Source organism: Delphinapterus leucas, chromosome 19 (genome assembly GCF_059928025.1).
Source record: "Delphinapterus leucas isolate spDelLeu-1000000601 "Yukka" chromosome 19, BTC_Dleu_Yukka2, whole genome shotgun sequence".
NCBI classification, from domain to species: domain Eukaryota; kingdom Metazoa; phylum Chordata; class Mammalia; order Artiodactyla; family Monodontidae; genus Delphinapterus; species Delphinapterus leucas.
Genome location: NC_143147.1, coordinates 55,002,504 through 55,113,754, shown reverse-complemented (window position 1 = coordinate 55,113,754; position 111,251 = coordinate 55,002,504). Strand labels below are relative to the sequence as shown.

At 45.8% G+C, this 111,251-nt stretch overlaps 1 protein-coding gene across 2 annotated transcripts; it reads left to right on the top strand.

Moving 5' to 3' along the window:
* The first annotated feature begins 25,863 nt into the window (after positions 1-25,863).
* Positions 25,864-110,425, top strand: MARCHF10 (membrane associated ring-CH-type finger 10). 2 transcript variants are annotated; one of them, XM_022589088.3, is made up of 10 exons: positions 25,864-26,861; positions 35,861-35,980; positions 57,708-57,879; positions 70,715-70,858; positions 82,143-83,559; positions 88,402-88,568; positions 91,190-91,299; positions 100,812-100,925; positions 106,892-106,934; positions 110,081-110,142. In XM_022589088.3, exons 1-10 carry the CDS (start codon positions 26,772-26,774, stop codon positions 110,140-110,142), a joined length of 2,439 nt encoding a protein of 812 aa, XP_022444796.2. In that variant the 5' UTR covers positions 25,864-26,771. The 2 variants fall into 2 exon arrangements, with proteins under 2 accessions (XP_022444796.2, XP_089757522.1); XM_089901396.1 differs by lacking the exon at positions 106,892-106,934 and having other exon boundaries at positions 110,081-110,425.
* Positions 110,426-111,251: the final 826 nt, after the last annotated feature.

Here is a 111,251-nt window from a genome sequence, read left to right as displayed (position 1 = left end):
GTATTTTCTCCAGTAAACTCATGCTAAGGCATAATTACCTGGGCCAGAAAATAATAGGCTATGAATCTGTTAAAAACGGAAGGGATGATTTTGATGATGTTGGTTACTTGAGTGACACCTATGAGGTTCTAGACCCTTCACATGTATCGTCTTCTATAATCTTCACAGCCTTGGCAATGATATTTCCCTTTTACAGATGGAGAACAAAAGGCTCAGAGAAGTTAAATAAGATTATATAGGCAAGACTCAAATCCAGGTCTGTCTGGTTTGCAAAACTAGAGTTCTTCCCCCATTTCTGTGCTTGTACACAGGGGCGGAGGATTGGGAAAAGAAAGTAAAAAGTTGAGGACTCCATGTACTGTCTATATATACAAATATACTATAAGCCCATTACTGGGCATCATCTACCAGTTTTTTGGCCATTAAGAGACATTCAGTGGCTCACAAACTTTAGGTGATATATTTATATACACACACACACACACACACACACACACACACACTATATATATATATATTTCTTGAAAAATAAGAATGATATCCTGCCAAGAACCACTGCGGGAAAAAATCTAAACAAAATTGACTCTGCCCAATGAATTAGAACACTGACTTCAGTGTATAATATTTCTTCTGTGCCTTCTAAATCATTTTTGCAGAAAACTAAGTTAATATTTCACATTTGGGAAGCAGAGATTTCTAATTCTATTTGGTCTTTCCAAGGCTTGAGCTAAACAGTATGGGTTGTATTTGTTTGCTCTAGGCCAGTGGCTCTCAAAGTGTCGTCCATGGGCCTTGGGGATCTCTGAGACCCTTCCAGGGACGCCCACAAAATTAAAACTCTTTATAATAATACCAAGATGCTATTTGCCTTTCCTCTGTGTTGAAATTTGCACTGATATTAAACAACGGTGGGTGAAACTTCTGGTGTCTTAGCATAAATCAAGGCAGTGGCACCCAACTGTACCAGTATGAAAGGTTCATTGATTTTAGAGAATGGAAAGACAAGCCACAGACTGGGAGAAAATATTTACAAAATGCATATCTGATTAGAGACTAGTATCCAAAATATACAAAGAACTCTTAAAACTCAACAATAATAAACAACCCAATTAAAAAATGAGTAAAAGATCTCAGACACCTCACCAAAGAAAATACAGACAGCAAATGAGTACACGGAAAGATGCTCAGCATCACATGTCATTAGGTAATTGCAAATGAAAACAATGAGATACTACGATATCCCTATTAGATGGCTAAACTTTTTTTAAAAAAACAAAACTGATAACACCTAATGGTGGCAGGGATGTGGAACAACAGGAAATCTCATTCATTGCCGGTAGGAATGTGTAACGGTTCAGCCACTTTGGAAGAGAGCCTGGCAGTTTCTTACAAGCCTAAAATAAACAGTCTTACCAGAGCACCTAGCGATCACACTCCTTGGTATCTACCCAAATGAGCTGAAAACTTATGTCCACACAAAAACCTGCACACAAATGTTTATAGCAGCTCTGTTCATAATTTCCCCAAACTGAAAGCAACCAAGATGTCCTCAAAAGGTGAATAGATAACAAACCGTAATACATTCATCAATGGAATATTACCCAGCTATAAAAAGAATTGAACTCTCAAGGCATGAAAAGACATAAAGGAATATCAAATGCATATTGCTTAGTGAAAGAAGCCAATCTGAAAGGGGTGTATACTGTATGATTCCAACTGTAAGATGTTCCGGAAAAGGCAATACCATAGAGATCATAAAAAGATTAATAGTTACCAGAGGCTCGGGGGGAGAAGAGAAGGGACGAGTAGGTAGAGCACACGATTTTTAGGTCAGTGAAACTATTCTGTATGATACTGTCATGGTGGATACATGACATGAATTTGTCAAAACCCATAGACCTATATGCCACAAAGAGTAAACTCTATTGTAAACCATGGACTTTAGCTAATTATAACATACCATTACTGGCTCATCAATTGTAACAAATATACCACACTAATGCAAGACGTTATAACAGAAGAAACTGAGAGGGAAAAGCGTTTATGGGAACTCTCTACTACTTGCTCAATGTTTTGTAAACCTAGAACTTCTCTAAAAATGTCTGTTCGTCTAAAAAGTAATAAACGTCCACTGATAGGATTTCAGATTCCTTATTAAATTAACCTTTAAGAAGCTACCACTTGTTGAGTGTGGTTTTGGTGTTCAAAGAAGAATATTCATAATTATTCGAAAAGGCTGTTAAAATACTCTTTTCCAATTACATATCTGTGTTGGGCCAGATTTTCTTCATCTACTTTAACCAAAGCAACATATCACAACAGACTGAGTGAAGAAGCAGATATGAGAATCTTCTTTCTATTAAATCACACAAAATCTAAAAATAATCCCTCTTCTCACTAAATTTTTTTAAGAAAATAGTAATTTTTCTTTTGAAATGTTATGAATGTTACATGCAATGTTTAAGTTATTTTAAAACAAATAAATATTTTTATATATATTTTTAAATGGTCTCAGTTTGCATTTCTTATACAGTAAATACTGATAGATATAGTGCACACAAAGGAAAGCTCTTTGGGGTCTTCAAAAACATTTTGAGAGTATAAAGGGGTCCTGACGAAGTGAGAGAGTAGCATTGACCTATATACACTACTAAATGTAAAACAGATAGCTAGTGGGAAGCTGTGGCATCGCACAGGGAGATCAGCTCGGTGCTTTGTGACCTCCTAGAGGGGTGGGATAGGGAGGGTGGGAGGGAGATGCAAGAGGAAGGGGATATGGGGATATATGTATATGTATAGCTGATTCACTTTGTTGTACAGCAGAAACTAACACAACATTGTAAAGCAATTATACTCCAATAAAGATGTGAAAAAAAAGGGAGGGGTGGTCCTGAGAACAAAAAGTTTGGGAACTGAGGCTTCGGGCCTATGTGGTCTGATTAAACTTTAACTTTTAGGCTATTTTCTGGACCATTTAACAAGTGATATACTAATAGCAACTGCATCTAATAGTTAAGTGGAAGCTGCCAATATCCAGAAAGTGGCCATTAGGGCTGTCCGGGCGTATGCAAAAAAGATATGTATGCTAAGCATATCTTTTTTCAAGTGTGAATTTGGAATTTGTTCAATTTTCATTCTTCTGTTATCTTCCTTTATAATGAAACATTGCAAAGAATATAATAAAACATGAAGATAAATAAAAAAACAGTGCAAGTCAAATTTATGGTGTGGGAACATAAGGCTTGCTATTACAGCTTTTAATGGCAGAGAGTTTACAATAAACATTGGGCCTAGCCTGGTAGAAAATAGTCACAGACAGGAGGTAATTACTTGTCCATCTCCAAGCATCAGAAGCTCTGGAGTCCCTCCAGCTGAATAATGCAGATCTGCCAAGTGTCACTCACTTGGACTAATGCTTTTTTTGGTGGTTGTTGTAATTAAATTGGAAAAAAAGAACATAAGATAAACCTCCCTCTGAAAGTGCTAAAATTCCACGGATGGATAAATCCATGGCCCATCCTTTTACACTGTATTAGTCTTGAGTAAATCACAGAGGCTCCCATAAATAGAGTCACAGAGGGGAATGGAATGTATATGGTGTTAGAAAGGGCTTGTTACCAGCAAATCTGAATATTACAGTGACGGTTCTATAAACAGTAAGAGAAAAACAGCTAGATCCCCATACAGATAACAAGAATATAAATGGACATTTTAACGAGCTTTGCATCATCACATATGAAATAATAAATACACCCAAACAGAGATAAAAAGAGGAAGAGCAAAATCATGCAAAAACTCTGTCGTTAAGATTTGTGGGCAGCCTGGCTCAAAATAGAAACGAAGCAGCTTTCCAAAGACTCGAAGGTTTTAGATAAAGAAAATACAATCGCTCTAATTCTTGTTTAAACTTGTTGCCTTCAGATTTTGTCAGAAACTCTTACCCACCTCTGGTTATTTGAGGACAGGGGAACTGTTCACAGAAATATACCTGAAACAGATTCTCACACGTAGAAATTCTAATTTTAAGCCTTTTACATTTAAAAAAAGAACCATGGCAAAATTCAAGGTTATGTGTAAGGAGAATAGCCAAGATACAAATGCCATGCATATTTTACGTTAATCTCCAATATGCTTCACAAATAACTTACATTTATCTTTGCTGTATACTTTGGATTAAAGGGTAATTTAGCGTCAATTCTTAACTTGTTAACGAGAAAGGCTTCAGGTGTTATTAATATCTTCGATTATTTGAAATCAAGGGCTCTTGAAGTCACACTGTGTTTTTAGCCAGGATGTTTTCTTCTTGAAATAAAGAATAAGGGTAAGAGTCATTCTAATTTTTATTTGGATTATCATTTCATTGGCTAAGAGGTTGCCCCAGGACTTCAATGGAAACTTCCATTTCATTTCACAGTGAATGAAAACATTTTTCCTTATACAGCCCTGCATAGCAGAACTAGCTTATCCCATGGCAATGCTAATAATAGCCTGACTTGTTATATGTTCAAAAAGAATTTAAAAATAAATAATGCTAGATCTTAGGAACTGTAATGATCTCTACTTTCAATTTCTGATGAAAATGTATGACATATCACAGGAGCCAAACCCAAAAGAAGTAATGTGGACAGTGAGAAAATGAATAAAATTTAAAAAGAAACTGAGGTACTGAAACGGAGCAAGACCCTATTGTCCTTCCCCACACCCACCCCGCAACCCCCGTCTTCCTCCTGCCTTTTTTCTGTAGAACTTTAGCCAAAGAGAAATGAGAAAATACAGAAGCAAAGGAAAGCAGTCAAACTGGACAAAATAATGTTTAGTTATTAAGCAAAGTCAAGGACCTTTAGTTCCTCCTCAAGGGCTATAGATAATATTCGGAGCCATATCCTTTGAGCTGTTTTGTAGATACTGAAACTCCCACCAGGTGGAAGAAGTTAACTACATGATGACCAGACTGTAGGCATGACAGAAGCTGCCACCATTCTGAGAACTGGCCTCAAGGAAATGGGGACAAACCGACTGTGGAACTGAAGATGAACTGTTCTTAAAACAATCAAGGTGATGTTGATCAGACCAACACATGACCAATTTCAAAATGACTGTCAGAGCTGGCTGTGCTGTCTCTGCATGTAGCCCCCTCCCTCCTCCAAAGGCTCTTGCCCACTGGTTGTCGGGGGTGGGGGGGAAGAGGGCGCGGGGAGTTGGCCTTTGGACAGGAGTGTGAGCACCCCAGCCCCTTGCCGGCCTCTGAAATAAAGCAAACTTTCGTCTCCACCAAGCTTGACTCTTTACTGTCTTCAGAGCTGTGAGCAGCCGGACCCCACTTTTGGGAACGGTACTACTTTTCTACTAGTTTTCGTTCTGGTACTGATGCTTGCTTTCAACAGCTTCACAGGGTCAGGGCAAAAGTAAGCATGATGGCATGAGACCAACACTGTGTAAACCAATAAGACTCAATATTGAGTACGAAGAAGTCCTAGATTTAAATAAAAGTTTGCACTCGGAACGCTTACAGGTAGAAGAGACCTCATGAATGGACTTTATCTGACCTTTACAGTGTTTTTCCAAAAATTGAATTGATTGCCGACATTCACAAATCCGGATATTTCACAAAAACAGAAATAAACAAAGACCTACATTTCTGTCTTCCGGAGCAACTGAGCAATCAGCAGTCCTGGCAACACAGCACCAACATTGCTGCACCCTGGCAGAGGGACAGGAGCTGGGCCTTGGCGGTTCTCCTCCCAGGGGCTCAAGAGTTCCCCCAGCCCACTTTGCGCATGTGCACGTGCATTTCCTGCTTGGCGTTTGGCTATATTTGCATGTGAGGCCCCTTTGGATGAAACACTTGCTCCACCTGTGAGTCAGTGAAGACACCTGATCAGACTCCGGTGTTAGCTTCTTCTGGGTTCCTCCCTATCCTTTCCAATAAAATCCAATATTCACTGTAGAGTTTCAGATCCTGATTGAATCTAAAATGAGAGGCATTTAGGGCCATTGCTCCAGATCAGAATCACTTCCAAGTTATCACTGATCTGGAGATTTTCTAGGAAGTAAGGACTCAGAGCCTTTACTACAAGTGTTTGTCTAATCTAGGTTGAGCTGGGTAATGTATCTCGATTCAGAGCAAGAGTAATTCTGGGACCAAACAGGAAAAAGACTGGTGATGGAGGTATCATTGAAATGTCTCTCTGTATACGAGGTGGGGAAGAGAAGAATTCCTGGATTCTGGACCCCACTCTGCCTCTAACAACCTGTGTGACCTGAGGTGAGTCACTTCATCCTTAGCCTCTGTTTCTTCACCTAAAAAATGAAGGGGATGTTTCTGCGTTCAGAGCCCAGGCCATACATTAGAATCACCCGGAGGATTTTTTTAAAAAATACTGATGGTCCAGATCACCTGAGTCTGATTCTCTGAGATGGGGGTCCAGGAATCAGTATTTTCCTGACACTCCCCTCTGTGATTCTGAGGTACAGATAGGGAAACGGTGCAACATTGTCTCCAAGGAGAGACATGATTCCACCGGATCTCCAATTTTCCTTCCCATTCTCCAATTTTGTGGTCTCAGGCATTGGGAGTGGGTGCTAGGAGAATAGCCATTTGTTCTGTTAATTTCTCCTTTATGTCCGATTGCTGGCAAAGGCTATACATTTCACCCTTAAAAAAAATTTTTTTTTTTCATTAAATCACTAAAAGAAGCCCGGACTAGAAGCCCCAATTCTAACACCCACTCCCTTAAATTCACTCTCCACAACCTATTCAGGGATCACTTGTTCAAGGTGCACTGATTCTCATATTGTAAATATTTTTATCCTGGGGAAGGTGTCGAAATTGTTGCCATTTAAAGATACCAAGATGCAGCCACTATGGAGAACAGTATGGAGGTTCCTTAAAAAACTAAAAATAGAACTACTATATGATCCAGCAGTCCCCCTCCTGGGCATATATCCAGAAAAGATGAAAACTCTAATTCAAAAAGACACATGTGCCCCAATGTTCATAACAGTACTATTTACAATAGCCAAGACACGGAAGCAACCTAAATGTCCATCGACAGATGAATGGATAAAGAAGGTGTGGTACATATATACAGTGAAATATTACTCAGCCATAAAAAAGAATGCAATAATGCCATTTGCAGCAACATGGATGGACCTAGAGATTCTCATACTAAGTAAGCCAGAGAAAGACAAGTATATGATGTCACTTATATGTGCAATCTAAAAAAATGATACAAATGAACTTATTTCCAAAACAGAAACAGACTCACAGACATAGAAAACAAATTTATGGTTACCAAAGGGGAAAGCGGGGGTGGGGGGGATAAATTAGGAGTTTGGGATTAACAGATACACACTACTATATATAAAATAGATAACCAACAAGGACCTACTGTATAGAACAGGGAACTTTATTCAATACCTTGTAATATCTATAATGGAAAAGAATCTGTATTTATATATGAATCACTTTTCTGTACACCTGAAACTAACACAACATTGTAAATCAACTATACTTCAATAAAAAAAAGATACCAAGAGCTTCACAGTATAATAAGGTAACTGCCAGCCACACCCTCTGCATGAACACCTGGAATGTGATGAGTCCCGATTGAGATGCACTGGAATTGAAAAATATACACTGAACTTTATGTATTTAGTACCAAAAAAGTAAAATATCTCATTAATAATTTTTATGTCAATCACATGTTGAAATGCCAATGTTTTAATAGTGAGTTTAATAAAATATATTATTAAAATTAAATTCCCCTGTTTGCTTTTACCTTTCTAAATATGATTACTAGAAGATTTGAAATTACTTAGGCTGCTCCCATTATATTTCTACTGGACAGTGCCGATTAAGAGGTGTCCACTTTCTGAAACTTCCATTGACGCTTACAGTGTTTAAAAGAAGAATGAACTCCTCAGAATGAACTAAGCTGGGGTTTGAAAAACATTTTATTTCCAGTCTTTACTGCCCAGGCTCCTACAAGGGGACGATTCTTAATAGAACCTACACAACTTCATCTGGATGGGGATACACAAATAAAATCAAAAGCAGTGCTCTGGCAACAGGACACTCTTGTACAAATAGGGCCCTTGGGAGAATCCTAATGGGAAACTTCAAGGGAGGATGATGTGAAGGTTAGTGGTCACTTCCTCCTTCCTTCCACCCAACATCAGGAATCTAATTTCACTATATGTACCGGTCCACGATGCTTTCCCGTTCATGCACTCACGCGAATTCTGTCCTGAAGCCGGAAAAATGCAAACCATAAAGAATGAATTAAACGAGTGAGTGCATTTGGAGGGGACAGCATCTGTAGGTCCCACTCACAGCAACTTTGTTTTTCCATCACTGGTGTCTCAAACGCTTCAAAGCAGTTGTTTCTGCAGCCTTGTGGGATTTCCAGCCAAAAGGTCTCAGATTAGCAGTAATCTGGCTCCCACCCTTGCCTTATCATGCAGCCACAATAGAGGGCAGGGAGGGAAAAACACGTAAGACTGAATGGAAAAACAAGGCCAGCTTCAAGTGCAGAAAGAGCAGGCAACTATCCAGAATCTGGGAATTCAGAGGTGCCAGGAGCGCTCCAGCACACTCAGGAAAATTTTGTTCCGTAGCTGGCCGAAGCTCTTTACCCTTAAGGCTTTGAAGCCTGGTAAATGCACGTGCTCCCAGGTGTCCCCCATATTATTCATTCATACCTTAACGTGAATACCTTTCAGGTGAGCTCGATTTGATACGTATTGATGGACCACCACGTGCAGCTGCCCTAAGCAGAATTTGATAAGACAGGGAGGGAAAGGAACGTGGGGGAGGGAGGAAAAGGGCAGAGACGGAAGGCGGGGAGAGCTGACGGACGTCCTCTAGCTCTGACGGCGCTGTGAGAAATGCTTCCGCCAGAAAGGACTGACGCACCAGCAGGCAGCACTGAGTGGGACCTCTAGCAACACTTGGAGGCACTTCATTCCTCGCAGTGAGAGCCTTCCGTCTTTCCGTCTCCCCCTCCCAGTCTCCCAGGCCCACACACTCACTCTGCTGTGGGGCTTGCTCCACCGTCTTACTTTCCTTCCTCCCGCGCAAGCACAAAGACTGCGTCTTATTCCTCTAAGTCCGTGGAACCTAGCACGGCACTTGGCACTTAAGTGCTTAATAAATGTTTGATGAATGAATCCGTAACGGCACCGCCCTGCCTCATGGTGGGGGGGGGGGGCGGGGGCCGGGGCACCAGGAGAATCTATCATCCTGCTGGTGGCACTCGGTTCCAAACCCCTGCATCGAACTCAGCCTGTGTTTCTCACCTCTGGACACAACATTCTGAAACAAAGACAAAGGGGAAGAGGCCTGAGACAGGTCGGGGCATGAACATACCGCCAGCTATGTGCACACATACCTATTGAGATGCTGCCAGAACGTTGCTTGGCCTTTTCTCGTGGACACTTGCGTTACTGTTTTATCCCTGACCTCAGTAGGTTTTTTTAATGAGAAAAAAGCATTATTATGACTTGTTTTGCTCTATCCTGTATCAAAGTAAATAAAAAGCAGAGTATCTCAAAACCCTACCCCACCATAGTAGATTATTATACTTTTTAACAAGCTGAATCATCACCGTTTTCCAGCACTTGTGATGTGCAGCATGTGAGCGCCTGGCACTCAGAAAGCCCACGGTTCCAGTAACAGTTGTGTGGCCTTGGATAAGGGACACAGGGAGACTCTTTGTCCTCTGGTTTCTTCAGTGTATTAAAGGAGATAATGGTATATTCAATGGGTATGAAAAAAGCTTAACACTCGTCTGCACGAAACTCTTTGAAATGCATGAAGGGCCCTACAGTGTATAAATATAACACTTGCCCTATAGTGTTCACTTAGAACCCTTGTCCGAACATTTATAAAATCTCTCTGTGGATGTGTACACACACACACACACACACGAATATATTTAAAATTGCTTAATTGCTTTTAAAGTTTTAAAGTAAACACACTGAAATGATTATAAGGCATCTGTACAGTGTATCCAAAATGCAAGCCTGCCACGATAAGAGCTATTTGAGAAGCTAAATCACATCAATTCAAGAATAGCAATGAGCCAATTGATGAAATACTGCATTAGCAGCAGCCTCTGACCCCATATGAGGCCAACCAAACGCTTTTTCCTCTCTTTGTAATTTAATCATTTTCAGTTAAATTAATTTCTTAAAATCCACTCAGAGAAGCTGCCTGTGTTAAACACACACACACACCCCTCCAGGTGTAGGTGAAATAAAGGACAAACTGCACCCTAGTTGTGACTCTCTCCCTCTGCTTGATTTTGGTAATGGACAATATCCTGTTCCTTTTTTCTCTATCTGAAAGAATTTTCCATAACTTCTTCCTGCTAATGTGTGATGTCAAGGGCCCCCCATCCCCCAAGATAGAGACCCAGTCACCATAATACAAAACTATGAAAATGCAGCCGTAAGAGACCCCACTGTGTCTCTGGCTTTTTTTTTTTTTTTTTCTCTTCATGTTTTAAAAACCGAACACACACTAACTGGCTCGGAAGGTGGTTTTGTAAAGGTAGCAACTTTGAGAAGAGTGCTGACAAGCCCGCCCTGCACGTTTGTGCTCGGGCTTGCTGGTGGAGCATATTCCACACACATCCAGGAATTTGTTTGAGGACTGAGCGTGGTTTAGTCATGTTTTAAGAATGTTCTCTCATTATCCTGACTCAGAGGGTGCAGCGAGCCAAGAAGGGAGGCCGCCCAGTGATACCTTCTGTTCCATCTGGTTTTCAAGAACTGCCTTCCGTGGTCCTGATGCCCATGGACTGATGTCACCGAGGTTCATTCCTTCACATGTTCTTTTCACAGGGCTCGAGCAAGAGAGCTTTTTCCTGTTGACGTGTCTAAAACTGAGTGACCTCGGGTTGGGCTGGCTGAGGGAGGGGAGAGGTGAGGGGAACCAGAGAAGTCTCTAGCCTGGAAGGAGAGGAGAGAACCAGGGACCAAAATGACCAGCCAAGAAATTTGTTTGGGAAAATAGAAATCTAAGAGCTGCAGTTTGGCAAGGTACTCTGACTCTTAATGAGAAAGGCAGAGGGAGAAGAGAGGGGAAATGGGATGAGGTGGGCAGGGGGAAGATGAGGAAGGAGAGGAGGAGGAAAGCAAGACAGGAAGAAAGAGGCGGGAGGAAAAGGAGCATGACTCAGTGTGGGACAGAAATGCATCTCTAAGGGACATCGTGAAGAAATGCACTGAAATGAGACTGGAAGTTGAAAATCAGGATATACTACCCAATATGGGAACTCTGGTCTTGTCAGTGTCCTGGAAGTAGGAGAAATAGCTCTAATAATTCATCTTTAAGCATCTTGTGCCACTGGCCAAGCACATGCTTGAATGACATTTTGAAGTTTCCTCAACGGCTGGAATAGGCATCAAGTGGTCACATCTACCAGTTCTGGCAAGGGACCTCCTCACAGGTGTCCACATGATATGGCAGACATGCACACACACACACGCACATGCACACACTTGCACACACACGTGTACACAGGCACACGTGCTTTAAAAACCACCCCATGGCTTTCCACTGTACTTAGAATAAAATCCAACCCTAGATCTTGCAACCTCACCAGCCTTCCCTCTCAACAGTTTTCCAGCCATACTGGCTTCTTTTCAGCTCCTTGAATCCCCTGAGCTCTCTCTCACCTCGACTTTCCCAACGTTGTTTGCCCCACCTGTGCCCCTTCTCCACCCTCTGAGAGCTGGCTCCTCTCCATCCTTTGGGTCTCACCAGAGAGGCCATCTTTGACCACTTTCTCTAAATAGGTTCCCACCCTCCCCATTGCCACCCCCAATATTCTCTGTCACTGCACCCTATTCGTGTCCTGGTGCTAATTACCATTGTCAGCATGTATTTACTGATTTGTCTACATGTAAATTGTGCTTGACACCTACCACTCAAAGATTTGTTAAGTGAACAGACAGAATGTTCTAGATTTATTTGTTTGGGGTGCACAGCTTGGAACACTGGCAGCAGTCCCAAGTAATCCACCTTCAGTGTCCCCTCCTCCTCCCCGCTGCGCCTCACCTAGTACCCACCTAAGTCTTGAAGCCATTCCCACTGCCTGCGGAAACTCTGAGAGGGCTTCCCCCCACCCAGCCCTCGCTAGAGGGAAGGGAAGCATCTGTCCTTGGTGGGAGAGGCAATGAGAGGCCACAAAGGGTTAAAGAAATAAATTAGTTAGCCGCTAATCTGATGCTACTTCCATATAATTAGAAAAACAGAAAGTGAATCATAAAAGAAAGAGTCCTGGGACTCCCTGGTGGTCCAGTTGTTAGGACTCGGCGCTTTCATTGCTGTGGCCCCAGGTTCAAATCCCTGGTTGGGGAACTAAGATCCTGCAAGCCCCGCAGCATGGCCATAAATAAATAAATAAATAAATTTTTAAAAAGTAGTCCTGAAGAGAAGAGTGTGCAGGCATTAGAAATATTCTATGTCAGAGACTTCCCTGGTGGTCCAGTAATTAATACTCCGCGCTCCCAATGCAGGGGGCCCGGGTTCGATCCCTGGTCAGGGAACTAGATCCCGCATGACACAACTAAGAGCCCAAATGCCGCAGCTAAAGAGCCTGCATGCCGCCTGCCACAACTAAGACACGGCACAGCCAAAATAAATAAATAAATAAATATTTAAAAAAAAGAAATATTCCGTGTCAGGGATGAATGCTCCTCTGTGTGGCATGGTCATCTGATGGATCACTACTCCGTCCCTGTGATTACAGAGGACACTTCACAGAGAAAAACCTCCATGGCTGCCAGGATCAGGAAACAGATTAGAAAGGAGCTCCCCCCGCCCCTCGCTGCCCCTGCTCCTCTAGCAAGCTGCCTTCGGGTTGTTGCTCTGCGCTCTCTCTCACTTGCTCGGCATTTCTATCCAAACAAAACATCACCAAGTAACATCCATTTCATGAAGGTCCACAAGCTGCTCAGCGCCCTGTTGATGAGAAGGATTTTTGTTGTTGTTGTATTTGGCCTGAATATTCATCTGTCCAGAAGCATGTTTAATAATCACATGAGATCCCTGATGTAGCTTTTCTGAAGCCCGAGTCTTGTTCAGAGCTTGGTGATCGGTCCACAAATTAAACTCTTGGCCAAACATATATGGCTTGAGTTTATCCAAAGTCCAAACAAATCAGATACCCCTTCTGGACAGAAGTCAAGTTCTTTCCTTTGGTAATAATTTCTCAGAAATTCAGAAAAGCAGTATGTTTTATGTTCTCAAAGTTCTTATAATCACATCCAATCCTGTATCAGCTGCATCAGTTGCCATAATGAAGGGTTTCAAAAAGTCTGAAGCTTCCAAACTGGATAAAGAAATCACAGCCTGTTTGAACTCTTGAGAAATATCCCAGCAAACTTTAATGAGTTTGCTCTCTCTTTGTAAAACAGCACAACAGACTGGCTACAATTCCAAATGAGGAAAATTCTAAGGGATCCCCCAAAGGACATGCTGTTTTAAACTTAATTGTAGAGAGTTTGCCAATCTCTAGTAGAGTCTACTTTATTCTACAAGAGAATCGTATCTCAAATATTTGACCTATGAAAGCCCAACAGGCATTACTAAATTTCAAATAGTTCACAGATGGCTGCAAGCCCCAAATTGGACACACCCTCACGATTAGGTATGAGGTCACAAAATGTCACTCCCTGAAATTCAGGATAAAAAAAAAAAAATCAATCTAAAATTAACCACCATGATATTAGCAACATAAGATTAACATTTTAAAAAAATAACAAGCTTTTGGAGATGTTTTATAAATTCATGGGGTGACGTACCTTGATGTATCCTCAGACTTCAACAAGGAGAATTAAATCTACATAATACAAATAATCATGATAGCTACCATTTGCTGAAGAAGCTATCATGTGGCAGGTTCAAGGCCAGAAACTTTGCAGTTGCTATTTCATTAATCCTCACACCAAGCTGGTGAGGAGGCTCTGACTGTTCCCATTGTAACAATGAGGATCTCAAGGTGTGAAGAGGGATAAAAGTTGTTCACTAGCATACAGCAAGGGCCATCGATGACATTCAAACCCAGGGCTTCTCAACTCCAAACTATGCTGTCAATGGCGTAAGTGGAAGAGAAATGGTCCCATAAAGTTGAGTAAAAAGGCAGTTAACTGGGCTTCCCTGGTGGCGCAGTGGTTGAGAATCCGCCTGCCGATGCAGGGGACGCGGGTTCGTGCCCCGGTCCAGGAAGATCCCACATGCCGCGGAGCGGCTGGGCCCGTGAGCCATGGCCGCTGAGCCTGCGCGTCCGGAGCCTGTGCTCCACAACGGGAGAGGCCACAACAGTGAGAGGCCCGCGTACCGCAAAAAAAAAAAAAAAATAAAAAAGGCAGTTAACTGAAACAAAGATGGGGTAAAAAAAAAAAAAATCTAAAGCTTTGAGGTGAATAGTCCAAATCAGTTATCTGGACTGAAACAGCTCTGGAGGGAAGGAAGGTTATTCCTTAAAGCCTCCTCAGCCTGCTAGATATATCACTCAAGAACACTCAATCCCCTTTGATTTAATTCAATATTCACCGAACCTTCAGATCTTTAATTTGATCTCCCAGGGATGCCTTTCCACCAGGAGGAAGTACCTTGTGCGGAGGAAGTACCTTGTGCATATGACCAGGGCTGCCAGCTTTAGTCTCTGGGATAAAGCATCAGCTTGGTCAGGTGGAGGACATTTAGTCTCTGCTGAGTGGAATTACTGGGGATCAGTTCCTATGAAGATCAGCGCTGAATTAACTAAAATGGCATTTCCGATCTTAAAAGACCAAGGACCCAATCCTGGGTCTTCAGTGACTTCCATCAAAATGTATACATAGCCTAGAGGGTTCACCTTGAAACAGCCTACTAGGCTCTCTAGCCACCTTAATTACATCAATAAAGGAGCACTTTTAATGAGTGACGTTGAGATGATCACATTGCATACCCACAGTCTGGCCAAATTATCTCTATGGGATGAATGCAGAATGTCACAACAGCCCATGCCATATTCAATAAGCCGTTAGCTAGTTTTAAAAATTAATCAGATGAAACAGACTTATGGTTACCAAAGGGGATAGGAGGGCTGTGGGGGAGAGAGATATTAGGAGTTTGGGATTAACATATACACACTACTGAATATAAAATAGGTAAACAACGAGGACCTACTATATAGCACAGGGAAGTATACTCAATATCTTGTAATAACCTATGATGGAAAAGAACCTGAAAAAGAATATATATATTATATATGAATATATTTTATATAAATATATATATATACAAAAAACGGAATCACTTTGTTGTACCCTTGAAACTAACACAACATTGTAAATTTACTAAACTTTGATAAAAAATTTTTTTTAAATTAATCAGATGAATCCCCTACCCAGAGGGGTTCTGGAGGAGAATCCATGAAGCTTTAAAGAACTACGTGCCCACAGTCCCCTTCCCAGGAAAGCCACTCCTGGAGAGTCTATCTGTAAACAAGCTGCCATGGCCCACAGCTGGTGCATTGAATGAAGGCAACGTCACCTCATCGGCCTCAGCTGATGAGGACAGAAGCCTGTCAGTCACAGTGAGGCCCAGGTCAAAAAACGACCATGTTGTTTATGACGGAGCCCATCTCCTTCTGGGGCCACTTGGCCTGAAGCTCTATGCCCATCAGGGGAGCTCCTGATTGGATAATGACAAAGCGACCTAGTTAGACTCTCTCTTAGGAAGAGGAAATGCTCAGTGGACAAAGAGAGCATGGGTTGTTCCAGATCAAGTGAGTAGCTGGGCCAGGTCTCATGAGATGCCTAACACTTGGGAGGCTTAGAAAGCATAGCTACCCCTCTGCACAGCTTACTCTTTGCAATGAGTTCAACATTGCCCTCAAAAATGTGATTTCCAGGGCTTCCCTGGTGGCACAGTGGTTAAGAATCCTCCTGCCAATGCAGGGGACACGGGTTCGAGCCCTGGTCCAGGAAGATCCCACATGCTGTGGAGCAACTAAGCCTGTGTGCCACAACTACTGAGCCTGCGCCCTAGAGCCTGCAAGCTACAACTACTGAGCCCGTGCACCTAGAGCCCATGCTCTGCAACAAGAGAAGCCACAGCAGTGAGAAGCCCGCATACCGCAACAAAGACTAACCCCAGCTCACTGCAACTAGAGAAAGCGCGCGTGCAGCAACGAAGGCCCAACGCAGCCAAAAATAAAAATAAATTTAAAAAAAGTGATTTCCAAAACCTAATACAGAGTCTACTTCTGAAATTTTATACTTGAAGTTGCCCTTTGCAGAACTCTTAGATTAAACTGAAAATTTTCTTGACACTTATTTGCAAACACCAAATATCTCAGTCATTAGAATCTATTATCTACTTAAGTTGGTTTTTTTCCTTAATTTATTTATCACCTATTAGGGACACCGTGCAAAGAGCAATGAAGAGTAGGATCCTTTCCCCAACCAGGAATTGTGTTTCTTCCTCACTTTAATATTTTACTTTCTTGGCATTTTGCTCTTTAAAGCTAGAATGAATCTTATTGGTAATTTACATGCCAAGCTCAAGTTTACTCACTACACACTGAACCAGGAGTTGCTCAGTAACTTTTTACAGGCTGACCTCTGGCACTCTCACCCTCTTTCAAGGGCACCATGGTGCTTTTCATAGAACTTAATTTTCAGAAACACTTGAAATGTAGAAGAGTTTAAAACTGAGACATGAAGTGATGTCTCCAAACTTTGTTATTTAAAAATCTTAAAAAATACATGATTGACACACATACGCATTAAATAAAATCTTAAAATATGCCTCAGAAAGTAAAGCTACTGATTACTGAGTGCTTCCTGTACACCAAGTATGATGGTAAGTGCTTCACTTGTCCTGTCTCACTGAATCCCCACAGCAACCTTTTGAGGTAGAAACTATTATTTTATATAGATGTTGAAGTAAAAGGAGAAAAATCTGGGTCCAATATGTACCAAGATGTTTTTCTTACTAGGTAGGTAACATCAGGGATTTGGGAATGGGAAGCCCTGCTTTTTTATATATATATAAATTTATTTATTTTTGGCTGTGTTGGGTCTTCATTGCTGCGTGCGGCGTTCTCTAGTTGCGGTGAGCAGGGGCTACTCTTTGTTGCGGTGCGCGGGCTTCTCATTGCGATGGCTTCTCTTGTTGCGGAGCATGGGCTCTAGGCGCACGGGCTTCAGTAGTTGTGGCACGTGGGCTCAGTAGTTGTGGCTCACAGGCTCTAGAGCGCAGGCTCAGTGGTTGTGGTGCATGGTCTTAGTTGCTCTGTAGTTGTCCGGATCTTCCCGGACCAGGGCTCGAACCCACGTCCCCTGCACTGGAAGGTGGATTCTTAACCACTGCACCACCAGGGAAGTCTAGAAGCCCTGCTTTTGAGCCCTGGTCTTCCACTTACCATGTGTCCTAGGGCAGGTCACTTCTCTTCGACTATCTCACCTGCCTTTCAACTTCCTTCACTGTTAATCATTAATCGTTATAATTATTTTTATTTGAGGGGGGCGTAGCTCCAACAGAACAAACTCTCTACCTACCATTTCACTATTATAGTTTCAATGCAGTGTGTCTTAAAGATTTTGCGTTTTTAAGCATTTCCTTTTGAAAAGCACAAACCATGGGGAGAGGTCTTAGGTTAGTACTTACCAGTTAATGCTTCAATTATCAGTTGATGCCTTAATAAGGATTACTCGATAGCTAGCTGAGCACAAGAACAGAATGTGGGTTGGGCTACTGGAGATGGAAAGGTACTAGGGGTTACGGAAGGACTAATAAAGGTTGGGCGACAAAGTGCCCAAAACAAAGACTTCACCTAAGTACATTTGATCTGGGCTCTGCTTGGCTCAGGGTATGCCTTAGAAGTTGATATAAAGTCAGGGAGTAATATTCAGTGTGTAATAGAGTCTCATCTGGCTGAAGTATGATTGAAGAAGTGCTGAATGAGGAAAACCAAGAATGTGAGCCCTGGGGAAGGGATTTCACTCCCCAGGGAGTAAGGAATTTTGAGAGCTTCATAACATGGGGCCAATGACATTGGATCTATGCCGATTATGGAACAGGGAAAATGGTGGCGATAGGGTGTGGAAGACAGGGGCCCAGGGTGTGGATAGGAGGCCCTTCTAATAATCCACTTAAAAGGTCATGCAGCCTAAAACTAGAGTGGTGGTGATAAGAATAGAAAGAAGGGTGTGATGCTGCAGGAGACATGGACGTCAGCTGGGTTTGTGGGTTGCTGAGAAGACACCCAAACCACAGACACCTGGGGATTCTGGGCACTCATGAAAGGTCCAAGAATTTCTATTCTCCTTTTTCCCTATTCTCTACCCAGTCAAAAATGCCCTAACTTGACACCAGTTGGCAAGTTATCAAGTGCCTAAATGTGCACAATAAATGAAAGAGAGTCATCTTTGCCTGTGAAAACCACAGACAGAAATAAACCTGGCAGAGGGTGTGTCTAGCACAGGTTCCAGTGCCTTCTTTCTAAACCTGTGGGCACTAGTCTAAGCCTCTAAGAACCTCCTACCTTGGGAAAGGCAGCCAAGATTACTGATAACCAAGATATAACTGGGTTCCTGTCTCGTTTCTGCCACTGATGGGGTGCCTCCCTTAATTATTTATTTCTTCCTTTTAATGTTGGATCAGATATTTCAGAGATCGCCTGCACAGCTCAAACTGCAGGACTGCACTCTTTCCCTCCTCTATCCGTGTATTGCCTTTAATATTATTTTATTCAGTTAAAAATACTTTCCCCTCACGTTTTCTAATCTCATTTTTTGTAAATCACAGCACTGAGTCGGGGTAGGAGTGAAGGCCTCCGTATCTGGGCTTTGGACTGGGCTTTGCACTTCAAGACAAAGCCATTCCGCCTCCTCCTGCTCGCCGCCATCACCGCTTTGCCTTCCCGACCGCATCCCGACTAGTTCCCAAGGCAACCGGCGCAGCGCCCACGTCCGGTTTCGGGACCGCCTGGCCGCAGCCCAACCCCGCCCCCACGGCCGCGCTCCCCGCACCCAGCTCCCGCGCGAGGGAGGAGGACCGGGTTGCCAAGGAAACGGGAGGACGCCAGGCAGCCGCCCCCACCGCCTCCGCCCCTAGAAAGCCCGGCCGCCGCTAAAAGCTGCCTCCGGGGAGGAGGAGGAAGAGGGGCCCGTAGAGGGAAGGGAGAAGAGCGAGGAGAAGGAAAAGGAGCACAGGGACGGCCCCCGCACGATTGATGGGCTGCTCCTCCGCCCTGGACCAGTCCGCCTGCCCCGCCCCTCGGCCCCTTTAGCCCCTCGCAGGGGGAAAAGACTGACCCGAAAGGTAACGGCCCGTCTCGGCCCGGCCCTCCCCAGCCCTGCCCCCGCCTGATCCTCCGAGAAAGTCGGGGCAGTAGCGGGGGGACCACCTCTCCTTGCGACTTCTACGATTCTGGAGGGAAATCGGGCCTGAAGCCTGGGAGCCTGGCCGCTCCCTCCTTCCGGCTGACCAGAGCCTCCGTATTTTTCTGCCTCAAAGAGACAGGTTTGGGGGGCTCTATGATCATTTATTTGCCCCCTGGCAGCGGCCCCTCACGTACATAACTTCCCCGCAGACTACCCTTTTCTGCAGGTCCAGGAGAGGTATACGGATCACGGCCTTTCCAGCTCCTGAGTGCGAAATTATTGATACTGTTGAGAGCATCGAATTGCTTGTCCAGCCTGTGACATCCCGGCCCAGTCCCAAAGTTAACGAATTACACGTTGAGTCTCTCTTCTGGACTTGATGGTCAGTGTATGCCCGCCCAGCTCTTTCACGGTTACACAATAAAATGAAGAGTCACCGCCAAAGAGCTTTTCTCATAAGCCCTTTATAGCACAGCACCTCCCACCCCGCCCCCTGATTTCCTAAGCAAATTGGATGGAACCAATCTACCATCTACCCCGTCTTTTTCTTTGGTCACAGTATTCTCTCAGAAGTGCAGTGTTAGGAAGATTGAGCCCAAATCACTCATCTTTGTTGCTTATAACTCAAAATATTTTTATAAGTTAAGATTTAAAAACTCTTTAGACTTTATTTTTGTTCGGATTTTCAAAGTTCTAAGATTTTTGAAAGCTAAACAAATTCTGTAATCTTTGTCATTACATATTAATTAATATTAGTTGTGTAAAAGGATGAATAAGGTCTCCTGCAATGCTTCTTCCCAGCACCCAGTTATGGAAAGGGGGGTAATTTATAAACCTGATGGTCAAGTATAAATATAGCCATTTAGATTTTGGTTCAAAGGAACCCTCAGCCGAAAGAGGGGCTTACATTTACGTTTTTCTTTATAACTGAACCAACAAAATATTCACTTTAACGACATTTCTAATATGAGAACACGGTAAGAAAACAGTGAAATCGCTTGATTGTTAATAAAATGAACTCCCTTCCAATCAATTCGTTTGACAAACGTAGCCATAGAACAGAAAGACAGCGCATATAATTGTTTTTTAGAGAACTGAAATATACTCTGCCATCAGATTTTGTTCTCCTTAGGGAAATTCAGTTTGAATTCATGGGAAGTGTACACTAGAGAGGAAGACATATGTCACAAAGTTCTTAGAATATTCCTCCCTAGAATTTTGAGGCCAAGATGAATCATTCTCACTTTTAGCAAAGCAGGACTTCCTTTCCCACATGCCTCCTCCTGCCTTCTCCTCTCCTGCTCCCTCTCCCTCATTTAACATGGCTTCTTACGTAGATTTCTAAAACACAAAATTGGCACATTATCACCAGAGACTTAAAACAGAAGCGTGCATAACCATGAGTGGATAGTAAATTGAAAAGCAGTTCAAAGGTGAGAAACGGAAGAGAATACAGAATGCTATTTTAGAAACATGCGCCCTGCCCACATTTTATTATCACTCTCCTCCCCTCCACCTGTCTGTATTTGCTAAGAAAAAAAATTTTTTTTTGGCTTCAAATGGCCATCTGGTTGAGGAAGGCCACAAAGCTGAGATCCACGAATTAAGCATGATCTCATGTGGATTTATTTCCATAGAGTTATTTCCGTTTCTTGTTCCTCCTGGTCCGTTTTTAAACCTGAAGTATAGTATGAAGTTCAAGTGACACTTGAGAATGTTTGCCTAAACTGTGGTGATCTACCTACTATCTCCTTGATCTGTCTCTAATAATCTGTTTCCTTGGGGCCTGGAGTATTTGTTTAATCCCACAAAGCACTGACGTACTTAAGAGATTAAATGTGGCACCATGATGCTTCTAAATATTCATTTTACAGTAGAGTACAATAATAGAGAGTTTATGGGAGGGCAAAGAGACTTTTGCAGGCAATTTTAAAGTCCTTTATTTGTTCGGTGATTGTGAAGTCAGAGGTAACCTAGCAAGGAGTAATTCAAATAGTGTTATTTCCTACCTATTTAGACAAAGTGACTTCATGCCTCTTGATTTAGAAGCCTCCTTAAAATTACACTACATTAAAGCCAGGATAGATTAGCTGGCTTTTCTATGTTAATTTTGTAACCAAAATGTATCATCCAAGTGGACTCTGGGATGTGCTCCCTTAGTGACCATTAACATATTTTCATTATGAATCCTTATGTGCTCTGCCTGATTAATATTCAGACAGGTTTTTCTTTCCAACAGTAGCAGCAGGTGTCCATCTTTCTGCCGGTTTTAACAACATCGTTTTCTGAAAAGCGTGGGAACATAACTTTATTCTATGCAGGTACAAATTCACATGAAAAGTTAAAAGTGGTCTTTTAAAGTAGAGTTCCATAAATGACTATTAAAATGCTCAGAGACAAAATTTAGATTTTGTGTGTCATCTGTGGAACTACCTATCAGAATGTAGTTTTAGATTCTGACTCACAAAGACCAACCTTCTATAATTGAGAGAAAATATTCCCCAAGGGACCAGAACAAGTTCTTAGATGATATTGTTTGGGGCTCATGATAAACCTTTTAAGAGTTCATACTGACCAGACCAGACACTGGGCCACCATGAGTCAGGTGCAACCTGATTCTGCCGATATCTGCACAAACGGAAAACAAAAACAAAAACAAACCGGAAAAGGGAAAGAAAGCTATAGAATGTAGTCACTTGAGGTCAGGGATGTTGTCTGTCTTATCCTGCTGTTTCCCCAGAACCTAGAGCAGCACCTCTCACATGGCTGTCATTAAAAAGTATGTATAGGAAAGAAGAACCAAGCTGGAGAGATCACGCTTCCTGATTTCAAACTTACATTACAAACCTACAGTAATCAAAATAGTACGATATTGGAAGAAAAACAGACACACAGATGACTGCAACAGAATAGAGAATCCGAAATAAACCTATTCATATATGGTCAATTAATTTATGACAAAGGAATCAAGAATATACAATGGGGAAAAGACAGCCTCCTCAATAAATGGTGTTGGGAAAACTGGACAGCCACATGTAAAAGAATGAAACTGGACCCCTATCTTACACTGTACACAAAAATCAACTCAAAATGGATTAAAGACTTAAACATAAGAGATAAAACCATAAAACTCCTGGAAGAACACATAGGTAGTAAGTTCTTTGATATCGGTCCTGGCAACGATTTTTTAAATGTGACATCAAAAGCAAAGGCAACAAAAGCAAAAATCAACAAGTAGAACTACATCAAACTAAAAAGCTTCTGCACAGCAAAGAAAGCCATCAACAAAATGAAAAAGCAACCCACAGAATGGGAGAAAATATTTGCAAATCATATATCTAATAAGGGGTTAATATACAAAATATATAAAGAACTCAACAGTAAACAAACAACTCAATTTAAAAAGTGGGCGGAAGATCTGGACAGACTTTTTCCCAAAGAAGATACACAGGTGGCCAACAGGTACATGAAAACGTGTTCACCATCACTAATCATCAGGGAAATGCAAATCAAAACCACGGTGAGATATCACCTCACACTTACTCGAATGGCTTTTATCAAAACGATAAGAAATAACAAGTGATGGCGAGGTTGTGGAGAAAAGGAAACCCTCGTGCACTGTTGGTGGGAATGTAATTGGTGCAGCCATTTCGGAAAACAGTATGGAGTTTCCTCCAAAAAATTAAAAATAGAATTACATGTGATACAGCAGTTTCACTCCAGGGTATTTACCCAAAGGAAATGAAAACATTCACTAACTCAAAAAGATATATGCGCCCCTATATTCACTGCAGCATTATTTACAATAGCCAAGACACGGAAACAACTGATGAATGTAGACAATGTGGTGTGTATCTATAGTGGAATATTATTCATCTACTAAAAAAGAAGGAAATCTTGGCATTTGTGACAACATGATAGACCTTGAGGGCTATGTGAAATAAGTCAGAGAAAGACAAAATACCATATGATCTCACTCATACGTGGACTCTAACGAAACACCGAACTCATAGATACAGAGAACATAAAGAGAACATACAGAGAACAGACTGGTGGCTGCCAGAGGCATGGAGTAGGAAGTGGGTGAAATGGCTGAAGGAAGCTAAAAATTACAAACTTCTAGTTATAAAATAAATAAGTACCGAGGATGTAATGTACATCATGGTAACTATAGTCAATAATACTGTATATTGTCAAAATTGTTAAGAGAATAGATCTTAAAAGTTCTCATCACAAGAAGAAAAAAATCGTAATTATGTGGCTGACGGATGTTAACTAGACATACTGTGGTGATCCTTTTGCAATACATGCAAATATCGTTGTACACTTGTAACTGATATATTGTTATATGTCAGTTATATCTCAGTAAAAAAAATATGTAGAAATAGGACTTCCCTGGTGGCGCAGTGGTTGAGAGTCCGCCTGCCGATGCAAGGGACACGGGTTCGTGCCCCGGTCCGGGAAGATCCCACGTGCCGCGGAGCGGCTGGGCCCGTGAGCCATGGCCGCTGAGCCTGCGCATCTGGAGCCTGTGCTGCGCAACGGGAGAGGACACGGCAGTGAGGGGCCCGCGTACCACAAAAAAAAAAAAAAAAAAAAAAGTAGAAATAAATGAAAGAGCTTCACTGGACAATAAGCAGGAATAGCGTGGGGCCTTTAATGACCTTACAGATGAGGTCTAGTAGACTCACTATGAACAGTGCCATTCACTAACTCAATGTTTTGGTCATAAATGTAGACAACACCAGTCAGAGACAAACTTCTTGAAAGCATCGTTTCCACGTCCTTACCTCCCATTTACACAACTCAATGCAATCTATCTTCAGCCCTGTCATGCCACTAAATGCTCTCACCAAGGTTACTAATACTCCCCTCCTTGAAGCTTGCACTTGGCAGCATCTATGAAACTGCACCCACCTGATTCTCAGTTTTCCTCCTGCCTCTCTGGCTTCTTTCCAGAGCTCCTCTTCCGCTACCTACCTGTTCTTAAGATCCAGTGGTCCTCAGAATTTTGTCCTGGGTCGTCCTCCTTTCTTCAATAGCTATCCTGCCTTCAATTTCAGTTGTCACCAAAATGCCAGCAACGCCCAATTCTTTTCTTCTCTAATCAGCTCCAGAGCCCTACGTCTAACTGCTTACTCAACATCTCCATTTGCTGTCCCCCAGCCCCTTCAAAGTTCACATTACCTTCTCACAAACTTGCTCGTCCCTGCGGGTTTTCTGAAGGGAATGTTGGCATCGACCAGCCAGCTGCCCAAGCCGGTAACCTGGGCCTCCATCTCCCATCTCATTCGTATTGTCAACAACTCCTGATGATTCCCTGCCCTGAGTATCCCTTGATTCCATCATGATTAGAGCGTGGGCACTGGCATGAGACTCTCTGGGTTCAAACCCCAACACTTGCACCTACCAGTTCTGTAACCTTAGGCAAGTTACTTAATCCCTTTGTGCCTCAGGTTCCTCATCTGCAAAACAGACATAATTCTTCTTTTTTGATTTTATTTTTAAAATTTTTGTCTGTGTTGGGTCTTCCTTGCTGTGCGCAGGCCTTCTCTAGTTGTGGCGAGCGGGGCTACTCCTCGTTGCGGTGCGCGGGCTTCTCATCACAGTGGCTTCTCTTGTTGCGGAGCACGGGCTCTAGGTGCACGGGCTTCAGTAGTTATGGCACACGGGCTTCAGTAGTTGTGGCTCGCAGGATCTAGAAAGCAGGCTCAGTAGTTGTGGCGCGCGGGCTTAGCTGCTCTGCGGCATGTGGGATCTTCCTGGACCGGGGCTCGAACCGGTGTCCCCTGCATTGGCAGGCGGATTCTTAACCACTGTGCCACCAGGGAAGTCCCTAGAGATATAATTCTTGCCTCAGTGTGGCTGTGAAGATTGCTTGAGCTAATATGTGTAAATGTTTAGACCAGTACCTAGCACTTCCAGAGGCTAAATACCTCCCCCTCCCTCCCTCCAGTGTTGAGACCCAAGTCTGGGCACCACCTTATCGGGATTAGTCTAACATATCCCCAGTGGCCCATCCACTTCCCTTCGTCCTCCGCCGCCCCCACGCTCCATCCAGTCTCTATACTACAGCTGGAGGGGCCTCTTTTTTTTTTGGCCGCGCCCTGCAGCTTGTGGGATCTTAGTTCCCTGACCAGGGACTGAACCCGGGCCCTTGGCAGTGAGAACGTGGAGTCCTAATCACTGGACCGCCAGGGAATTCCCTGGAGGGACCTTTAAACATGTAAATCTAATCATGTCCTCCCCCGATTGGAACCTTCCAGTGGCTTTACATGACTCTTTGAATCACGACCTCCAAGGCCCCTCATGAGCCAGCCCCTGCCTATCCTACAGCCCTTCCGTTACTGTTCTCTCCTCTCTCTGCTCCAGCTGTACCAGCCCCTGAAGCCCTGAAGCCTCTGTACCTGCTGTCCTTTCTGTCCCAGATCCTCTCTGTTCCACTTCTGGCCCAGCTCACTCCTTAGCAAACCCAGTGTCATTTCGTAAGGAAAACCTTGCCTCCCCCTCCCCCAATGACACTTTCTCAGAGGACCCCGTATTTCTGCTCCATCGCACTTATCACCATCAGGGTCCACTTGTCAATGTTCAAAGACTTGGGATTTGAACCCAGAGAGTCTCACGCCAGTACCCATGCTCTGATCATGATGGATTCCAGGGATACTCAGGGGAGAAAATCATCAGGACTTGGTTTTTATACAGATGGGGCAGGAGAAGGAAGTGTGAGGAAAACTGCCCAGGTTACTGGCCGGGCAGCCGGCTGGTCGATGCCAACATTTCCTTCAGAAAACTCGGAAGGAGGAGCAAGTATGTGAGAAAGTCATGTGGAGTCTGAAGGGGCTGGGGGACAGCAACATTCATTGCCGTTCTTCCAGGCTAGATGGTAGCAACACGAAGGCCAGGGCCATGTCATCTTGCCGACCGCCGTACCCCAGTGCCCAGCGGAGTGTCTGAGTTGGAATAGGGGTGTGATCATTTGTTGAGTCAATGAATTTAAGTCACCAGGGGCTCAGAGCTTTGATCATTGCTGAGTTAGCTAGGTTCTTGGGTTTTCTTTTTTGTCGTGTGGTAGAACTGCTTCTGAATCAGGTGTCTGCCAGTCTAACTCCCTATGACTAACCAGAACAGGCTCACTGAAGCCAGCCCATGAAAGTGGCTGCATTATTTATGTCTGGAACAAGACGGCTGTAAAGGCATCGACACCCATACAAAGGGTCCTTTCAGTCTGAAAGGAGCATCTGTGCCTTTCCAACAATGGATATTAGATTAATAAGAGAATAAAAGCAATTATACTAAGAGAAATCCAAATATGGCAAAGCAACAAAGGATGATATCACAGCACATTTATTTATCTTTTATATGCAGGTCACGGATTAAGAATCATGTTGCATGAAGCAAAGGACAGGCAGAAGTTCGTCAGTGATGTTCAATATCTGTGGGACATGCAGCATAAGGCGGACTCAGAATATCAGGTAATGGCAGGAGGTGGGATTATCTTCTACTTTCACTTACGGTATTAGGAGAGAATTCAGGCTACAGTATCAGTATATGATAAGCAGTAATAGGTTTCTAAAATCCAAAACCCACACTTACTAGCTGTGTGACCTTGAAAAGCTACTTTACCTCTCTGAGTCTCAGTTTCCTCATCTGTACAATGGGGATAATAGTCTCCACCTTATAATATCGTCATGGAAATAACATTTTTCAACTAGTTAGCACAGAGCTTGGCACACAAACGTTATTAACCAATGACATGGGGCTTAAACTGGATAAACCAGCAACCAAGAAAAAAGACATTAAGGAGTTAACCGGGTTACCTTACCATTTATAAAATAACACGCCCTTCCTGTTGTCCTCCGGCCAGAAGAAAGGTGGTTAGCGCATTCTACAATAAGCTAACTCTTCGTCACCCTAGCTACAGTGTTTACAGGCAAAACCAAAACAGACAGGGAGCCTGAGGAGTCATGATGTAATTACCCAGAGCTGGCATAGGACAAACTTGCCAGGCTGGGTTGTGGGATTCTGGGAGCAGTTAGAAAGTGTCACTCAGCCCGCTGGCCGGAGGTCAGCCCTCGCCAATCAAGGAGGCAGGTCCTCAGCCTCAACTGAGGATCGAAAAGCGCTCCTTCCCTAAGGAAAATACAGGCCTGCCGTCATCAGGTTTTCCTCCTTCTTAGCAATCTCAAATATAACTGAACCTCCCGGGGCACCAAGGAAACCAGAGCGATCTCAGTAACCTGATTTCACCTGTGTAGCACAGCTTAGCTCTGGGCCTGGAAATGGAGCCAGCAACTTCCTCCTACACTTGCCAGTCCACCTCCAAGGCTGTAAAGTTGAGGGAGTCTCTACAAACTAAATAAGAACGTAAACATCTAAACGGGTCACACTGGGGGACCCTCTCCTCTCCACAAAGATGCCTCTGCCACACAGCCCAGGTTTGGAAATACTTGTCTGAAATTGTCTCTAGAACAGGCACGTAAGAAAATCAATCTTATTATTTGACGGTCTCTGCTGAAGAAAACCGCACAACTGCATGGCTTGGAGCCACTGCAGCTTTATTTTCTAACTTCATCTGGGCTTTCAACACTGTGCTTGTTAATAAGGACACTTTCAACACCGTCCTTATAAATAATAATATTTATTAAATGCCTACTATGTCCTGAACAAAGTCGCCGCTCTCCCGGAGTTCTTATTCTAGGATTGAGAAACAAACTACACACACAAAGTAAAGTAAATATGTAAGACAATATAATGTATATGATAAATATAATGAGGCCTATAAAAGCAGAGGCAGTAGGGCTGGGGTGATGCTCCTTTACACAGGCAGGGAAGCCTCTTTGACGAAGTAGCATTTGGTCGTGGAGGTAAATGATGGGAAAGAGCCAACCAGAGCGTCCTGAGCAGAAAGAAAGCAAGCGCAGGGGCCCTGAGGCGGGGACTAACTTGGAGCGCTGGAGGAAACCAACGAAGGCCAGAGCGGCTGGAACACCGAGGCAGAATGCGGACGAGGTGGCTAGGACCAGATCGTGTGGAGTCTCTCAGGACAAAGCTTGGTCTTTGGAGTTTCTTCTTAGCCCAGCGAGAATTACCGAATGAGTTTGAGCAGGGCGGTGGTGTCATCTGCTTTGCCTTCTTTTTTTAAGATCACTCTGGCGGCTGTGTGGGAAAACAACCGAAAGGGGCAAGAGAAGCAGCAGAAAAACTTGTAAGGAACCTGAGAGAAATTTAGGAGAGACCAGCGTGGTGGGAGCAGGGGTGGCGAGAAGTAGCCCGAACCAGGACATAGAAGCAGCGCAGACATCTTGCTGATGGACGGGGAGGCGGAGTGAGGGAAAGAGAGGAATAGAGGATGACTCGCTTCAACATGTTTTCTTGTCCATTAGCTCCCTCTGTTATCACAGTTTAAACTTTACTTTTTTCAAACCTCCCGTCCCCATACTTTCAACAAGGACCGTCTCTTCCTGTTTTACATACACGTGTAACCAAACAGAGAATCTGAGGCCGTCAGGTGGGGAGCCACTCAGCTCTTCCCCTTCTATCCCAGGCTGCATGCCCGTCCAGCCCTCAAGTCTCGATGGGTGAAGGACAGTCTCCCTCCTGGTGCCGGACCTGAGATCTTGGTCCGTGCCCCTCTGTCTCCAGCCCCTCTCCATCCATGGACCTCTCTGCTGCATCCTTGGAATTTCTCTTCTTCTTACTGGCTCAGCCCACAAACATGCTCAACTCTCTCTCATACTGAGAACAAAAGAACAAAGGCGTCTGTGGACAATGTGTCCTTTTCTAGCCACAGCCCTGGCACTTCCCAGTCTCCAGATGTCCCCAAACAGTCAGCTACACTTCTGTCTCCACTCCGCCCCGCCATCCCATTCATGCCCTCACCTGCTGCAGCCTGGCGGTCTCCTCACCTCCCCTGAAACGCTGCTCGCCGAGGTCAGTAGCGAAATCAGCAGACGCCTTTGTAGTCCTTGTTTTCTGAAGCTTTACCTGCATTTGGCGCCATTACTCTTTCCCTCTCGCAACATTACTTCTCTGGCTTTCTGACATCGCACTCTCCTGGTTTTCCTCCTGTTTCACTCACCTTCCTCTCCCTGCCCCTCACAGGTTAATTCCCCGAGCTTTCCATCAGCCCAATTTTCTCCTAATTCACAATGCCTGAGGCCCATCTCATCCCCTCCTATGTTTGTAACCACCACTCATACACTGATGACTTGTAATCCTGTGTCTTCTCAAAGTGTCAGAATCCCATGCACACCTGCCTGCTGGATGGTTCCATCTGGGTGTCACACGGGCACATTGAATTCAGTGTGTCCACAGTTGGACTCCATGTGTCCATCCCCTGCCATCCTCTTCTGTAGCCCCTCTCTGAAGACAGTGACCCAAGCCTTCCCTGACTCCTTCCTCGCCCTCACCACCCATATCCCCCAGCTACCAAGTCCTGCTGAGTTTACCTCAAACCTCATGAGCTTGTGCCTCCCTTCTCATCCTATGGCCATCGCCCTGGTTGCAACGTCCATAGTTTAGCTCCAAGACTATTACAACGTCCTCATAACTGGCCTCCCGGCCTCCAGCCTTGCCACCTTTCAGACTGAAATTTATGTAAAATGCAAACTATGTAATTCGGTTGTTTCCTCTCACGTAGAGGTGTGTCCCAGGCCCAAGAACCACAGCAAGACCAGTCCAATCCTCGACCGCTTCTCTAACCTCCTCTTCCCTCTTCCCTACTCTCTCGACAAGGGTGGTGAAGACCATAGTTGTTTGTTTTAATATTTATTTATTTGTTTGCACTGGGTCTTAGTTGCGGCAGCCAGGCTCCTTTAGTTGCAGCTTACAGGCTCCTTTAGTTGCGGCTCACCAGCTCCTTAGTTGTGGCATGCGAACTCTTAGTTGTGGCATGCGGGATCTAGGTCCCTGACCAGGGATCAAACCCAGGCTCCCCTGCATTGGGAGCATGGAACCTTAACCACTGCGCCACCACGGAAGTCCTAAGACCATAGTTTTAACTTAGAACTAAAGGGAAACTCTGTATTCCCATAGCACCCTCTTTAAAAAACAAAAACAAAAACCCCTTATTGAGGTATAATTTACATAGCATAAAATTCACCTGTTTTAAGTTTAAATTGACCAAATTTGCCATCATTGCCATCACCTGATTTTACAACGTTTCCATCAGTCCAATACCAAAGCACCCTTTTCATACCTCTTTTTCATTGCTGATGAAATTGTATTGAAATTGTCTTTTGTGTGTTTTCCTATCAAACTGGACTGCAGCTTCCTAAGGGCAGGGACAGAGTCTCACTCTCCTCTGTGGAACCGAATGCCTTGTCATTGATGAAAGCCAGCGTTACCGAACTTGACCACCAACTCTGTTTATCAGACATAGATCCAGCTGACTTGTAACTAATCCTCAAAGTTAAATCCACCTTCACTGAGCATTTTCAAAACCACTCACCACAAGGTCTGCAAAGATAAATATGGTTGTCTTTCATATGTTCTGAGGATTGTCGAATTAAGTATATAGAAACCCACAGAAACGATTACTTTGACGGGAACAGCAATGAGTTATATTATTGACTCTGTCCCTTGCCTTGTTCCAGAAAAGATTTAAAGTTGGGGTTTAAGAATTGCATGGCTTTAATGACCCCTCAGTTACTTGGTCCATATACGACCTTTGTGTATTTAGATTATTTACTGAGGTAGAGTTTGCACTGAATGGATATTGAAACCTTGGGCCATTGATGAGCTTGGCCGGTTACTCGTGGACATCCCAGCTTTCATGAGCAGCCCAGCGATGTGCAAGGGATTCCCTGTTTCAGGGTGTACAAATAGTGTAAGACCTACTAACCAGATGTGACTCCCAAATCATAGACATTTGCCACACATGCCTTCCTGAGATGGACTTGCCTTTAATGAACTGACTCAGATTGAGGCCCTTAGAAACCTCCTGTATACACTATTCCTGCTATAGCCTAAAATATGCTATGGGTTGGTAGGTACCAAATTAGCAGTGACTTTATAGGTCTGTCTGCTAGTGGCAGGAGAGGAAGGTTAAACCCACCCTGAATTATTTTGATGCTACTCCTTTCAGTGGTTGGGTGGGACCCGTTTGGAAAAAACAAGAGGAGATAATTTGGCATATTACATGCTATTTCAGAATCTGGTAACTAGTACATAATTATACGACATCTCAGAATTTGGCTATATGTCTTCAAGGGTGTTCATGCTGCATAGCTGTTTTTCCCCTTCTTTCCGTCAAATGTGTTTATGTAACTTGTGGCGAAATTTAGCCATTAATGTCCACTGAAAGCTAGAGAGAAAGATTACACTTGGAGTTTCAGGATGATTTTCTAGACTATCAAATGTGTTCAAATGGGTTTTATTTTATGTCGCTTATTCATTCTGATTCTTTCAAGTGCAGATCAAACAACTAATATGATGATATAAACTTGTTCAAGGACGTGATGGGTGACTATACCAGGTGGCGAGGGTTTGGGGACTGTCCACTCAGGGGGTGGGCAGTAGGAGTCATGGGGAGGGACATGTGACATGTGTGTTTCTCTGCTCTTCACAGAAGAGAAAAATAAACTCAGTCGAGGGGAATATCATGTCAAACTTTTTACACCTTTGATGTCTTAACCTCTTAAAACTAATGAACTTCGATAATGTCCCCAGTGATAATTAAAACCCCAAACCCTGAGACATGTTGGATCATAAAAAAAAAAAAAAAAAAAGAAGCAACTGAAGGCAAGTCCTACTTCCCGAAACACTCAGAGTTCAAGTAACAATAACCTTGACAGAGGCCACTGCTGATGAAGAGGTGCAGTTGGGTCATAGTTCAATGTGTGTTTTTTTTTTTAATCTTTATTGGAGTATATTTGCTTCACAATACTGTGTTAGTTTCTGTTTTACACCAAAGTGGATCAGCCATATGCGTACATATGTCCCCATATCCCCTCCCTCTTGAGCCTCCCTCCCACCCTCCCTATCCCACCCCTCTAGGTCATCACAAAGCACCGAGCTGATCTCCCTGTGCTATGTGGCTGCTTCCCACTAGCTAACTATTTTACATTCGGTAGTGTATATATGTCGATGCTACAATGCTTTTTAGGCCAGAACCATGAGGCTGGGAAGTGTCCCTGTGGTGCATGGCTTCTTAAGGTACCAGGAGCCCGGATGATGACTAAAAGAATGGGGCTGGTAATAAAGGGAACAAAAGAAACTTTGAGCATTGCTGTGGGTTCAGAAAGCTGTAATTCTGAAGAAAAAGCAGTTTGCAGAGCTCCCTCAGTTGGCTTCCTGGGGGAACGGGCAGTCTTAGGAAACAGACCTCTACTTCCAGGGGAGAAAAACAAGGATGAACTTCAGGCCTGCAGGCCTTCGGGCCTTCAGAAAAACAAGGATGAACTTCAAGTCTTTTTTCTTCCACAGCCAAGATCAGAATCGCATTATTTAGCAAAGGCTGAGTTTAGAAAAAGGAGTAAACCAAGAAATGGGATTGGAAACAACAGTTAAAGCCTGATGGTGGTGGTGGTGGTCATGATGATGAACAGTTTTATTGAACGCTCACCGCGAGCCGGTCACTCTGCTAAGCGTCTTACCAACAGTGCCTCATGCTCTCCCGGCAATCTTGCAGCACAGAGGCATCTCCCTCTCACAGATGAGGGAAGCAAGAATCCATGGAGTTAGTCAGCCTGCCCAAGGTCACAATGCTAGAAAGTGGCAGAGCTGTGGTTTGTCGTGTTTACCTGTACTGAGTTACGGTGAGTCACAAAACCCATGTCATCCCCCACAGGCACAGATGCACATTCTGTGTTCTGCCCTACAGTGGTAGCTTCTGCACAGAAGGCAGCCTGACCGCGAGCACTGCAGTCAGAGGGACGGGCTTGGGGGGAGAGGGGGCGCGACGCGAAAGGAGGAAGCCCCGATTCTCCGCAGAAAGAAGAAAGAAGAAGTTACTTGAAGCCTCCCGTTTCAAGACTCGGCCAGTTTTGTCACATGAACAGAAACTTATTTATAGCAATCTAGCTCCAGACACGTGAAATTGAAAGGGAAATAAAGTTCCAGAGTAAGGGGAGCCCCTGGTGATGATGAATTACAAATCTGTTCCTTCTCCCCTTCCTGTGGATTTCAGGCGCCTCTGCCCCTGTCCCTTCAGGACCCTCCAAGCAGAAACAAAACCAGCATCAAAAACACCAAAAACATCATTCACTTTACAAATAACAAGAAAACCAGCCCCTGACGGGGGTGCGGGGGGTGGCATGGCTAGGTTCTTGCTGTTTCTAGGACTGGAAGTCCGAACTTGGCTCTGTCCCCGTGTTCCTTCTCAGCGAAGCAATAACTTGGAGAGGGCTAACGTTTGATTTACACGGAAAGATTGCTTGGCTGTTTCAAGATAAAAATTAGGAAGTACCTACCTTGCCACTGGTTTCTTCTCCTGGTCCTCTGTGAGAGGAAGGATAAGGAATCAGAGGGGAAAAAAAATTTCTTTTTTCAACGTTGCAAACCATTCTATTCCTCCTCCCCTTTTGGTAAAGAAATACTTAAGTTGCATGCATTCTTGGAGAGAAGTTTCAAAAAACACTCCGCCCACAGGAATTCTGTTCATCCCACCAAGTCTGCCTCGGTCCTGCGTGCAATAGCTAACACAGGCTCCTCCACTTTCAGCCCATCAGCATTTTCTTCTTGTGCCTTTAATACAAGTGGGTTAGGATAACAGAGACATCTGTGGCTCCAGGAAACAATACTCTACTCCAGGCCAGAGCTCCCCCCTCACCAGGGAGCTCCAATCTGAAGTCATCGTAAAGGAATAAGAAAAAAGAGGCCCATATTTAGTTGAACTCCATTAAACTCTCCAGCTGGCTCTCTTTAGTTTTACCTTGGTTTATTCTATTACTTGGTGTCTGTTTGTGTAACTTATTTATTATAGTTACTACTATTCAGCACTGAGTGGTGGGGGGGACTTCTTATTTATTAAAACAAACACTATCCAGGATTATTAAAATGGGTTGCTGTCTATACGGCATCGTTTTTGAAAATAAACCCAAGGGGAAAAAGAACCCCACCATTTTGGGGTGCTCTCCCTTTCCAAGCAAGGCGGGGTGAAACAGCACCTTTCTCTTGGGAATCCAGGATTCCACTAGCTGTGGGTAACTGATTCACTGTTCCCAAGTCCAAGTGGTAAATGTTTTATTAATATCAGGTCATTTCTACTCTTAACCTTGTAGCAGAATATTGGCTTTCTCCTTGGCCGTGAAATTCTGGCAAGTCCTTCTACATCAAGGAAGGAGATGCATTTTCTAACAGAGGGGAAAAGATGGAGAAGGAGTCTTTCCTTTCTCAACACAGGCAGGAAGAGGGAGATGGAGGGCCTAGTTGAGAACAATAGTGTCCGTCTTTACACTGTACTTCTTTACAGTGGGTAATTTGGCCCTGGTAGGACAAAGGTGAGTTCAGTCGTTGGATCTATAGAAATGCTGCAAGAAGTTTTGCTATTTTGGAGTATTTGAAATATCAGTTGAAAGGGAATTAAGCCAGGGACTTCCCTGGTGGCACAGTGGATAGGACTCCGCACTCCCAATGCAGGGGGCTCGGGTTCGATCCCTGGTCAGGGAACTAGATCCCACGTGCATGCCACAACTAAGAGTTCACATGCCACAACTAAGAAGCCAGCGAGCTGCAACTAAGGAGCCATAACTAAGACCCAGTGCAACCAAATAAATACATAAATATTAAAAAAAAAAAGAAAGTGAATTAAGCCAGATAGAGAAAGACAAATAGCATGATATCACTGATATGTGGAATCTAAAAAAAGATACCAATAAACTTATCTACAAAACAGAAATAGACCCACAGACATAGAAAACAAACTTATGGTTATCAAAGGGGAAAGGGGGGAGGGATAAATTAGGAGTTTGGGATTAACATATACACACAACTATATATAAAACAGATAACCAACAAGGACCTACTATATAGCTCAGGGGACTATATTCAATATTTTGTAATAACCTATATGGGCAAAGAATCTGAAAAAGAATACGTATATACATGCACACATATATATGTATGTATAACTGAATTACTTTGCTATACACCTGAAACTAACACAACATTGTAAATCAACTATACTTCAATTTAAAAAAGAGAGAAAGAGAACAGAAAGAAGTAAACGCAGTGTATTGGGTACTTCCTTAAGACGGCAATTGTTGGGTAAGTACTTAACAAAATGCCTCTTAGTATGTCTGTTGTTTGAACTTATTAAGGCAGTGACTAATATTTTTTGACCTGACATTTTGGGCAAAGGGAGGAGGGAGTGATGCCTGGGTGAGTGTCTTCACACCTGGTAACAGGTATTGATGAACACTTAGAGATGGACGCCTGTATTGCACGTTCCTCACAACAGGAATTAAGTATAAAGTTATCAAAGCTAGCTGTGGACCTAAACCAAAGAAACATCTTTTTTTTTGTTCTGCAGGCTTGCCTGAGACGACAGGAATACAGAAGAGACCCAAATGGGAAGAAACGAGATCAAGTTTGGGGGCAAGAGACAAATTTTGAGAGATCCCGGTTTTCAAGTGGGTCATCTTCCAAACAGGTACTCAGAATGCTGGGAGACACTCTTTTCCTGCGGGGTGTGTGTGTGTGTAACTGACTTAGGAAAAAGCCAGCCCCAGAAGGAGATGCTGAAGAATCTTAAAGGGCAGGGTAGGGAGAGGCAGGGGCAGGAGCTCTCGCCCTGGGTGCCACCCCTGCCCCTCCTCTGCTGTGCGACCTTCCCCCTTCACCCTGGTTGGGCCTCACTCTTCTCTCCTGTAGACCAATGGAGATGGTCTCTGAGGTACCACCCAAATCAGAAATGCTGCAATTCTTTGATTTTAAGAGTCGGAAGCACCGGGCCTTCTAAAGCACTGCATCGTAATATATCTATATACCTATATCTACACCTACTTGATCTGTCTACATTAACGTAGACATACATATATATATATGTAGGCTTATAGTCTTACCCATTGCATTGCTTAGTATAGTTTTTATTTCAAATCGAGTAAAATGCAGTAATAATTGCATCATGTAATAACTAGAAATTGTTCAAATATTTTTGTCTGGATGATAACAATAAATAATAAGATCAGTATAATGTGATAACAATATGAAAATGATGATTTACAGTAGCAGTAGTTACCACTACTTGAGTGATTACAATGTCCCAGTACCGTGCTAGGCGCTTTATACCTATTCACTTATTTAATTCTCATAAATCTCTATATATTTGCCTCATTTTACAGATGAGAAAACTGAGCCCTAGAAAAGTTAAGAAACTTTACTTAAGATTTCACAGCCAGTACGTGGTGGAGTAGAGTTTTCTTTCTAGGCAGTCTGACCCCTGAGAGGGTGCTCTGAACCCCTGAGCTATATGATCATATTTCATGTTTAAGATCTTATCTGTGTAAGAGTTTTACTTATCCTATGCAAGCACTGAATACCGCAAGCTGCGTTCAACAATGGTTGTTGGTATGGCAAACTAAGACGAGTAATATGCCTTTTATGAATTCTTATTTAATGTTTTATGCCTGAAATATACTCTAGAGGATGGACTCTCTTTTCTATCACTGGTGTGGATCCTCAAGATAGATCCTGGATACCTGATATCAATCAAGTCCTTGTTGGGGTTTCTTCTTTAATCGAGGAGGTTCACATGGTGGTTATTTCATGTTCGAAGGACACCTTAAAAACATCAGCGATTGATGTTTATGGATGTATCCCTGGGAGAGATCTATATTCCCTATTAAGGAACATAAAATCACACAATAAAATATTCCACCTAAAGGCTGAAGGTGAAAGAGACTATCTCACAATGTCGGCAGCGCTGAGAACACATTGCCTGCACCTCTTCACGTTAGCCAAGGACTAAATATAATGCCTGCTGCTGATTAAACTTAGGGAGTGAGATTAATCCAAAACTTAAATCTAGTTTGGCTCGAACAACACATTTTTAGCATTAAGATAAATTCTCACGGTTTTGCACTTAGAAACAAAAATCAAGGACAGATGAAAAAAATGTAATTTCAGTCAAACAGTAGCATGAAGCCATAGTCCTAGTTTGGAATTACTAAACAGATGGGCAGCTGGGTTCTTCTGTTTTCATGCAAAGACTCATATACAGAGTCTTGGCCATTTCGCATGGCAACACTCATGCATTTGGGATATTCTAGAACTTGAAGGTTCACGCTCCTCTCCACAAACTGTGTTTAGGGGACAAACTGGTGACAGATTCCTGTAGTTCCCTTCTTCATGCTACACAAATTACTCATTCTTTAAGGCATCATTGCAAAACACTCAGACCACATCTGAAAAAGGATGCAGCTGTACATATAAAAGTAATTATGAAATAAAGACAAAAATATGTGGTAAAGTGCATAAAACTGGCAATTTCTAAAGCACGCGAACAGGATTTTTCATGTTTGCTTTATGTCACCGCACCTCAGTTTGTCGGAGAACTTGGAACAACATTACTTGATACTCTCGATTTTTTCCAGATGATGCTATCCCAAGGGTTTGGGTACTGACTGTACAAGTAACTTCCAAGTTGCACCTTCTCTATCAAGAAGAGTGACAAGATTCGAATTTTCCACAGTGAATTTCACCTCTGCTTTGCTCCCTGTATTACAGATATTCTTTGGGGGATACTGGAGGATTTTGCCTCTGGATACAAAAGTGCAGGAAGGTCAGGGTGAGGGGAAGTGTCATGGAACGCATCCTTGTCAACAGCCATCAGGACTGTGTGTTTATAATCCCAATCCCTCCTCACTCAATCCTTCGACTTTTGCCTGGTACAAGTGAAGCCAGAGAGCCCTTATGACATTCAAACCAGAGCCCAGAAATCTTCAACTCCCACAGTCATGGGCTAGTTTGAAGATTTCTCCTCCCAGGTTTGGACCCCCACCCAAATTCTGTGAAAATCTGGTTGTTCTTAAACCTTCATAATCTGGGGCTGCCCTGCTCTGTATCAAATCCTGAGGGAATGCAGAATTTATGAAACCTCTTTCTACAGGGTCCCCAAGGCCAGGGAGATCCTAGAGCTAGTTTCCCAGGATAAGAATGCTGGCACCAGGACTTCCCTGGTGGTCCAGTGATTAAGACTCTGTGCTCCCAATGCAGGGGGCCCGGGTTCGATCTCTGGCCAGGGAACTAGATCCCACATGCATGCCGCAACTAAGAGCCCGCATGCCACAACTAGGACCCGGCACAACCAAATAAATAAATAAATATTAAAAAAAAAAAAAAAAAAAAAGAATGCTAGCACCTCCCAAAGGAGAACCCAGGCCGGACTGATGCAATTTCCAGAGCTTAGTGTATGGAATGTCACATCAGGCACTAGAGCTGCGAAAGATCCTCGGTCAATCAGAAAGTGGCAGGAGAAAGATATAGTCCAATGAGACAGTGTAAACCCAACCCAAGCCCTCTTACCTAGGGAACATTTCCCTGAGTATTTTCCTTCTAGAAATTGCTGTGGCTGAAAACTCAAAAGAACATTTTATCCCTGATTTGAGAAGGCAAGTTCATTCCCTGATTGAGTGGGTTGTGTGACAGTGGATTGCTTAATCCATGGAAATTTTTCCACTGTACAATCATGATGTGAAGCATGCTACCACCAAATTTTGACACTTGTATTGCAACTTCCATCACTTGTTCATTCCTTAACCCAGTCTTAGACCATCACAATGCTGATGGGCCTGGAAAAAGTGAGGCATTTACCATCAAGTAATAGATCCAGCATCAAGATGCCATTTCTAAACACCTGCCTGGGGGTGGGCAGATCCCCAGATAAATGCACAGTTAACATGGTAGCCCCTCCCTTATGGCACAACCTCTTCACTCCGACCCGTGGCTTTAACCGTTGGTTATGCAGAGATTGTGTTCAATCTAACACCAAGATAAAGCAATCACTACCAAGCCTGTGCTGAGGGGTTCTTTAAAGCGTCACCTCCCAGAAAAGGGAACCCTCCTATATACGTTGTTGGTGGGAATGTAAGTTGGTGCAGCCACTATGCAGAACACTATGGATGTTCCTCATAAAACTAAAAATAGAATAACCATATGATCCAGCAATCCCACTCCTGGGCATATATCCAGACAAAACTATAATTCAGAAAGATACACGCACCCCTATGTCCATAGCAGCACTATTCACAATAGCCAAGACAGGGAAACAACCTAAATGTCCATCGACAGAGGAATGGATAAAGAGGATGTGATACATATATACAATGGAATATTACTCAGCCATAAAAAAGAATGAAATAATGCCATTTGCAGCAAGATGGATGCAACTAGAGATTATCATAGAAGTGAAGTAAGTCAGAAAGAGAAAGACAAATACCATATGATATCACTTATACATGGAATCTAAAATATGGCACAAATGAACTGAAATAGAAACAGACTCAGGGACATAAAGAACAGACTTGTGGTTACCAAGGGGGAGGGGCTTGGGGGAGGGATGGAGTGGGAGGTTGGGGTTAGCTGATGTAAGCTTTTATAAATAGAATGGATATACACACTGCTATATTTTAAATGGATAACCAACAAGGACCTACTGTATAACACAGGACCTTCTGTATAACACAGGGACCTACTGTATAACCTACTGCTCAATATTATGTAACAACCTAAATGGGAAAAGGATTTGAAAAAGAATAGGTACATGTATATGTATAACTGAATCACTTTGCTGTACAGCAGAAATTAATACAGCATTGTAAATCAACTGTACCTCAAGTTTTAAAAATTACAAAAAAAATAATAATAAAGCAGCACCTCTTAAATACATTTAAGTTAGTTGTGTGACACAGTACAAAGAACACTTATCATCAAGGGTTCCCTCATTACAGTGTGAATTCGGACAAAGCACTTTACTTCTAAGTACTTCAATTTCCCGTCAAGGAGATCCTTATTATTATGCTATTATCTCATAGGATCATTGTGAGAACGTGTGAGATGCTCAAGCGTCATACTAACATTAGATTCCTTATAAGTTGCCTTGGTGTCCAGCTATGCTTGCAAATGATGCTCCAACATTTATCGATAGAGGAGCAGCTCCTGAGGCTTCTAGAATACCTTCTTTCCTCTCAGCCCCATCTCAGGCCACATTTCTAAGAGCTAACCTAACGTAGCAACTTAATTTCACACCCTTTTCAAAGTTACCTACAACCCTGTGAGCTGTTTAATCAAATTAGAATTTAACAGGGAAATAAACAGCAGCTCTACAGAACCAACTACACCTTGGATGATTTAGTACATTAAAAAGCAAAGCAGTCTCTCAGTATGAACAGGAAACAATGTCCCTGGTACACTGCTGGCCCAGAGGAGCCTGCTGTGGTGCCAGGGGCACCAGGATATTTTGACCTCTCAAAACTTCACAGAGGGGACTTCCCTGGTGGCGCAGTGGTTAAGAATCCACCTGCCAATACGGGGGACACGGGTTCGGTCCCTGGTCTGGGAATAACCCACATGCTGCGGAGCAACTAAGCCCGTGCACCACAACTACTGAGCCCTGCGCTCTAGAGCCCACGTGCCACAACTGCTGAAGCCCCTGAGCCTAGAGCCCACGCTTCGCAACAAGAGAAGCCACCGCAATGAGAAGCCCGTGCACTGCGACGAAGAGTAGCCCTCGCTCACCACAACTAGAGAAAGCCTGCGTGCAGCAATGAAGATCCAACGCAACCAAAATTACATAATAAAAATAAGTTCAAAAATAAAAATATTTTTAAAAAGAAATTGAATTTAAAAAAAAAAAGACTTCACAGAGAAGGGCCAGGACCCCCAACTTCCCCAGAGAAAACGATGAAACTGATTAGCTCAGGACTTGGGGGACAGCAACCCTCAATGAAGAAAGTCATCGTGGCCCCTTCTCATCTTCCAAGATCCTGCATCCTTGCTGGATGGGCCACTTCCAAGAGCACAAATCTCAAGGACTGAGGACATGTGGTCACTATATTTGGCAAAGAAGGTGGGCACCAGCCCTCAGCTTTTCAAGAGCACCGTTCGCTCCGATAATAGGAATAGGATTGTCATCCTTTCACCATCGGCAACCGAGCGGCTAAACGTTTAGATTCCAGGTCACCAGGACCCAGCGTTACACTGGAAGGAGGCGGCTAACCTGCCACCAGCAGCAGCCGGCTCTGCCCCAGGCCTGGCTCAGCAGGATGGTTACATCCGTGAGATCGCCCGAACCTCCCAGAAGGCAAGGTAAGCTTAAGTGTGAAGGCGGTTACCCAACATAAACATCTTAATTGTTTTGTTCGTGATCATCCACACAAACGTTGGAGGTTGAAATGAAAAATAAAGCTTCTTCAAGTAATCTGCAGTGGCTTAAACAGTCAGAAAGTGCATTCATACACGAGGGCAGCAAAAGCCTAAAACTGTGCTGTCCAATACAGCGGCCACTAGCCATGTGGGACTATTTAATTAAAATAACATTTTAAACGCAGTTCCAGGCTCAGGAGCCACATGTGGCCCATGGCTGCCATATAGGACATTTCCAACACTGAAGAAAATTCTATAGGACAGCACTGCTCCTGTTTATGGTCAAGTCCAAAAGATGAAACAAGACAAGATCCCACGGGCCAGCAAGGGGTTTTGTTTCCCAGAAACCGTCGTCACGTACTCCACACTACAATGCTTTTGCCCACCGCAGCTCTTTGCAAACGTTTGCTCTCCGTTGCTGAGTCAGGTGTCCGCGAAGGCTGGCTCGCTTTGCATTTGGTGTTTTCCTCCAACTTGGGTATATTTGCATGTCTCCTTTCATTACCTGCCTCTCCAGCCTCTCCTGCCTGTGAAACCTGCAGCTTCTCCTCTTTCAAACCGCTCTTGGGGAGCTGTTTGTTCTCCCATTAATCTGTCAGTGTCAACCTACCAACACCCTTGATGGTGTCACGGAAGCAGCCAGCTTAGCACACGGCATATGCGTTCTGTGACTCACACTTTTAATTTTCTCTAGCTTCTACCTGTCCATTGTCAGACTCCCCGTGGGCCGGGCCTCCCTTCGTTCTGGCCCCGGGCCTGTGTGAAAATGAGGCAGGTCACACACATACATGCTGGCTGTGACTGCCGGGGGGGGGGGCCCCCACCTGGGAGGCTGTGAGTCATCCCTAACACCTGGCCAGGTGTGGTCACCGCCGCCCGCCCCCTCGACTCTAGCGCAGAGTCCGTGCCCTCGAGGTGCACCTGAGTCACAATGCAGCTCCACACCCAGCATCTCGAGCCCAACACGGACGTCAGGAGGCAGAAAGTGCAGCCCACGGTTTGTCGGGAATTTTCGTTGGAGTTTGTTTTCCATTTTAGCTGTTGGTCTGTCCTCCTTGGCCTGTCCCACCACCCCCTCAGACTCGAGAGGCTGAATCCATTGTCTTCTCCCCTCAGATTGGTTCCTCTTCCTGAATTCATTGCTGCCCAGGCCGGAATTCTGGAGATTATCTCAGACGCCTCCTTCTGTTGCCCCTTCTCAACTTCACGGCCGTCAGACACCAGAGTTAGACTGTCTTCCCTCCTCTCTCTTGAATCTGTCCACCAGCACCTTCCTTTGCAGGGCCCTGTCTTTTTTTTTTTTTTTTGGCCTGGATTATTGTAGGAGCCATTTTCCTGATCGTTTTGTCTTTACCTCACCCCTTCCGGCCAGTCTCCTAGGCAGCATTATGAGTGGATCCCTCTAGAAGCAAACTGGAACATGCCACTCCTCTATTAAAAGCTCTCTAGTGGTTCCCCATGTCTTTGGGATCAAGTTCAAACACCTTAGCAAAGTGTTTGATGGCTCTCAAGGCCCTGGATGGCCTGACCCTCAACTCTGAGGACACTTCCTCTGGGAATAGCTGCTCCTGGGGGTCAGGTGGCTTTGTTCTTGTCCCTCCTTTGTATTCCCCAGAACACCGTCTGGGCTCAAGCCCATCTTAGGATACGTCTTCCTGTCTGTCTCATCCTTAGGCTGGGAGCCACTCAGGCGCAGGCACTGGTTATTGCTCTTTTTTGATGGTTGGAATTTGCTTTAATAGACTTCAGCAAGAGGAAAAAAGAATAAATGAAGTAAATGTGCGAAAAATCATGCCAATTTTCGAATCTGAATGATGGGTATATAGGAGTTTATTATTATTCTCTCTACTTTGCCATGTTTCATATTAAAAAAAATCCGAGACAAAGGCCCCACCCAGGGGCAGGAAGTTATAAGGCAGGACCCAGGTGAGGTGCCCAGGGAGGGCACAGGGCAAGGGAGATGGAGGGACAGAAGGAAGGAAGAGATGGTGCAGGGGGCCTGGAAGCAGAGATGGTGCTGTCCCTCAGAGGGTGGCATTCTCTAGGACCTGCTGTCTTGTTGGGCAGGTCACCTCCCCACCAACAGCTCTCTGAGACTTCATTCTTCAGGACTCACTTCCAGACTCTTCCAGAAACCAAATCTGCTGGCACCTTGATCTTGGACATCCAGCCTGTAGAACTGCTTGAGCGGGAACCGGTCCCAGGCGTTGGTGCACAGGGCGATGGCCAGGTGAGGGGCAGACAGGAGCACCCTGCTGAGTACCGCGGCCCGCATGTGCACGGGCAGGAGCGTGTGGATGGTGTAGATGAAGAACACATTTTTTTGTTTTTTTTTAAATCATAGGTTCACAGCACAGGAAAGGGACCTTGAAGGACATTTAGTCTAGTCACCCATTGCAGTTTTAGACACACTAGTTGTTAGAAAGTTCTTTTTTTTAAAAATTATTTATTTATTTATTTTTGGCTGTGTTAGGTCTTCGTTGCTGCACGTGGGCTATCTCTAGTCGTGTTGCACGGTCTTCTCATTGCGGTGGCTTCTCTTGTTGCGGAGTGTGGGCTCTAGGCACACAGGCTTCGGTAGTTGTGGCATGCGGGCTCCGTAGTTGTGGTTCATGGGCTCTAGAGCGCAGGCTCAGTAGTTGTGGTGCACGGGCTTAGTTGCTCTTTTTTCCACCACACGCTAGGAGCTCCATGAATGTTTGATGACCGCCAATCACAGGAATGTTTTAGGAATGTGCACATGTTGAAATCACAGCAGTGTAGCCCCAACCGCCAGAGCAGGACCCTGTCTCGAGCGAGAGAAGAAGGTGGGCACCGTTACCACGAGTGGTGGGCAGACCCGGGCCTGGCCTGAAATCATCAAGAAGAGAGTGGTTTGCTGAGACCGCCAACGCGCAACGGCCAGTTTGGGTCTGAAGACTGAAACCGCAATCAACCATTTGGAAACCACCTCCTCATCGGTGGCGACCAGAGTGACTGGCTAAAGAGAACGTTCTTTTCCTGGCCTACCACTCCGCAAAGCGACAGGTGGCTTCCTTAAAGCTCTGGGTAGGTTCCTTTTGTCACAGGTGGGCAAGAACACAAAGACAGAAGCAGCTCTCCGTGGACAGAGGAAACTCAGAACAGCCCAAAGTTGACCCAGGACTCACTCGCACTTTATAAGAGGTCATCTTGGTGTGCTTAAATGTCCCACCAGGTAACTCACCAGACTGAACTGAAGGTTTCCTTTGTGATCATATTATAGAGTAATTGGAAGACCTGGGGTGCAGGCCCCTGGGCAAACCAGGGTCCTAGAAGCCTTTCACAGCAGTAAATGGCACAAACGAGTGATAATTGGTCTGGGCAAAGCCGGCAGTGCTTCATTTCTCCTCCGTTTCTGTGCTTTGCCTGAGTTCCACTAGGTAATTTAAAAATAGGGCATGGCAGGAAAATGGGGCAACCGTCATTTTAAATTGCAGCTGCTTCCAGAATGTCGTCCTGCCTTTTGAACAGATAAGCAGGACGGCCTAGAGTCAATCCTTCCACGGGGTGATTCTGCCACTCGGCCCAGCGAGACAAACACCAATTGTCATCCCAGCTCAGTGAAATCGCCGGTGCCGAGCAATGTTGACCTCTGACCCCAAGAGTTCCCCGTGTTAATTAGACTCAGCAGGTCAGAAATTGCACGAGTGAAGATTATGAGAAAGTGGCTTTTTTCGCATTTTATGTAGTGCTGTATATTTCAGTTTACAACATCTTATTAAAATCCCCTACTTAAAAAAAAATGGTTCTAATTGCTTTTTAAAACCAAGAAACTTGTTAAAAACCTATTAAAATTCAGATATCAAAATTTAAAATTTTTTCAGTCAGTTGCGAGACATGATTATTCAGGGGCATACTCGCATTAAACATAACCTATAAATACAGCATTCCACCCTAAAACCTTCTTTTGTTGACAACAACAATTGCCTTATTTGTTAAGGAATTATAAATCACTGGTGTCCAAGACACTGTGTTGGGTGGTATGGGGAGATAGTAATGAATAACCTCTGGTCCCTTGGTTCCTCTCCCTTTGTCCTTTCATTGTCCCCTCTGTACCAACTTTTCCCTTCCCAAGCAGCCTATGTTCTGTGCTTGATCCTCTTAACACTTCCCTTGCCCTTCGTTTTGTTGACACACCTCTCTGGCCAAATCCTGCCCATCCACGGTCTCTGGGTCTGCACCCATACCACTGGTGACTGCCGGAAAAAAATCACCCAACCTTGAAAAATGGTGCCCCTGGAAGGTCACGGCCACTAACCTCCTGCAACTCTTCGATGCTGCCCAGTTTCCCTGGTCAACTGTCCCTTCCACTTCAAGCCTTCTTCCCTTTCCCCAATCCCTCCTCTCTTCCACCCCACTCCACAGTGGTCCTCACGTGGAAGCTCCCTCAGCTCGCTGCTGCCCAACCCATCCACCCCTTTCCCTCTGCACCACCCTCCCCTCATTCCCACCCAGTCACCAACCCTTCCACCTCTGCTCAGGACCCTCACTCCATCCACTGTCCCTTCCATTCCCGCACCTCCAACTCTGTACCAGAGCCTTCCCTTCCCATCAGCATTTAATCATGATCCAAGGTTTCCTACCAAAAATCATGAGAGCAACAGAAGAGACCTTCCTTGAGCCCCCATCCCCTCCACTTACTGCTTCTCCCTCACAAAGCTCTCAAAAGAATCATTTACGCTGACTGACTCAGTTTCCCCACCTCCTACTCACAACGCAACCCACTGCAATCTGGCTGCCACACACGTCATTCCACAGAAACGGCTCTTCGTCAGATGCCTTCCACGTCTGTGATGCAGGGCGTCTCTTGCAGTCCTCACTGCACTGCACCTCTCGGCAGCTTTAGCTCGCCTGGCCACTCCACTGTCCTCAAAATGCTGCGTCCCCGCGCTTCTGCAAAGCCACGTTCTCCTGGCTTCTCCTCCTTCTCGGCGCTGAGTCCTGGGATTCCTCCAGGCTCGCTTCTCTTCTCACTCTACACCTGGGGGTTTATCCTGGTTTTGTATCACAGGCCTCTTAGGCAATACGGATGACCTCTCTGGATCCTCTTCTCACAATAATATTTTCAAATGCATAAAATAAGATGCACAGGATTTCAAAGGAAACCACAATCCTTGAAATAATCATCAAGATATTTTTAGAAATCTGTGACTCAGTAATATATGTGCTTCTTTTTTTTTTTTTTTCTGTACGCGGGCCTCTCACTGTTGTGGCCTCTCCCGTTGCGGAGCACAGGCTCCGGACGCGCAGGCTCAGCGGCCATGGCTCACGGGCCCAGCCGCTCCGCGGCATGTGGGGTCTTCCCAGACCGGGGCACGAACTCGTGTCCCCTGCATCGGCAGGCGGACTCTCAACCACTGCGCCACCAGGGAAGCCCAGTTCCTTTTTTTAAATGTATCAAAATTCACTTTTTTAAACGAGTTTTGATAAATGCATGTAACCATGTTTCGAGTTTCCATCACCCCATGACCCTTTCCAGTCAATTCCTGTCTCTGTCCCTCTTAGAGGCAACCACTGTTCCGAGTATTTTCCCCATAAATTAGTTTTGCCTTTTCTTTTTCTATTTCTTTACACTGTTTTCAGTTCAACTTTTAAGTCACTTTTTAGAAATTGGTGGAATATAGATTCTAAATAGATGAGCTAAATAAATGAACCTACTTAATAATTAAATTAGGGGACTTCCCTGGTGGTCCAGTGGTTAAGATTCTACGCTTACACTGCAGCGGGCACGGGTTCGATCACTGGTTGGGGAACTATCCTGCATGCCACATGGCGTGACCAAAAAATAATAATAATTAAATTAAAATTACATACAAGTTACAGATTAAAACTATAGTCTTTTCCCAAAATGACAAAGTCGCTTTTAAAAAGATAATATGTAGTTGGAAAAGTTATGTAGAAATTGGCATTCTCATGTACGTCTGGAAATGTAAATTGGTACAGTGTTTCTGGAGGACAATTTGGGAACAAAATATTGTCAATCTTTGTGATGCTGTTAATCTACTAATATAAATTCCCACTTTGGGAACTTAAAGAAATAATTGATGATGTGCATAAATATATAAGAATATTCATCATAGCATTATTTATCATAGAAAAAGTTGGAAGCAACCTAAATGACCAACAAAAGTAAGTATGACAGAGCCATACAATAGGAATATATTGTAAAGACAAAGAGAACTGCCAAGAAAGAATAAAGTTTACTTAATGGGTTTATTCTTAGAGTATATTTGTACTGTGATTCTGAAATTATTTCATGTTCATTACAGAGTAAAACAAATGAATACATATATTAATATAATTAAGGAATAAAGGTTTTAAATTGAATACATATATTAATATAATTAAGGAATAAAGATTTTAAATATAATTAAGGAATAAAAATTTTAAATAAAGATTTAAAATCTTTAAAAATAAAGATTTTAAAGATTTAAATAAAAAGATACAAATATAAAACAAAAGAAAGGAAGGGAAAACCCCTTCCACTAAACATGTATTAGTGTTAAATACATATTTCTAATTCATTCCATTGAAATGACTTAGGAACAATGTCCCTCTAGGAGCAATGAACACACATAGCATGAAGATACTGATTTCTAAATAGCTTTCTAAACTAAAAGGAACCAGAGCTTACTGGGAAAATAGCTGATTCTAGGTCTGAGCCAGGTAAAGTACAAGGTGAAGCTATGAAATTTTATTGTGCCATAAAGCGTAGAAGTGCTCGGAGACTCAAGTCAGAGCAAACTTGAATGAACTCCCATTCACCAATTTTGGGACGATTTGAGCCTCAAAAGATGTGATGAGATGATTGAATAAAATGTGTCCTTGAAACCACAATGATGATGATAACAAACAAAGAGGCAAACAAACAAATAAGAAGGGAGGAAAGTTCTTCTTTAGAGAAGAATGCCAGCTAATAATTGTAGAAGAAAGGATAGAAATAGAAAAAATCATCATTTTGCTACCTTGATGTAATTATCAATTCAGGCAAAGTACATCAAAAGATGCTAAATCACTGGGTAAAATGTATCATGTATAGGGTATTTAGTGTCAACGAATCGTCTCACAGATTTCTGACTAATTACAAAAGGGAAAAATGTACTTTTATAGTGGAAAAATCTGGCAGTCACCACCTTACCCTAGAGACCAAACAGCATTGTTAGGCACTGAGGTGATATTATAAAGAGGGATACCACACCACCTATGGAATATTCTAACCCAAAATGATTAACCTGAATTTTATTATGAGAAAGCCATCAAATTCAGAACGGTTGACCTTCTATGAGGCTGGGACTCTTCCAAAGAGTAAAAATCATGGAAAGACAAAAGGCCGAGAACGAAAGAGACATAATAACTGCGTGCAATGGGTGTATCTTGATTGGATCATAGATCAAAATACACAGCTAAAAAGACATTTTTGGGACAGTTTGGTTTGAATATGCTCTACATAATAAATAATGTTATGGAACTATTAAATTCTCTTGGGTAAGATAATGGTATTGTGGCTTTGTAGGAGAATGTCTGTTTTGATAGGAGATGCATATTGAGGTATTTAGGGGTAAAGTATTATGAAGTCTAGAGAGAGGGAGGGATGGGGAGAGGGAGAGAAAGCCAACTGGCAAGGTAAAGGGTAATGGATGTTATTTGTACTATTCTTTTAACTTCTCCATTGATTTGAAAATTTTCAAAATAAGGTTGACAAAATTATAGAAAGGTATCTATTGATGCAATGTATTGTTAAGTGACAACGTATGTATGGCTCAATTCTATTTTTGTTAAAAAACAATATTTATACAGATGCATAAATATATGTGCAAGAGTAATGTCAGCTGCTATAACAAAGGGACCAAAAATATGATGATTCAATCAAGAAATAATTTATTTCTTGCACCTGTGATGGCCCAGGTGATCAGCAGGCAGCCCTCCTCCACTAGGACTTACAGGGATTCAGGCCAATGATGGTTCTCTTGTCTTCAACACATGGCTTTCAAAGTTGTTGCCTCTCCAGCCGAGAAGCAGGGCCAGAGATTATCTCTGAAGCAGGCTGTACATGTCAACTGTGCTCCCACTCCACTGGTGAGACTTTCCTCCTGAGGCCACACCTAGTTGCAGTGGAAACTGAGTCATTCAGTTCAAGGTGGGCAGCCACATCCAGCTGTAGCTCTTGTCACTTGAGAAGGGATTTCAGTGGAAAGCTAGTAGTCTCCATCACGCTCATTTGTTATACAGCAGAAACTAACACAACACTGTAAAGCAATTATACTCCAATAAAGATGTTTAAAAAAAGGGGGGGGATGTCTGAAAGAACACAGACCAAGCTATTTGCAGTTTTTATTTCAAGGTTAATGGAGTTTTGAATGCTTTAAAATTTCTCTCTTTGTCTTTAGTTTTCCATTATGAACATGGATTTTTTTTTTTTTTTTGGCAATAAAGAAAAGACTTACACTTTACAAAAATAAGCCATTGAAACTACAAAAAGATGCTTTGTTTTCTTCCTCTGAAAGAAACATACAAGCTAATCTTAAGTACCACATTAAGCATTTTTCTTCTCAGAAACCTTCAGTTGGACCCTATTCTCCATCACATTAACTCTCAATTCTTTGCTTGACTCTCAGAGCCCCCCACAATCTGACCCCAGCTTGCCAGCCAACTTTGTCTCTCACCTCTCCTTCTCACACCCTCTGCTCTGGCCATACGCCTTGCTGCCTGAGAATCACGCCGTGGGTGTCACTGCATCCGTACCTTGGCTCCCATGCTGCCTCCAGCCGAAGCTGGTCCCTACTGCTCCTTGAGTTCCTAGAAAACACCATCCCCTTCATGAAGCCTCCCTTGATGTCTCACTTTTTTGCTGTGAGTTTCTTTGAAATTTAGAATTGGTGCCACCCAATGTATCACTTAATTAAACTTTGTTTTGCATTTTGCTACTATGGTATAAATTGTGTCTCTCCCATTGCAAGTATCTTGTCTTTATATGGGGTTGAAGACACAGTAGATACATATGATGCTGTTCAATTAATTCCCATGTTTTATGACCTATTATTCTGAGTAGGAGGTATTTTCATGGATGACCTCCATTTAATGGCCAAGTCTTTCATGTTCTTCAAGTGTTCCTCTCAACTAAAAGGAGAATATGAATTCAAATAAAGAATGAAGGAGAGGGGCTTCCCTGGTGGTGCAGTGGTTGAAAGTCCACCTGCCAATGCAGGGGACACGGGTTCGTGCCCTGGTCCGGGAAGATCCCACATGCCGCGGAGCGGCTGGGCCCGTGAGCCATGGCCGCTGAGCCTGTGCATCCGGAGCCTGTGCTCCGCAACGGGAGAGGCCACAACAGTGAGAGGCCTGCGTACCGCAAAAACAAAAAAAACAAAAAACAAAAGAAAAAAAAAGAACGAAGGAGAAATACATTGTAGCAAAACCACTCCTGAAAAATACCCAACGGAGGGCAGTCTCAACGTGCTACTAAACACTACACCTTAGTGCTCACATTTTTTACATCCAACAATTTCCTGGCCACATGCCACTTCCTTACCCACTGCCCACCACACAGAACTCCATTTCAGAGAATACTACACATACTTGTCCCCCAAAGCATGAAAATGTATCGTCACCACCCATGTAAACCAACCAAGATTTCTGCAGCACACGAAGGATTCATTTGCATTTTAAGAAATACTAGCAAGTGTCATAAAACATGTCATATTTGCCATTTCAGTAGTTTGCAGCTCTGTTTCACCCAGAGGACCTTCCCTAGTGGGATAGCTTGTAATCAGGAAGCAAGTTCTATTAAAGTCCCACGTGCCTCTCCCTCAGAGAGCAGCCCCAATGGTGATAAAACATTATGAAGACTTTAACCACTGAGGCCACTGTTGCTCTCAGACCAGCGTCTCAGGCTGGGTCATTCCAACTTGCTGGCATGAGAATCAGAGAGAAGGTGGCAGGTAGGAGAGAGTTCTCTACAGAATTCATTGGTAGAGACAACTGCCCATGAAATTTATGCACATGGCAGCCCAGCCAACTCCCAAAAGCTTCTTGTGGCAAAGTGGAAAGCAGGGGCTTCTACTGCTGAGCCTGGTCTTGCCCAGCCCCACCTGGGAGCCACGTCTCCAGGTGGGGAGACACAAATGGGGTTAAGCAGCAGTTGGATTCAGGTGAGTGGTACCTGAGTCCAAACCCCGCCCCCAAACTACTAATCCATTCTGTATTGTTGTTCAAGTTTACAATCCTGGTAAACTCAAAATTGTCCTGAGGGCTCCCCTGGTGGCGCAGTGGTTGAGAGTCCACCTGTCAATGCAGGGGACATGGGTTCGTGCCCTGGTCCGGGAAGATCCCACATGCCACGGAGCGGCTGGGCCCGTGAGCCATGGCCGCTGAGCCTGCGCGTCCGGAGCCTGTGCTCCACAACGGGAGAGGCCACAGCAGTGAGAGGCCCGCGCACCACAAAAAAATAAAAATAAAAATAATTGTCCTGAACATGGGAAGGACTTTGCTGCCCTTAGTTTCTTCTAGAAGAGAGAATGTTTAGCCAGCTTTGGGATATAACAGGACTCTGTGTAGGACATGCTAACTTTATATTTCTTGAATCCATAGAAGTCCCCATCCTGTCCAGAATGCTATTTATACAAGCTGCCCTTAATTCCCAAAGGCCATTTTTTGTGTTTGAGGCACGATATGAATGTGGACTTTGGGGACAGCACTCTGAAGATACTCATTTGCACCCACAGTTCCTTGGTCACCCTTCCCATGTTGTGACCGTTTGCATGTCGAGGTTCACAGCCTTGATCATTCTCTTTCGTGATCTCGGGAGAACGTTTTATCTCAAATGTAATAAACACAGCGTCTTTCTCTGGCACCAGCCTGACACTACTCTTTGTCTGTTTTCCTATTCAGAGCAAGTCGTGTCCTGATCTTTACACTATGTCATAAGATCCACTCAGCTCAGCCTTCCATCACATGACACGTGGCTACAATGCGTTTTGTACACGTCCATCAGAATTCATCAGCACACCTTGTGGGAGGGAGGGAGCTGGCATACCAGTTGAGAACCAGCTCTGTAGATCTTGGAAATGAGCCATCAGGCAAGAGCTGGAAAATGACTTGGTCTTTTCTGTCCCTGACTACTTCTGCCTCTTTGCCTTTCTGATCATCTGTGCTCACTGTCACCCTGCCATTTCAGACTCAACATTGTCAGGACCCAGTTTAAAAATCTAGGCCTTTTCTCACCTTCTGAGATGGCCCACACTCTGTCTGTGGAGTGTTTCTCTCTCTAAATAAATCCACTTCTTACCACTTCGTCTCTCACTGAATTCTTTCTGTGATGAGACATCAAGAACCTGGACTTCATTAAGTCCTGAAACCAGAGCAATGTACAACATCCAGGAAAGAAGAGCTTTTACTTTCAGTTTTAATATTGGAATGGGTGACCAGTGCTAGAGACTGGGTAGGAGTCGTCAAGATTGAGGACTGTGGTCGAGAATCCCAGTTCATACTCCCCACAACGTGCCCTGCCACTCATTATCCAGCACAGGACTTGACCAGGCCTCCAGGTTCTGAGTGACATGGAGAGCAGAAATCAACTGGAAAAACAAGGCAGAAGCCATCCCAGGATAAGAACAATAAAAGTTTTTCTCCCACATATCCAGAACCATGAGGTGTCCTACATCTAAAATAGTTCCAAGAAGTTCCAATATCATAACCATGGTGGTGTTGTTTTAATTATATATACACTCAAAGACAGAAATATTAAAAAGAACTGCATTAAATACTAATGAAAGCTGTGTTTAAAAAAAAAAAATCTAGTCACTCTAACGTCCCTGAAGAAACGCATCCCACTTGGCAATCCTTGGGTCTCCATCATCCAGGAGGTCTAACTAGAACCATTGTCATGTTTTGAAGTCGCTACTGCAGTGCCCAATTCCCTAATGTAAGTCCCTTCTTTTCCTAGCGTGAGTCTTGCTCTGAACTTTTGAGAGTTTCTAGCAAGGTCATATCCCTACTTTATTATGGATGATGCCAAAAGAGCAAGTTGGGGATCTTTGGAAAATGTTGACTGAAAAAACCATAATACTCCAGAAAAATATTAATTTTGACAATAACTTCTTTCAGTTAATGTGGCTTTATTAGGACGCTCATCAGATTACCAACAGAGAACTTAAAGTCTACACATGGGGCTTCCCTGGTGGCGCAGTGGTTAAGAATCCGCCTGCCAATGCAGGGGACATGGGTTCGAGCCCTGGTCCGGGAAGATCCCACATGCTGTGGAGCAACTAAGCCCGTACGCCACAACTACTGAGCCTGCGCTCTAGAGCCTGCGAGCCACAACTACTGAGACCACGTGCCACAACTACTGAAGCCCACGTGCCTAGAGCCCATGCTCTACAGCAAGAGAAGCCACCGCAATGAGAAGCCTGTGTACCGCAACGAAGAGTAGCCCCTGCTCGCTGCAACTAGAGAAAAGCCCATGCGCAGGAACGAAGACCCAAAGTAGCCAAAAATAAATAAATTAAATAAATAAATTTTTTAAAAAAGTCTACACATGTATTATGTAGTCTGGGTTTTTTAGTTTAGTTTTTTTTTTTTTTTTTAATGTTTCAGGCTTTGATTTTGAAACACAGCGCTAGTTTTCTTCCCCTAAAGGAAGAGCAGTATGCTCTTGCCTCCACCTCCATGTGACATTTCAACTTAGGAACATATGGGGGAAGAAAATTGTAATTACTCTTCAAAATTGCGAGAGGAGGAGACAGTTTTAAAATCAGCTTAAAATCAACATAATTTAATTTTTATTGTCTGATAATCTTTAAATGTTGTTAAATGTTTGCCATTAGAACTTTACTGTCTGAAAGAGAACTTGTACCACAGAACTGCCCCACCTTGCTGTCCATTGCTCTTTGAAGTAGGTGACAACCCATTTGAATTTTTCAGTGGGGTTTATGGTTTTGGTTTCAACAGCAGGTAGTTAATTTTCAGCAGTTAGCTGGTTACTTTTTTAAATGGCTGAACATGAATGGCTAATTGCAAAAGCCAACACTTACATGGCACTTTCTCAGTGCCTGGCACCACTACTCTTGGTGCTATAAACATATCTTAACTCATTTCATCCTCACAGAACCACCAAAAAGAAGGCACTATTGTTCACAGATGAGAAAATCTGAGAGGCAAAGAGATGAACTAAAACTAATCCTATGTCACACAGTCACTACGTGAAACGCCAGGATTCACTCCCAGGAAGCTGGGCTCCAGAGTCTTAAATACTGCATTTTAGTGCCAGAATGAGTTACTTCAACTTCTTTCACCCAAGGAGCATCCTCCTTGGATAATATAATGGGCTTTCATAAGAGAGGATACATGAGAATGGCTGAATACATGACAGGACACGAATGAAGATACAAAAAGTTGAAGTGATTGGCTTAAGATTACTCAAAGCAAGCACAAAAAGACCCAGTAGCACATTCATAAATATGATAGTTCTCACCATTGTGGCTTTAGTTTCCAACTGACAAAACACCCACTTCCAGCTGTAATTTCTGGACTCAAGGGTGATTCCCAGGGACTTCCCTGGTGGCTCAGTGGTTAAGAATCTGCCTGCCAATGCAGGGGACATGGGTTCGAGCCCTGGTCCGGGAAGATCCTACATACCACGGAGCAACGAAGCCTGTGAGCCACAACTACTGAGACCACGCACCTAGAGCCTGTGCTCTGCAACAGGAGAAGCCACTGCAATGAGAAGCCTGTGCACCGCCACGAAGAGTAGCCCCCGCTCTCCGCAACTAGAGAAAAGCCCACACGCAGCAACGAAGACACAACGCAGCCAAAAATATAGATAGATAGATAGATAGATAAGATTTGCAACTGGAAGTAAGGTTGATGGAACCAGGAACCAGAGAAGGATATACTTGGAAGGCAGGTGCATGATACCATATGTAATTGGCATGGTTTAATTGGCCAAGTTTTCTTCCACCTTTGGTGCTATTAATGCTGGAGGTACAATGAATGGGTGAAAGAAGGATAAACATGGCTTAACACCCCACCCAATAAAAAGTCTCTTCACCAATTCCTCTCGATTCACCACTGCCTGGGGTAAGCAAAGAATTCTAGTCCTGGCTGAGGGTGAAGGGGACGGACCCACCAGGAGTGGACACTATTACTGCTCCTGATGCTGTAACCATGGATATTGGTAGTCTTAGCCCAGAGCATCTTTCCTGCCTTTCCATTGGCTGAAAAACAGATGTGTGAGCAGGCTTCTCCATTCGCTAATGTAAGTTGTTTGTGTTGAGCAGTTTGTGGAAGAAATTCAGTCACATGTTCACCTCTGTTCTTCTTGCCTTATGACCATCTTAGGCACCAGAATTAAAATTTGCCCACATTTCCTTTTCTGAGAATGGAAAGCCTATCTCATGTTCAGAAATGATCTCATGTTTCATCTTTGACATTTCAGAATCATTTTCAAGGATTTCTGTTAAATTCCAGAACCAAAAGGGAAAAGGGAGAACAACCAACTCATTATGTCCTTTCCTTTTTCCCGTCCCTTTATCTGAGGGTGGTCTGTTTTCTGAAAATGCAGGGAGAAACAATAATTATTTGTTTGAAGGCTGTCACCAGGCTCTAAGTGACCAAACATGATTTCTAATCCTGGAGAATAATGATCTGTCCACCTGTAGATTTGTACCGACATCCTCGTAGAAAGACTGGCAGGTAGGGGACTTTTCTGAGAGTGTAGTTTGTCTTACGTTACCCCAATAATTCAAAGCTATTCAGAGTATTTTCCTGAGTCGAAGGCTTAAAATGAAAATGCCACAACTGTCAGAGAGGACGGGAAGCAAAATCAATACCAATTGGCACCGATGGGGAGGCGTGGAGGACGTTGATTTAGCACTCTGTGTCCACAGAGGATGACACTTTCAGAGGACTTGCCGATATAGACCACTGTGCAGTGCAGGAGTATTTACTGACCCTGCCCCTGGGGCGGGGGGGAACCCTGTGGTTTTGTTTGTTGGGTGCATCGCCTAGCAAATCATATTAACACCAGGATCTAAGACCTTAAGGCAGGACTTAAATCGCCCTTCAGGGCCAAGTTTCTCCTAATTGTTGTTTGTTTTCATTCATTTCTTTGGTGGGTGTAAGTGTGGCAAAGTGTAAAGCTATTGAATGCCTGGATAATTTTTATTGCGTCTGCAAGGCTGTGTTGAGATATTCTGACACCGCATGAGTCAGGATTTGTCCGTGCATAGATTTATACTGACTTCTTTATAGAAGACTGACAAGTAGGGGCCTTTTAAAAAGATTAATCTGGACTTCCCTGGTGGCGCAGTGGTTGAGAGTCCGCCTGCCGATGCAGGGGATGCAGGTTCGTGCCCCGGTTCAGGAAGATCCCACATGCCGCGGAGCGGCTGGGCCCGTGAGCCATGGCCGCTGAGCCTGCGCATCCGGAGCCTGTGCTCCGCAACGGGAGAGGCCGCAACAGTGAGAGGCCCGCGTACCGCAAAAAAAAAAAAAAAAAAAAGATTAATCTGTCTTATGTTGCACCCAATAATTCAGAGTATTAAACTGAGGTCTCATTGATTCAGTCCCAACACACTTATCTAAATTTCCTTTTCATTGTCAAGTATATGATTAACATAAGGAACATTTTTCCTCCCCCTCCCCCCAAAGTAGTTCAAATAACAAATAGCAAGAAGTTTAAATGCATGGATGGTTTCTCCTGTTTTCATATGTAGCTCTTAACGTGAGCTGTTTATTGGTCATCCGATTACTTAAGGGTCAGGAATTCATTCTTTTCATAATGTTCTACAAAACGGACTCATTAACTTTGCTATTATTTCTAAATTGATACGCCCAGTCCATGAAAATCTGATGAAATCTGGTGAAAGGGCACATTGAGCTCGCAGGATGCTCCAGTGTCTTTGTTGAGGGGTTGCTGCATTTGGCTTGTCTCTTCTTCCTCTGCCCAGCCAAGATGGCCTATTGACCACAGATACTCAGACACCTTTCATTTTCGGCAGAGTTCTGGTGAGAAGGATGCTCTAGCCGAACCAGGATTATCTGCCAAGAGTTCTGCGCGTAAGAGTGATTCCAGACTTCCAGCAATTGACCAAACATCAGTCAAGCACAAACATAAAGGTACCATGACTCCAAAGAAATCAGAGAACGCGGGCCCCAGCAAACCCTCTCCAGGTGAGTGGCGGGTTTATTGAAATTCACAAGGTCTAAAATCCCGGCATCAGAGGGAAGGACAGCAATCAAATTCGTGGTCCCGATTACACCTAGTGTTTTCCAAGCGGCCAATTCAGGTTTTGCAGGGTCTGATGATCTTATGCAAATGATAAAATCCATTTCGGAGTAGACCCTCAGGTCAAGGAGGTGTGAATTATGCAGAGTAACTGTCTCCACTGCCCACATTTTCTGCCCAGTCATCGGCTTTCTGTGGCACTGGCCCAGAATGGCTGCCTTTTCATCTTCTTCACCCTTCTGGGAGGGATAAAGGCATTTGGCCCCAGGTATCAAATTTTATGACTCAGTCCAGAGCATGAACGGATGCTTTCAAAAGCATCTGAATGGCATAATTTACTGCTGAGAAAGTCCTCCAGTTCTGGGGTTGTCCTCTCTGGGAAAAAAAAGGGGGGCTTGGTAAATCTTCCCCTTTGTGCAATTTGGTAAATAATTCACTCTTTAGCTGCCTTTGAAGCAAAGACCGGTCCTCTGCTTAAGGCAGGAGAAACTTAATAGTATCCAGAAAGGGGATAAATGCAACTGAAAGTTTAGAGTCCCTCAGGCTCATCCCCATTAAAGCCAACATCTGTAGGACAAACTTGATTCCCCTGGGAACTGACGTGGAAGTTGGGATAACGAGGCAGAAAGGTCTGCCTTCTGCTTGCGGTGGAATGGAAGCGATCCAGATGAACTGCGGAAGAATTCGTAAACAGCATGCAATTTGCTTAAATCCAAATCACGATGACTTTCTAATCCTAAACAGCTCCTGTCGTGCAACCACCCGTCTGGTTAAGTCTTAATGCATTTTTAGACAATGGCAGCTCTCACTTAGATTAACCACCCACATTTTATAGCTTTAATGAAGTTTAAAGAAAAATTGACTTCCGAAATGATGTCCGTTCAGACAAAGCCCCAACTCTTTTTCCTTATTTAATCAGGGGAAAGTATCATCGTAGTTAACAACTTCTCATTTTGAAGCCTTTTAGTAGGAATTAGGACTTTAATTCAGCTGTTTAAGAATGAAACAGGGCAGGGGCTTCCCTGGTGGTGCAGTGGTTGAGAGTCCGCCTGCCGATGCAGGGGACACGGGTTCGTGCCCCGGTCCGGGAAGATCCCACATGCCGCGGAGCGGCTGGGCCCATAAGCCATGGCCGCTGAGCCTGCGCGTCCGGAGCCTGTGCTCCGCAACGGGAGAGGCCACAACAGTGAGAGGCCTGCGTACCGCAAAAAAAAAAAAAAGGAATGAAATAGGGCAGATAGATCATTCCCCCAATATTTCAAAATCCATGTTGTCATGTATCAAATTGAGGATGTCTTTAATAGAAAAAAATAAATGTAAGTAAGGCAACACCAGTCACTCGATATAATTTTTAGCCTTCTTGCTAAAACTAGGTAGCTGTTTGCATGATGTGCTTTGTCCTCTGTAGAGATAAATCATTCTAATGGACAGTTTAGGCCCACTCCATCTTAGCTTGTCTGATTAATATAGATGTTCTTCCGACTGAGCGGACTCCACACGGAACTTACAACACTGACAGAAAGGGAGAATTAATTCACTTTACTTTCTATAAAACCTCAAATTCAAAGAATTACTAGACTAGAAAGCACCAAGGTTTAGGCAAGAGAGCCAAGTTGGCAGAAAGATATCTATTTCACCACATAAGAGATGTTACTTGTAGTAAACAGCCTTTAAAAACCACCAGCTTAAAAATAATGATAATAATAAAATAAATAAATTTTAAAACACCAGCTTTATCACCATATTATAGCTCTAGGCCGCGTCCAAGCCCCATGCAGCCATGAGCTGGACTGTGGCCTGGCCGTCCAGCAAGTGTAACAGCCCTGCTGGTTGATGTCAGTTACTACAGAAGCCGACTCAGTTCTATAGCAAATTGGGTTGATCATGTGAGCTAAAAGCAAAGCCTTGGTGTGTTAAGATCCATTCGTTTTACATGTATAGTCTCACCCTCAGAGTTTCTTCATGAGCACAGTGAAATGACAGACCAGGGACATGGCAAGAATTTAAGCTGAGTCCATTCAGGCAAAGTTAAGTCCAGTGGTGGTGACAACTCAGAAAATTCAGATAAATATGCTGCTATTATAGAAAAAGAGTCTTGGGGAGCTGAATTATCTGGACACGTTGATCCAATTCACTGGGTAAACTCATAGGTTCCTGCTTTCCTTCACCTCTGTAGGGAAAATATTTTTCTAAAGCATTTTGTGGGGGGGGGGTCACCCAAAGTTGGCAGTAAGTCACCAAAACTTCTTCCCATGTCAGACCTGAGTTCTGTGCAAAACTGAAGCATTAAGACAGTGAAATCCCTTTGCAACATCTGCCTAATAGGCTAACCTTCCATACTGTGTTACGCCAGACCTTTCCTGAATAAAACAATACAGCTGGGGAATGTGGCTTGACTTACATGCAAATCTATGTAATGATAATCCATTATAATCCTTCTATGTGAATGATTATCTGGAACGCCTAAAACAGCTATTTATCAATACAACAGAGGAACCATCAGTGCCCTCTACTAATAGATTTATAACTGAGATTTTCATTGTACTTCGCACTCTGTTAGAAGAAATTCACGCATTTTAAATTAATTCATACATTCCATGGAACTATTTCTAAATGAGTTGGCTTGTGATTCTCCTTGTTATCTCCCTCCGTGCAGTTTTGGGCAAGTGCTTTAGCGTCAAGATGCTTGGATTAGCATCTGAGCCCCATTTCTCATCTGCTGTTACTTGGAGCAAGTAACTTCCCTGTGCCTCAGTGTTTTCATCTGTAAAATGGCAGAGCCTGGGCGTCAGCACAGATCCTACCTGCTGGGATGGCTGTGAGGACTCAATGATAAACATATGTTCAGCCATTAGAACGGCCCCCGACACCATAGCTCATACATGACAGCCTTAAGGTATCGGGTACAAGGCAGCTGTATTCAGTAGGGAGAATGGACCAGAAAACTTTGTTTTCTTTGTCTTCACGTTACCTCCTCCCCACCTCCCACCCCAATCTTTTCTCCTTTACCAAAAATCAGGGTTATATTTTTAAACTCCTAACACAAACGCAGGTACAGACACTTCTACTGTGCCCCGAATTTCCAAAGCAAAACACCAAATGGAAAAAGATGAACAATCAGAAAGCATTCACCAAGCGAGAGGTTTGCTTCCCCCCCAAAAAGACATGGAAAACTCAGGCAGTGAGTCAAGACCCAGCTGGGTCTGATGTGCAATTGATTCAGAAATCCTATTTCATGATCAAGGTGAACACTGACACAGGGTGAGAAATAAGCCTGGCCGAGTTACATATTCTTCTTTCAAGCAGAGGGAGGCTTGGGGATTAACCTTTACCGAAAGCCCAGTCTGTATGCAGGATCTGCATCCTCCCATGAATGAAATCAGGGGGAAGCAGAGCTGACAGCAGGCCCCGTGAGTGCAGGGAGCTATGGTGGCCATCAGCTCCTGGACTCCTGCCTGTTCCCAAAACCCCTACCAGCCCCATCCTGCCTTGGAAAGGAGCCACCTCTCCTTTCCAGGACACGCAGAGGCATCCAAAGGCCATTGTGCTGTGGGGGTCTGGCACCTGGAGTCCTAAGTCACTCTTGGTCCCCGTGCCAGGCTCACAGGAAGTAAGTACCCTCTCCTGCCCTTTCCTCTCACCTGGAGCCCGGGCAGAGTCCTACTAGTTATGTGCCAGGAAAATGGATCTGGATGGAGTCTGGTGAGCCTGCTTCCAAAATCTTGCCCTTTAAAACAAAGCCAAATGTTCTGAAATTCTCCTCACTCCTTATTGAGTTCAGTGTTAGTCATTACCAGATTCAAATTTGTAGGAGTAGCAAAACCTAGTCAGATTAATAGTGGCTTATAGTGGAGACTGTAAAACTAAGAAAAAGCAGTAAACTCAGATTTTAAAATGTACACATCTAAGACAACTGTGGTCTCTTTTGGATTGGGAACTATTCATTTGAAGAGCAGCCTGGAAGGGAAATTTGAGGGCAAATCCCAATCTTCATGACTTACCTGGCAAATAAATTCTGTTGAAGATGTCCTCTGAAAGGCCAAGATTGATGGGTTTCCAGGCAAGTCCACTGGCATCCAACAACTTTCCAAGCTGTCTGCCCAAGTTAGAAAACAACCAACATAAGCAAATGCTCCCACATTTGTAGAGAGAACCATAATTCTCAGTCCATTTACAGTAACGCTCCTAAGACAGAGGGGCCTGGGGCATCACAGAGCCTGGAATTTGAAGCTCTGGCTCAGATTCCTGGTCTACCACATACCAGCCCTATAAATGTAAACTGGCAACTTCTCCAAACTCTGTTTCCTCGTCAGTAAAATGGAGTTGTTACCAACCCCACCAGGTAGACAGGAGGACTGAAATCCTGGGTATAGACTGGGCTTCAGGTAAAGGTTAATCCCGAAGCCTCTCTCTATGTATGAAGCCTGCTTCCAACACCATAGACTGCTCCCAGGTTAGCACCTTTATAAGAGAATAGCTCAACCAAAGAAATTTTAGTTTGAGATGTGAGAGGTCATAACTTGGTTATTAAAAAATTTACCTCTTTGATTACCAATAAACTCATCCATTTGTACCCCCAGTACCTATGGGATGTTAGCATAGGTACATTCAACTGCCCCACACAGAGGACCTGCCCTCCAGGGGCTCACTGCCTAGTGGGAGGGCAGGACACCAACACGCCCCAGCCAAGGCAAGTTCTAAGGATGTGTGGGGAGGGGCCGGTGGGGTGAAAATCCTGAAGGAGGGGATTGAGCCAGGGCCCGGGGAGGAAGGCGAGAAAGGTGCGCCCAGCAGGAGGTACCGAGGGTGCGAAGGCATGGAGGAGAGAGCAAGGAAGAGGGGGAAGAGATGACAGACAGACAGACATGGAGGAACTACAAAGAGTCTAGGGCCTCAAAGTATCCCCAGACTAGGGGCAGAGGCATCACGGGAGAGCTTGTTAAAAATGCATGAATCCCAGCCCAGGCTTACTGACTCAGAACCTGCATTTAACAGGGCCCCTGGGAGATTTGTGTGCACATTTGAGTTTGAGAAGCGCTGGTTTAGGGTCAGGCTATAAGTTAGGAAGCGTAAAGTTGACGCCCTATGTGTAGGCAAGGACCAGGCCACCAAGGGCCTTGAACGTCATGCTGGAGGCGATGGAGCATCAGATCGGCATCGTTAAAAGCTGACTGTGTTGGGCTTCCCTGGTGGCTCAGTGGTTGAGAGTCCGCCTGCCGATGCAGGGGACACGGGTTCATGCCCCGGTCCGGGAAAATCCCATATGCTGCGGAGCGGCTGGGCCCGTGAGCCATGGCCGCTGAGCCTGCGCGTCCAGAGTCTGTGCTCTGCAACGGGAGAGGCCACAACAGTGAGAGGCCCGCGTACCGCAAAAAAAAAAAGAAATCTGACTGTGTTCATGAAAGGGGGCTGGCTGGGAGGGTGAGGGCAGACAGAAGCCGAGAGACAAGCTGCAAGCTGCTGTGGACCTGGAGAGAAATGAGAAGGGCTTGACATGAAGCAAAAGCAGAGGGAGAGGGCCTGGGCTGGAGGGATGTTTAAGGACGTAAGCCTGGCACAACTTGGTGAGCACTGGGGATGGGGAGAAGGAAAAAGGAGGAATCAAAGAGATCTTGGAGGTCTGGCCCAGAAAACTAAGCCAATGGCAGTTGCCTTTGCAAGGCTGACAAAGCAAGAAGTAGGTGGGGCCCATCCTGTGGCCGTTGTCCGTGAATGAACAGCCAGGATGGGCCAGGAGGAGACGCCAGGAAGCACCTGGGTACACAGGTCTGCCGCTCAGCAGAGAACTCTTGGCCACCGGAAGGAAGCCAAGGGCCTAGAGTGAGTAAGAGGTGGCTGAAACTACAGGAAAGTCTCCCCTGCGAGAGTGGACAGGGTAACGAGAGATGATGAAGGAACCTCGGGAAATACGAACACCTGAGGAGGGAAGGGAGAAGACAACTACGGAGAAATGGTCCGAGAAGTAGGAGCCACTCCAGGAGCCAAGGGAGGCCTTTGGAAATGAGTGGGTTAGAGTGTCAGCTCCTACAGCGGATTCAAGTAAATAAGGACCGAGAGCCCTCCATTATAGGTAATGGTTTTCAACCGAATGGCATCTTAGCATAGGAACTGAGTTCAGCCGCAGCATTTCCCCAGGTTCTCTGATAAGAATCGCCAGGGAGGTCCTTAATAAAACACACACACCTGGGTCCCGTCCTGACCCAGAGCATCAGACTCTCCAAGGAAGGGGCCTGCAGAGCTGGTTTTCCACAAGCTCTACAGCTGATTCTCATCCCAGAGGTTTGGACCTCATAGCCTTGCTTCTCAAACTTCAGAAGTTCTTGAGAAATACCTGGGGACCTCAATCAACTGCAGGTTCTGATTCGGTAGGTTTGAGTGGGTAGCAAGGCTGCACTTCTAAGAAGCCGCCAGGTGACAGCCATGCTGCTGGTCTCAGGACCACCCTGGCAGGAGCAGGGCTAGAGAAAACAGGTTTTGAGGAGGTAAGCCGTTGATCCAAGGTGACCCGGCTTGGCTAGTGGCAGAGCTGAGAGATCTGTCATGCTTGAGGGGTCTCTCTGGATCGTGACTGCATCACGTGCCCATATTCTGCGTCCAGCAAGGATGGCAGATGGAGTGTGAGGTTAGCGAACAAATCATTAACTTCACTTGGACACCTCCCCCGTCCACCTGCTTCTCCCTGCTTGCTCTCTCTCCCTTGCCGTGAGCCCACCAGGATCTCTCTGCTCCTTTCTCTTTCCCCGAGCTTCCCCTCTGCAGCAGAAAGGCCAGATTAGGGCATGACCACAACCTCCCAACCCGGGGCATCTGGAAAATCGGGGGAGAGAGCGTTAACGAAGTGAGACCCAGCGGGCCACCATATGTTGCCGCCAGAATAGCTAATTAGACTGGCTGTGGGAGGGGAGAAGGGCCCACGAGCTTCCACATGGGAACTTAGTGGGAAAGAACTTTCCTGCATCTGTCAGGGACGCCGGAGACCATCGGCTGGAGAAGGGTGTGATGGTGATGCCATTGCCCTGGTTAGCTCTTCAGTGACTCTGAGCTCCAAGCCAGGCACCTCCTGGGCAGGAGCCAGGCCGGCTGCCCCCAGGCCACCTTGACACACCACCCCCCAGCCCCCGAAGAACGAGTTTTGAGTTTAGATTCATTCACAGCCTTTTCCAAATGTCCTTTCCCACCGTGAGGGCTGCCTCCTGACTGCTCTTTTTCTTTCGTGCAGGTGACAGCAGCCAGCACCCCCTGTTCTGTGTTGAATATTCCCCTTACTGCTCCGTCTTTGCTTTCTCCCCCGTCCTGCAGCCCAATACGAACTTCTGCAGCCTCCAGCTGCCCCTACTGCCGCCCACCTCCCCGGGGGCCCGGGACTCTTCCCCCCCGCTGCCTCCGGTCTCCTTTCCCTCCCCTCCGGGCCCCGCGCCCGAGTCACCGGCAGCCCTGTGCTACTTCCCCATCTCCTGCCCCAGCCCGGCCGAGACCCCTGTGCTGTGCCTGCCGGACCCCCGAAGGCCCAGTAGAATTTACCTCGTGTGGTAAGTCGCCCTCGGCGAAGGACACAGCACAGTGGAGTCAGGGAGTGGGGACGGGGGGACGTTAAGCTTCCGGAGGGCAGCGCCATGACCGACGGCAGGAGGTGTAACGTGCGGGGAAGCAGGAAGACCAAGACAGCTGCTCCCACTTCACTCGGCCTTCTTCTAGCACTTAAAGGAGTGAGCGACCAATAAATGCCCGTCCTCTCTCGAGACTCATCTGATTTCTTCACTCCCGCGTCTGGCGCAGTTTGGATCGTTAACCACCAGAAACGGATCAGGCTCCTCCGGGTCTACTCGTAGCCTTGGGGGTGTGACTATGCCTGCCGAGCCGGCCCTGAGAGGGTGGCACCAGGGACAGGCCTCTGGGGGAAGCCCACGCTGGATCTGATTGTTGGTTCAGGACCACACGGAGGAGAGACAAATTCAAGGGCTCAGTCGCTGCTTACGGTTTCTTTCCTGACTCATTAGGCCCTACACCTTCCCAGATCAAAAATCCCACCTCCTGGGGCCCCAAATAAAACATATTTATGGTGCATAATGAAGCTTTAATTAAGAGCTCCTCTGGGGATGCGAGACAACACTCATTTCCAGCACACTCAGACTGGCAAACAGACAGGGCCTGTTATTTGTGACTGTACCGAAAGCTGCCTACTACACCAAGGCAACAGCAGCTCCTGCGATTAAGCTGTAATTCTTCCCACGATCTGAAAGAAGCAATAAATCTTTTCAAAAGGCGTCTCAGGCAGAGCCTTGGCACCTCCTGGGCACCGGGCATCGAAGTGAAGATGGTGTGGGGTAGGGTAAAGGTTCAGGGAATTGTCTTTTTCTCTTCACCTTGCTTTTCAAACTTGGCCTATCCAGAACCGTGTCTGGGTACAGCAGGTGATGTGAGGGGCGGAACAATGATCAGGTGCGTGGAATTAACGTGGACCGTTAAATGGACTCGGTTCTCAGCCATCAGAGTCTTGTATAAATATAAGGTTTCTACCTTTTTCTCCCTTTCCTGGTCAAATTAAGAACAATTCAGTCAACAATTAGTGTCCCAGCACTGTCAAGAGAACTGAGGCAGGACTACCCTGGTGGTGCAGTGGTTAAGAATCTGCCTGCCACGTGGGGAGGGGGAAGGGTAAGTTGGGACAAAGTGAGAGAGTGGCATGGACATATATACACTACCAAATGGAAAACAGCTAGCTAGTGGGAAGCAGCCGCATAGCACAGGGAGATCAGCTCGGTGCTTTGTGACCCCCTAGAGGGGTGGGATAGGGAGGGTGGGAGGGAGACGCAAAAGGGAGGGGATATGGGGATATATGTATACGTACAGCTGATTCACTTTGTTACAAGGCAGAAAGTAACACACCATTGTAAAGCAATTATACTCCAATAAAGATGTTAGAAAAAAAAAAAGAATCTGCCTGCCAATGCAGGGGACACGGGTTCGAGCCCTGGTCCGGGAAGATCCCACATGCCATGGAGCAACTAAGCCCGTGCACCACAACTACTGAGCCTGTGCTCTAGAGCCCAGGATCCACAACTACTGAGCCCGCGTGCTACAACTACTGAAGCCCGCGCGCCTAGAGCCCGTGCTCCACAACAAGAGAAGCCACTGCAATGAGAAGCCCGCACACCGCAACGAAGAGTAGCCCCCGCTCGCCGCAACTAGAGAAAGCCCGTGTGCAGCAACGAAGACCCAACGCAGCCAAAAATAAATAAATAAATAAACTTATTTTAAAAAAGAGAGAGAACGGAGGCAGACACCTTCTATGTAAACAGCTGCTTGGTTTTTTTGCTACTGGAGTTACCCCTTTGCCCAGATACTAGAAGGCGTGGGCTTCACGGTGCCCAAAGCAAGCCGCAGTCTTCCCCAAATTCACCTACAAACTTCAGGATGTTAGGTTGGCTGGCAATGAAACTCCTGAACACAACCCCCTCCGTTCTCTGTAAGGCAAAGCGTCTGTCCTCCTACCTGGAGAGGAAGTTACATTTCACCTTTCAGTGTAAATATAACTTGGCCTTCCTGTAGATTAATATATGTAACATGCCACGGTGAGGACCATCTTAGAAAGGTCCCAGAGGTCTGAGGTTTGGTTCACTTTGGATGCGGGTAAGGTGATTAGGAACTGGAATTCATGGACATACAAACTAGGCAGCTTAGGTCACCTCATTTGTAACTTCAGTTGCAGATGGAGAAGAAGGAATAATTCCCAGGAGTTTGCTTTCCACTGAACCTAAAGCGTATCACAGGGAAGAAGTCAGTGGTGCAGCCAAGTTAGATTATAATCTTTAGGCCAAAATGTGTTACTCATCTCTGTGAACCCTTGGATCATTACATAGCAAAGGCACACGGGTATTTGTTGAACAAATTATAATAAAAAACAAGTTGCTGTTTGCCTCTTGGATTTTATAACAGGATTAAGGAAGAGAGCAAGAATAACACAGGGGCTTCCCTGGTGGCGCAGTGGTTGAGAGTCCGCCTGCCGATGCAGGGGACACGGGTTCGTGCCCCGGTCTGGGAAGATCCCACATGCCGCGGAGCGGCTGGGCCCGTGAGCCATGGCCGCTGAGCCTGTGCTCCGCAACGGGAGAGGCCACAACAGTGAGAGGCCCGCGTACCGCAAAAAAAAAAAAAAAAAAAAAAAAGAATAACACAGAAATAAAGGCTGCTGAATAAGTTATTCTCAACCTATAAAGCCTGCATAATAATAAATTTCTGGTCAAATTCAGTTCTCTCAGGGGAGTGACTTCAGATTCCCAGTTATTAGTAGTAGTAGTAGAGTCACTATTGTGGTGGAAGCCGTAGTTACCGTTTGTAGCAGCTCATAAGCACCAGACACTGAGTTAGAGCATTTACATGCATTATCGCTAATCTTCACAATAACTCTACAAGATGGGAATAGTCGCACCTCACAGGTGCAGGTACTGAGATTCAAACTGCCCAGAGTCAGAGGACTCTTGGAGTACCAGCAGTGTTTTTCTCACTGCCGGACCTGGTCAAACAGCCTCTAGTGCTTCAGCTTTATTACTTTAGTTTGCCGAGAGCTCAGAGGAGACAGGGTTATGGAAATCATTTAAGAGATCTGACGCTTTGAAGAAAGTACTTTTTGTGAACAAGAAAACAGACTAACCTTTTATCTTAAGTCATCCTTGGTGTTCAGCACAAGAAAAAACAAATGGTTCTACTTTTGGAATTTCCCCATAGTTTCAGCTGAATACATCTTCTCAAGGCCTGCTAGGCGATTATGATTTGCCCTGCAGTAGAATTTGAGGCAACACACAGGCTGGCTACGAGAGGGTCCTCACCCTTAAGGAGCTTACAGTCTAGTTGGAGAGAAAAGACACACACCTGAGGCAATTTTGGAATATTTAAATGCTAAAGGCCCTAAGGACCCTGAACGTTCTGGCCAAAGCAGACTCCTAAAGCTGGAAACAGACCTCCAGGGACTTGCTGGCTGGCACTTGTTAGCGCAGGCGGAAGAAGAAAGGCCCTCTGGGAGGGCGTTCACTCCCCCGAGGGTGTGCAGGTGTGGAGCAGGGGGAGTAGGGGGCTGCAGGCAGGGTGAAGTTCTGCTGCCTGGGCTGTGAAGGAAATTTGAATATTCTGCTGGGAATCAGAGTAAAATCCTTGTGACAAGGACCTTTGAGCCAGGTCCTGAACACACACTGGACTTGGCCTGTGCCCCAAGCCTGGCCCTTCCCTGATCCTCCCTCTGTTTCCCCCTCAGTAAGTAATAACCCTGCTGCTTTCTCCCCGGTCAGCCAGGTGCTTAGGCAGGAGGCAGCTGTTGACTTCTGAGCGCTGGACAGGAACGAGGCCTCAGGTGATGGGGAGAAGCCTGTGGACCAGAGGAACACAGCTCCTGGGGCTAAGTGCCTCCCCACTCTCCACCGTGCCCGGTCCCTTAGTGTAAAGCCCTTGATCCCGCCTCCTCTCTCCCCACACTTGGTCAGTGAGATCCTGTCTAATCACGATCCTACACCATCTCATTTCCTGGAGGATTCTCTTCTCTCCTTTCTGGTCATGCCCACAACCTCTCTGGGCTCCACCGACGTGCCCTAAGCTGGAACCCACACCACCGGCAGCTCCCCCTTTTAGTAAGTTCCCTGTGGAACACGATCCTCTCTGTCTTAGAGCACAGAACCCACTGCCTTCCCCTACCAGGGCCTGTCAGGGAAAGTAGGTAGTACCTAATCACTGTTTTAAATGAGGTTTCACGGACTGCCAAGGAGAGCTTTCATTCCTTCCCTGAATCTGGATGAAAACTATTCACCCAACCACAGCTTACACCATGGAACATAAATTCAGTTGTCTTCACGTGCCAAGAAAGGCTGTTCTCTCGCACAGGACTCAGGGACCCTTCCCAGCTTGACCCCCGTGGCCTGCTGGCTATGGCTATTTGTGAAATTTCTGAACTGTCCAAAAGGGGATGAGCCAAGCAACTTCTCTTGGAAGCATTTAATCTAGATATTCACAATTTAACTGCCTGTGAACTCGAGAACTTGTAGAGATGCATGGAAAATAACAAAACTCTTTCCCTAAACTCACGTGCACTGACACTTAATACGTGTGAGGAAGAAACTTGAGATTATTCATACTAATTAGCAACCTAATTCAAAATGTGAATCTTAAAAAAATATATTGGGAACTCAATCCAAGTTAGCACTCCAGCTACCATCTTCCTGTGAGTGTATCATCTCAGCCCAGTGGTGGGTAGCACACAGGCAAGAGAAAGGGTATATGGTCCCCAGATGCTTGGAACCTTTCTGGAAAGCCAGATTAGCTGCTAAAAAACAACCTGAGGATATGAATATGCAGGTGTAAAATAGGTTGTGATTCAAACTTGGATGAACACGTGGGGAGCAGGGCTTGTGGTGTGTCCCAAATGTAAAAGGCTCGTGACGGTTTTACCAACAGGCCCATCCCAACATCTAAGAACTGGAAGCTAGAAACTTCTTAGTCAAAGGAAAAACCCCCTACAGACTCCACATTGCAGGTGTCAGGGGTGCTCATTAATGGTGATAAAAGCCTTGTGAAGTAGGTACTATTATTCCCATGTCACAGGTTGGAAAACTGAGGCTTCCAGAAGTGATTTGTCCAAGCCCACATGGCTACAAGGTCATAGAACCAGATTTCAAATCCAGCTCTTCCCTGACCTCCTGGGTCTATTTCCTTAAAAGCCTTCCCCACCCTTTGAGCATTCTTTCTACAGAAGATGTTTTCCTGTAAAAATTATTGAAAAGATTTTGCATCTTTCAGCAGCCCAGGCATCGCAGATTTTATCAAGGAAGAAGAGGCCAAACCTCATAGTCAGCCCAGAAATGCAGAGCCCGAGAGCGTCTGGGGACAGAAGCAGAGAGAAACTGCAGCTGCCCGGGAAGGCACCAGCCCTCAGGGGAGTAGGTAAGGACCTGCAGCTCGTGCACCTCCGTCCTCAGAGAGACCGACTTGTGCTGTAACCTGGTGAATTCCGTGTGGTTTTTAGACACTTCCGTTTTTATGGGAAGAGTGTGTACCTTACAGTGAAACACTTAAAAGCAAACTATTGGATCCAATTTCCTTCTCCAAGGGAGGCTGCTGGGAAAAGGCAGGGCAGGGAGGAGTTTTAATTTTCTCTGCCATTACTCCATAAGTGAGACTGTGCATGGTTTTGAGTGGGTGCCCGCCGTCAGGCTTCTGGAGAGGGTATTTGGGTGGTGGGTGGTAGGTGTTGGGGGATGGGGTGGGGGTGGGGGGTGGAGAGGCAGTCTGCAGCCCAGGGATGTCTCACCTGGCCACAGTTCCTGCCCACTTCCCAGGAGAGAAGGATAGGGGAGTCTGTGGATGGCAGACGACTCACCTCCCACAGAGATCTTCTCCCCTCTGATCCAAGGCGTCAAGACCTTACCGTGTAAGAAATAACATCGAAGCAAATATATGCTTTATTTCAAAGGCCTGGTTGGCGGATACCTCCTCTTTCAGTCTTGAGCGTTCATCCCAAGACCTAAGCCACACTTGTCTTCTCCTGTGGTGGCAGAAGGAAAGGAGGAACAGGTCTTAAGGACCCCCCTTGGGATTCAAGGAAAGGGATGCTTGGCAGCTCACCTTGCCAAGGATCTGTTCTTCCCCTTGGGGAAGCCACCGAACATCACACTTCCTTGCTACCCGATAAACACAGGAGCCTTTATTTTAAAATATGATATATACTGTGGTGGACACACGCAAATATAGAACATGTATTTGGATGGCTTGAAGTTAGGGACAATTAGAGCATATGTGAATCCCTAGCAACTAGATGTCCACGGGCTCCCAGTGATCTAATGCCTTCTGTTGGGAAGGGCAGACCTCACTTCTAATTCCAGCTCTTCTTCCTCCCAGAGGTGGAGTCTTGGGTGGTCAAGTAGCCAGTCTGGGTTACAGTTCCCTTGTCTTAAAATAAGGATAATGATATCTACCTCACTGCATTGCTGTAATAACTAAAGGAGATAATAGTCTGACCATGACTTGACTATAGTGGGCACTCAACTCCTGTAAGTTTCTCTCCTGCCATCTCCCCAACAGTCCCCAGTGAACTGTAGACTGTTATTTGAAAGGTGAGGTTCCCTATGCAGCAGACGTTTCTGAACCCAGGAGGCTCATCTAATCCGCCACCTGCACCCAGAAGACATCTTCCATGATCCTGAGATTCACTGAGATTTTGTCCCAACTTTCTATTATACCAGGACTCCTTATCTTCCCCCAATTATTCCCTCAGTCGTCTCTCTGTAGTCCTTTTTTTCACATTCTAAGTGGTTTGCATAAGTGGGAGTAGGAGCCACATGTTTGAATTGTACCAGTGAGAGATTTGAAGCAAATGGGACAGAGAGGTAATACATAGAAAGCTCTTACAAATCAATAAGAAAAACACAAATGCCTAATAGAAAAGCTGGGGAAGAGGCACAGCAGACAATTTCACAGAAGAAGAAATACAGATGGCTGATAAAATTGGAGGGGAAAAAAGTTCAAGCTCACTCAGTAATGAACGTAAACTTACATGAGATAAATTTGGCCTAACTTAGCTAGGCTAAGGTTTTTTCAAATAATGTTCAATACTGGTAGTGAAACTAATAACTAACATTTCCTGGGCACTGATGTGTCAGGTGCTTGCCAAGCCCTTGGCATGCATTCCTGATGACACAGTTATGAGAGATGCTTTCATAGTCTACCTGTAGGGTAACTTGGTACAAAGTGGAATTTGGCAACATGTGTCAAAGTCTTCAGAAAGCTTGCAATTCCACTCCTATGAATCTATTCTAAGAAAATAAGACATATGATCAAGGAGTTATAAGCAAGGACATCTATCCTGGTGTAATTTGTGGCAGCAAAAAAGCTTAAAATAATCTATATACCAAACAATAGGAGAAGGGTTATACAAATTATGATATTTTATATAATGTACCCTTGCAGTATAATTATTATTGTGTTCTTCACAATTAATGGCAGGAGATAATGCTCACAATAAAATGTTTAGGGAAAGGAAGCAGGACGTAAAGTTGTATATACCCAGATATCCCAATTTTGTTTTTTAAGACAATATTTCTAGATAAGAGAGCCCTGGGTTGTAAATTCAAATGTCTTCAGGAAACAGGCAGGTATGGCAGGAGAAATACATGACAAAGGCTGTGGGGCCTGTGGTGAACCAGACATGCTCCCCCAAAGGCAGGTAACTCAGTGTTCGAACACTGAGCCAGCAGACGAGTACAGGATGAAAATAGCCCATGGGTCCTGAGTTTGCAACCCACCTCTGAATTCCAGAACAGTAGCAATGGTCTTCTGAGTTTTGGATATTGGGTGATTTTTATTTCTTCTTCATCCTCTTCTGTGTCTTCCAAATTTCCCACAATGGGCATCGACTACTTTTTTAACCAGAGGAAAACAAAACTCTATGGCTGTCGGAACGGACGAAACTGTTGGTCAAGCACATGCGGAAGTCTAGGCCAAAGACATAGTCTTAGGGCAGAGAGATGCTTTTTCCGGTTTCATCTCACACCCACAACATTCGGTTGCACCTAGTCGGACTCCTGGAAACGGCAGGCACTCCAGTCAGGGCTGGAGTCTATGCAGGGCCTCAGAGAGGCATTCAGCAGCGTCTGCAGGGCCTAGTCTATGAAGAGCATATCCCTGGCCTACCCAATCGAGTGTTTATTCACTGGCCTAGAGCTGCGAAATCTGCTCCCTATTTGATAGACACAAGAAAAAGGATTAAAATAACACAAATATAGAATAGCACGGTCTACCACCTGTAGGGGAAACACACACACAGACACACACAGACACACACACACGCACACACACAAGGGATTGAATTTTTAAAGAGGAAGGCTGTTGTGATGACAAGAAAGGGTGGAGATGCATTCCCAGGGTGTCTCCAGAATCCACAGGAGCTGCAGGACAGCACTTAGCCTGTGACTTCTCCTGCCCCAGAAGCCAGTGTCACCAAGTGACAGCTCGGTGGCTTCTGTGAAATAAGCTATGGTTCCTGCTGTTTCCAGTTTGTGAGTTTCAGAAGCTGCTCTAGCTGATTCTTTTGCCTATTAGGGGTCTCCCAAAGCCTGACCTAAACAGGCTGAGGGCAGAGGGGGCTCAGGTGCGTTCAGGGAACAGCCAGAAGATTCAGGTCCCAGCACTTGTTAGCTAATCTCTGAGGCTCTTCATCACATTCAAAACAAAAAGTAGTTGGTCTCTCACTGAATTCTTTCTGTGATGAGACATCAAGAACCTGAGCTGCTTTAAGTCATGAGACCAGGTGTGTGAGCTCAGTTAAAGGACTGTGGATTCAAGTCCCAATCTGGATTTTGGCTGGGTTCAAGTCCCGGCTCGTGGGTTCAAGTCCCAATCTGACTTGCACGGTTTCAGCTGGTGACCACGAAGGGACAGTGATAAGACTACAGCAAATTGGGAGGAAATTTTTGGAAAAAAGTGAGACGGACCTTAAGATCTTGGCACCAAATATTGTTGACTCTATCATTGTATAGAAAATTTCATCTCTAGAAGCAAGAGGAACTACAATCCTGCAGCCTGTGGAACAAAAACCACATTCACAGAAAGACAGACAAGATGAAAAGGCAGAGGGCTACGTACCAGATGAAGGAACAAGATAAAACCCCAGAAAAACAACTAAATGAAGTGGAGATAGGCAATCTTCCACAAAAAGAATTCAGAATAATGATAGTGAAGATGATCCAGGACCTCAGAAGAAGAATGGAGGCAAAGATCGAGAAGATGCAAGAAATGTTTAACAAAGACCTAGAATAATTAAAGAACAAACAAACAGAGATGAACAACACAATAATTGAAATGAGAAATACACTAGAAGGGGCTTCCCTGGTGGCGCAGTGGTTGAGAGTCTGCCTGCCGATGCAAGGGACACGGGTTTGTGCCCCGGTCCGGAAAGATCCCACATGCCGCGGAGCGGCTGGGCCCGTGAGCCATGGCCGCTGAGCCTGCGTGTCCGGAGCCTGTGCTCCGCAACGGGAGAGGCCAAAACAGTGAGAGGCCCGCATACTGAAAAAAAAAAACAAAACAAAAACAATACACTAGAAGGAAACAATAGCAGAGCAACTGAGGCAGGAGAATGGATAAGTGACCTGGAAGACAGAATGGTGGAATTCACTGCTGCAGAACAGAATAAAAAAGAAGGAAAAGAAATGAAGACAGCCTAAGAGACCTCTGGGACAACATTAAATGCAACAACATTCGCATTATAGGGGTCCCAGAAGAAGAAGAGAGAGAGAAAGGACCCGAGAAAACATTTGAAGAGATTATAGTCGAAAACTTCCCTAACATGGGAAAGGAAATAGCCACCCAAGTCCAGGAAGTGCAGAGAGTTCCATACAGGATAAACCCAAGGAGAAACACGCCAAGACACATAGTAATCAAATTGGCAAAATTTAAAGACAAAGAAAACTTATTTAAAACAGCAAGGGAAAAATGACAAATAACATACAAGGGAACTCCCGTAAGGTTAACAGCTGATTTCTCAGCAGAAACTCTACAAGCCAGAAGGGAGTGGTATGATATACTTAAAGTGATGAAAGGGAAGAACGTACAACCAAGATTACTCTACCCGGCAAGGATCTCATTCAGATTCGATGGAGAAATCAAAAGCTTTACAGACAAGCAAAAGCTAAGAGGATTCAGCACCACCAAACCAGCTCTACAACAAATGCTAAAGGAACTTCTCTAAGTGGGAAACACAAGAGAAGAAAAGGACCTACAAAAACACACCCAAAACAATTGAGCAAATGGTCATAGAAACATACATATTGATAATTACTTAAACGTGAATGGATTAAATTCTCCAACCAAAAGACACAGGCTTGCTGAATGGATACAAAAACAAGACCCATATATATGCTGTCTACAAGAGACAGACCTCAGACCTAGGGACACATTCAGACTGAAAGTGAGGGGATGGAAAAAGATATTCCATGCAAATGGAAATCAAAAGAAAGCTGGAGTAGCAATACTCATATCAGATAAAATAGACTTTAAAATAAAGAATGTTACAAGAGACAAGGAAGGACAATACATAATGATCAAGGGAACAATCCAAGAAGAAGATATAACAATGATAAATATATATGCACCCAACATAGGAGCATCTCAATACATAAGGCAAATGCTAACAGCTGTAAAGGGGAAATCGACAGTAACACATTAAAATTGGGGACCTTAACACCTCACTTACACCAATGGACAGATCATCCAAACAGAAAGTTAACAAGGAAACACAAGCTTTAAATGACATAAAAGACCAGATAGATTTAATTGATATTTATAGGACATTCCATCCAAAAACAGCAGATTACACTTTCTTCTCAAGTGCACATGGAACATTCTCCAGGATAGATCACATCGTGGGTCACAAATCAAGCCTCAGTAAATTTAAGAAAATTGACATCATATCAAACATCTTTTCTGACCAAAATGCTATGAGATTAGAAATCAATTACAGGGAAAAAAACATAAAAAACACAAACACATGGAGGCTGAACAATACGTTACTAAATAACCAAGAGATCACTGAAGAAATCAAAGAGGAAATCAAAAATACCTAGAGACAAATGACAATGAAAACACAACGATCCAAAACCTATGGGATGCAGCAAAAGCAGTTCTAAGAGGGAAGTTTATAGCTATACAGGCCTACCTCAAGAAACAAGAAAAATCTCAAATAAACAATCTAACCTTACCCCTAAAGGAACTAGAGAAAGAAGAACAAACAAAACCCAAAGTTAGCAGAAGGAAAGAAATCATAAAGATCAGAGCAGAAATAAATGAAATAGAAACAAAGAAAACAATAGCAAAGATCAATAAAACTAAAAGCTGGTTCTTTGAGAAGATAAACAAAACTGATAAACCATTAGCCAGACTCACCAAGAAAAAGAGGGAGAGGACTCAATTCAATAAAATTAGAAATGAAAAAGGAGAAGTTACAACAGACACTGCAGAAAAACAAAGCATCCTAAGAGACTACTACAAGCAACTCTATGCCAATAAAATGGACAACCTGGAAGAAATGGACAAATTCTTAGAAATGTATAACCTTCCAAGACTGAACCAAGAAGAAATAGAAAATATGAACAGACCAATCACAAGTAATGAAATTGAAACTGTGATTAAAAATCTTCCAACAAACAAAAGTCCAGGGCCAGATGGCTTCACAGGTGAATTCTATCAAACATTTAGAGAAGAGCTAACACCCATCCTTCTCAAACTCTTCCAAAGAACTGTGGAGGAAGGAACACTCCGAAACTCATTCTATGAGGCCACCATCACCTTGATACCAAAACCAGACAAAGATACTACAAAAAAAGAAAATTAGAGACCAATATCACTGATGAATATAGGTGCAAAAATCCTCAACAAAATACTAGCAAACAACAGTACAAAATCCAACAACACATTAAAAGGATCATACACCATGATCAAGTGGGATTTATCCCAGGGATGCAAGGATTCTTCAATATACGCAAATCAATCAATGTGATACACCATATTAACAAAGTGAAGAATAAAAACCATATGATCGGGCTTCCCTGGTGGCACAGTGGTTGAGGGTCTGCCTGCCGATGCAGGGCACACAGGTTCGTGCCCCAGTCCGGGAAGATCCCACATGCCGCGGAGTGGCTGGGCCCATGGGCCATGGCTGCTGAGCCTGCATGTCTGGAGCCTGTGCTCCGCAATGGGAGAGGCCACAACAGTGAGGGGCCAGCATGCCGCAAAAAACAAACAAACAACAAACAAACAAACAAACAAAAACATATGATCATCTCAATAGATGCAGAAAAAGCTTTTGACAAAATTCAACACCCATTTATGATAAAACCTCTCCAGAAAGTGGGCATAGAGGGAACCTACCTCAACATCATAAAGGCCATATATGACAAACCCACAGCAAACATCATTCTCAATGGTGAAAAACTGAAAGCATTTCCTCTAAAATCAGGAACAAGACAAGGATGTCCACTCTCACCACTATTATTCAACACAGTTTTGGAAGTCCTAGCCACAGCAATCAGAGAAGAAAAAGAAGTAAAAGGAATACAAATTGAAAAAGAAGAAGTAAAACTGCCACTGTTTGCAGATGACATGATACTATACATAGAGAATCCTAAAGATGCCACCAGAAAACTACTAGAGCTAATCAATGAATTTGGTAGAGTAGCAGGATACAAAATTTAATGCACAAAAATCTCTTGCATTCCTATACACTAATGATGAAAAATCTGAAAGAGAAATTAAGGAAACACTCCTATTTACCTTTGCAACAAAAAGAATAAAATACCTAGGAATAAACCTACCTAGGGAGACAAAAAACCTGTATGCAGAAAACTATAAGGCACTGTTGAAAGAAATTAAAGATGGTACCAACAGATGGAGAGATATACCATGTTCTTGGATTGGAAGAATCAATATTGTGAAAATGACTATACTACCCAAAGCAATCTACAGATTCAACGCAATCCCTATCAAATTACCAGTGGCATTTTTTACAGAACTAAAACAAAATATGTTAAAATTTGTATGGAGACACAAAAGACCCAGAATAGCCAAAGCTGTCTTGAGGGAAAAAAGACAGAGCTGGAGGAATCAGACTCCCTGACTTCAGACTATACTACAAAGCTACAGTAATCAAGACAATATGGTACTGGCACAAAAACAGAAATATAGGTCAATGGAACAGGATAGAAAGCCCAGAGATAAACCCACGCACCTATGGTCAACTAATCTATGACAAAGGAGGCAAGGATATACAATGCAGAAAAGACAGTCTCCTCGATAGATGGTGCTGGGAAAACTGGACAGCTACATGTAAAAGAATGAAATTAGAATACTCCCTAACACCATACACAAAAATAAACTCAAAATGGATTAGAGATCTAAATTTAAGACCAGACACTATAAAACTCTTAGAGGAAAACATAGGAAGAACACTCTTTGACATAAATCACAGCAAGATCTTTTTTGATCCACCTCCTAGAGGAATGGAAATAAAAACAAAATAAACAAATGGGACTTAATGAAACTTAAAAGCTTTTGCAAAGCAAAGGAAACTACAAACAAGAAGAAAAGACAACCCTCAGAATGGGAAAAAATATTTGCAAACGAATCAATGGACAAAGGATTAATCTTTAAAATATATAAACAGCTCATGAAGCTCAACATTAAAAAAACAAACAACCCAATCAAAAAATGGGCAGAAGACCTAAATAGACATTTCTCCAAAGAGGACATACTGATGGCCAAGAAGCACATGAAAAGCTGCTCAAACATCACTAATTATTAGAGAAATGCAAATCAAAACTACAATGAGGTATCACCTCACACCAGTTAGAATGGGCATCATCAGAAAATCTACAAACAACAAATGCTGGAGAGGGTGTGGAGAAAAGGGAACCTCTTGCACTGTTGGTGGGAATGTAAATTGATACAGCCACTATGGAGAACAGTATGGAGGTCCCTTAAAAAACTAAAAATAGAATTACCATATGACCCAGCAATCCCACTACTGGGCATATACCCAGAGAAAACCATAATTCAAAAAGACACATGCACCCCAATGTTCATTGCTGCGCTATTTACAATAGCCAGGTCATGGAAGCAACCTAAATGCCCATCGACAGATGAATGGATAAAGAAGATGTGGTACATATATACAATGGAATATTACTCAGCCATAAAAAGGAACGAAATTGAGTCATTTGTAGAGACGTGGATGAATCTAGAGACTGTCATACAGAGTGAAGTAAGTCAGAATGAGAAGAACAAATATCGTATATTAACGCATATATGTGGAACCTAGAAAAATGGTACAGATTAACCAGTTTGCAGGGCAGAGATAGAGACACAGATGTAGAGAACAAACATATGGAGAGCAAGGGGGGAAAGCAGTGGTGGGAGGGGTTGGTGGTGTGATGAATTGGGAGATTGGGATTGACATGTATACACTGATGTGTATAAAATGGATGACTAATAAGAACCTGCTGTATAAAAAATTAAATTAAAAAAAAACAAACAAAAAAAAGTATTTAACCAAAGCCTACCCTTCCGAATCCTCCATATCATTTTTTTCTTAAAAAAAAAAAAAAAGGGCTTCCCTGGTGGCGCAGTAGTTGAGAGCCCGCCTGCCAATGCAGGGGACATGGGTTCGTGCCCCGGTCCGGGAAGATCCCACATGCCGCAGAGCGGCTGGGCCCGTGAGCCATGGCTGTTGAGACTGCGCGTCCAAAGCCTGTGCTCCGCAACGGGAGAGGCCACAACAGTGAGAGGCCCGCATACCGCAAAAAAAAAAAAAAAAAAAAATATATATATATATATATATATATATGGAGAGAGAGAGAATTCAGATTGTCACATAGAAGCATTTGTTCCTTAAAACGCCATCAGCCCAGCCTGGGTGGGCACACAGCTCCAATCCTTTACATCCATAGCCAGACGCCCAGAGCATCCTAGGATCACTGCTACGTCTCTTACTGGGGTTTATAAAACCTAGGAGGGGCCTGATAAGAAAGCTTAACTGATTTCTAGAAGAGCTGATGAGTAAAGATTCTCACTGCGTCCCTGATTGTCCCATGCAGTTAACAATAAAAGGAGGCTTATGGAGTATCAGGATGTTGGAGATGCAGACTGCTGCTCCCGAGAGGCGCCTCCACTAAAGCAAGTCTGTATTGACTTGGTCTTCGGCTAAGCCAGACGCTTGGAGGATTTCTGTTTCACCTGCCTGAGCTGTTACCACACAGGCCCTGCCAAAGCTGTGGAGTCCTGTCCACTCTACAGGGTGAACCGCTTTGGGAGCCGAACGATAAGGATGGCAGCGCCTCACCAGATCCTACAGGATAGCAGAGGGGGGAGCAGAAGGGGGTGGCCAATGGCAGGAGGGAACACAGGACAGTGGCATCAGAGAAGTAGGTCCAGTGTCCTATCCACGTTGAGAGGGTAAAAACCCTCAACAGTGCACACACTAGGAATTAAGTGGATTCTTGTTTTTACAAGGAAATTGTTAGTCCAGCCAGTGTCTTCAGGAGTAATGCAGGGTAGTGGTTACAAATTGCAGCATCAGGCAGATCTGAGTTCAAATGTTCACTCCATCACTTACTGGAAATAGGATCTTGGGCAAGTTATGTGACTCCCTAAGCCTCGGTGCTCTCACTTATGATGTGGTGTGATTGTGGCACCTGTTCCACAGGGTTGTGAGCCTAACTGTGTGCATGTAACACAATTAGCATGGTGCCCTCAATAGTGCTTATGCATTATTTTTATAAGGCAAGCTTTGACCAAACCATTTCACCCATAGACATTCCTACCCCTTTGGGCACTTGACCTCTCTCCTCTTTCAGGGGGCAACGGAGAGGAATTCTATCACAGTCAGAGGTTACAAACTGACTAGGGGCTAGTGGCAAAGAGGAGATCGTGATTTCATCAGAGGGTTATGATTTTTATTTGCACTGAGTAGTAAATGTAACCATGATCATCAATTTAACTGGGCAGCAGCTTCTAGAGCCTTCCTCCCAATCTGCCAGAGTAGACTGTACATTTCTTAATGTTTTGTAAAGCTGTATGTGAAGCAGGAGTGTCCTGAATGTATGTTGAACAAATTGGGATGAGAAAGCACTGGTGGGTTTTGTAGTAGTCATTCTTGGAGTGTTGGTTTTCCTTCTCAGTAAATACTGTTATGGAAACCATCATTTGAGAGATTTTACCCATCATCAGCCCTGACTGATGTGGGGCTGGACAGTCTTCCCAGAGCTTCTGCAGAAAGGATCTGTATCCTCAGGGTCATTGTGCTGCCCCAGGACCAACCTGAGCTCCACAAGTGTACAAAAGAGAGTTCATAGGGACTTCCCTGGTGGTCCAGTGGTTAAGACTCGGTGCTTCCATTGCAAAGGGCAAGGATTCGATCCCTGGTCAGGGAACCAAGATCCCGCATGTCACACGGCACAGCCAAAAAAAAAAAAAAAAGAAACAAAAACAGAAGAGAGCTCATACGCGGTAAACTGAAACTAACTGTCCTGTGCTCCTTCAGTACCTCCAGTCATTTTAACCATGCCCGTTTTCCTCTCCAGGGCTTGTTTGTTGCCTTATGGGACCCTCACCCTTGGTGTTAGAGGTCTCTCATCTGTGAGCACCTACAGTAAAATGATAAGCTTATCTTTTCTCAATACAGATCCAATCGTTCAACAAGAAGGTCCAATGTGGGCAAGTGACACCAAGCTGAAGAGGCCAACTCGAGAGAGAAGAAACTTGGTCCCATCCTCACAGCTAATAACGGTGATGGAGAATACCCCCGAGAAAGCCAAAAAAAAAGACCTGAGTGCTCTCTCCCAGAAGGAACCACACCCAGCCCTATCCCAGGCCTTCCAAGGAACAAACAGTCCTCAAGAGTTGACCGAGTCCTTGGGGCCACCACTCGTAGCTACCACCTTGGAAGGGCCAAGAAGAATGATGTTTCGGTTCAGAGATGAAGATTTTTATTCCGTTTTATCCTCAAACTCTGAAGAAGAAAATGATGACACTGAAGAGGAAACCCATGTAGAGGAAGACCTTTTGTTGGCTGCTATGCACCCGCTCCGTTCTCCTTCCAATCATAAGAGAAGTAGATTTCTTGGGACATTGGCCACTCAGGCCAAAAATAAAAGTTTTGAAGAAAATCCTGCCAATTGCAGAGCGAATTCTGTAAGGAGAAGTGAGTCCAGTCATGGCTCATTACGAATTAGCAGTGCAATGTGGCTAGTGACAGGGCAGCCTTCCATCTGGCAAGGGATATTCCAAGACCCTGGGCGGCCTGACGGGGGGTCTGCTAAAGAGAAAGACAGCAGTGACGGTGAAAATGAGAAGACCTTTCATTCATGGGACACCAAATCCAAAAGCAGTCTGGAGGATGACCTTAATGCTGAAAATGTATTTCGTGAGGTTACTTCTATGGAAGACAGGCCTGGAACCCATGATTATGAAAGAGATTGGCAGGCCCATTTAAGTGATTCTAATAATCCTCTTGGCTGTTTTCTTGCTGGTAGACCAACAGCTCCAAGATCATCAATGGATTCATCTTATAACACTCCAGGATCATTCATGCATTCTGCTCTGAGAGACGATACTCCAGTAGACCTGTCCACATCATCTACCTTAGCTCCCAGTTCAGACTCGGAGGGAAGCTCCAGGTTTAATGTTCGTCAACCACTGTCCCCCATTAGAAATAGGAATCTATTTGCCAGTGCTGAAAACCACAGTTATTTTCCTGTAAACAGTGTGCATGAATTTGATGTCAGGGGAGCAGAACATATTACTTTAACAAGCCAATCTCAGGAGGCTCCATTACATACAGAAGATCTCTTACTAAATTCTCAAAGCAGCTTGTCCTTGGTGGAGTCTTCCAGCTCCTCTCCATCAGAAACGAATTTACAAGGCCACTTGCATGTGCCCAGGTCCCTGCAAGAAAATACACCTTTTAATTTCTTTGCAGTGTCTGAGTTCCCAAATCAAAATGACAATGGGAGCAGAATGGAGGTCCCTGGCGTCACCGATGAAAAGGAAGCCACTAAAATAAAGGCAGACCCTGAGAAACTCAAGAAATTACAAGAAAGGTGAGGAGTTTTCATAATTATATGAATACACATATATATTTCTAAATTCTATTCCTCTAACACGAAAATAAGCAGTGCTTTCCTTAAAGGGTCATGGGGATTCTAAGTCAAGGGAGGCCCTTCCTTGACATTTTAATGATTTCTTCTTTCAAGAAAATTGTCTAGTTTGTTGCTTTTAAAATATATGTCTCTACAAAGAAACGTTCAGTGTTCCAGCCCAATTTCTTCAGTATTCCCAAAGTGTTTTTTTCCTTGAATACCATAACTTTAAGAAAGGCAAGCAACTATACTGCAATAAAAAATAAATAAAATTTTTAAAAACAAAGAAAATAAAAGGCAAGTTTGCCAAATATAAGGGTTTTGGGGGTTTGCTTGTTTGTTTTTGGCCGCACCTTGCAGCTTACAGTTTCTTAGTTCCCCGACCAGGGATCGAACCCGTGCCCCCTGCAGTGGAAGCATGGAGTCTTAACCACTGAACCGCCAGGGAAGTCCCAAGGGTTTCTGACTTCTACATAGGGCTTCCCTTTCCCCCTAGCAATTAGGAACCAAGATTTTTTTATGAAATGGTTGTCATCTCCCCAGAGAAGGAGCCATTCAGCACTTGGAAGTTCACCAGCTCTCCCCCATGAGCTCTGCGCAAATCCAACCAACAGTTCTAGAATTTGAACCTTCCAAACTAAAAGGCCGGTCTCCAACAGTTGCCATAGCTACCTCAGTTCTCTGAAGGGCCACGCTGGGGTGACCACTGCTTCCATTTTATGTGCTGCTTCTCATGCACAAGAAAGAGAGAAATAAGATCTTTTTTGAATTGCTCTTTTCTTTGATCTCTCCTTTCTTGTGAGATGATTTTGGGATATTTCACAACTATGAACTGCAATACTTTTTAAAGCTGTCGTTAAACACCATGTCGGGATTTGACCATTTAATTTATGATAGGTGTTACCATGCCCTGATATTGGCTTACTGATCTGGAAAGTGATTCTTTGAATGCGAGCCCTCTTTTTTGTGTTAGTATGGCTCACTGGGTCATTAATTATCCCATTGATATTCATCTGTAAGTGGGAAAATTCCATGGCAATGAATCTGAATGCAAAAAGGAGGAAAAGATACGACTTAGAATGCTCACACACTCTTGTCTATCATTCGACTGCAGGAATGAAGTAATTTCCTTGTTAGCAGCACCTTTTTTTTTTTCCATATCAAACAAACTACCAAAAGACAGACCCAGGGTTAAGGGCCAAAAGGTCTCAGCACCCATCCATCCTCACCTACCCAAAAATACTCTTCAAACCCACTTGGCAGGGGTCTGGACCTCCACCATCCCAAAGCAATGCCTTCGGGCCAAAAATGACTTCTTTTAAAAATGCACCCACTTCTAGGTGTAGTAATGCATTAAACAGCTATTATTTGTGTACTTCGTTTATCACTCTTTTTTCTGTATACAATAAACCTTATGCTTTTCTTATTATTTCAAAATTATTCATTTTAGGAAGTATTAAAAATATAAACTTAAAAGAAAAATCACCAATAACCCTATAATCCAGAGAAAAGCACTGTGAAAAACTCTTTCCAGTCTTTTATCTTTGCATATAAATGCAATTTTTAGTAAACATTGGTTCATATTTTATAATATGCCTTATTTTAAGATTTCAAGCCCATTTCTCAATGCCACTTACACTCTTTAAAATGTTCGCTTGAGGGCTTCCCTGGTGGCACAGTGGTTGAGAGTCTGCCTGCTGATGCAGGGGACACGGGTTCGTGCCCCGGTCCGGGAAGATCCCACATGCCACAGAGCGGCTGGGCCCGTGAGCCATGGCCTGTGCTCCGCAACGGGAGAGGCCACAACAGTGAGAGGCCCGCGTACTGCAAAAAAAAAAAAAAAAAAAGAAAAAAAAATGTTCGCTTGATTCATACAAACAAGCATATAACATACGCACCCTCTAGAGAATTAGAAGCAGAACAAAACCCGGGCATCCCTGTGCCCACCTTCCAGCGAACAGAACATCACTGGAGCTTGGGAGCCCCTCACTCACTCTATCTCCTCATCTCCCTCCTTCATCTCCTCCCTCCCAACCCCCTAAACCCTCTGGAAATCATTCTTGCATTGCAATTATCATTCCTTTGCTTTTTAGTTTCTTGTTGGAAGTTTTTTTGCTTCATGGCTTCACCATACGAGCATATGTATTCCTAAACAACATATTGTATATATTTTTGAATTCTGTAGAAATGTTACTATTGTTTTTGAACTCCCTAGAAATGGAATATCTGTTCTTCCGTGACTCGCTTTTTCCCTTTACATCGTTAGCCAGATGCATCCTGGTTGATATTTTGGGGCTTTAATGCATTTGCTTTCATCACTACAGACAATTTCGCCATTCTCCTGTCGATGGACATTTGGGTCCTTTACTGTTTTCTGTACACAGTGCTGCATGAACATTCTTGTAAACGTCTCCTGGTGCACATGGGAAGAGTTCTCTAGGATATTTATGCAGGAGCGGACTTGCTGGACTGGCGTGTAGCACAGCTTCCACCATACAAGTAATGCCAATGTATTGTCTCAACAGTGATGTATACTGTTGTCCATCCTTGTCAGCACTTGTATTGATTGGCTTTACAAATTGTCACCAGTCGCACGGGAGTAAAATGATACCGTGGCTTTAATTTACATTTTCATGACTGTTAGTAAGGTTGGGTGTTCTGTTGGCTCTTTTTAAATTTTTTTTGGCCACGTTGTGTGGCATGCGGCATCTTAGTTCCCTGATCAGGGATCGAACCTGTGGCCCCTGCATTGGGAGCAGGGAGTCTTAACCACTGGACCACAAGGGAAGTCCCTGTTGGCTCTTTTAAATGTTAAATGACCATTTCTATTTCTTCTTCTACAAAATGCTTATCTATGTCTTCTGCCCATTTTTCTTTTAGAATATATAGATATTTAAATCCTTTATATAGTCTAGCTATTAATCTGATTCTCTGACAGTTATGTGTTGGAAATATCTTTTCTCAATTTGTAGTTTGTCTCTCCTCTTTCTTGATGTTTTTTAATGAAAATAAATTCTTAATTTTAATGTAGCCAACTGTATCCATCTTCTTTACAGATTGTGATTTGTACCTTGTTGTCTTAAGAAATCCTTTGCTAACCTGGGGTCATTATGACATTCTTCCTATTTTCTTCCAAAATCTCTACAGTTTTCCTGTGCACGTTTAGGACTTCATGTGAAATGAATTTTGGACTTAAGTGTGATATTTAATTTGTGGTGTGAGGTATGCATTGTGAATACCAATGTGTCCCAGGATCTTTCCCCTGCAGAGCCACATCTGTCACATAACATAACTATAAATATATAAGTCTGTCTCAGGGCTCTCTGTTCTGTCTGTTCTGTTTTTTTTGTTGTTGTTTTTCCCTAAGGCACACCATCTCAATGACTGAAGATTTATAAGTTTATAAGTGCAAAAGCCTCCCTCCCCACTTTGTTCCTTAAGAGTCCTTGACTATATACATTTAAAAATCAGCTTTTGGGGATGTTCATTGGAACTGCATTGAATCTATAGATTATTTGGGAGAGAACTGACATCTTGGAGACATCGAGTCTTTCTTTGGTAAACATGGCATATCTCTTCTTTTATTTGTGCCCACCATGAGATAGTATAATTCTGTTCCTTTTCATTGAACTTCCCTTTCTTGGGGAGAAAACTCTTTTAAGACACTGAGCATACACTCCTATATCCACAGTAATGTCCATTTCTTCCTCTCCTTTGATTTTAGTCTCTAGCCAGTTTTGCTTTCCTTGACCAGAGAGTCCCTAGGCCCATGAGGATTCTAAAGAACAAAAAATTAGCCTTAGATTCCTCAAAAGCCTCCCTACAGAAACATCAACCAGCTATTGACTCACCATTTATGAGACACAAATACGTTTGCTTACATTTTCATTAATTCCATGTTCATCACATTCCAGCAGCTTATATTCTGGAATGTTAGCATAGTTTATTGGCAAGGGTTGAGTTACTGGTGAGTTCACGTCCAAGTTCACTGGTTCATCACTCATCCCAACCAACATCTACCGAGTGGTCTCCACATGCCAATACTTTACCAGACTCCAGATGCACTTTATTGTCTGCACAACAGGTTCACCCTCATCACCCCTTCCAGGCCGCCCCATGACCCTATAAGTGGGTAGCAGTAGTCGGATCATCATGGCTTTACACATGAGGAAACAGAGACCTGGAAAGCTCAAGCACCTTGTCCAAAGTCATCAAACTCACAAGTTTTAGAAGCAAACCTCAAAGGCAGGCCCTGGCGGGTGCGGGGAGAAGAGCTCCTAGCCTCTGGCTCAGTTTCCCTCTGGAGCTCTTGCCCAACCTTTGGATGTGTGATAGGAGCGCTGATGCTCCTGGTTAGCTCACACGGATCAATAACTGCAAAGGAGCCTGACTTAAAAATCGTGAACCTAGGGACTTCCCTGATGGTCCAGTGGTTTAGACTGTGCGCTTCCACTACAGCGGGGGCAGGCTTCGATCGCTGGTGAGGGAATTAAGATCCCACATGCTGCGGGGTGTGGCCTAAAAAAAAGGAAATTAAAAAAAATTTTAAATACCTCTACCACCTGCCTGCTGCGGCCTAAAAAGAAAAGAAAAAGAATCCCTGACCCTGTTATCAGTAACCGTCATACCGGGAAGAATCTTCAGCAGGGTCAGAGGGAGCAGTGGGTTAGCCCCCAGGACGGCATGGGGGCGGGGGGGCTGGCTCCCTTTTCCTCCCCGCCCCACCCTACGCTCTGGGAGCTGGTATTTGCGGAAACTGCAAACGTGTGGACTCCTGGTGACGAGGGCTTGTTTTCCACTTAGTCTCCTGGAGGAGGACTCTGAGGAGGAGGGAGACTTGTGTCGCATCTGTCAGATAGCCGGGGGTTCCCCTGCCAATACCCTCGTGGAGCCGTGCGGCTGCGTGGGAAGCCTGCGGTCTGTCCATCCGGAATGCCTGAAAAGATGGCTTAAAGTGAAAATAACATCAGGTAGGTGGGAAAGGCGGAACGACACACGTGCCGAATACTTAACCCGAGGCGCCGCCCTGTGGGACTCGCAGCCTTGATGACAGCTCACGGCAGCAGTCGCTCGGGGGGAACGGGGCCCTTGCTCACAGCCCCCGAAGGACAGGGGCAGGACTAAGCTGCCTTCAAATTATGGGAGGGAAATGAGTTTTGTTTTGTTTCCAAGGCTCAGGGAAGAATCCCGGAACGTGCTGTCGAATTTTACCCCTGCTCGAGGCCTGAGCAGAGATGCTAAGATTGCCTCCCAGGAGGAAGGAAACTAGAATTGGGTCTATGGCTGGGTCTCAGCAAACACACAGCGGCCACAGCAGCTGGTAGACAGACCAGTTCTGCTTCCTTTTACTTGGGGAGAGGGGTTGGGGTAGCACCTAGGAGCTGAGCCCAGCTGCCCTTTTGCGGCAACGAAAAGAGCAGTGATCTAATTTTTCTGCCGCCATATTAGATAAAGAGAGTCCCATTGTGCTCATTTTGTCAGCTCTGTCTTTAACAGATCTTGTAACTGGGTGTGAAACCCCGTTCTCAACTCCCGAGGGAGGTTATAACCTAAATACAGCCATGTCAGTAGGTCGGCTGTAGTTTCCTTGGCAGAGAACAGGAGATTTCTTCAAAACATTTAGGAACAAGAGCAACTTGAATAACAACAACAAAAAAAATAGGACGCCAGGGCTTCCCTGGGGGCGCAGTGGTTGAGAGTCTGCCTGCCGATGCAGGGGACAAGGGTTCGTGCCCCGGTCCGGGAAGATCCCACATGCCGCGGAGCGGCTGGGCCCGTGAGCCATGGCTCCTGAGCTTGTGCGTCCGGAGCCTGTGCTCCGCAACGGGAGAGGCCACAACAGTGAGAGGCCCGCGTACCGCAAAAAAAAAAAAAAAAAAAGGACGCCAATGCAAAGAACACTTCACTTCAAAAAGACCTAAGGCTTTTAGACTCCCCTTTCTGAAAACTTTTTACCCCAGAGCCAGATGCTGTTTCGCTTCTCCTCCATGTTCTCCTCCTTGGTTATCATTGTGCCAGACAGCCCAGGAGACCTAGAACTTGACCCTGTCCCCGTGGCGTGTCACCGCGCCCCCTCAGCAAGCACAGCACACTGTTTAATCAGGCAATGAACACACAGGATGACCCCGTTAACTCTCTCCTCCCTGAGGCCCTTTCTCCACGTCTGCAGGAGAAATGTAGGAGCGCCCACTGCCCGAGCTACTTAAATGCATCTCCACACAGTGAGCAGGGTACCCAGCCATTCAGAGAGCAAAGAACAAGTGGATCTCAGCCGCTAATGACTATGCTGTGCAATGCTTTATCTTACGAGAAATTTGGGCTAATTAAACATCTAGCACAGAAAAAATTACTCATGAGATGTGTGATGAAAGTACTGCTAAATGCTTGTAAATGCTAATGCTGGTCTGGGTGTGATCTGGCAGGATTAGATTGGAGGACACATGGGACCTTCCATAGCCTTAAGTATTATAGAATGATGCTTAAAAAAAAAAAAAAATCAAGTCAACAAAATGCAGATAAGGGATCGCTGTTCATCCTTGTCTTTTGAAATTCTCTATTATTTACTACTTCTTTGTATCCCCAGTGGGGAAAAATAGAACTGGGGTATAAAACCCTATTAGTCCTCTGTTTTCTTTTTTTTTTTTGGCTGTACCTCTTGGCTTGTGGAATCTTAGTTCCCAACCAGGGATTGAACCCGGGGCCCCCTGCAGTGGAAGTGCAGAGTCCTAACCACTGGGCCGCCAAGGAATTCCCAGTCCTCTGTTTTCTAATGCATAAAATAAACACTAGTACATCATTAGCCAAACTGCAGCACCTACACCAGGGGGAAAGGGCATATGGTAACACGCTTGCTTAGACATAACAGCCACAGATCTGCATCTTCCACTTTTGCACTGGGGAATAGGATAAGCAGAGGAAAAAGTGCTGATCTAGAATTCACGTTAAAAAAAAAAACCAACAAACCAGCAACAAAGGAAGCCTTCTCCTGTTTCTTTTCCCAAATGAGGCTGAACTCAGGCTCAAGCATTGGCCCCAGATACTGCCATACCAGTGCCCACACATGGCCCCAGGGTCCCTCACTCTTCTCAGGTGGCAAGTCACCTGGGCAGGAGTAAAGACAGATTTTTAAGCCACAGATCGAGGATAGCTTCTGCCACCAATTCGGTCCTTACTAATTTATTTGCTTGGACCAGTGTTAGATCTGCCAGGAAAAACAACAGTAACATAGACATAATATTCACTCTTCTGGCAAACACTTGTGTTACCGACTCTCAGCCTCCATGTAGTAATTCTAATTTTATGAACCAATATGTTTATATTTAAACACAAAGCAAGACCTGTTATTTAAAACAGGTGAAATTCCTGGGAATTTCACTCACAGGAAGCTTGCATAATAATGAAAATGATGACAAAGGAAATTTTTTGGATCTCAGGTTCAAGGTCATTTTCTACCTTGAGCCTGAAGAAAAGAAAACTGACTGACTTTAAAAAAGAAGGCCACTGAAATGCAGAATTCCTAACACACACACAAATTCGCTCGCAAAATGTCAACACCAAAAGGGTTACGTGTAACAAAATTCTTTAATTTAAGGAGCAGATCTTGGCACTGTGAAGACCTGTGAGATGTGTAAACAAAGCCTGCTGGTCGACCTGGATGATTTTAATGTGGCCGAGTTCTACCAGAAGCACCAGCAGTCCCGGGTAAGAGCTGCTCACACCCGCTCTGGGTCCACAGGCTAGAGTCGGGTAGAGGCACAAGGTAGGAAGAAACTTTCCCTGATACAAGGAATGTAGAAGCCCTGTGCAGGGGGTGAGTCTGGGAGTCTCCTAATTTAGCTCGCTTCTCTGAGAAGGTCTGTTACTAAATTGGACCACTGGAGGGTTGGAAGACTTGGTTGCCCTTGGTTGCTTGTTTGCTGAGGTCCCACTGCTGTCAGGGACAAAGTAGGAAGCTACAGTAGCTGACTGGACACACAGAAACAGGAATAGTCTGGCAAGCTTCATGCCCAAATTTGTTGAAATAATTTAATAACAAGAGAAAAAAATTAGGGTCTTGGAGGAAACAGTCTCCAATTTATATATCAAGTAACTCTGGGGTAACAAGGAACTGCTTTGCTCAAGGTTTAAAACCATGTAGTAAGCACCTAATGTGTGCTTTTTTTTTTTTTGGCTGTGCTGCTCGGCTTGTGAGATCTTAGTTCCCCGACCAGGGACTGAACTCAGGTCCTTAGCAGTGAAAGCACCGAGTCCTCACCACTGGACCACCAGGGAATTCCCCTGCTGGTTAAAAAGGTGCTTTTTAACACCTCGTGAATTAATTCTCCTGGGGCATTTGGATTGAAGTTCTAATACTGTGAAAGAGTTAACCTTAGGTGGGAAGGTGATTTATGCCCAGGATAATAGTTCACTGCCCAATTCTCAGGCAAACTATCTTCTATTTAGAGCTGTACTGCCCAATATAGAAGCCACAAGCCACAGGTAGCTCACGAACAAGTGGTTACTTCCAGCTGAGATGTGTTGTGTTATACACCAAATTTCAAAGGCTCAGTATAAAAAAAAAAGAGTAAAATATCACATAAATAATTTTATATTAATTATGTGTTGAAATGATGACATTTAAAATATACTGGGTTAAATAAAATATATTACTGAAATTAATTTTACCAGTTTCTTTTTACTACTTTAATGTGGCTCCTAGAAATTTTCAGGTTACATATATGGCTTGCATTGGTGGCTCAGATTGTATTTCTACTGGGTGGTGGTGCTGATCTGGAAGATGCCTTGAACCACATAAGCAGTCAGTAGATATTTTATCAAAAGAAAAGGGCCCATCATTACCATTAAAATTCAAGACTGACCTCCCTCATCACACAATTAGGAAAAACATGATTAATAATCACGACTGTAAAGCACATAATTTAAAAACTATAAAATCATTGTTAGCAACTAAAATGTCACTCTTCAGAGGAGTCACTTTGGCTTTCAGATCATTAGCCTGTCTGTATCCAGACCTTTTTTTGCAAAAAGCACAGCTGAGTCAAAATGGTGCCCGTGAGTGTGGGCAATCCTGTAGTTACCTTTTTAAAATCCTAAGGTTGCTAGACAAGAAAGGAAGAAAGGATGAAAGGAAGGAAGGAAAGGGAGGGAAGGAGAGAGAGAGAGAGAAAGAAGGAGAGAAGGGAGAAAAGAATGGAGATTTGAGCAGCACAACCAATAAGTGTGATATAATGGACATAATGCCATCCCAGCCTTGAAGATTAGGCGTCAGGAAGTTGAGGGGAGGGAGGCGGAGAGAAAGGAAGAAAAAAGTAGTTTCCTGAGAAAACAATTCAGTATTTTGAGTCCCTACATTTTGAGGCCTGAGGGTCTCAAATCACTCAGTCATAAACCCCAGGCACTGAGATCTGAGATGAGAAACAGAAGCGACTCACATTCTTGGACCCTGAGGATGCTGCAGTCAAACAATTGAAAGGAACCAGGCCCTCTTGAGTGCCTGAGGTCAGGGTGCCAGCTAGATGCAGACAGCTTCTCTGAGGTCATTTCAAAGAATAGATTATTTCAGGGAGTGGAGCCTGCGGGTCTTCCCGGGAAGGACAAGACCAGGCAAGGCCGGGTTACCCGGATCCCACCAGCACATCCTGCAGGGATCACCACCTCCATGCAGCCCAGGGGAAAGCCTTGTCTAGTAAAGACCCCTGTTGGTCCCAAGCTTTTCACCTTGTTCTCCCTCTGCGAAGCTGCTGCCGCCACCACATACTGCTGGCTCACCAGTGGCACTTGTAGAACTGGCTCTCTAACAGCAGCTTTTTCCAGTTGCACAAAAATGTGTGCATGCATGTAGCCCGAGGCAGCCCACCCCGCCAAAAAGCACACCAACTTTGACTAAGATGTGAACCTAAATCCTATTCCCTTCCCCAGAGTGGCCCTGTGACCTTGAGGAAACTACACCAACTCTGGATATCTCAGTTCTCTCATCTGTAGGAAGTGGGAGATGATAATTCCTACCCCGAAGGATTGGATGTAGGAAAGGACCCCAGTACATCACCTAAGACAGTGCCTGAGCAGAGAAGATTCTTGGTGAATGAGGACTGTCATATTACAGCCCCAGAGATGCCTGACCTCTTTAGACTCAAGGGAGAAAGCTAAGGGTACCCGGACCAAGCCAGAATCCATCACGGAACAAAGCCAACTGGCCCCCACAGGGGTCATACCTGTAACCTCGGCCTCACTGCATCCTACCAGCTGAGAGAATGGGCTATGAGCATATTCTAAAAAGAACCGTGAAAGTAATCGTGTCAGCCAGGGTCTGGGCAGGAAAGAGATGATGGCACATGCACAAGGGGCGAGTAATGAGAGCTGAATGAAGGGCCAAAATGTGGATAGTAAAAGCAACAAGGAATGATTAGGCACTCTGGGACAGGCAATTGACCACCCCTAGGCCTGGAGTGACAAGGGGAGGGGGCAGTTATCAGGAGGGCTGTGGCTACAGGAGAGAGTCACCACCAGCCTGCGACCTTCAGTAGGGGAAAGCTGCCATGGCCACACCACTGCCCAGCAGAGAGGGAACGAGGGGAATAACTACCCCAGGCCCTCTCTCTTCTCCCGCCCTCTGGTCTCCAGCTAGGGTCTCCCATTGGTTGAACCCAGTGGGGAGCCAGAGGACAAGGGGGCCTAGTTAATGCAATCCATTGAGATCATCCAATGATGGGCCACAGAGCAGGGTGGAAAGTGTATCTGGAGGGGAAAATGGAAAATATCCAGCACAGTAATTACACGACATAGAGGCAGAAGAGAGTTCAAATTAGTTTCAGTGAGAACTTGACAGGCTGTCAAAGCCTTTTGAAAATGCCCTTCATTATAATCACAGGAAGAAACGAGATTGACAGACCCACCCTGGTGGGAGAACAAAGGTCCCAAGAACCAATGTGCAATATTTACCTGCTGATGGAAAGCAGTTCGGCTCGCACTTTTACAGCAGTTCTGTTCCGATGGCCCGTGGTGAATTCACTGCTGTCTGTTTGCTAACAGTCTGAGTTAAACTTGAGACACTAGGGAAGTGTGACTTCGACAAGTTCAGAAACTCTCCATGGATGAAGACCAGAGTAACTGTCATTTAGCACAAAGATAACAAGGATGGAATACAATCTCCGCTCGTCCCCAGGTGGGAGACCCTTGACCCTTGGAGGCTGATGTGCACACCTGTGCTTCTGAGGTCCAGGCCCTTCTTCCGACTCCCAAACCCCGGTTCCTCTGGGCCCTCTAAGCCAACCCTCAACGCCGTTCACTCCTTGGCAAATGGGTTCCCTTCTTGAGAAGTGGGGTAGCCGATGCCAAACGCAGACATGGACCCAGAGAGGGTCAAAACCAGAAGAGGCTTAGAACTGGTTTCCGCTCAGACTGGCCTGCACTTAACCTCAACTCACTAACCAGCAAACTAACTCACTAACTTATTTTCTTGTGCATTTTTCACATTTAGATTCTTTTTGGTTTTCCTTAGTTATAAAAATCACAAACACACAAAAGTCTCCCATAATTGAAATTAACATTTAGCTGCATGTGTTTTTTTTTTTTTTTTTCCTATTAAAATACTGATGCCTGGGCTCAGCCTCGGAGATTCTGATTTAATTAGTCTGGGATGGGACCAGGGGTCAATTTTTTTTTTTTTTAAGTGTGGAAAAATACACATAACACAGAAGTTTAACTCAATAACTTTTTTTTTTTTTTTTTTCCCAGCACGCGGGCCTCTCACCACTGTGGCCTCTCCCGCTGCGGAGCACATGCTCCGGACGCGCAGGCCCAGCGGCCATGGCCCACGGGCCCAGCTGCCCCACGGCACACGGGATCCCCCCGGGCCGGGGCACGAACCCACGTCCCCAGCATCGGCAGGTGGACTCTCAACCACTGCGCCACCAGGGAAGCCCAAACTTTTAAGACACATGTTGAGTGCCTGCTGTATGCCAGATACTGTGCTGGGAGATACAGCAGTGCCCACGGTCAACACAGTCACTGACGTATAGTGGGGAAGTGGACCAGCAGGCAGGGACCCCGGTGTGGGAGGATCAGAGCAGGGGGTGGACGAGCAGCTGTGGACACAGCGCAGAGAGGCCTGACCTGCTCTCAGGACCAGAGAGACCCTCCCCACAGAGGAGCCATTTAAGACCGGAGAGGAAAAAGAGTGAGCCCTCCACGGCAGAGGCTCTTGAGGGCAAAACCCTCTACTCACGTGGGAGACAGACACCTCACCCAGCCTCTGACCACAGGCTGTGGACACACCCAGCAGGTGCCCAGTCCGCACTCTCAGTGGTCTCTGAGGTGCGCATGGGCTCGGATTAGTGTATGTTTTCCTGGTTTGGTTCATTGCTGCCCGTGGCCTCTAACACTGAAATCCGATTATCCCTCCATCTCTCAGACACTGAGCGGTTCCCTTGGGCCCCATAGGGTCAAGGCTTGTTACCAGACTTGGAGCAGCTAGATTAGGAGCTCCTATAGGCCTGGAGAGCGGCCCCCTGAGGCTAAAGCAGCCGGAGTGGGGGGGTGCCCAGGACCTGGACTAAGCGCCTTGGGCTACGGGCATCCAGTGGTCCAGTCACTGGCTGGCAGCAGTTCACCCCCGCCCTAACTCAGAGATGCCTGAGGGCTTCCCTGGTGGCGCAGTGGTTGAGAGTCCACCTGCCGATGCAGGGGCCGCGGGTTCGTGCCCCGGTCCGGGAAGATCCCACGTGCCGCGGAGCAGCTGGGCCCGTGAGACATGGCCGCTGAGCCTGTGCTCCACAACGGGAGAGGCCACAACAGGGAGAGGCCCGCGTACCGCAAAAAAAAAAAAAAAAAAAAAGATGCCTGAAAATTCAGCCCAGCAGGCATTCCACACCCACCGCCCACCTCCCAGCAGTGCTGCCCGCGAAGCAGCCCCACATCTTCCCATGTGCTCTTTAACCTGGATGTGGGACTCACGCTTGACTGACTGGTTGGTTGATTGGTTTCTGAGTGGAAGGAAGAACTCCAGGATGACAGCAGGTAGAGCTCCAAGGAACATTCCAGGTTGCAAAGTGGACCAGGAGAAAACAGGTTTAAGAAAAGTTTAGGTCACAGATTGTACACTCAAATGCCATAGAGGCCAGGCAGATAAACAAATGATCAGAATCTCCCAAGTGGCATCAGTTGGGAGTGGTGGCCATTGTGACAAAATTGCGAATACTCTGTCCAACGGAAGAAGTTCATGTCTGTCCTTCTTTCCTTCCTTCCTTCCAACCAGAGCACATCCACAGGCCAGATTCAGCTTACTGGCTACCAACTGTTGATCCTTAGTTTAAAGCAGGAGTTCTCAAAGATGGGTGGTCCCCAGACCACTAGCAATAGCATCACCTAGGAATTCATTAGAAATGCACATTCTTGGGCCACACTCAGACCCACTGAATAAGAATCTGGGGAAAGGGGTGCCCAGCAACTGTATTTTAAAAGGCCTTTTCAGTAATCCTGATACATGTTAAAGTTGGGGCCACTAGAGTCAACAGTCATCACTGGTCCAAAATTATACATTTTTTCCTCATTCTTTCATCTGTGCATACATTTATTGAGCACATACCATATACCAGGCATGGGCTAGGCACTAGCAGCACATGGGAAGGGCAGGGGCAGGCAAGGCACATGTGGTCCTTGCCCTGAATCCTAGCTTTAGCTCTTGCCTCTTGTTGGATGTTTTCTCGGTTTTGCAAAATACCATGTCCACTCGTATTAGCTCATTTTGCCATAATGCCTTGAGAAACAGGCAGAACAGAGGCTACTTCTCCCCGTTTATCAATGGAGTCCCTTTGTCCATGCACAGTTAAAAGTCTGCCCAACATCGCAGGGCATGGTGGACCCAGGCTGCCTATTCTGGGGGCCCAGGCCCCCTGTGTGATGGAGACGTGCCCTTGGCCCTGCCGCACAGGAGGGGCTCAGAGGGCCTCTGGCTGTCATTGCTCAGAAGCACAGGCCTGACTCGCTCCATCCTGGCCTCAGACAGATGTCCTTGGACACACGCAGTCACCTGATCACCCTCACTCCTGGGAGCATCCCATGAATATATCTGAAGACTTGACAGAACGTTCAGCCAGGCTGTCTGTTTCTTCGAGTGGATTGTGTTGAGAATTTTCACCCGTAGCAAATCTCTTGACTGAAGTGAATTTTAACAAAATGAAGGGGCAGGAGAATAGGAAGAAAAACATCTGGCAGGTGGGCTGAGTGCTCCCGAGCCCCCGTCCACTGCTTCACATGCCTCTCCCTCCCCTGAAAGTCTCCCAACGCCCATCCCCACCTCTGCTGCTGCACGTGGGCAGGAAAGGGTGATGCAACTGGGTTGGGGCTGGGAGGGGAGGGAGCAGCTCCAGTAAATAACGCTCCAAAAACTAGCTCATTCTGCCCTTACCGAACAAATACCATGGACGGAACTCTTTCTGATAACAAATCCCTCCCACTTGTGGCTCCGAGTATAAAGGATGACTCTGAGCTGACTATGAAATGCCTGCACTGATTGGCTGGCCCGGCCCTTTTGTCCAGCATCACAGGCTCTGCAAAGGGCACACATAAAGGAGCCGGGCCAGTGAGATTTATGGCACCGAGTAACAGTTTCCCTCCCACAGACCAGAGAAGAGACACAATCTGCTGGAAGTGACTTTTCAAATGATCTGCAGAAAACATTAGTGGATATTTTCCCATCTGCATGCCTCCAGGTCTTATGGAGTCATAAAAAGTAAATGATTTCCCTGAACGCTGTGACAAACCTGAGAGTTCCAAGCCATTTTCTAGCTGATTGATTTGCCATTACGCATCGGAGTGTCTGTGAGCAGAAAGGCTTCCTGGCGAAGTGAGCGCTGGGGAGAGGGAGCCATCGGGAGCTCACAGGAGGCCACCGCACCAGGAAAAGCGAATGAGGGACAAGGCTTGGTTTGTGTGGAGGAGCTAAACAGTAGGTAGTCTGGGAAGGCTTCCCAGAGGCAGTGGCTCCTGAGAAAGACCGCAAAGGAGGCACCAGCTCTTGGGGAAGATGGGAGGAGGCCATTAACACAGAAAAAACGTAGCAACAAGCAACTTCCTCTCTGCCTGCTCTAGGCCAAGGTCAGGAGAGAAAGGCTAAAATAGGAGGCAAACCGCTCAGGACAGTTGACTAGAGCCTTTAAAGATGGGTCTGTCTGTAGGGTGGTGGAGGGGTCTCGAGCAGTGACCTTGGGGCCAGCGGTCACCAAGATCTGGAGCTGGCCCCAATGCAGAAGGAAGAGCAAATCGATCTTTGCTCAGCTTGGGCACATTTTCGGGCTGCTGTTTCGTCCTGGAAGAGGTGTGTTCTGCGCCAGCTTCCTGAGCTGCCCTCGACGGGATGGGAACAGGATGATGGGCCTGTGAAGCACCTCGGGCCACCGAAGAAGGAAGGAGGAGGCACTGAGATGCTCACTGGGTCAAGTCCGAGCTTCGGTTCTCCTGGGAAAATGGTGCCGAGCTTTCCCAAGGGTGATGTCAAGGGCCATGCCCTCTGCAGGGGATTTTACTCCCCCAGGGCTTCCTGAGCACCGTCTGGCCCATCCCCGACCCTCCCACCCTGGAGATTGGACATGAGGACAGATGGGGCAATAAAGTGGCAGGCAAGGAGGAGTCATCACTAATCCACGAATTTACTGAGGGTCGATGCAGGTCCACAGGGTGAGGCTCTGGAGGACAGATGCCCAAAGGAGCCGAGGACAGAGGCACTGTGGTCATCCAGACAGCCAGATCCTCCCTGGGAACCTCCCTGTGCTCTCAGCACCAGTGAGAAAAATACAACCCACCCCACCCACCGAGAAAAAGCAAAAACATTAACAAGTGCGAAATGCTGTGTACAGAGTAAAGACAAATGCTTAGGACTCAGGGGGGGAATGACTAGATCAAATGAGGGTATCGTCAGGAAGCCTTCTGCAAGGAGGTGACACTGTGACAGCTGTAGAGGAAGTCGTGCACACAGCCTTAGAAAGGTGGGGAGCGGCAGAGGAGCATATGCACAACAGAAGTACCAAAACAAGCCAAGAGACCACACAAGACAGAGCATGAGCAAAGGCCCTGAGGTTCACAGGGCACGCCCTCTCTGGGGGTCAAATGATCATAGAACAGCCAGGGCGGGTGGGGAGTCGGGGAGCCCCTAGGTGAGACCATCGTTAAGCCCATTTGTAAAGGGAGAAACGTACAGAACTAAGGCCTGAGGCCCTTTCCCTGGGCAAACGAGGGATCTAGGAAAATCAAGTGCCCCCTCCCACCCCCGTGGCACCTGTGCCCCAGATTCTCCTACAGACAAGTCTGCCTTCCTAAGACGCACATCTCATCGTGTTTACCTCTCTACTCAGAGGCCAGCAGCTACACACATACATATACATAGCATGACGTCCAAACACCTCAGTTCTGCCTAACATGGTCTCCCACCTTACCATCTCCCCGGCCCATGCCAAGATTTTTTAAAAATTCAAAAAAAACACCCTCCCCATATACTCCAGCCACACCAGTGAGCAGAGAATTTTGCCCAACATACGCTCTGCCCTCTGTGTGTGTGCCAGCATGCAGTGCCTCTGTCTGAAGGGCCCCAACCGCCCCCCATAGCCACCTACCGAAGTCCCTGCCGTCCTTTAAGGACCAAAGATGCCATCCCCCACGTCACACGCAACCAGGCTCTTTCTTCCCCTTCGCATATCCCTCGTGGCCATTGACACATCCAGCTGCTACCGGAGCCATCTATGAATGAGGCGCTCTCTCCCACATCACAGGAAGGGGTCCCAGCAGGGAGATGAGACCTTTTGCCCTATGTTCTCCAAACACCCAGCTTAAGGCCGTGGCAGGTAGCTGCTCAGTAAATGTCTACGGGGACTCCCTGGTGGCACAGAGGTTAAGAATCTGCCTGCCAATGCAGGAGACACGGGTTCAAGCCCTGGTCCGGGAAGATCCCATATGCCGTGGAGTAAATGTCCATGGCCTGGGACTAAGCCTGGAGCTTTTTCAAGCATCTTCCACTAGGCAGTAAAGGATTCCAGGATGGCTGCCCGGCCTCCACCCTGGATTCCCCTTCTGCTCTGTTCTCTGGTCCTCCAGGACAGGGCTTGCCTTGGGGCTTGGGCTCTTGTCCTATTTCTTGTCCCCCCTTGGCCTGGTACCCTCCACCCCATGATTTAGACCATGTATATTTTACAGATGAACTTAAGAGCTTCCTTGTCCACATGTAGGCACAGAACGAGCTGATGAATTCAGGCTTGTGCCTGGTGCTGCTGCTTCGTCTCTATGAACAGAGGTTTGCAGAACTCATGAGACTCAACCACGGTCAGGATGCAAGAGAGAGGGTGAGTCCGGCCCTGCCTGGACCGTCGGGCAGCAGTCCCACCAACCTTGCCTTGCCGTTTATTAGATGTGCATCCACTGAGGTCCTCAAGGTCAGCTGGTGGGATATGGCACTGTCATCATTAGGACTAAGACTTAGTGGCTGCTAGGTGTAGGCACAGTGGCCCTCTGGCTGAAAAGTAAGTGACAGTCACGTAATTGTTAAACAGGAGTCGTAATTAAATGGTCATGAATGGTCATATAAGCAAGTGAGTGTCTAGGGATATTTGCCCCCCCAGAATAGAGGCCAGCAAGGTTGCGGGGTCTGGGTGTACATTACGTGTGGATGCCCCCTGCCCAAGCAAGGAGGATCCATGAGAAACAGGAACCCTCCCTGCCCCCAGCCAGGGAAGCTGTTTATTTTGCTTTGGATCCTAGGGTGTGTTATTCCAGCGTCTGTGTGTGTGTATGCCAAGAAACAAAGGTGCTGATGGGGTCCCATCTGTCATTAGAGAAGTGACAGTGTATTTACCAGAAATGATCATCTGTGGCTGCCCTTCCTTTAATAAGAGAACCGAGGCCCTCCAGGAGGCCCTGTGGCGTGGAGAGAGAAGCCTAGATCCGCTACTCTACCAAAATGCGGGCGACGGACAGGCCGACCTCTGAAATGTACAAGCACACTTGGCTGTTGCCGAGTCAGAACCCTGAGCCCCAGGGGACTGCCCTCCTGGTTAAATGCCTCCCTGTGGCCAGGCCAGGAAAGAGCACTGGCAGCTCAGGGGCACCTCCCTTACCTTAAAGCCACGCCAGGCGCTGACATTTTCTTAGTTGCGGGGTTGCCCATACACCCCTTGAGGCTTGGAACTCAACCTCTGCTCACATCAGAAGGTCACCAGTGGAAAGAAAGCCAGTATGGCAGTGGGCAAGCCACTGACGGGGCCGTGAGACAGCTTTAGTGATGCTCTGCCCCCTTATCTGTTCCTCTCCTCTTCGCTTTCCTCTCCGTGTCTCTCCTCTTCTACCTCAAGTGGACAAGAGGCATCTGTCGGCACCAGTCACTGCCTGGAGGCTGGACCCCACTGGCTCCAACCCAGTCCTCCACCATGGCCCCAGTCCTCACACCACTGGAGGCCGAGGTGATCCGTTTGGAGCCGTCCCCTCTAGAAATGCTGGGTTCAAACCATTAATCGTAAGAACTTGAGATCTGTCCCTACATCTTTCTGACTTCAATTCTCCCTTTAGACCCTAAGCTCTCAATTAAGACAAAAGGCTGGGTCTTTGCCAAAGTTGTCTCCTCAGGAATCTCACCCTCTTTCTGACCCAGGCCTGTCCTTCCTTTCACTCTTCTGTAGTTTTAGTGGTGACATAAATTCCTCAGAGAAATACATTTTTTTTGAGAAAGAAGTACAGGAAGCAGGAAATGATCCTTTGTTTAACATGTCTGTAACCTCATTTTCATGATTCCACATCTTTTGAATGAACTTTTTATTGCACGCTGAACTTCAAAGCACCTAGGGTTTGAGAGAGGTTACAGATGGCCACAACATCAACAAACAGATGCAAGTGACATTAACCTCCAGGACTGCAAAGCACACGCAAGAAGGCAACAAACAGCACAACCCGTTGGATGAAAACCTAGGCCCTAAAGCATTGGCTCTAGAGAACGTTCTGGTAAAAACTATCCTAGAGAAGCAGTAAGTGATGCCAGGAGCAGGCCGGGAGCCAGAGAGGAAGGAAGCAGAAGGGACAGGGCAACACTCTTCTCTCCCCACAGGTTTACATGTAATTTGAGATTCCCTGAAATAGATCTCACCCATTTAAACCACCAAGCAATAACCGGCACAAATAATCAGTTAAGACGTACCCGGAGGGCTTCCCTGGTGGCGCAGTGGTTAAGAATCCACCTGCCAATGCAGGGGACACGGGTTCGAGCCCTGGTCCGGGAAGATCCCACATGCCGCGGAGCAACTAAGCCCGTGCACCACAACTCCTGAGCCTGCGCTCTAGAGCCCATGCTCCGCAACAAGAGAAGCCACCGCAATGAGAAGCCCGCGCACCGAAACGAAGAGTAGCCCCCACTCGCCACAACTAGAGAAAGCCCGCGTGCAGCAACGAAGACCCAGCACAGCCAAAAATAAATTAATTTTTTAAAAAATTAAAAAAAAAGAGGTACCTGAATGGAACTCGGAAGACAAGTGCCTTCTGTCAAATTCACACTCTTCTGGATTTGAGTCTCAGTATTTTCTTGTAGAAAACACCCACACTCTAAGGGTAACGTTTAGCAAAAGAGAGGCACTACGATGGGAAAGGAACACTCCTTCCCTCTCCTTTACCTACCAGAACTAAAAAAGCCATTCATGCCAGGCTTCTGGTTGTGTCTCAATAAGCCACCCAGTGATGAGTGCCTGTCAACGGTAGTGATCATTCATTCACTCCTTTATTCATGCCCTGGCCTGTATCAGATGCTGAGATGGGAATCTGGGAAAGTGGCTACCAAACATGATACCATGATGTCCCTTTCTTTGAGGAGCTTATGATCAAGTGGGAAGATGTGACTCACATATTTAGAAAACCAGTTAATAATCAGAAAGTAGCCCTTGGTCAAGAGAACCAACGAGACCCACTGAATTCCCAGAGGCTGTGATATTGATAACCCAAGATCTTCCCTGACTGTGGCTTCCTGGGGTTTCCAGTGATCCTATAAACAAATAATTTGCCTCCCCATTGAGGCCGTGAGCTGTTTGAAGGCAAAGCCAGATCTTCTACACTTGTCTCCCATGATGCTGGGCACACAATGAATAATATTTGACTGATGACCAAGTCCCAGGCACTATGGATGCCAGGAGCACTGAGTGCTTACAAACTTGCTAAATTTTGTAAATTTTGCTAAACTGTCAGATAAGGATGCGGTCTGCTAAGGGTTGCAGAGGTGGGGTGGGGGGAGGACGTGGTCACTGGCAACTTGGGACATGGACCCCTTATCTCTTTTGTACATCACAGTCCTCCAGTGCCTAGAAAATGCCTGGCACATAGTAGGTGCTCAGTAACCTTCTGATACTCAAACAATGAACTAATGAACCAATACCTGCTTCTTCCAGGAGGCGCGTCTTGAGTTATATTTTGGAGAAAGTGACAGTACAAATTTGTGGAGAGAAAAAGGTATTCTAGGTAAAGGAACACTCCCAAGTTCAAGGCATATTTATGTATTCAAAGATTTTCTGCGTGCCTACTATGTGCCAGGTTCTAAACTAGATCCTGGGAATACAAAGATGATCAAGACAGGCTTTGGGGACTTCCCTGGTGGCGCAGTGGTTAAGAATCTGCCTACCAGTGCAGGGGACACGGGTTCGTTCCCTGGTCCGGGAAGATCCCACATGCCACGGAGCAACTAAGCCTGTGCGCCACAAATACTGAAGCCCGTGCACCACAACTACTGAAGCCCGTGTACCTAGAGCCCATGTGCCTAGAGCCCGTGCTCCACAACAAAGAGAAGCCACCGCCATGAGAAGCCTGCGCACCGCAACTAGAGAAAGCCCGCACACAGCAACAAAGACACAACGCAGCCAAAAATAAATAAATTAATTAAAAAAAAAAAGACACGCTTTGCCTAAAAGGGACTCAAGAGTCTAAAGAGACAGACATGTAACCAAGATTATCAAAAAATGTACCTTGTGTTATGACAGGAGATGGAGCCATATGTGGAGGAACACAGAACAGAGTTAGAGGATGGGAGGGCCCCCTGTTCTCACCCCCTCCTTCCACTCCTTCTCCAGGACAGACTCTCCAGTCAGGGCCTTCAGGGACACAAGCCAACGTTTCAGAGGGCTTGCTTTTCACCCAGTTAGGTTGTACTCTTTGCCCTCAGTCTTCCCACTGCTTTGGGAGCCTGGTGGCAAAGCTGCTTCCATTATTGCTCTTGTCCACTGATCAGCTGAGGGGATGATGCTTGAGCTGAATCTCGGACCAGGGTTGCTGGGGAGGGAAGGGCATTCCACGCAGAAGCGAACGCAAAGGCTCAGAAAGGAAAAGACTTGCGCGTCTGGGAAAGTCAAGGAGCTGAGCGAGGCCGGAGCTGGCAGGAAGCAAGCAGGATGTGAAGGGTTTGTGTGAAGCTCTGGGAGGCCACTGAAGGCTTTCTAGCCTGGGGCTGGCAGGCCGGGAGATCTGCGTTTCCGAGAGAGAACTCGAGCGGCCATGTGGAGGGTGGGCTGGAGGGGGAAAAGCCCAGCTGGGTGGCTGATGCCCTGGGACAGGGTGAGAGGCCCCACGTGGGGAGCACCGGAGGTGGGGGGCAGGTTTAGGAGGGCACAGAGTGAGGTACAGGCTGAAGGGAGCATTGCCTGTTATTCTCTGCAAATGCCCAGCAGGAAAGTGGCCTTTTCTCACTTCAGCTGTTCACGGTGGGAGCGTCTCCAGAGAACACAGCGCCCCACCAGCCTCACCTGATCCCACTTGGGCTCACTCTTTAGTGGGGACACAGGGCTGTCCTGCGGGGTGAAGCTAAATGGGCTTGCCTTTCCTCCCCGTTCTCCCTTTCCGTGCCTACGCGGGACACTCCAGTATTCAGGGCCTACACCCCAGGGCCCCTGTCCTGGGCTTCTTCCTAGCCCTGGGCTTTGTCTGTACCACACTCTCGATTCCTCCCAATGAAATGACCCGGGACCCCGAATTCCTCTCCCTGCCTGCCCATAGCAGCTCCCCTAAACCCCTCAAGTCCCTAATCTGCTAGACTAGGTAAAATAGAAAGAATCCCTGTCAGTGTGTCAAAAGGCAGAGCGCTGAAGGGACCCCAGGCCTTCCATGAGGCCCTCCTGGCGTGAGCACCCGCCTCTGTCTTCTGCCCCAGGTGCGCTGCACTAACACCTCCCCTGTAGGAAAATGTTCACCTGGAGGGGAGGGGAAGGGATTGCAGTGGCTGGCCTGGGGGGCAGGGAGGGTCTCGAAGTAGCTCTGCAACCCCACTGGCCCATTCACGAGTGAGGCTAGACGGACTTACTCTAGGCCCTCCCCATTCACACCTTTTCTACAAAACCGAAAACCCTTGCCTCAGAGGACCGAATCTACCCAAAGGATGCAAGGCCCAGGCTTGGCCCACAGTTGGGAAAGCTTCCCCACTCACCGAGATGGCGCTTCCTGGTGGCGTGTGAGAGTTGGTTTAGAAAGATGCCATCCCCTGGCATGGAATCTAGAGGCAGGATGAGGTCATCCTAGCAGCCTGGAGAAAATGGAGGCCATTGCTAGCACAGTCCTGATGTATCATTTACCAGGTAACCAGGACTGCTGCTCTAGAAGAAATTCCATCCTTCTCCTGCCCTCCCCCTGGCCTTCTGGTGAGAGGGACCCAGAGGCCACAGCTGCCTCCACGCTGGCCAGGCAGTTGCCCTAGTAACAGTGTCCAGCACCCCTTATTTTGTCCCCCAGCCTGTCACAAAGCCCCTCTTCCCCCTGGGGGAAGAGCACCGGCCCCTCTGCAGCCTGGCACAATGGGCTCCCGTGGAGTACACAGTGTTTCTTATTGCGGCATAAAAGGCCATAAAGTCAGAACAAAGAGGGAGCCCAGAGCCCTGATGGGCCCGCTGCTTCCTGCCGGGCAGAGAATACAACCGATTGTTTAAAAGCCAGTGGTGAGGCAAGTGGCCAGTTAGCACGGCCTTCACCCCACGGCCTGTAAATGCGATTTGGACCATCAGGATGGGATTCTGCTATTCAGATCAATTGCTGAAAGGAAGCAAGTCTGTTCACACTGCCAAATTTAGAAGCCCCGAACCAGCGACGGTGACCTGGGCTATGGCCGAGGCTCTCATTAGGATGAGCCTAAGCCTCACAGGTGCTGATTATCAGCACTGCCCTTGGCACCTCCACGCATTTACTCTGCCCCTTTAAGGTGACGTAAGGGATTCCTAGAACATCCCCGAGACTAGGGAATTAGACATCTGTTCACAATTGCTTTGGAAAAATGATTCATTTTTCATTGTCTCCTTTCTCATAGTTGTCAAGAAATTACCCACAACCCAGATCGGAAGAAAATGAAAGTAGGTTTGGGGATCAGTCCTGCCATGTTGCGGGTGTTTGCTAATTTGCTCTCTTTCGGTGACTGTGTTGAACCTAATGGTGTGGAAGGAAGTAATGACCACCACCCAGAGGCAAAAATAACCCCACAAAGCCTGGGAAACTCTAACTGCAGCAATCGGGAAGGCGTGTCCAAGTATGCTGGATGCAGAGGAGATAAGGATTTTAATTCATCCCGAAAGCGAGGGGAAAGGCCAAGAAAGGGAGGACAGCCTCCTCGGGTGTAGGTTAACTTGCTACAGGTTTTTTCCTTTCCCTTTGCTGGGATTCACCAGCGTCCAGCCCTTGGGGAGCCCCTTGGGTTTTCTTCTAAACCTTGGAAAGGCATTGTTTAGCCATTACCTGAGGGGACAACAGTCATTCACAAGCTAGTACTGGATTTTCTCACTATTTGGCCCATTCAAGTGGGCCTGTTGGATTCAGAAGTTGAACAAGGAAAACAGGTGTCGGGCAAAGTCAAAGGCGGCGGGACAGCTGTCTTCAAGCGGGTTCATTATCCCATAGAAAACCCAACTGAAGAAAACGTGCTCAATTAAAGCAGGCGGGCTGGCAGTCAGACTTGGGAAGAACTTCTCCATCAGCTGGGAGAACAAACATTACAGTGAACTGGGGGGGTGACAATTCCATGCCCAGAGGCTGTTCTGGCGAGAAATTTCACAACTGCCTGCCTTCGAAGGTTTAGAACAGCGATTTCCACGCTGGCTCCGCCATGGGAATCACCTGGGGAACTTACCAAAAGTACAGATTCCTGGGCCCCTCCCTGAGATTCCGTTTCAGGTGATGGGGTGGGCCCCTGGTGATCCTGATGCAGCCGGTCACGGTGATGCTTTGGGAATGGGAACCCCCAACAGACCCGTCTGCAGGAGAAGCTAAACCAGCTCAGAGCTCCGCAGGGTGGGGCCCAGATGACGACCCTACAGCACCCAATCTATTATTCAGGGCGCGCAGTCCTGAGAACCCGGGCTGACCATTTTCAGAGCCGGGGGGAGGGCCCTTCCCTCCGTTCACAAAAGGAACCCGCAAAGTCCCAGTCCCGGGCGCCACCGCGGGGGTCCAGCCGAGCCGGGTGAGGGCCCAGCGCCCCCCTGCGCCCTCGCAAGGCCCTGGGGCCACTCGGGGCGGCCGGCCCGACCCCCGGCGCCGTCGCCTGGGCCAACCCCGAGCGGCTGCTCCCCCTCGGGCAGCCGGGAAGGGAGAGCGGGCAGGGAGCTGTGAAGTCTAGGACGGACCATTGTGTGCGGGCGCACGCACCCGCTCTGCGCCCGGCCTTTGGCGAGAGCCCCTGCTCCGGAAAGGGCCCCCGCGCCTCGGCCAGGACGACTCGGTGGCCCGAGGCACCGGACAGGGTCTCGGCGCCGCGCCCGGCTGCACCCCTCCCCAGCGCACGCCCCGGAGGCGCCCGCGGTCTTCCCGGTTGGAGGAAACCTGCTGCTGCCGGGCGCGCCCGGGTGGGTCTGGCTGGGCAGGGGCGACCCCTAGTGCCCAGCGGGGGCCGCTGCCGCCCTGCTGCCCGGGGAGGCCCTGAGCAGGATGGAGAGCCTCCCACCCACACCCCAGCTTGGGGATGGGGAAGGGGCACCCCGGCTCCAAGCCTGAGCCCCAGGGAAGGGGGACGTCTCTAGAGGGCAGGAGAAGAGCACCTCTGGGGTGGTGCTTAAAAAGGAGTCTCCGCCGAGGGCACCCTGCCTTCCCGTGTTGCTCTGAGGCAGATGGTCCCCTGATGTCACTTACATCCCTCTTCAGGAAGCTGGGACTAGCTCTAGGATCCACCGCTCCCCCGTCCCGGTCCCAATGTAGGGGCTGCCAATTCTCCCCTGGAAACAGGTCTAGGCCCTCTCTACCTGCCCTGAGCCCTGCACACACCCCAGACGCTGGCAGGGGCAGCCCTGCACAGACACCATCCTGGCACGCTGGTCGGACGCCGCCGTTGCCTGGCTTCCCGCCCGAGCCATGATCAAGACAGGAGCCAGGGCAGCCAGAGGCAGATCCACATGCCTCCCGCCCTCCCCCGGGGCCACCCTTCTTTGGTCTCCGGCAGCCTGGCATGACTCACCTGGTTGGCAGCGCCTTGTTAAGTTGGGTTGTCAGAGCTGAGTCACAGCTGTGACCTGCTGCCCTAGCTCGATGCAGGTAAACAGGGAGGGAAAAAGGCAGAACATCAGGGCACACCAGGTGACACAAAGAGATGCCAGCCTCTCTGTGGCTCTGTGGTGCCCATGCCAACCTCCTCACCCTGTCCCCTGCACCTGGGAACCGAGGCCACACACAAGATGCCACAGGTGGCACAGAGGTCAGGGCAGCTGGGGAGAGTCCCTGGTTGGGTGCGCCTGGGTCTAACAGCCTGTCACACAGCTCTGTACCCCAGCGCCCCCCCCCACCGACAACCGCTCCCCAGTTGGCACGAATAACTGTCACCACAGCCACGTCCGAGTCCAGGGAGGGGAACAATGCCTCTGGCAGCCACCAGGACAGGTGTGACAGGAGTAGGCTTGAGAGCCTTCAAGCCAAAGGTTGGGCCAGAGCTCCTCCCCCCCATACATAAGAGTCAAGGCAACTAGATTTGGGGGAAAGAACAGGAGGAGTGAAAGAATGGGGGCAGCTCATGGGGCTGGGGCCTCCTTGTGGTGGAGGTAGGTGCTGAGAGGGTCCAGGTAGGGATGGAGGGATAGTAATTACTCCTGCTCCCCTGCCCTTCTTCACCAGTCAGAAACCGCTTCCAAATAGTCAGGGAGCGCTCACTCAGGCCAATGGGGAAAGAAATGTACTGAGAACAAGAGTTTTCCCCAAGAATAAAGAAAAGCCCGCACCCCACCCCACATCCTCCACTCTGACCCCACTGCCATCTCCCTGCCTCTTTGCCCTCCTGCCCTCCCTCCCATCACGTGACCATCTGTTTCCAGCCAATTTGATCTCTGAAAGACTGGGGTTCCTCTTCTCCGCACTGTTCCGGGCACTGTAGTGCACATGCGCACGTGTGTGTGTGGGTAGGTGGGGGGTCACTGGGGCTGGCGGAGGAGGGGGCAGAAAGGGCAGAGATGCCACGCCCATCCATGCCAGATCCCATGGCCTGCCGTGGCTCCACAGCCTGAGAGATGCTCTTGCTTTCCAGGTTCCGAGTGGAGAGATGGGAATGAAAGTAGCATTTGTGAAAGCAACAGCCAAGTGGTCTAGCAAGGGAGCTGGCCATGGAGCTGGGCGGAAACCTCTCCCCCCAGTAGCCCTCCCTACGTCCCCACATGCCTCCCTTCCTGCTCCTCTCTACTGAAACTGAAACCAATGCGTTGGCAATTATCTTTTTCAACCTTCTGCCACTCTCTTCTTGGGGTCTGGCTTGAGCATCTACAGACGGCAACAGCGACCAGCCTAGTCCCAGACAGCGCAGACCAAGTGACCTGGGCTTGCTGAGCCCCCTCAGGCTGCCCTGCTGCTGCCCCTCAGCCCAGAAGCCCAAGGGGACCCAGCAGCCCTGGCGGGCCCCGTGGCCTCAGGTGCCCCTGCTGAGGGTACCCATTCAGGCCTCACTCCACCCCGAGTAGAATCAGTAAACCGACTTTATTCACCCAGCTTCGTTTTGTGCTCATTCCAGTCTCCTTGGACAAAGGCTCAGGGCCTCAACTTCCACTTCTCCTTGCTCCCCACCATCACTGCCACGACGGATGACACATCCTGGGGCCCCACGGGCAGGGACAGGCTAGCTGGCTAGCCGCCCTCTGTAGGTGCCCACTTAAGAAGTTTTGGTACATGGACTCCACGCTTCTCTCCTAATTATGTCTTAAGGCCCAAAGACCAGATCAAGAGTTAGGATGCAAAAAGGGCAGAGAATTTAGTAAGAAAAGTGTGTGTGTGTGTGTGTGTGTGTGTGTGTGTGTCAGAGAGAGAGAGAGACAGAGAAAGAGAGAAACAAAGACAGGTCAAAAAAAAAAAAAAGATGGAGGGAATGAACTGCTGATACCTGCAAAAACATTAAGTGAAAGAAGCCAGACACGAAAGACTGCATACTGTATGATTCTACTGAAATGCAATTTCTAGAAAAGGTACAACTATAGAGACAGAGCAGTGGTTGCTGGGGGTTGGGGAGAGGAGCGGAGATTGACTGCGTAAGGGCTCAAGGGGACTTTATGGGGTGATGAAGGGGTTCTAAAAGCTGGTCCGTGGTTATGTTCACACAACCGGATGCATTTACTAACGCTCATTGAACTGTGTGCTTAACACGGGCGAACTCTGTGGTATAATTGTAAAATATGCCTCAATAGATTTGAGAAAGGGTGAGAGAGAGAGAG

Excerpts from the sequence above, each read along its gene's own strand:
- MARCHF10 (XM_089901396.1), top strand. The coding sequence starts at position 26,772 with ATGTTGCATGAAGCAAAGGACAGGCAGAAGTTCGTCAGTGATGTTCAA. Across the intron at positions 35,981-57,707 it reads GTGGGTCATCTTCCAAACAG|AGTTCTGGTGAGAAGGATGC; the intron begins GTACTCAGAATG and ends CATTTTCGGCAG. Across the intron at positions 70,859-82,142 it reads ACCAGCCCTCAGGGGAGTAG|ATCCAATCGTTCAACAAGAA; the intron begins GTAAGGACCTGC and ends TTCTCAATACAG.